The sequence below is a fragment of the Erigeron canadensis genome, chromosome 1, assembly GCF_010389155.1.
Source record: "Erigeron canadensis isolate Cc75 chromosome 1, C_canadensis_v1, whole genome shotgun sequence".
Lineage (NCBI taxonomy): Eukaryota > Viridiplantae > Streptophyta > Magnoliopsida > Asterales > Asteraceae > Erigeron > Erigeron canadensis.
Genome location: NC_057761.1, coordinates 10862249 through 11006427, shown reverse-complemented (window position 1 = coordinate 11006427; position 144179 = coordinate 10862249). Strand labels below are relative to the sequence as shown.

Here is a 144179-nt window from a genome sequence, read left to right as displayed (position 1 = left end):
ACACTATGCTAGACGATATCACTATGTTCGAGAGCAGATCGAACTAGGAGAGATCAATTTACTCAAAGTTCACACAGATTTTAACTTAGCTGATCCTTTCACGAAAGCTTTGTCTAGGCCCAAGCTTGAAAGGCATGCCGATGGCATTGGACTTAAATTAGCTAATTATTTCATGTAAATCTGTTGTTTCAGTGTTTGGATAAGGGATGTTAAACAATTTATATTTTCTATAATGAAATAAAGTACTTGATATGTTTGATTTCATTCAATATTAAATTGTGTCCTATATTTGCATGTTTAATCCTTGAATATTTCATTTAATATCTTATATATTATTGAATATTCTAAATTGTCCATTGTCGATTAATTATATGGGAATATAATTAAACGAAGACAAATGTGAGTGATTGGTTATATTCTTGGAATATGTAATGGATGGATCCCACCAAACTCACATGATATCCATAGCGGATGCATATCGGACTACCCCACTAACGAATTATCACTTTATGGATCATCGTCATTAAGTGAAATTCGCAAATGGTTACTTTTATTGATCCTTTGACTTGATGTTGAAACACGTCGGATCGTTCAAATCGTGACTAATTCGACTATGAAAGTGCGGAATCCATTCATAATCGACTTTGAGGTTTCTGTATAATTAATGGACATATAAACACGAATTACATGAAGAATAAAAGATAAGAACAGATGCATAACTCGTGAATATCATTAATCATATGGATATTACACCAAATCAGTATACATCTGACCGGAACGGGGTATAGATCTCTACCCCGTGTGAGATGAATAGTTTCTGTCTAGACCTAAACCATTAACCCGAAATTGTAACCTAATTCTAGTATATATAGGCTGCTTCACGGGCTGGGCTTCTATCTTGTTCATGGGCTTCGACTTCCTTCACACGAACCAGATGCCTCGTGCTGACGTCATCATTACCTCGTGATGACGTCATCACGACCTTGAAAACATCCTTTCTTCTTCATAATCAACCCATAGAATTGCATTGCGACGGACAACAATAGATGCTCATAAATTGCATCTACACTTGAGACACAAGTAAGTCAGCGTATATGAATCGCACTTACTAGATATAGTTCTAACTCACTTGTATAAGGGGGTACATAAAGGGCTATTTTCAGAAAGCGTCGTGAAATATGATGACTGACACGTGTAGTCAATATAGGATTTGTTCCTCCAATTTGAAAATTGAAGTATGATACCGTTTGGCGCCCTCATTAGGACTAATTAAAATGTTTGCATGGCCGTGCCCAAATAAATCCAGATTGTTCTCGATTATATTTGGTAATCATTATATAGTTATGAAATGAGAAACATAATCGTTAAATGATGAAATGATCTCAATCCATATTCATATTTAACAAAGGTATCTGAACAAAGGGATAATAAATGCCTTAACCATTTAAACAAGTACTTAAATGTTTTCGGGAGCATTGGGGTGTTGCTAGACGCTTACCAATGTTATTACCTTCATTCGTTACGAGCTCAAGTGGGAGCTGTTGGAATATGATCACGTAAAATGAACGTATGTCTGAAAAGTATTTAAGCGTACGGGGTCACACCTCAACGTGAATGTAACTATAAATTAATTAATATATTAAATGTAACTTATTGATTTATTTGATCACGAAAAACTAACGGAGGTTCGTTAAAAGAGTTAAAAGTTAACGGTACTTAATTAACGGACTTAACAGAGAATAGTTGGAATTAGGAAACAATTAGGAAACCCCTCTAGAATATTCTATAGGGGGGCCGGTCGACTAGGGTCTCAAAAACCCTCAAGACTTGGTCATTAAGTTTCCTAATCCTATAAATACAAACCTATGTTTATTTGTTTTTCACACAATTAAATCAAAAGGGTTTTTTCTCCTCTCTCCTCTCTCTCCCTCTCGGCCGAACATCAACCCACAAGGGTTTTGATTTTCGGTTTACATAGCTAGGAAAAAGGGTTTTCGGGTTAGCTAGGTTTTCGGGTTTAAACAAAGGGTTGTTCGTGATCAAGTACTAGCATGCATACGTTCCACCGTTGAGTGTGCAATCGTAGAGAGGTTAAGTTAAACCTTGTTCTTGTCTTCAATCTCTCCATAATAGGATACAAATTCTATTCTTTGGTTAATTAGTTAAACTACATAGATCTTGTCTTACGTTGCGTGCTTTGTGATTTGTTGTGATAATTAGTTATAAAACCTAACATGTCACTCTTCGAGTGGGGAACCACCGACCCGTCACCGATGTCTCAACTATTAAAGATGATTATATCGTATAACTACTTTAGTGTTTTGCTAGTGAACATGACTGTCGTGTGAGAGTATGTCTAAGTAGTGACTCACAAGTACACAAACGAGGAAATATAGATGCCTTGCTAGTAGCTAGTAGATCTGATTGCTAGACAAACCATAATTAAGTGCTTAACTAGTCAGCAGAAGGAAGTAAGAATGAGCTGTAGGACATGTGGAATTATAGAACGGTTTTAGAGGTATTAACACAAATATAAGGTTAGCTTTTAGTTTTTGATTGACTGATTATATTGCCTCTAGCTATAGCTTACTGATTTTATCTAAAGTTTTCTCAAATCATTTTGCATGGCTAATCTTTCAAATGTTTAATAAAGTAGAATAACTTGAACACTTAAGTTGTCCGCCCATCATTGTTTTTATTTCCTGGACTATTTGCTTGAAGACAAGCAAAGACTTGAGTGTGGGGGTATATGATGAGCGTTCATTTTGTGATAAGAATCCCTATCGAAATGCCTTATTTCAACTATCGGTACATAATGGATTCTATATTTATGCAGGTTCATGGAAGATGCGGGTGATGGTAAATGGCATCAAGTGATTTAAGACGAAGGCCTATGAAGTTATCAGACACAAGGAGGTGATTTGGGAGTCGAACGGAGCGAAAAGAGAAGCGGCAGGAGCTGCCAGCGCCGCTGGAGCCCATCCAGTGCCGCTGGGCAGTCCAGTTCAACAAACTGACTTGAATCCTTATTTAAGTCAAAGCAGCCCTCAAAACCCGAAGAGAGATCCAATTCCGCAGCTCTACCCGCTTACATCAAACCCTAGGTCGACTTTGCAGATTCCAAGGAGGTTTTGGAGCTTCTAACACCTTCCGATCTTCATCCTCAACCTAGATCTACTCTTTTATTTTACTTTCAATTGGTAAACAATGTTTTTCATCTTTTCAGACTTTGTTATTCCTTTAATAATGGTAGGCTAATAGGCTGAATACTAGTTTGGATCGATGTGATCATGTAGATGTTTATTTAATTACTTTATTTGTTAGATCTGTCGGAGTGTGTTTTACTGTTTATCGTACATCCATGCTTTACCAGTTCATCATTTTATTATCGGTTATATATCTGCATTTATTGTTTCTGATGATCGGTCGTGTAACACCAAACATTATAAAAATAAGGATTTCAATTTTTTTTTAAATAAAGAAATCATTTAATGCAGAAAAGTCCCCTTTAAAACGTCATCATTTCCTAACGGAAATGTTAATCATAGTTTTGGTGTTACTTATTGTATCACAACGACAATTAAGGAGATCCATAAACAACCAAATGACAATAAAGTCTTAATCGACATAATAAAGAAACGTCTAAGTAAATGCGCAAAACTATGGCAACAATAAGTCTTCGTCATAGCAACCATCTACCCATGCCTCACTCTAAGCAAGCTTCAATGATTAACCTGAGGAGACACAACATTTTCAACAAAATAAGTGTCAGCTTAAAAAGCCGAGTAAGATAACCACATGTTGTATAAAAAGGTTTCCAATTAAATCAATCTTATAGATATCATACGCATGTCAAGCATATAGGAATCGTCATCACATGTAAAGCATATATTAATCATCATCACATATCAATAGAATAAGACAATAGGATGATATCATTCCTACATGTTCCTAGCAACCTCCATCATCTCATCAATCATCATTATCAATCTCATTTTCAATCTCAATCATCAATCATAGGTTATACCATTTTGAATCGTTAAGTAGTGACTTGCATCACATAAGTAAATCAATCGCGGGTTGTGCATAGTCGGTCATTCGACCTTTCAAGAAATCTTGCACCCGACATGATGGGTAATCCTTTCGGAGTCCATCGGCGTCGTTAATGATAGGCATAACCAAATCTAGTAGCAAGCCGTTTAGCAAAGCATGGTGATCGGTCCTAACCACCCGACAAACTCAAGCAATCGTGACCATGTCGTAAGGGGCATCATGACTACCCCGTCCGACCAACCATAGCACACCAGCCCCTCCCGGGACTAGCATGGGTTCAGCTTAACACTTTTCAACCGTAAGTTTATACTCGAGTATAATCGCAATCTCAATCAATTGTACAATCGCAATATTATTCAATCATACAATCATAATCTAGACATCGTTTCAATCATATCAATCTTTCAACCAAGTTGACCTATGCAATCTCAACATCATTTTGACCATCAATTATAGCATCATAAGAAACATATTAATCATCTAAGTCATCCTAGCATGCATACTATAAGTAACCATAGTTAACTAAGGTTAATTACGAATCAAGCTTGCAATCACAATCTCATTCAACCATGCAAATCATAATAACTTATCAACCATATACTATCAAACCAATGATATCAATCATCACAAGATATAGTATGCATTACCTTGATAACAAAAGTAAACTAAGGCATAGCATGCATAAAACCAACCGTAAGCACTCCCGAAGTTCCCATAACTTAACAAGCGTATGAAAGGGGCTTTAACCATCGTGAATAATGAAAACTAAGTTCTCATTGTGTTCGTCGTGTTAAAAGGTAGTTATTTACCTCTCAACGCTTCATAAGCAATAAACAACCGTTTAATATACTTGGATTAATACCAAAGGATGGAAAACACTAGTCGGTCTTTAAATAGATGTAAAACGTGATTCACTTATAACTGAATGATCCAGAACCATAGTAATTAGGATGAATAGAACATGACGCTTAACAATGTCAGACGTGATTTAGTGGCATGGAAACGTGCACTGTGTTCACCGGAGGGAATTATTATCTGGTCATGGCTTAAGAGTCGGGTAACTGAAAGATGAACTAGTAACACAAACTTTAGGTCATTAATTTTTAAACAATGAATCTAACGAGATTTGTTTAAATAAGTAGTGTGAGTCTAGGGACACCACTAGTTACTTAGGCAAAGTGAATCTCACGAGAATCTAAGCCGTGATTAAGTTTCCAATAATCTACCAAGTAGGTAGGATAATATTTGGTTGTGTCATGAGATCTGAGATGCCAAACAAGTATTTTAATTTTATTACTGTTATTTGTTTTTTCAAACTTATTTTTAGACTAAGCCTCTCGCTAAATAAGTAATTGCAACTTCTATTTACATTTCAGTATTTTTAATTAGTTTAATAGGAAATCGTGACAACCCACAACCGCTAGAATTACTCATATTACTAGACTAGGTAAAGCAACACGTCCCTGCGAACAATCCTGTACTTAACACTTAACTATACTACATCTAATGGGGTCCCCTGTCCTTTAGGGTGTATGTATTTTGAGCTAATCACTTGTACAATGATGATATACCCATACGGTATGAGCTCCGTACCCGAAATAGTTCCAGAACACGAAGTTACCTCGGTACAGGTAATAAGTACATATGCCCATAACGGAGCTTAGCCTCCAATTAATATGATTATCCCGAAGCTCCAAAGGTAACAAATACCCAGCTCCGAGGAAGTACATAAGAAAGATTAGGCGAAGATTCCTTCCATGACTATCTTACTCAGCTCCGATATACTAGGACATAATTAGGTAACAAGATTACCACAAATCTCCCCGAGAAGGAAACGAGATATTCACAAAGCAGAAAGAGATTTACCCTAATGCTCTTACCCCCCTCTCCAAGTTATCTACCTTCTATATAAATAAAGGAGGAAGCCTCACGGCACATCAATCATACGTTCAATACGAATAACCGCAAAACCCTCATGGTTTATTAGACCTCCGAATAACTAAACAAAACCCTTAAACCCTAAGCCAAACAAATCGACTTAGATATAAAACCATTCGGCGTAAAGCGGCCTCTCAGACCCTCAGACCGTAAGGGAATCGCCGATAAACACCAATAACCCCCCTCACACCATCGGTTGAGTCATGGTGCGATTAATTGATCAAACAAATTGGCGCCATCCGTGGGACCTTTCAAACGCAAAACCGAATCCACCGCCGATCAAGACGATTACATATGGCCGACCGAGATCCGGGGAGCGCTCAAAACGACAGTTACAGGTCGCCTTGGGCTCTTCCCAAGATCGGCAGTAAAAGGAAGGATGTCGTCACGGACAAAAACTTTGGCTCCTACGGAACCGACAAATTCTCAGAAGACCCGTTGGTAATACAGATCACGGTCTGTGATATCCTGGTCCATATGGTATATATAGATGGAGGGAACGCATGCGACGTCCTCTATGAGCATTGCTTTCTGCAGCTTCCCGATCAAGTACGAGGTTTAATTACTTCCCCGAAGGCACCTTGATCGGATTTGCAGGGGAGCGAACTTGGCCGATAGGAGAAACTCGCTTACCTGTCCGAATTTGCCAATCCCCCACGATCAGGTCAGAAAATCGAGACTTCGTTATAGTAAGGTCACCCTCGCCCTATAATTTGTTGCTAGGAAGACCTGCTATGAAGAGACTGGGAATCGTTGCGTCAACGATCCACTCTGTGGTCAAGTTTCTAATTCCAGAAGGGGTAGGGACAATAGAGTCCCTCCGTAGTCCCGGAAAACACGTCCACGATGTGAAACAGGCTCGGGAAGAGACAAAGGTTACTATCCCTACAACCAAGGAACAGGACAAAGAGGAAGGGATTGCAATAAACCCAGCTTTCCCGAAACAACTAATTTTAATAGGGAAGCAGTTGCTAGCGGAATTCAAACCGAAACTTCGAAAACTATTAGAAGACAACATGGACGTTTTCGCATAGGAATACTCCGATATGTCAGGGATATCCTGGAAAATATCAGTCTGAGGTGAAGAATTCGTAACGGAACATAGGTTGAATGAACATAAACACCTGACCCCAGTTCACCAAAAGAAAAGATCCCTGGCAGTAGAAAGAGATCAAGCTGCATTAAAGGAAGGAGACGAGCTCCTAAAAGCCGGAATAATAAAAGAATCGGTGTACCCCACATGGGTAGCTAACCCTGTTATTGTAAAAAAGAGCGACGGAGGATGGCGGATGTGCGTAGACTTCACAAAAATAAACAAAGCAACACCAAAGGATTGCTATCCTCTGCCTGAAATCGAATGGAAGGTTGAATCCGTAGCGGATTTCAGACTGAAGTGTTTCCTAGACGCGTACAAAGGATACCACCAGATACAGTTGGCCAAAGACGATGAGGGAAAGACATCATTCTACACCAGTAAGGGAATATACTATTACACGAAAATGTCGTTCGGCTTAAAAAATGCAGGAGCCACGTATCAGCGACTCATGGACAAAGTCTTTCATCATCAGTTAGGCAGGACCCTGGAAGCTTACGTGGACGACATGGTCATCAAAAGTAAAAGAGAAGAAGACTTGTTGACGGACGTACAGGAGACTTTCAACACTTTGAGAGGAATCAACATGAAACTCAACCCGAAAAAATGCTCCTTCGGCGTAGAGGAGGGGAAGTTTCTAGAATATTACATCACGAAGAAAGGAATCCAGGTCAATCCGTCGAAAGTTAACAAGCTTTCACAGCTACTCCCACCAACCTCAATAAAAGAAGTGCAAAGTCTGAACGGGAAATTGGCAACGCTAAGCAGATTCTTGTCTAGAGGCGCTGAAAAGAAACTCTCATTCTTTAAAACATCTAAAGGATGTATAGACAAGAGGACTTTCAAATGGACTGTTGAGGCCAACGAAGCATTCGAGCAGATGAAAAAATATATCGCAGAGCTACCAACTTTGACATCCCCGATAGTAGGAGAAACCTTATACATATACATTGTGACATCTGAAGAATGTGTAAGCTCCGTGCTGTTGGCCGAAAGAGATAGGAAGCAAATTCCCATCTATTTCGTCAGCAGGATTCTGCAAGGAGCGGAAGCGCGATATCTAGAACTCGAAAAACTGGTCTTAGCATTAGTCCATACAGCCAGGAGGCTCTGACGATACTTCCAGGCCCACAACATTATAGTCTTAACAGACAAACCAATTAAGCAAGTGTTACTCAAACCCGAGAAGTCTGGAAGAATGGCCAAGTGGGCCATCGAACTCAGGGAGCACGACATCAAATTCCGTCCTCGAAGCTCTACAAAAGGTCAGGTGCTAGTAGACTTTATAGCAGAAACCCGCCACAACAAGGAAATCGGATCCATGTGTCACTCGAGCACACTAACCATCACCGAAGAGCGCGATAGCAGCAAATGGTAGCTATATACGGACGGAGCATCAAGCAAAAGCGGCTCCAGAGCGGGCCTAATGCTAATAGGACCTGATAAAAAAGAATACACTTATGCGCTGCGATTCAAGTTCGAAACGACAAACAACGAAGCAGAATACGGAGCATTATTAGCAGGTCTCCGGATAGCAAAGGATATGAAGGTTCGACACATACACGTATATGTAGACTCACAGTTAGTGGCCAAGCAAGTCCAAGGGGAGTTCGAAGCAAAACAACCAACAATTAAAAAATATTTAGAGAAAGTCCATGAATTGATAAAATTGCTTCGGATCATTCGAAATAGAACATATAAGGAGGAACCAGAACCAAAAAGCAGATGCGCTCAGCAAGCTGGCATCCCTAACATTTTCTCATCTAGCTAAAGACATTCTGATAAAAGTCCTCGAAGACAGATCAATAGAAAGAAAAGAAGTACTAATAACAATTGTAGAAGACCCGAACAACTGGTTGAAGCCTATAAAGGAATACCTAGTGAGTGGGCTCCTCCCAGAGGATAAGAATGAAGCTCTGAAAATAAGAATTAATGCGCCTCAGTTCAAATTAACGGACGGAGTTTTGTAATAAAAAGCCTTTCTAACCCCATGGCTGAGGTGCGTCGGGCCAAACGAAGCAAATCTGATAATAACGAAAACACACGGAGGGGTCTGCGGACATCATGCTGGGCCAAGATCGATAGTAGCAAAGATACTATGACTCGGCTATTACTGGCCAACCATGCATCAGGACGCATCAGCAACAATACAAGTATGCGTAAATGGCCAATTACACGCAAATGTCAGTAGAATGCCAAAACAAGACATGACCTCCGTTATCTCAACCTGGCCCTTTGCACAATGGGGAATCGACATAGTTGGACCACTACCAGCATCACCGTCAGTACCCAGATTTTTGATCGTTGCAATCGACTACTTCACCAAATGGGTAGAAGCAAAACCATTGACAGAAATCATATAATTTTCCAATTTGGGGTGGTGCATATTATCATCTCCGACAATGGGAAACAATTCTCCGAGGGCACATTCCCAGATATCTGTAGCTGGTTAAAAATACGGAATGGACGAAGTAACAAATCGAGACCTAGTCAAAGGCATTGAGAAAAGACTGGGACCCACTTGAAAGGGATGGATCGATGATATACCCTTAGTATTATGGGGATTAAGGACCACGCCAAAAAGAGGAACAAAAGAGACCCATTTAGCCTGGTATACGGATCAGAAGCAGTTTTACCAACAGAACTCCAGGTCTCCACCTGTAGAGTATCCAACATGGAAACGGAGAACAACAATGAAAACCTCCGGATAAACCTCAACATCTTGGATGAAAGAAGGGAAATAGCGGCGATCCGAGCAACATCCTACCGACAAAAAGTAGAAAATTACTACAATAAAAGGGTGTGGAAGTCAACCTTCAAACCAGGAGATTACGTGCTCAGATTAAATAGTCAGAGTGGTGAAGAGGAAAAAGGAAAACTTGTCCAGACATGGGAAGGACCATACAAAGTAACCCAGGCCTACGGTAACGGAACATACGACTTGGTCGACATGGAAGACAAGTCAGTCGGAAGGCCATGGAACGCAGTAAACCTCCGCCGCTTCTACCATTGAGGACAAAGCTCCAAAAATGTGTACCACTCAATTTGGAGCAAGTCTTTTAATAAAAAACAAAATTTAAGCGAACAGGGTCGCAACCTTTCGCAAATATAATTATAAGTACGTACAGTAATTAAAAAACCTAAACGTTGGAGTAAGAGGACGCTCATTAAATCCAACATAACCACAACACAAATTTATATATATGGATATAAGCTTGGTTAAAACTCAAGCACGCCGATATAAATCTTTAACAAAGATAGAAATCAAAATGTGCATAGAGTATAACGAAAAGAGATATTAATGTTTACAAATATTGATTAAGATGAGGAGCGGGGTTTCTTCTGGAGCAATTCTTCGACTGAGGCAGAATCATTGGCAGAGATACCTTTCACAAAAGGGAGATCCGCGTGGGCAAGGGCGTCTTCGGCTGCTAACACTCTTTTTGCAGTCTGGTCAGAAAAATCCGGCGCCAGGGAAATCAACCCATCCCCGGCTAACTGAGTGAGGACTGACACCCTCCCCTGAGAACGGTTGGCATTCACCACCTCCGCCAACAACATGCCAGCCTCCTCACTTCTGATCAGCTCAGTACAAACATAAGGGATAACCTTAGATATAACCCTTTTTGACTTCAACTCCGCAGCAGCAGCCCTTTGGTTAGCCTCCGCCAGTTGGCCCTCAAGCTCAACGACATGGGCGTCCCTTTCATCTATGGTCTTCTTACTGGATTCACAGTAAGCCCCCAGATGATTCATCTTTGCTTGAGCACCCTGCATCTGTTTAACAAGAACAACACATTGCTCCCGTTGTTCAGCTAACTGCCTCTTCAAAAAAAGCTGCTCATTCTGCAAACGAGCAATAAAGAACTGCTCCCCGTGACAAGATTCACAAACAGAAGAACCCTCCTCACGACCACGCCCCCTCAAGTTAGCAAACTGCCCCTCCATATCTTCTTTCTGTTGAGCCAATAAACAAAGACGAGCACCTACAACCGTCCCAACTAAGGTACTCATATAAACAAGCTGGTTATGAGAAGCCTGCAAATTCCCTGCATCCAAGGACATAAGTTCTCGAATCCTGTCCTCGGGGACAAAGTGAAGCAAAGCATTCTCCAATACATCAGGCTCAGGAACATCTGTCATACATGAAACACAACCATGAGCAAACACCGAGGCAACAAAGATAAACAATAAAGGGATACTTACTAAGCTTCATTTCTTTAGGCTGAAGTTCACCTAACAACATAGTATCACAAATGGACTGAGGTTTTGCCTTTCCCCTTGAGGTCTTTGAAGATGACCTCGATGAGACCTTCCTCTTCTTGGAAGGAGTAGCAGCAGGTGGGATTTCCCTCTCAACATCCACAAACTCACGACTAACGGCCTCCACAGATGATAGATTCGCAGCAATCACAGACACCCTTGGCTGACATTCCAATAACGGATCCTTCACAAACTCAGCCAATGTAACCTCTAAAGAAAAAGAGCCATATCAAGAGATATCTATCTTAAATAAAACCAACAAAAGGGGAAGGTATAAAGGCACTTATCAGTCCCTCCAACACAAATTCTGGCATCGACTCCTTCAGGCCACTACTTCAGTATACCAGCCTGATGCAACACAACGTCAGAATAGCGGTCTAATTTGACCGGATTCTGCAGAAGCCGATGATACAGGGGTAATTCAAGGGCATGAGGAGGAGCTGCCTCCTTAAACTTAGTTGGCTTCTCACCAACAAGTAACGACACATAAGCTTCAGGAATCACGGAGCACTCGATAAACACAAACTCATTCTTCCACCCCCATACATCAGTGTTTGATCAAATAATCGCACTATGACTCAACCGGAGGTGTGAGCTGGGTTGTGGGTGTGGAACGGTGATTCCCTTACGGTCAGAGGGTCCGAGAGACCGCTTTACGCCGGATGGTTTGATGGCTAAGTCGATTCGTTTGACTTAGGGTTTACTTGGAGGATGAATAAACCGTGTGTTAGGATTTTGGAATTATGTAAAAGACTTATTCGGAGGTTGAATAAGTTGTTAGGGTTTTATAAGTTGATTTGTGCTCGACTTAAGGGTTTAAGGATGATTAGAATGAATATGTCGTGAGGTTCCTCCTCTATTTATATAGAGGGTGGATAACTTGGAGAGGAGGGTAAGAGAATTAGGGTAAATCTCTTCCTCCTTTGTAATATCTTGTTTCCTTCTTGAGGAGATTTGTGGTAATCTTGTTATCTAATTATGTCCGAGTATATTGGAGCTTTAGTATATATCTTTAATAAGATTAATTGTAGAATAGATTATATCAGTCCTTTATTGTATATCTCCTTTATTGTATATCTCTTCCTCCTTTATTGTTCGTTTGAGGCTTGAATTTTCCTTGGAAACCAGGGAACAAATCTTGACCATTGGATTATCCCCTCAAGAATAAATCCCTACCCTTAATATCCTCCCTCCCCCTTCCTCTCATCTCCTTCCCCCCACCAAACACACACAAACACACATACAATCTGACTCTCTCTCTCCCCCGCTTTTCTGACAACGGCTCTCCGGCGACGGGATCTTGAACTACCGCCATCTCCACCTTTAACTCTGTACGGCGACGGGGACCACCACACACACACACACACACACTCACTCTCTTTCTCCCCTCTCCTTTTCTAGCGATAAAATGCAACAACATCACCGGAAAACTTCAAACGCCGAAAAAACCTTCGTTCCTTCAAATTAGAATATCACACTTACACCAAAACACTCACAATCACACCGCGAACAAACCCTGACCAAAAATTAATCCGATCTATACTCGCCGAAAACATTGAAAAACTCGCCGAAAAAATTAAAAACACTATAGCTTTGTTGTTTCTTCGAATTAATGCATGAAACTTGTACCAAATTACTCAGATGCACATTCCGCACAAACCCTAGCTAATAAACACTATTTCTGAGCTCGCCGGAAAAATCACAGTGTCGCCGGAAATATCACATTCCACCATCTCTTAGATCGCCGCCCATCAAATCCATACCATTCCCATATGCGTCCCTTGACGGCCAGTGTAGAACGAATAAGGGCCTCTGGCCCGTTTCGTATCCACCCGAAAACAAAATTGATTAGCTGGAGAAGTCGCCGGAGAAGATTCGATGGCGTTAGTGGCTTAGTGATTAGCAATCAAGCTTCATTGGCTTGACCAATCAAATATGATTGGACAATGTCGCCGGAGTAATTCACTGGAGTACTCCGCCGGAGTATCCAATCAAGCTTGATTGGTTTTTCATCAAATAATCGCACTATGGCTCAACCAAAGATGTGAGTGAGATTGTGGGTGTTTATCGGCGATTCCCTTACGGTCAGAGGGTCCGAAAGACTGCTTTACGCCGGATGGTTTTTGATCTACGTCGATTTGGTCGATTTAGGGTTTATTCGGAGGTCGAATAAACTCGTGAGAGGGTTTTGAGTATCGAAGGTATAACTCGTATGGTGTGTGAATCTATATAATATTGTGCCATGAGGCTTCCTCCTCTATTTATAGAGGTTAGATAACTTGGAGAGGATGGTAAGAGAATTAGGGTAAATCTTTTTCTCCTTTGTGAATATCTTCTTTCCTTCTTGAGGAGATTTGTGGTAATCATGTTACCAAGTTACGTCCGAGTATATCGGAGCTTTGGTATATATTTAATAGATTATTTACGGGGGAGATCTTGATCCGATTTTTATTATATATCTCCTCAGAGCCGGGTATTCGTTACCTTTAGAGCTTCGAGGTAGTTATGATGAGCGGAGGTCAAGCTCCGTCATGAGTATAAAGTAGCTTTACCTGTACAAAGGTGACTTTGTATTCTGCTTCTGCTTCGGATATGGACCTAGAGCTCCATATGGGTATATCATCAAGCCCCCTTAGTCTGATGGGAGGTTTTATCTGTAAAATATCGCATTAAACTCAAAAAATCGAAGAACAAGTTAAGTATCGTACCTTCGAAGGCAAAAGAAACATGCTTCTGTGCTCCACTGCTTTGTTAACCCATTAGTCTTCTCAGCTAAGTCACAATGACTATTTATCCTTTAGTGACAACTTGTTGGCACATCTCTCATTGTCATTTACCACCGGGTAGTTACCCATTATTATGACCCATATAAATACAAATTTTCACCACAAAATAAGGGTTTTATTTTTGCTTCCCTTTGTTGGCTCTGCTCTTCATCTCCCCTTTTTCGTTTTTCTTTGATTCGATAGAAGTTTAACCAGGTACACCATTTTCTTCTCCTCATTGTTTTCCATAATGTCGAAACGAGGAATAAAGGATATTACCAATACCTTAGATCGTTCTGCCTATCAGAGCTTTGTAGGTGCTTATTTTTCCCAAAACCCTAACTTGGTTCGGTACCTAGAAGGGGATCAATCCATATGTGATCCTCTAACGGGTTTTGTTGGTATATATGTGAAAGCTTTTTCATAGGGTAACCTTAGGATTCTTTTTTCGGATTTCTTTCTTGCGGTTGTAGATTACTACCGGTGCCATATATCTGCTGTTCACCCAACTGGCATTGCAAAAATCATTGCTTTCCAAGTACTTTGTTTTGCGAACTGTGTACAACCTTCTGTTGCCTTATTCAATTTCTTTTATAAATTGAAAGAGTCTGGTGATTGGGTTACTGTGTCAAAAAATGGTGACTACGAGCTGTTTGTTGCTGGTGGTGTTGAGGTTAGGGATTGGAAGAATTTGTTTGTCTTCGTTGATCAAACGTTAGTTCCGCCTGCTCATAGTGGTTTGCTAGATAGGTATAGGTTAAAGTATGAGTCGATAGGTCCCCCGAGTGTGTTTGGTGTTAGGCAGGCGAATGTAGATGTCTTGTGTTCTTATAGGTTGAAATTGTGTATATACCCGGAAGCTGTTTATTTAAGTCCCGAGTTGCAAGGTATTGGGAATGTGGCACCTTGGATTTTACAATTGAACTGGATGGTCGGGGTAGGCTAACTTCTCTACACTTTTTCTTTCCTTTTGCAAGATAGGACAAATGGTTATTTGTATTGCTTTTCTTTGCAGAGATGTCTTTTAAACAACTCATTGATAGGCAGCCTGCATTGGCTGGTGTTGTGTTTACACCGGTGGCTCTGGCTCCTCCGCCCGTTGAACCTGCTGTACCGGTGGTCCCTGAGCCTGTTCTTCCCACCATGGCTCAGGAAGGGCCTGTTGAGCCAGCTGTCCCTCTCAATCCTGCACCTGTCCCTCCTACTATAGCTCAGGAAGGGCCTGTCCCGAATGAATTTCCTGAGACTTCTACCCCTGCAGCTTTTGAGACTGTGGAGGATGTTGTCGACGTTTCAGATGATGGTCGTGAGGATGTAGCTGAAGAGGTGGAGGCCCGCGAGAACACTGTTGGTAGCCATTTAAGGAAGAGGAAGACTATGTCGAAGAGGTCTGGCAGCCATCGATCGAAGAAGATAAGGCGGAAGGCTAATAGGGTCCCTCCACAGTCACCATGTAAGTCCTTCTGCTACTTGTTTTTCCTTTACCATGATTGTTCCACATTGATTTTTGATTATTTTTGGTTGCGCAGCCTTTGATCCTCTTCAAGAGGTTCTGGACCCTTCCACTAGTCACCGTGATATTCAAAGCATTGCTCCTCCAGGATGGGTAAACAGTTTGATGGGCCTGAGCATTCCTGAGTTGTCATCTTTCTATAACCGCTCTATCTTCTGCAATGCCATCATTGGCAGTGCTATGGACTTAAGGTTGCAGGAAAATTGCTGAAGATTCTGGTCCCTCAAAGGAGCAATATAAGCGGTTGATGACAGAGAAGCTTGCTTTGGAGGCAAAGGTGAGTGACCTGGAGTTGGACTGTGGGGCCTTGCAGTCAGAGCTAAGCGCTGCGAGGACTGATGCGCAAAGGATCATTGCTGAGACGGAGAGGGAGGTAGAGTCTTTGGGAGATCAGGTGCGAGAAAAAGATGGTGTGGTGAAGGAGGCGCAGGATGCACTTGCAGATAAGGCGGGGAAATATGGGAGACTGATTATAGAGGTCATCCCCTATGTTTGCAAGTCCTTCATCAATGGCCCGGAAGTTGGCAAGCTATTGTCCAAGGTCTGTAACTTGAACAGGGTCGATGTAGAAGTGGGATTAATGCTTGCTCTAGCTGTAGATGGAACGATCGATCTAGAGGGCCGCAATACCCCCAAAAACACAGCTGCTCGCCTTGATTCCATACTTGATGATCTTGCCAATATTGACTCCGAGTACCTTCGCAGGCTTGTAGCTGATCCTGATGCTTCTCCCTCCGATCTTTTGCAGGTTGTCCCCTAACTCTTCTGGTCTTTGTGATTTGATGATGCGAACAATGTTTCTTTAGACAGTCTTTATTTGGTGGCATGCGTGCCGTTTAAACGATCACGCTTTTTTATGGCCTTTGTACCTTTAAACAACTGCTCTCTTTGGCCTCCTTTTATGTTGGGGGAGGCCTTATATATTTATAATACCCGCAATATTAACCTACCCTTAACTTTGTCATGCATGATGAGTCCGTCTTTGAGTGGTTTTTTGGTCGTTCCCTTTGGACTTCGGGAGGCTCTTTATGCTTCGTGAATGTCTTAATGAGCATCCTCTTAAACATTTACACGAAGTCTTTCAATTTTATTTTATTACGCGCGTTTATTATTATTTGATCGATCTTAAAAAATTTTGTTGGAAGCTTTATTTTATTAAAAAAATAATTGGCAGGAGGACATTACATAGTAAAGTTCCTAGCTGCTACCTTCCTTTTTTGGGACTTATCCGGGTAGCTAATCCGGGCTTATCCCTTTTGTCTTTTTAGGGAGTTTACTTTTTGACGGAGGTCTCCATGGGCCTCCGTTCTTCTCCCCGAGCCTCTGAATTTGTTCTTTTTGGCTCCTTTGCTCTGCTTGCGTCCCTTTCGTTCAAGCGATGGTGCTCCTGGGGATCTTCTTTCTGGTGAGTGGCGGAGTGTTTCTTTCTCTTCGTTGTCAGAAGAGCTCGGTCTGTTCCCTTGCAACTTTCATTTCAGTAGGTTTGATGACAATGTTGTTATCCCCACCTCACTCTAGAATTTTATCTGCGAGTGGATCGTCGATGCCACGATCACAAACTGTCGCATCGCTTCCCTACCTAGGATTGCATTATTTCCAGAGTTCGTTGTGACAACTAGGAACACTATTTTTTCTGTTCTCCAGTTCGGGTATTCTCCGATAGTGACTTCTGTCCAGAGTTCTCCAATAGGCCATGTCCACTCTCCTGCGAATCCTATCAGTGGCTTATCTACCCTGCACAATTTCTCCCTAACACTTTTCGGTAATTCGGAGAAGTATTTTTCATAGAGATTATCGCATTCACTACCACCGTCTATCTGGACGTTCCTCATTATTAGCCCTAAGATGTTGGCTTCGATCATAATCGGTTCACTAGAAGGGATGATATCCTTTAGTGACGAGAACTGGTACAGTTGCTCTTGGGGGGGGGGGGGTCTCTGTATATTTCAGATCGTATTGTGAGGATCTGTGCCGGTGGTGTTTTTTCGGATTTATCTGTTTCGCTTTTAATTCTGGTTGCTTGCCTGATTCCTTTAACAAGGTGGTCTAGCTTCCCGGACTCCACAACTTCTTCTATTGCCCGTCTTAAATTTCTACAACTGTTTGTATCGTGTCCGTGATCTCTATGGTATTCACAGTACTTTTCCATATTTTTATTCTTTGTGATGAGCTTCATCGGGATCGGGAATCATGAAGCAACTCGCTCCGTGAGGAGGATCTGTTTCGGGGTTTTGGTGAGGTTAGATAAGATATCTATTCCGCTATCTTTCTCTCTACCACCCCATTGGTTATCTTCTCGCCCGTAGCGAGAAAACCTTTCGTTTCCTCCGTATTCCTTCCTTTTTCTACCCAGGGAGGAGTCACCACTTGTTGTTTCCCTGGCATCCAACCAGATGTGAGCTTTACTTGTTAACCCATCGTAAGTTTCGGGTAGATCGGTACTCAGGTGTTCAATAAGTTCTACTGCACGCAGCCCATGTATGAGTCCCCGTACTTGTTGTGTCTCATTTGTGTACCTCACAATGAAATCTCTTGTTTTTTCGTTTTCTTTTTGCTTGATATTGTGCACGGTTATGTGGGTCTTCCTATGCTTCTTCTGCATACTGAATTGTCCTTTGAATTTATTTTTCAGTGTTTCGAAGTTGTCTATGCTGGTTCTTGGTAACCCGTCGATCCATTCCCGTGCATCATCAGTTAACGAGTACGAGAACGCGTGGCACGTAGTCGGCATATCCCACCTCTAAATTAGGGCTGCTCCGATAAACTTTTTAAGGAAATCATCCGGGTCACTCTTCCCGTCATAGTACCCTAGGTGTTATGGGTACTTCATTTTTGCCGGCAGGGGATGGCTTTGTGTGGCAAGGGAGAACGGGCTCTCCGGGTTGACCAGGTGAGAAAGGTCAACTGGCTCCGTATCTTCCTGCTCGTAAGGGTCATAATCCTATCAGATCACGTTCCTTCTGGCTCGGGGGAACCCAAGTAGGTTTCCCCTCGACCTGCCTTCGTTATGTCGTGCCTCCGGATGAATCTCCGGGCCCCTGTTGGCTGTAGGTGAGCGTCCGCGGATTTGCTCCTGGATTGCTCTTTCCCTTTGAATCGTTGAGGCCGATCTTTCTTCTACTCGTGCCTCTGTTCTTCTGGGCCGGGTTATGTTTGCCTGAGGCTCTCGCTCTTATTGGAGAGTTGTTCCTCTGGTGGCCCTCCTCGGTGGAAGCTCTGCTTCGATGTACTCATCCACTGAATCGGAGTCATATTCGTTCTCCAAATTCCTGGTGACACCGCGGATTTGGCCGGCTGTCCTCAAACGATTCATAATTGTGCTCATTACGTCAAAGTTTTCTCGTACATATGCATCATTTATTTCATGCGTTGCTGATGTCGTTGCTCCAATGTTTCCTACTGGAGGGACCTGCATCCGTTGGGTTATGTGTACGAAGCCTGGCCTACTCTGTTCTGGGTCGCGCCTCTGGAAGGGTGTGGCCATGAATCCATCGTTGCGCCTCTCGGGCTCCGGCCTTGTGTGGATGCCGGAGCTCCGGATGGGTTACGTTCTTGTAGCGTAGGACTTCCTAACCCTGAGTCTCGCAACGAAATAGTGGATCCACTCGGTCCAGGTGGAGGTCCCTCCGGTGCATGCTCTTCTTGGGGGGAACGTTCTAGGGCGCGTTCAGGCACTACAATCCTATCTGTCGCATGTTCTTCTGCGGCAGAATGTCCTACCGTATGGCCATACGGTGGAGACCCGTCCTGGTGTCTCTCTTGGAATGCCCTTGCAGGCCTGTCTTGATCCGGGTTCTGAAATTCTGATCTTATTGAGGTGTTTTGAAAATTCGAGGTTCCACCCAAGCCCGTACCGTAACCACCTAATGTAGTGGAACGGTGACTTGGCCCAGGTGTGTCGAAAGAGAACCCATCTTGAGGATCCAGTCTTACCTGTGGTGTCCTTGGCGTCCCCGAATTAGGTGTCCTCGGGCAGTGTTCTCCGTCAGCCATTCTGTTGTGATTATTATGATTGTGGTCGGGGTTTGATTTTGAGGACAAAGGGTCTCACGGATGGCGCCAATTTGTTTGATCAAATAATCGCACTATGGCTCAACCGGAGGTGTGAGTGGGGTTGTGGATGTTTATCGGCGATTCCCTTACGGTCAGAGGGTCTGAGAGACCGCTTTACGCCGGATGGTTTTTGGTCTACGTCGATTTGGTCAACTTAAGGTTTATTTAGGGTTTATTCGGAGGTCGAATAAACTCGTGAGATGGTTTTGAGTATCGAAGGTATAACTCGTATAGTGTGTGAATTATGGTAAATCTCTTCCTCCTTTGTGAATATCTTGTTTCCTTCTTGAGGAGATTTGTGGTAATCTTGTTACCAAGTTACGTCCGAGTATATCGGAGCTTTGGTATATATTTAATAGATTATTTACGGGGGAGATCTTGATCCGATCTTTATTATATATCTCCTCGGAGCCGGGTATTTGTTACCTTTAGAGCTCCGAGGTAGTTATGCTGAGCGGAGGTCAAGCTCCGTCATGAGTATAAAATAGTTTTACCTGTACGAAGGTGACTTCGTATTCTGCTTCTGCTTCGGATACGGAGCTAAAGCTCCGTATGGGTATATCATCAATTTGCTTGACCAATCAAATATGATTGGATAATGTTGACGGAGTAATTCACCGGAGTAATCCGACGGAGTAACCAATCAAGCTTGATTGGCTTGACCAATCAAATATCATTGCACAGTAGCCGGAGTAATTCACCGGAATAAACAATCATGTTTGATTGGATTTTGATGATGGATGATCCAAGGACTTAGATTAATCCCTTGATTTCTACCATTTTTAAAGATCCATGTGAATATAACCCTATAGATTATAGATAAACCAAAAAAATTGTATTGACTTAATCACATTATTTATTTATTCAGTTACTTAATCAATTCAATTATTTTATATTAAAAAAGACAAACACGCTATTGTTGTAATTGTTATAAAAGTAATTGATATAAAGTGTTAATTAAGATATTTTAAAAGATAAAAGATTAATAATGTAATTCAATTATTGGGTGTATTTTAGATAATTTCTCCATCTCAAAACATGTAACTTTTAAGTTTTTTATGTTAAGTACTATAGATTAGTGAACATTTTTATTTTTAAAATAACGTTAGCCGTGAAAAATAATGTTAATGATCCCCGTATAGACAATTTGGCTTCAACTAATATAAGGCTATATAAAGACATTGTCTAGAATCAAATGTGCTTATTAAATTCTTTTTGACATCCCTCCTTCAACTCTATTACACTTGACAAAATGATCCAAGAACTATTATTACATTAATATTTGTCCCAACAAGAATAATTACAACAATTTAAATTTCTTTGATAGCTAAAATGTCAGGAAATATGACACTAAAACATGATTTTTTTAGTTATATCAACGCACTACAAATTCCATCCATTATTAGTGATTTTCACAACCACAAGAGAGTCGACGTTTGCCTGACCACCATCTTCACTGATACTGACTTTACAGACACCGGTGAATTCTACAACCACCACTAAACCACCCTTTGCCTTGAACTTTGCTAGCGTTTTTTTCGCAATCGTAACTTCTTTTTAATTTCTTCTTTGAGAATGGATCTATATTTTTGTTTACTTTACGTCCCAGTTGATTTTGGTTATAACTAGGGGTGAGTATAGTGCGGTTTGGTGCGGTTTTTAGTTAAAACCAAACACCAAACCATTATTGTGGGTTTAAAAAATTTCAAACAATTTGTAAATGGTTTATAGCGGTTTGGTTTTTCGGTTTTTCATATTGGTTTTTGGTTTTTTGTAGTTTTTGTGGTTTATGGTTTAATTTTGCTCACCCTTATATGTGATACTGGAGTTTGGAGAAGCAATACTAAAAAAGGGTAAACACCGTTGATAATGAACAAGTTTACTTTGTTGATTTTGAGAAAACAGAGTATAATATATATATATATATATATATATATATACACATATATATATATTGGAGATGTAAATATAAAGTTGTCGGGTATCTAAGCTTAGGTGTGGAACACTCACATATTGTTTTTTTTAAACCATAAAAATCATGGGGTCTCATGCATTTGTTCATTAAACAATAAATAATAAAATATTAGTATGTGAGAGGTTTTACACCTAAGCTTAGGTGCCGGACAGCCTTATATTCCCTTTTCCATATATATATATATATATATATATATATATATATATTTATATATATATATATAAGGGGAAACAATCAAATAAGAACAGTTTTAAAATAAGAACGGTGAGAACACTTAAAAAACATCATTTTGATGCATTAATAGTCCATAAAACTAACATAGTGAATAACTAATTATTATTATTTAAGTGTTTAACAACACATTGATCCGTCAAAATCGAAAAAATCACTTTTTTTGGTGGATACATCGTTTTGAACAATATGCATCCAAGATGGATGAACAAAACAAAAAACATGATTTTCTTGATTTTGACAGGCCAATGTGTTGTTAAACACTTAGATAATGATAATTAGTTATGCACTATGTTAGTTTTATGGACTTTTAATGCATCAAAATGATGTTTTTTAAGTGTTCTCACCATTCTTATTTTAAGACTGTTCTCATCGGAGTGTTACCCTATATATATATATATATATATACATATATATATATATATGTGTGTTGGGTTGTCACACACCCAAGTTGTGTGAAAAAACTCTCACATAATATTTTTTAATTATTTTTTGTATAATGGATAAATGATGGGGCCCCATAATTTTAATGGAATAAAAAAACAAGATGTAAGGAGTTTTTCACCCAAGTTGAGTTTGAGACAACCCCACCTTTACTTCGATCCCCCATATATATATACGTATCAAAGGCTAAGGTACATTATCTTAAGCAATACGAAAGTAAATGAACTGGCTCATTATATACGTATGAAAGGCTAGGGTACACTATCTTGAGATATATATAAATATATAATAATTAAACTAATATTAAAATTTAATTTAATTTAATTGATACGAGTAATACATAATGCGGTTCAGTTTGTTTTTTTATATCCAACCAAAATCCAAACCATTATTATGGGACGGTTTTGTGGTTTTGATTTTTTATAGTTTTTGTGGTTTATGGTTTGGTTTTGCTCACCTCTAGATATAACCATGGTTGATTATAGATCTGATTTTGTTGCATATTTTCGTTTTTTATTCAAGCTAAAAAGGTTTTGTTGGTTTTTTTTTTTTTTTTGTACAAACAAAAAGTCTAGGAATAATGCAAATTAACTTCAAAGCTAATACGGTCTTTCTACCATACCGAAGATGTGAAATAAGATATAAGACAAACTTTAACTCGTTTTAATTTTATTGGGTACATAAATTTGACATGGATTATCATTTATGATAGTACACAACAAAAGTTTTCAATGATCACCTAGTTTTTTTAGCTACAAATTGATCTATTAACTACCCCAAATTTTACTACATTACCGCATGATTGGCCATGAGAGTATTAATTTAATTAGACATAATTATTCGTTGCTAATTGGAACTGTACGAAATCAGCATAATTATTAACTTGTGATTGATATACTTTCATCTAAAATCCGAATCTTGGGCCTGATTTTATTCTTCAAGTTATATTATTTAATGAAATAATGATTGTCGATCTATTACAATACTGTGTACGCTAATAATATCTAACTAATCAAACCGAACATGAAAGTAATATACACTACTACTAATAAGCATTATGTTCACTATTCTTTTAGGCCCCGTCTAACTTATTCAATCACATTTGCCTAATAACAGGGAATACGTACACTACTAGCAAGCATTATGAGTTTATGACAAACGTTTTCATTCATTTAGTTAACTGACTACAGTTAAAGCACAGAAAATAGCTAACAGAAAACAAAAAATAACAAATAACAAAGTCAACAAAAAGAAAATAAAGATTTAGGATAAACCAAAATATGCTTGTGACCATTTATAAACAATTTTACATTAATCTCAAGCCTAGTATATTATAAGAGAAAACAAGATTTATTAGCTTAGTTGTGGTTTACTTGCACTTTATAATTTGTTGATGGTGATGTTCCCACAACACATTTAATCTAGCTATACATAACAATACATGCATGTTTTATATGTTTTATATAAAGAAAATTTCATATATGCCATTACTAAATTACAAAATATCATATTTATTCTATTAAAACTTAAAAAATCATATATACTATTTTTAATACTTTAAAATATCAAATATACCATTTTTAACTAAAACAATATCATATATACTCAAATTCATTATAGATATTATATATGTCATTATTATTTTCAAAATATATCTAACATGTCAATATGATATATAAAATATGTTCAAAAAAGTCAATTAACTTAAATTAAATATTAAAATAATAATTAAACTTATCATTAAAATTTAAATTCGCATATTTTTTAGTTCATGAGTTCTTACTGCATCAAATGTCATAGAGACAAATAAAAACATCATATATGGTTGAGTCAGTGAGTCACTTACAAACCATGATTGCAAGAACACTTAATTATATATCATGGATTCAATCGAATAACTAACGGATTTAATAATATCAATCAAATTAATCATATCGATAACATTGAACTAAATACATCGATCAGAAGATTAAAACAAAAAAAAACGTGAGTAACCGTGAATTTCAAGTTTATCATTGATAATTTAAAACCAAATTTAAATTTTTAATTTTGATTAAACTAATTTAATTGTACATATTAGGGATATATGCCAATGACATATTTGATATATTGAATCAATGACATATATAATGTTTTAATTTTGACTAAATTTTATTTGGAGATATTTGATCTTTTATTAATTAATTAATAATGACATATTTGATACATTCATAGATTAGGAATGACATATATGATATTTTGTTACTCAATAATGTCATATTTGATATATTGATAAATTAAAAATGACATATATGATATTTCAAAGTTTAATTGGATGAATATGATATTTTGTAACTTAGTAATGACATATATGAAATTTTTCCTTTTATATAATTATATAATGTGCAATGGAGTGTATGTATTTGTTGTGTCTAACATTGCTAGTAAAAATATTAATCATATCAAAACTTAATTGCAAATGAAGCTAGCTCAACTAACAGGTGTATTCTTGGTTTTTCTTACAAGTATTGGGTTCGACTTTTATGAGTGATCATAAATCTGTGGGTTTTCTACATAAATCACTTGTAACGACTTATGGTGTACAACTCGTAATCTACAGTACGTGCAGAGCTTCACCATTATACGGTGAAGTGTTCCTTGATGTCGAATACCGACTAACTGTAACAAAAATATATATCAAAACTTAATTGCACTTAATTGAGAAAAAGCCATGAAAATGGACCTTTAGTTATTAGACATGATAGGTCTATTTGATAGAAGTTACAAAGGTCAACCCTCTATGGCCCTATCATTTTTGTTTCCTTCTTTGCACGTCTCTCATATATACTAGGATTTCTTATTATTCTTCTGTTGCAACTCCTCCTTCAATTAACCTGCTTCCCACCTCACTTGCCCCCACACCAAGAATCTACTTGTATTATTGTATTATTTTTCACTTCTATATATCTAAATCTATTAATATGGTGTTCCTTTATTTGTAAGCCTTCTATACATACATCTTTCTCTATGGACTTGAATCATTCATCATATTCATATACTAATTCCATGACCAAATCAGTGGCTGATACCGACACCCTAACCACCGAAGAGAGCGGTTGGACTAGTTATTTTGAGGATTTTATGGTTGCCCAACAACAAGATCATCATCAAACAGAACTATCTGATGCTGGTTCGTACGCCGACTGGAATAACATAGCTAATTCGATGAATGGCGCAGCCCCAAGATTCCCCAAGAAACTGAATCTTATCAAGAAATCAAGTAGACGAACAAGAGATAAGATTCTTTACGATGATTCTTTAGAAGATACTGCTAGTTCTCCTGTTAATAGTCCCAAGGTCAGACCATAATTAATTAGTTTAATCAACTTTCTTTAATTACTTTGTTTGAATAGATGTTACTAATAATTTTGTTGAAGGATTATTTGCAACGAACTTTGAATCAACTCCCAAATGTAGAATTTTATCAACTGTGAAAAGCAAATTTAACTTTTTATCAATCCAAGTGACTAGCTAGGTTAATAAATATTTGATAATTCTTATACTTGATTTATAGATTTGGGATTAATTAATCTAAAGTTTGTTGCTAGTTTAATCAAAGTTATCCTTGTGTTGAATAGTAAGTTCTTTCAGTGATTTTTGTTTGTTAATAGGTTGGGAGTCCACAAATGGGGTTTAATCAAATAAAAGTAGATGATGATATCATGCAGAATTCTCTGGTAAATATTCCGATATATACATCACTTCAATTCGACATCTTATTATGAGCAAAAAATATTGATTTGCTAAACGAGTTTGCGTCATAAATTGTAGGAGAAAGAAGGTGGATTTGATGGTCATTTCCAACTTCTAAAGAGGGAAGATCAAAGCAGGAACATAACATATGAAGAAAACAACAATGGAAGAACAGATTTGAGGAAGAGAGGTTTATGTTTGGTTCCTCTATCCATGTTTGTAAACTATATATAATATGTGATAATCGATATATATGTATAGACACATATTGACATGAAGAGACATGCCGCTCAGTCCAATCACCAATAAATCCGACCATGCAGAAGAATTGATGGATGGTACGTGAAACTGTATAGACTAGATAATAAGATCAATTCAAGGAAAATGAAAGAGTCGAACTTGAGACATTGTATATACTTTAAAGCCCAGTTGACTATCAAATCATACATCCTTCTATTATATGTTGTAAACTAAGATTTCTAATAGTTATTCTTTGCCTACAAAAGGCAAGGATTGGCCTCTAAGTGTTGATTAAATGTCGTCTTTATTTGCTCCATTTTTTTGCTTAGTTTTGTTGAAAAATCGAAGTCTACAACAATCATTGTTTTATATATTGTGAAATAAAATAAATGCATATGTTGTGGATGGAAAATAAATGCATATGTTGTGGATGGCTTAAACAATGTTATGCTCTTATCATTAGAGGTCCCCAACATTAACATACGTGTAATCAGGTTTGCCTCATTAATAAAACAATTAATTTAAGATAAGGATCTTCTAAAGTTGTTGAATAATTAAAACCACAACTTTTTGATTAGTTATAAGGGCAAAATATAATGTAACAGTCAAATTTGAATTTTGACATTTGATTTAATCTAAAAGATGAGGATCTTTTAAATGTACATATCTATTTATACACCTTTATAAAAATTATTACAATAGTTACACAATAATTACATACGGAATTACTAAATTATCCTTAATAAATACCTACTATGAAAATAGTTTTTATAAAATACCAAGTTTGCCCTTAATGAATTAATTTACACTTTAAACCTTACTTTAATAATTTATACTTTAAGCCCTTATCTTTTAAAATTTTCTACTATCACAATTAAATCAACCTACACACTTGACACCGTCACCACCACCAATGATACCATCACCGACACCACTAAACCACTTTTCTCACCACCACAACCACATTGTGCAAGTACCATGCTCGTAAGTTATCAACTTTAAAGTTCCTTATTTATTCATTTTTGGTGATACACGTACTATTATCAACAATACAATAACATTTTTTCACTTTAACTTTGATTAAGTTATAATAATTTATAAAAATAATAACATATCTTATAAAGATAACATTATTATATACATATACAAATGAGGATCAGATACGTATAGGAACAAGTTTACGTATAATCCGTCATAGTTGTAATTTATCAAATGTTAAGCACGTTGTCAACTTTTTATTTTACCCCGCAATATAATATGGATTATCGATCTCAAAACCAAGGGTCATTATAAATAAACAAATATATTTCCCTCGGAATCGAAACAAAATTATCACAACCCCTTTTAGAAACGGTAAAACAAATTTCTGGCAACAGTTCAATTGGTTGGTATTTATAGTAGAACGAGGATGGTACCCGCGCAATGCAGCGGCGTTAGCGGGGACGGCGGTCTACTTGTGGTGTCGGTGATGGTATTATTGGTGGTGGTGGCGGTGTCAATTGGTGTAGGACTCTAGGTTGATGTAAAGGTGATAGTAAAAATATTTTAAAAGATAAGGGTTGAAGTGTAAATTAATTCATTAAAAGCTTAAAATGTCCAAGGGCAATTTCGGTAATTCAAAGACAGAACTTTCTAAAAATAAAAATAAGCCTTTTGCTTTATAAAGGAGTAAAGATAATTAAACGGTGGCTAACTAGCGGAAGAACTCTGGTAAGAAGTGACGTACCTTACCGTGATATCACAACCAGAAGAACATTAAGACACCACCACTACAAAAATAGCAATAACACGGTTGGTAAATCGACCATTAGACCAGAAAATGCCATTGCTAAGTACAACAATCGGCCTTAATTAAGCGGCTAGATCCGATCATAACTGGTAAAATAAATCGACACGAATGGCGAAACCAGCCTCACAAATAACGAAAGAAATTTTACAAACTAACATGACATCATTAAAATTACATTTCTTTCTCTTTCTTAAATTCTTAGTTGTTATCTACTTATTTTGATGGTAGTTTATCGCGAATATGTATTTTTGTTTTAAGACAACAAAAACGAAACATGCAAGCTACTGTGGGATATGGAATTTGCAACATATTAATGAATGTCACAAATGTTCGCGATATAAAGAGCTATGCTGACATGTGCGTCTCGAAAAAAAGTTTTCAGTCGTAATTAACTATGTTACAAAACATTGTTTGTGTTGGACTTGTTGTCATACACGTCTCTACCTATGTTGCTACTATTAGACACAAAACACAAAACGAATATAGCAACGTATCACACCATGTCGAAATTTTGCAACACCAGAAATTTTATTGTCAATTATACCGCTTATATTAAATAGAGTAAATTGTTGAAATGGTACCTATAGTTTGGTAAAATTACCTGTTAGATTTAAATTTCGACCAAACCACGAGTATCATTTCAGTAATTAACTCTATTAAATATAAACTTTACCAGATGAGACCAAGAAGATTGTGATGAAATCAAACGGCTTCCGACGTGCGATGACCGATTCATCAGAGATTGCCATGGATTCATTGGCAGAGACGGAGGCAGAAGCTTCAGTGATGGATCAACAGCGGATTGAGGTACAATGACGGATTCAACGCGATGTTACAAATCATTGGCAGAGACGGAGGCAAGGGGGGGGGGGGGGGGGGGGGGGGGTAATTTGTTTGAGCAGGATAACCTGACTTTAATTTCTAGTCAAACATTTGTATACTTTTAAACTGGTAACTTTTCACCCTACTAAATAACATCATCTATGATTATAGTGTTAGGATATACCTGAGGCATATTTGAATTAGTAACATAATCTTAGACATTTTAAGTAACGTCTCAAAAATAGCAACACATTTTATAACATATTTGGGGTAACTCAATATCAACGACATGGATACCAACAGACGTTAAGATGTCATAAAGTTAACAACATCGTTAGAGACATAGTGTATGTCGTTGTCTCTAAATTCAGACAAATTCAGTGACATGTAGGAGTTCGGTGTTGCTAAATTTGTGATACTTGTCACATCGGAAATAAATGTCCCTAAAATGTAAATTAGTAACATAGGAAAGAGAGTCGTTAAACTTGTTGCCATTTTGATGATTTCTATTTTTTTTTTAACCGCAAAAGCAAGTACATAATATTAATATACAAGTCAACTAGTTTGTGGAAAATGTTTTCTAATTTTCCAACTCTAATTTTCTTGAAAATGAAAAGAGGTTCCATCTCTATAAAACAAATGGAGACTTTGAAAACACGTTTAAAATTTGAAAATGAAAAACAATTTGAGATTTTCAAAATTTCAAAAATAAAAAATTAAGAGTGGAAAACAATAAGAAAAATGTTTTCTAATTTCCCATAGAAAAGTTTTAAACATTATTTTCTGTTTTCATGTAAAACATTTTTGGAAAACTTTGATTTGAACGCGTAATCTATTTTTCATATTTTCTTTGAAAACAAAAATAAAAAACATGGTGTTTTTCTCAAATAAACGCACCCTAAGTACTTTTTTTTATCCCCATAATATCTTTTATGTTTAGTTCTAATTTTTCATCCATTCATCTTCTACCAAAACTATCCTTCAAAATATATGCGAAGTTGTGAGAACTAATGCACCAATTTGATGCAATAGACAATTGACGCAACGACCACCACCGTCGCCACCGTCACCACAACTAATCACCACCACCAGCGTTGCTGTTAATTACCATCAGCACCACCGCCAATCGCCGCCGACGCCATCTCCACCACCACCACCACTTGTCGCTAGCTACTACCGTCACCGCGCACTGTCGCCGCCGTCATTATATCACCACAACCACCACCACTGCCACCGCTACCACCGTATATCGCCATTCGCCACTACGCGTCAAGCCTTCACTACAACCGATGGCGTATCGTGCGGACACATGGACAATAACATTAAACATAGTGTCTGTTTTGAGGAATTTGAATTATTTTCGAAAAAAATTAGACTAAAGTACTTTCCTTTAAACTTTTCTACATAGGTGGTATTGTTTAATTTAAAACAATGTAAAGCAAATATTATTGGTGTTTTTAAATAGCTTGACTAGAAGAATATTTCCATAGTCGACTTGTTTATTCATTCAAGTTGCTCAGCATACATTACTTTATACTCCCAACAGATTTCAATTCGGAAGGATGAAGATTGAAGAACAATACCTGCGTATATATTATATATATATATATATATGGGGAAGGGAATATGAGGCTGTTAGGCACCCAAGTTGGGTGAAAAACTCCTCACATACCTTTTTTTAAAAGGTAAAAATCATGGGGGGCCATGATTTTTCACCCAAACTCCTCACATGTATTTATTTAAAATATTAAAATATTAGTATGTGAGGAGTTTTTCACCCAAGTTGGGTACATATATATATATATATATATATATTTAGAGGGTTAAGTACTACGAAATGTAATTAACTATTACCGAATATCGAACTATCAGAACTTTTATTGTATGCACGAACTTAATAAAAATGTTCAAATTATGTAACTTACCATGATTAGCCAATCAAAAACTTGTAAGTGGCAGCTCATATGGGGTGTCACGTATACTATTTACATGATTTAAACATTTTTACTAAGTTCGTACATACAATAGAGGTTATCATAGTTTGTGCATATAATAGACATTCAATCATAGTTAATTACATTTCATAGCACTGAACCCAATCTTTAAATATAACATCTATAAATAAATGATGGTTGGAAGATAAATAATTGAAAATATTGCAGGCTATTAATTTAAAAATAATGAAAGGGAGTAAGAATTAAAAGACCCCTCCATGTGCTTAGAACCATAGCAGGTGAACATAATTAAATGATTGCAAAAGACCTTATCATCCCCACCTAAATTCCCTGGTTGACTCTAACTTATACATACCTCATTTTAGAGTGGTCACAAAAATCGTTGAAATAGTCGCAGTACAACAACGATATTATTTATGTATATTTTTAGAGAAATACTATACTTACAAACTGTTTACAAACATATGGTTACAAATTGACATGGCATGTGGATTGGACCAATGATAATTGATTGTTTGTTCTCTCTACTATTTCTTTTCCTGATTTTTATTGGTGGGTCATGGGTTTATAAAAGTTTATTATCAATTTATTTATATTTAAAGATAAGGAAAAATACATAAAAGGGAACCTATTTACCTAAAATTCCTAAAAAGGGAACCTATTTTGTTTACGTCTATTTAAAGGATACAACTTTAATAAATTTCCTAAAAAGGGAAATATCGTTAGTTTTAAACGCAGACAGCTGTTAACATCATTAGTTTGTTGACGTGACATTTACTAAAACAGATTATACATTTAAAAAAAAAACATATATACGTATATTATACATAAGATATTAAAAAAACATAAGATATTAATTGTCACCAGTGACCAATATGATATTAATGTTCATCGACTGTAAATACGTGCAACTTTTGGCTTTACTGGATGGGTGACTGCAACTGCACCAACTATTTTGCCATCTATCGCAAATAGCACACAGGTGCGAGCAAGGTTTTTGTTATGTGAAAAGAAGGTTTCAGCATCAGGGCTAATGAGGATGTTAAATGATCTCATGAGCCTTTTGTTCCTAACCAGAACCATTTTGGCTGCTAATTTGCACTCCACTCCATCTCCTGGGTGTACCTTGAAGTCCTTCACCATTGAACTATTGGTAGTTTAAGTTCATGGGTTTTGAAATCGAACGAACTTGATATTAGAAAAATTAGAGTTCATGGGATTTGGGGGGGAAAACGGAAAAGGGGAAAAAAGAATCAAGGAGAGAGAAAGTGAAAAGAAGGGGGAAAGGTTTATACGTATATATGTTTTTTTTTGTTTTCTTAATGTATAATCTGTTTTAGTAAATGCCACGTTAGTAAACTAACGATGTTAACAGTTGTCTGGCGTCTAAAAATAACGATATTTCCCTCTTTTAGGAAATTTATTAAAACTGTATCCTTTAAATAAACGAAAACAAAATATGTTCCCTTTTTTAGGAATTTTTAAGTAAATAGGTTCCCTTTTATGTATTTTTCCCTTAAAGATACGTAAACTTTTATATTTATGAAGAAAAATGATAAATCCTCTTAATCAAATAGCCTAATAATTATTCTAAAACATTAAAGAAGGTGACATGTGGTATGCATTAATTCTCTTTTCTAATCTTGCCCCCTGATTTTTTCACATGTCATCATCTCATAGTTAAAAGAATTATTAGGCTATTTGGTTTTGAAGATTAATCATTTCCCATTTATTTATGAATGTAAAAATATTTACAAGTGTAAGAGAATTCATGTAAATATCACAAAGTTCACATTTATACATGATGGAAAAAAAAAGTTCTTACACATATATAGAAATATTTAAGTTATAATACATAAAATGTTCACATGTAGTCAAAATTAACCGATTGAGAATAAGCATAACTCAAAGTCTCAAAGTACGTAGTACACACATTCACATAACACATGAGCTAGCTCATTCGAGTGACGTTTTTATAGACAAAGAGATATTGGGTTCAAGATCTATTTCTAGCATAAGCCAATGTGTTTATTAAAAATATGAAAATCAAATTGTAAGGAAAAAAGTCTGATTGAGTCATATTGTAAGGTTAATTCAAAAGTGATACGTGTAATGCTACTATTTAAGTTATTATGTTCAAATTAATTCCAAGTTTACCTTTTTAAACTCAACTATTCATGTTACAAGAATTTTCTTCTCTTAAGGTGGGCGGAGCGTCCTGGGGAGGGAACCGGTACCGGATAGGTATAGATGTACCATCGCGCCGACCCCCCGGTACCGATAGGGTGGGGAGCGAATTGGTAACCATGGTGTCGGTTTTGATGCCTATCTTGTTTTGTCTTTTTCTCCCCCTTTTTTTTTTTTTGTCTTTTCTTCCTTATTTATTTCTTAAATAAATAGAAAAGGTTGGGAGGGAAAGGGAGGGGTGATGAGGCATTCTTAGCATTAGGGAGCAGGCAGGGAGGAGGAGAAAAACCGGGGAAGGGAGGGGAGCAGTGGTGAGGCGCTCCGCCCAGCCTTAACCAACTTTAGTTTATTCTCCAACCCGGAGCATGTTTGCAAAGCAGATTCGTGGTCTAATTCCTTTCGGGCAAAATGTAAAGTGTATCTAAAGATGACCTTTTCTTGACGTTATCCTTATTTTAAACTTCGTTTTGGCCTAAGTTACGCACAAAACGTCCCGTAGCCTAAGTTACGGTCATTTTAGTGTGGCCCAGTCATGAATTTCAATTAACAACATAACACCTCTTCCACACTTGGTGAGCCTGCACCAAGTTCTTCCCATTTATCCATAACTTTTTTGACGCATCTGAATTTATTTGGGGGAATTGTTTTAAATTACACTGTAATGACACATAGATTTTTGGAATATTGATGATTGAATCATTTAGGATAGTTTTTAAAAAAAACACCAAATGCATTGGTGAGAAAATACACTTCCAGTCCATTAGAGTTCAACATTCTTATTGGAATATATCTATAAACAAGAAAAAACAAATCAACAATACATATGGTAAGTTCAATCAAAAATATAGATTGTAAGGTTAATCAAGAATTGATTGAGGTCATCGGCGGGATATGGTGGAGCTAGGAGGGGGGAGGCTATGCAATGACTTCAATTGTTTGTTAATAAGCCTACTATTCTGCATAGCCAAATCAAGCTCCAAATCATCCGACCACCATTGCTCCAATCCATGTGCTTCCATGAATTTCTGCTTCCCTTTTGACAGAACAAAAAGCTTTGCCGCCACATGACCTCTGGAATTTGACGGTGGCCTCACATTCTCCTTTTCAACAGCAGCAGTGGCGGCACCACTGCAGCCACCACCTTGAGCACCAGCTGGATCAGTATAATAGCAGCATATATAATCACTATTGTTAACATACAAATGAGGCACCCATTTGGTAAATGCTACTGGATTACTAGAACCAGGTCCATTCTCAGCAGCAATAGCTGCAGCATTAGAAGACACCATTGACTTAACCTTCTGCCAAGCAACAACAGCTTTTTCGCCCACATTTTTCAAACTCATGGCAATCGAAACAGATGGTGGATTGAATAAATGGGTCTCAACAAAAAGCCCTTGTTTTGCTAATGATTTCCCAATTTGAAGAGCAAAACCTGCCCCTAAAGAATGACCAGCAACAGCAATATTATGACTTCCATAAGCATCTGAAATTGATTTCAAAGCTTCTAATGCCCCGTTAAATCTGACAGAACCTTTTAGGCTTTCCCATGCTAAAAATCTGAGATCATCTTCAATGTCGCGCCTAAGAGTTGGACCTTTTAAAAGTGTCCCTCTCAATGCTAAAACTGCACGAGGTGCACAGCTTGGTCTAATGAGAATGAAATCAGATAATGCCGCAGATCTATCCCATTCTAGTATTGCACCGTATATTGATCCATCCCTTTCATCAGTTAAAGTTCGTGAAAGTTTGTACTTGAATGGTATGAACCATTTTGGTGCTAGAGCATTTTCTTGAGATCTTTTTTCTTGTCGGTCGAGTTCAAGCAAGTAAACAGCTTGAATAAAGCAGGCAATGACAGTCCTTTTGTAGTTCCCATCTCTCCTAAAATCATAAAACTTACGATTAAGTATGCAAAATAAAGACCATAACTTGACTGCAAAATATATTATTATTGTGCACACTTTCTCACTGATTGCTATTTCCTATCAAGCAATGATTAGGTCTCAGGGGAACAGATCTGTTATACTGGAAACAAACAACAAATTAACTAGCAGTATCCACTAGGCGATTGGGTTCACAGCAGCAAACTAACTTTCAAACATTCACAAACATAATAGTAGCCTTTTTGATGATGGTATATCTTAAACCTGACAGAAATCACAAAATGCATCTAAATGAAAAATAAAAACACAACAGAAATCACTCAAGTTTAACAGAAGTGACTAAGCGGATGGAGTCTATGCTTATCTCCATGTTGTTGATGGTATGTGGACAACGTAAACATTCTTACACAAAGGAGAAGGTATATTTCACAAAATTAGTTTACTTTTATGATTTCCATGTTAGTACTTTGTAACAATCTAACCGCTAAGTTAACTAATAGGACCAGAAGGGTGCCCCTGTTGCCCTTTTGTCTCTTCATTAACACCCATTACCTTTCTTATATGCTTTCGCCTAGGAAAATTCATCCGCTTTCAAATATTTTTCACAGATTACTGCTACTGTCTTTTAAGCTCATGTTGCATCAATCATTTTGTAAACGCCATTTGCATATCTAAGATTATTTCTTTTATGTTTCTAATTATTATTATATGAGATCCAAAACCGCTGACCTAGCCATAAAAAATCTTTAGGTTTCTACACCCCAAAAATGCTTCAATTCAAATATTGTTTCATTTAGTTTATCATATTATTATATGCAAAAGAAGATTAACTAATGTAAGATTTTAAATTACTCGTATAAAACAAGAATTGAAGAAAGTTAAAAAGATATACACCAAGCTCAAATGATATAAAAATCAAGACCTATTAAATCTCTGTTAATTTAAATCAATTAGTATGCTACTGTTTCGGCTATAAATTCCAACATGTTACTCCTAAACCAGGCTAACCCTATATTGGCCCGATATTCAATATAAATAAATGGAACAAAACCCTAACAAAGAATATTACCAGCTGGAATTGATAAGGTCTCGCCAATTTGGAGCTGATACCTTGCGAGGCCCGGATACATGAAATGCATACGGATGATTATTCTCGTCCTCCTTTGCGGCATTATCATCTTCGTTTATCTGATTATTAATATTATCATTATTAGCCGTTGCCATATCGAAATTGAGATCTCGATTCACAGGAAAAACTTTATTATTGACTAATTAAGGATTATTATTAAGAAAAAGGAAACGAAATGTTGCGTTGGTATGCTGCTGTTGCCTTTACTGATTAGTAAAGGAAAACCCTTTATTTCAAAATTATAAAAGGGACCTACCATTTCCAACGGTTATATTTGAATTTTGACTTTTCTTTTGGGCCATTCTTTTCCGTAGAAAAGCCCACAAGAATATACGTACTTCTCCACTAATCCAAGTTGATCATATATTATGGAAATTATTTTTTCTCTTCAACGATAAAAGTAAGGGGAAAGCATGAAGTAAAGCATGAATTACCTATTATAGTAGAGGACTAGATTTTAAACCCTGGACACGGGATTTACGATATTAACAATATTAGATTTTCATACATTTAAGTCATAAAAGCTTACAGTTTTAAAAAAACACGGTTTTAAGTGTTGTATTTTGCAAGTTGTAGTACAATAATCATAGGTTTCTCACTGTCATTATTAGCCTAGACATAATGATGGAATTGTTTATTTTAGTAATTTCACAAGGCACATGCTATATATAATAATTTCTCCATTATAATATATTTTGAAACAGATGTACTCATAATGTGATATTATTAGGAAAAATAATTAAGAATTAAAATATAAACATATTTGTGATCCCGAACTTGACATTCAAGTATATATATTTAATCATGATGCGCGTTCATAACACACATATGTTTATCTTCAATCACTTGTTCTATGATAATATGATCACAATTAGGATTATTTTTATATTTTTTGATTTAAATTATGACTCTTCTAATATTTGTTAATAAGCCATTACGTTTTCAAATAACTTTTTGTAGAAAATATTTCATATGTTACATTTTTTTATTTAATTAAATGATTGTAAATTTTAAAAAATTCTCTTAAGTTGATAACTAAAAATAAATATACATTAAGTATGCAGGGTTAAAAAGTGTAAATTATTGATGAAAACAAAGAAGTGTAAATTAATGAGTCTTTTACAAGTTAATATAAATATTAATATAATAATATATTTGGATAATGATTATTAGGATTTTTAATTTGTAGTTTATCTAAATGATGACATCATCAAAAGTCAATTTGATGAAATCGAACGATGTGATTGGTTAATTAGTCATTAGTTCAACTGTCTTATAGTATATATATTAAGATTATGTAAAATTCAGTAGAGGTTATGTAAAATTCAAGGGCTATGTATGTTAATCAAATTCAAAAGTTTAATTTGTAACTTTTTTTAAAGTGACAATACCTAAGCTTAGGTAAAGTCCGCATTACAGATCATTTTCCCTATAAGTATATATATATATTAACTGATCTAACAAAATGCTAGAGAGTCATGAGAGTAATTTATATATTTACAAATGTTATAGACAACCAAAAGAAATAAAATGTATGCTCTAAAGTGAGTGTTATACTCTAAAGCATATGATATACAATAAACTTCCAAACATGAGCATATCTTAACTAGGATGGTATTAATATGAATGAGAAAATCTAAGCAACTTAGGAAAAAATCCCATTGTGACACTAGTTTTCACTTTACCTCCAAATGTGTATCTCAACGCTCATTTGAAACTTAACAAAAAAAAATTGTACGAGTATTAAAGTTCAGATCACCATGTGTTTTAGCAAGCTCAACCACTCATTTTAAAGTATTTGTTCCCTCCATTTTAAAGCATTTGTTCCTTTTATTTTTTCAACTTACACAAGTAAAAACCCCAAAATACTCATATCACTTATTCATTATATCATTGGAATAAATCTCAACCACTTTTTTTTTTCTCTCTCTTCAAATCTTAAGTACTCATTTTTCTCTCTCCTCCATAAATTTCTCTAATTCATTGAAAATCTTTTATCTCAAAAACTGTAAATCGATAAATTATAAAAATTATATGGGTGTTATTAAAATTTCATGTTATTTCATTACAGATGTCATTCGATATACTTTTGACGAATTTTTAAATCCGATGGTGAAACCCGTACGACTAAGGCATTTGGTTATCACATCCTATGACATATCACAACCTATGACCTATCACCCTACCATCTTACTGCTGCAACGCGCGGGTACTTACTCTCATGTATATATATATATATATATATATATATATTTATATATACAAATAATACACACAAAAGAAAACAAAAAATGAACATACTTGGATAACTTTATAATGTGCGTCCCGATAGTTTACGTTCATTTATTTTCATAAGAATAATTTTTAAGTGTTAATAGTTATTTGAACTTCTATAAAACTTTGTTATACATGCAAAAGTTAAAAATAATGATACGTTATTATTGTTATACTAGTCCAATACTTGTACAATTTACGGTAGCTATATGGATTACATCATAAATAAATTCGAATATGCCTCATACATGATTCGTGAGTATGATATAAATTGTGGCTAAAGTAAATTGATGATCAAAGCTCAATTATAATAAATAGTAATGATAAATATAATAAATGCTTAGTTAGAATTTTAGATTTACCTTAAATTTTTAGAACCACATCAAAATCCTTGTAAACATAGTAAATGATAGCAAATAACTTTGTGATTTCGGATTGTAGACTGAAATTTTTAAAGCCTTCATGTTAATAACTTATTATAATTAATATAAGTAATAAGAGTTGAATAATTGATAAAAAAAAAAAGAATTTATTAATGAGAAAATGATCAATTAAATAAGGTTATAATATCTTTTGTATTAATAAGTCAAGAGTTAGAGTTTAATTCTAAGTCTAATAAGGAAATTGAATTTATATACAACTAAAAAAGCTAATTTAACATAATAAATTAACTAAAAGGACACGTGTCGATCAAAGATTACACCACGTGTCGTTTCAAGAATATGTCAATCATGTTTTAGTTTATTGGTAGATAGTATCACTATTATGTATGGAATATAAATTTTAACAATGTAAACGAATTTAAGATATGAACTTCTGTAACACCCCAAAATTTTTAAGGTAGATAATAACCTCTTTTTATAATTTTGGGATTGAAACAATTTCCTATTATTTTATTTTTAGTTTTGGGGTTAATTTAGTTGGAATTTTAATGGATAATGGGTATTTTTCCGCCCAAAATTTTAGATGAGGCGTGACAACCCCATGAAGTGCCAATCTTCCCAACTTATGAATCATACTTCCACTTATCATTCTCTTCTTTTATAATCTTCTATTCAATTCTATATCATACAAAATTTAATCTTTTAATCACCTAAGAATTATTTACTTGAAATCATAGCCACCATATCATTATGAGAAATTAAATTGGGAAGAATTTGTGTATGGTGTAAGTGTGTGTCAACACACATAAGAGAAAAAGAAAAGAAATTGAGATTTAAATTCTATTAGTTGCTCTTGAATCATTGAGGTAATCATTCTTCTAACTCTAGTTTTTAATTGTTCATAATAATTAAGGTTCTTGGAGTAACTAAATTTGGGGATTTTGCTAGAAATTGAATTGTGTATAATTTTTCCCCAAATTCTTGTATAACCTAGTTTGTTATTTGAGTTGCATAATGAATTTAACTAAGAATACATGTGTTGACATGAAAAGATTGATTTTTGAGAAAATGATGATTATTACTAGTCAAATTATATTATGATGAAAGTGATGAATGGAGTTGTCAACACTCAAGTGAACTTTTGAAAAAAATATGCAACTCAATGACAAAATAAAATGTGATTGGATTAAGAATGCTAGGGACATTATATGTAAGAACCCAAACCCATCTAAATCAATATCGAAATTTTTTTTTTTAAACAACAGACTAAAACTCCACATATTAGTCTCCAACAAACTAATACTCTACATATTAGTCTACAACAGACTAATACTCTACATATTAGTTTACAACAAACTAATACTCTACATATTAGTCTACAACAGACTAAAACTCTACATATTAGTCTACAACAGACTAATACTCTACATATTAGTCTACAACAGACTAATACTCCACATACTTCTGCACAAACCCATTTTGACCCAAAAATTTATTTCCACATTTTAACAACTAGTAAAAGTAATCACAAACACATTTTCACACCTTAAATCAATTTGACAAACTTCAAAATAAGTTAAATACACATGACTCAACATTCCAAAAGCTTTCATTTGATCAAGTGCACAATTTACAACGAAATGAGTCATTTACCCGTTTTGCCAAATAACCAAAGTCAAACTTTACATCAAGTTTCAAATGACCCAAGACACATCATATTACTGAAATTCTTACATATGAAACATGTCCAAAACATAAAACTTTGTACCAAGAGCCAAGGGTTCAATGAGATGAGTAACTAGGGTTCTACCAGATACCATTCCTCCATGAAATGGTCCAATACCTTCTATGCACCAAAAGCTCCAACTTCAACCTTCTAGAAAATTACAAGTTGTTCTTACTATCGGAACCACCTATAAAAAGATGAACAACTAAAAGAATAAGCTTACGCTTAGTGAATGCATATATGTATGATCAATATATCAATATAACTATATCCCTTAAAATACACATAAATACTTAAGCCGGTCATTCAACAATCAAAGTAACAACAACAAACAAATCATGATCATGTAAATTCTACTTGGCCAAGGATATATGCTATTAGGTATCTCATCATCTACTAGTCTTACACCCAAATTATGCTAGTAGGTATATTATCATCTACTAGTCTTGCACAAAACCAATGTACGCTAGTAGGTATATCATCATCTACTAGTCTTACACAAATTCAATCATACAAATGAGGTCATAGGAATTATTCATCTATGCCCTCCATATTACAAACAATGAACATATACATATGCACTCACCTTGAATTTAGCTAATAGGCTCTACTTGATTATTATGCTCATTGTTATATTCTCCAGCACCTACACAACATTTATCATATACTATGAGTTTATAAACCCATTCCTTCTACAACCATTAACTAAGTTCATCATGAACTAAACCACTATAGTGTTTGCTATACCATTTTTTTTCATTATAATTCTCATAATATGATTTCTAAGTTCATATACTAGCCAAACACCAATTTTATGAAATTCCAACTATGAGGTTCTTCATCATTAACTTATTTTCTCAATCATATTATCAATTTCTATATCAAAATTCATTAGGGTTTTATTTAAACCCTAAACCCATAAAACCCCCAAACTATAAAATTAAGAACCCTAATTTAAATAATTCAACAATTAGAGTGAATTTCTTACCTCCAAGAAAAGAAATAATAAGAAGCAAATTGAAACCCCAATTTCTTCCTTTTCTTCTTGTAATTTCGACCCACACCAAACTAAAGATCAAAACCCTCAAATTATTTCTTTGCTAATTGAGTTATAGGGAAATTTAGAAGGAATAATTTCACTATTATTGCTAGATGAAAGTTTGAAGAATCAAGAAGGTTTTTATGGAAGAATTTAGAAGAGAATTAAGAAAAGAAAAGAAAAGAAAAGATGGAATTAGGAATAATCAAGAAAAGTGGTTGGCTTCTTTTCTCCATGCCACGTTTTCTTCCAAATAAAATGGGTATTGTACCTGCTAACCATTAAAGTTCCAACTAATTTAACCCATTTTCTCAAAACAAAATACTAGGAAACTAATTAAATGTTAAAACTATAAAAAAATAAATAAATTACATATTACCTTAAAATAGTGGGGTGTTATATTATAGTATTGGCTAAGTTGAGATAGCCAAAAAAGTGAATGTTATCTTATATGCATACTATGATGTGATGATAGGTTGAAAGCTTGAATTTGTGCATTTGCGGTTATTTTGAGTTGTGATTCGAGTCGCGAAGGAGGTGAGTATATTTGCATACCTTTATGTATACGTCGGGTCGATTACCATATGTTGGTGGATTCCGTATGTGGTAATCGACTTGGCGTTAAGCCTAAGTAGGGGCTAGATATATATGTGATATGAGGCCTAAGAACCTCTTGAAAAGTGATATGAGAAATTATTAGTCTATTGATATGTGATATATGAGGCCTAAGAACCTCTTGATAAGAATTATGGGGCATAAGAATCCCAAGTGAATGATGTGATATGTATGTGATTATGATTGTGTTGTTTTGCTTATATGGATCCATGTAATGCGTTAAAGTACCAAGGTGAGCATGTAGATATAGCACGACGATGTCATAGGCTACATGTAATATTCCTTGGTGCGTTGCCTCCTTCGTTTATATAAATGTATGCAAGTATATTCACTAAGCATTCGCTTATATTTTTAGTTGTTTACCCTTTTTATAGGTGGTTCTGGAAGAGAGAACTAGCTTAGTTGATTGAAGTTGTTGATTTTGGAAGTTGCTAGTGATCTTGAAGGTAGCATGCCTTTTTGTGAAAAAAATGGTATTTATGGTAGAAACCTAGTTTATCCCACCTCGTTTTGCTCTTGATATAATCTTGGTGTTTTGAATCTTGTGGTTATGTATCTTGTTCATTTTGGGTGATGGTAACTAGTCTTGTTAAATTTTGAAGTCAAATGAAAGTTTTGGGTTATGTGATGAAATGGGTAATATGCCCAACTTATGTTGAAATGTACATGTTATCAAATGTAACCTTATGAAACGTTTGTTCGCTTGATATGATCTTATTTGAGTCAGTGATAGTGTTTGGAAATGTTTGTTATTGAGTCGAAATGTTGAAAAATGTCAAAAGGATTTTTTTTGGTGTACAATAGAAAGCATGGCCTCTGTGCCACATAGCACGGCCTTTGTGTCGCAGAGCACGACTCTTGCAAAACTGCAAAGGTCGTGCTCCACTGTCTTCGAACCTTGAATTTTTTTCGAGCCTTCGTTTGACCTTTTTGGGTCCTGAAATTTATATAGTAGTCTATTTATATGATTTTAAGGAACATTACAAGTGTCTTTTCTTGAATTGCAACATTTTGATTTTTCGCAAAAAATGGCCGTATTTTTCTAAGTATGAAGTATAAAGTTTTGGTTTTTAATAATTACGCTTTCATTTGGGTTTAGTCGTTTCAACTTCGTTGATACATATTTAACATAATGAAATAACAAAAAACGTTGCATTAAAAAAGTTACATAACCAAAATATATAACAATATTGCTTCTATGAGGTTTATTTGTTTGTAGAAAATATACAACAATATTGCTTCTATGAGGTTTATTTGTTTGTATTCTACAAAAATATGTAAACCTTTAAGTTTACTCATTTATTATATTTTATATAATTATTTTATTTTGATTATGATGTTTAAGGAGTTTTGAAAAACATTATATCAAGAAAATTTGAATATAGTTTTGTTGTTATATTAAATTAAAATTACTAAAGATTAACGGGTGTAAAATATAAATCTACGTGACGCAACCATATCTTTTTATAGTTGATATTTTCCATATAAGAATAATGTTAGGACATCACTTATTTATTTATTTTCCTATAAACATTTTCTAGTTAGAGTAAATTATTTTAAAATAATTTCATAAATTGTATGATACCATGATGCTTAAAAAAAGCTATATTTTAAATTTAACGATTCTATTCTTTATCTCCTTCTTTCATGAGATCATTTTTTTATAAGAAATTTATATAGCTCTATCAAAACCAATTTTTAAAATCAATCTTTAAAAAAAAGGCTATTTTGTGATGTTATATTTACATTATTAATTTTTATTATTTAAATAAATATTTATAGTTTCAAATGGGCAATTCCAAGTTGTTAAAAGATTAGCAAGCAAGTTTTTTAATATGTGATTTTTGAAAAATTTTTATTTTTTATTTTAATGTCTCTGTCGTATACTTTAAATCCAACTTATCATATCAAACTTATTTTCATGAATAATGAATAGTTCACTTTACTTTTATATTTTAAAATTTATAAAAAAAATTCTGATGTAATTTTTTTTTTCTTTACGATATTTGACATTAGGTTTATTATTTTTTATGCTAATTAACATTAATAACGATTATATATTTTTTAGCTTATAAAAAAGTATCATAATAATGCTTGGGTATCGGCGAAATGTTTTTCAAAATAGACATATTTTGGGGTGTGTTTGTCAAAATAGTTTTTGCAAAATAAAATTTTATGAAACTAGTTGTAACATCCCAAACTTTTTAATTAACAGTTGACTAGGGTCGTTAAGTCAACACTATGTGTCCGTTAAGTCTTTATGAGATTTAATGATTGATGTGTATAACTGTTTAAAGGTATATTTTAATGCGTTGTAAGTGTTCCCTATAGGTATTTTGAGCTAAATATGAGTTGTTTGAAAGCTTAGGGACTAGTTTTGACATAGGGTTAAACTCAAAAACGGATTAAGGGTCTTGTAACCTATCATTAAACTCATAATACAGAGATTATACTCTTTCTTTGAAGCCCTAGCTGTCCCCTTGGTTCCATAGCATTCTGTTATTCGATTTCATCGTCGTTTGGGTGATTCGAGGGTCTTTTGATCAAGTTTTGCATTCCCTGTTGCTATCTTCAGTTAATTGATAATTAGCCACATTGATTTTATAAATAATAAGTCCTTTCAACCCGTTGATTTCTGGTTTTAGGGTTTGGGTTGGATTCAATTACGTTTATAATCGAATTTAGGTCATTACGGGTTTTAAATCGATTGTATAATGTTGGTATATGATTCAAGGATTAATTGGTGTTTTCAATAAGTGATTTTGGTCTTATTCTAAGTGTATTTGATGCTCATAAGACCTGGAGTTGTGTTAAAGTCGTTCGGGATGTGTTTGGTTAGGTTTTAATTGGTGTTAAAGTCTTATTCACGTCTGGTCGTCGTAACTCCCGTTATGGTTGTGTAACTCCCGTTAGCTGGGTAACTTGTGATACACCTACACTGTAACTCCAGTTACATTTTTTGTAACTCCCATTAGGCCTGTAACTCCCATTACAAATTTTCGTAACTCCCGTTAGGGACTGATTTTGTTAACATTTTAAATGACCATAACTTTTAAACTGTAATTCCAGTTTTGATAAATAAGCTATCCACGGAATCGTGAGAAAGTCTAATTTCTAATGGTAATGCTTTTAAAAGATGATGATGATGTCAAGTTTTCAGAAAGGTTAATTTAGTGAGTGAATGCTGAGTTCCGTCGAGCTATGTAAGCTCTATAGCATTAATCGAACCTCTGATGCGTCAAGTCTTGTCATGGGTCATGTTTAAAGGTATCTAGACCTGAGTTATGACCATAACTAAGTAGGTATTTGATTAGATCATTATGTCGTTTAATGATTATAGGTAGCGGAATATATACTTGCAAAGCTCGGTAACTTACATTATCATTTGTTGTGCTCTTCAACGAGGTAAGATACACTACTTTGACACGCTGAGGGTTCAACAAAAACATGGTTTTCATATAATAACTTCCCAATTGATATCTTGTTTACTTATGGTTAATCGGGATTACATGGGAGGTGATATGGGCTATGTATATGCATTTTAAAGCCTTGCTACCCTATGTGACGTTATGATATGATGTGGAATGATATGAAATGCTTTGAGTTGTTATGAAATACTATATGTAATGAACTATTATGCAATGAAAGATTATATGTAATGATATACAATATGCAATGACATATGATGTGTAATGATATGAGATATATGATGATGTACGTGATGTAACAATGTATGAGATGTAATGATATGATATGAAATGTTATGTAATGTCTTGAAATGAATTGAAATGTGATTATATGTGGATGATATATGAAATGTGCATAATTACATGGCTTGTTCATCTAGTTCACTAGACTTATTAAGTTGCCATGACATGTCCACGTATAAGGGCCTAAACGTAAAAGATGAATATGTGATGACGTTTAGGTAATGTGTACACCTAAACTATATGTGATGCAAACTGAGCTCGTAAACGATGTGAGAAGTGTTCAGCTTAACCCGTACTTGCCCTTGCCCGACCAGTGCGTATATGTAGTTGCTTGGGTGGCTCTTTGCAACATAATTACGTGGTTTGAGTATCTCTGGGTGGAGTGATTACCCACCAATGTCTCTGAACATACGGACTACTTCTGGATTGGCTTGCCAATCCTTAACGACACTGATGGACCGTTGAAAGGCTTATCCATCCAGTCGAGTGTGAGGTTCCCTGTTAGGTCTAATGACCGCCTACACACAAACTTACACCTTATATGATTTAACTAATATTGTTGTATATGATTTTTTTTATTTACATTTTGATATAAACTACGTCGCAATCAAAGACCAAGGTTGTGTTTGGCAGGAAGCTTTTAGGAGTTTTTAGGGGTTTCAAGCTTTTAGCTTTTAGGAAAAAGCTCTTATCCAAAAAAAAGCTTTGTTTGGTTGAGGAGCTTCAAGCTTTTAGATTTGGAGAAAAAGCTAGTTTTTGAAACGCTAGTATACATAGCGTTTAACACGAGCTGGAGGCTTTTAGCATATAAGATTACCTATATAACCTTAATATTTTATTTAGCGATAGAATTGTAAATGTGAAAGGAAAGAATTGTTCATTGGTTAAACTCTATTGGATCACATGGTTGAAGGAGAGTCGGTTGTAACACACTAACACATGCTTCCAATTTATTCTTATCTTTGTTGTATATGCTTAAAAAAAAAATTATTAGGATACATATCATAAATATAATATAATAAAAATATAATAAAACATACAGAATGTAATGTGAGTATGGGACATTATATATGGTTAAAACTTAGATAAAATATGTATACACACGTTGTATTAGTTTTTTTTTAATTTTATTTATGTCTATTTGTGTAATTTTATACATTTTACTAAAAGCTTCAGCTACTCCACCAAACGTTTAAAAATATCCAAAAATCTTTAGCTACCAGCTTTCAGTTACAGCTACCGGCTATCAGCTTATAGCTACCAGCTACCAGCTAGTTTTGCCAAACATACCCCAAATACATAAAACTTTTGTTATAAATCGAATTACTTCAATAGTTTGTAATGATTGATACACATTATAATTCGCTACCACATATGACATGTTATTTCCAATACTGAAGATGGGCTCGGGCTGTGCGATTTTTAAAAAACCATTCAAGCTCTCTTTTTAGTGACAAGTCGTCTAGGTCGTTCACTTACTACCTTCAACTTAGAAGAAAGTGGCAAAAAGCCTCGTAAGATGGATAAAATGGCAAAGCCTAAGAAGGTGAAGTAAAAGAGCAAAAGCTTTTGTGATGCTTTTCCAGATCCCACAAGTTCAAATAATATTGCAACCTGGAACAAATAACACAACAATGTATTATAATAATGACTACATTGCATGTAAAATTGAATATTTAAAGATATTTACTCCTTTTATTCATTTACATAGCATTTTCACTTATTTACAAAAGTTAAACAAGAGTTATTATTATTATTATTATTATTATTATTATTATTAAGGGTTATTTACTGAAATGGTACCTAGACTATCCACGTTATTATTAATTTCATACTTATAACTTTAAAATTACTCTCATAATACCCCAACTTATCAATTCTCCACTCGGACGATACCTGACCTGACGGGCGTCAGTTCGGCCGTTAAGTTGGGGTATAACTACCGTAAATTTTAAAGTTTTAGGTATGAAACCAGTAATATAGTGAATAGTTCAGATATCATTTATATAATTAACCATTATTATTATTATTATTATTATTATTATTATTATTATTATTTGTAAATCTTATTAATTTCTAATGAAAGTGATGTTTTTACTATAATAATAATAATAATAATAATAATAATAATTATTATTATTATTATTATTATTATTATTATTATGGTTGTTTTTTTTTAATTACGCAAAGTATTAATTAAGAATAAATAATTTTACAAAATACATTGATAATTTTTTGTAAATATTTACTTTTATTTTATAAAAGAATACTTTATTTTTATAAAAAAAATTATTGAAAATATTTAATTTTTTATTAAAATTATTAATATATCTAATTATAGCGCGGTGATTGATGTTGCACAACGTAAACGCGTCAAATATAAGACTAAGTGTGCGGATATTGGATATGGATTTCTCCCCTTCTCATTTTCTTCTTTTGGGGAACTTGAAAAGGATGTCGTGACCATACTAAAGTGGATCCAAAAGTTCTCCGTGACTTAAGACATTTGAGCACGTGCAACTGCTCATATATTTAGTAGGGTTGGTTTTGCTATAGTTAGAGGAGTGGGGGCTCATATAGTATATCGGCTTCCCACTAATTTCTTATAATTTCTATGAATTTCTAATAAAATGATGTTTATAATAATAATAATAATAATAATAATAATAATAATAATAATAATAATAATAATAATAATAATAATAATGGTTAATTACATAAATGATACATGGACTATCCATTATATTACTGGTTTTATACCTAAAACTTTAAAATTTACGGTAGTTATACCTCAACTTAACTGCCAAACTAACGCCCGTCAGGTCAGGTATTGTCTGAGTGGAGAATTGATAAGTTGGGGTATGATGAGAGTAATTTTAAAGTTATAGGTATGAAATCAGTAATATGGTGGATAGTCCAGGTACCATTTCAGTAAATAACCCTTATTATTATTATGGGGTTGTGATCCTTTAAAAAACTAAAATTTTCGTGAAAACTAAAAAACTGACCAAATACACTTTGTAACACAATGTGTTTGAACAATTTTTTGATTTTCACGCGCTATCATAAACACACTGTTATTTAAAACTTAACATAATGTGTCTCTATATTACACAATAAAAACACAATGTGTTAAAGTTAAAACACATTGTGTTAAATTCAGATTAAAGTGTGTTTTGGTCAGTTTTATAATTTCATAAAAATTTTAGTTTTCAAATGAACATTTCACATTAGTATGATGGGTATAACCCCACAATGCGTGCAACTTAATAATAATAATGAAATAAAATAGCAATGAAATAAAAGACCGAAAGAAAAATATTACATACTAGTACTATACTAATATTCGTATGATGTCGGTTTGCTTATATAAAGATCAAAAGATGTCACAATCCCTGTTTTAGTATATTAGTAGATACAAAATAAATTTTTTTTTATAAAGTGAGTTTCAATTCAGACGTGTTGGAGGCAATTTTAACCAGAGATTTTCTGGACCTCCAACCCCCTGCTCATGGAAAATTCCTTTGAGATGAAAACCCCAAGACTCGAACCTAAGACCTTGGGTAAACTCACCCCCGGGGCCTACATAGTGTATTTAGAAAATACCCCTAACCACTGGGGTTTAAGCCGGTGGTTAGATACAAAATAAAATATGGATGAGAATCTAGCAATAGTAAGGTATGAATATGTTTTTATAAATAATATTAACGCATATAATGCTCGTCTATAAACAGAATTGAACGATTAAAATTTTTGAACTTAAGAAGAAGAAAATAGTGACTCATAGACGGAGAGTTGGCTTTACGCCAAATAATAGATACCCGATAACCTATTTATAAAGAAAAGGTAGTGATATTGCTACAAAAATAATCAGACATCTACAACAAAAGTACAAATTTTATTATATAGTGCACAATTGTGTAATGCAGATATTGTTGTAAATGGCTAAATATTGCCGTAGCAATATCATTCCATGATCAAATAGACTAAGGGGGTGTTTGGTTCATGGATTTTTCAGGATTTCCTTGGAATTGGAATTGGAATTGGAATTTACATTCCATTTTTTTTTCCTATATTTGGTTGGCAATAAGGTTGGAATTGGAATTAAAAAAATTCCTCCAAATTCTCCGAAACACCGAATGTTAAATTCCTTCCATTTTAGGATGGAATCTCCAACTTTCCAATGGAATTCACAAAAAACCCATCCATAAATAAAACCTACCCTTTTCTTTTCTTACCTGACGTGCCTTTCTTCTCCATGGCTCCAGATCTTCATCTCAAAAATAATTCTTCCCGTAATTCTTCTTCAAGATCTTCATCTAAAAATACTTCCACAGATTTTCGATTTCTTTCAAATAGGTATCTCCTCTTTTTCTTTTATCTTCAAAAATCTTCATTCAATTCTAATTTTTACTTTTTTCTTCTCGTGCAAAAATTCAATCTATGTACTTGTTTTGCTTCTTTTTTTTTGACATATTTTATTATAGTAGGAATTTTTAAGTTAGAGTTTATTTTTATTATGTTTTATGTTAGTACCATCAAATATGTATATATATATAGATATATGTATATATGTAACATATATATAACTAATAAAGTGGTATATAAAATAAGTACTTGATTTTCAAGTGTAATATATGAAAATTTTATGGACAGGATATGGCTCGACTTAGTTTAACAGTCCGAAAACGTAAGCAGAGAAGACAAACAATGATTTTAGCTTGGTGGAACAAAGTGAATATTATTATTTGTTGGTTTATTGTATGTCTTTACATGTTGGTTAACTCATACCAAATTGATAAACCACGTATTCGATATACTTTGTCAAAAATAAGTTAGACGCTAAAAGATAATGTAAGTTATAGACTATTTATAAAAATAAATCTTATAAACCATGATAAAAAATAAATATAAAAAATTGATCAAAAGGGTAATTTTGTCATTAGACGTAAATTACATTTCAATTCCATTAACAAATTTAAAAACCAAACACTGGAATGGAATCTGATTTCCATTGAATTCTGCCAACCAAACACAAGACAGATTTTAAAACTTTCAGATTCCAATTCCTTCAAATTCCAGTTCCATTGACAGATTCCAATTCTTTTAAAAACATTATGTGAACCAAACTGCCCCTCAAAAGTATTGAGGAACAAGCCAAATGTGGCAGTGGCGCGCGCGTTAAGTTTTGACTACGACTTCATCAACGACGTATTTAAATCAGCTGGCATGTCATTTTAACACTTTTTATGGTCTAATTAAGAATTCGCTATCTTTTTTGTGTGAAATAACTCTAGCAAAGGGCCATATTACCAATATATATATATATATATATATATATAGGTTTTGATCATTTGAAAACTAAATTTTTTGTGAAAACTAGAAAACTGTCAAAACACATTATGTTCTGAATTTAACACAATGTGTTTTTAATATGTTTTTCGAAAACACATTGTGTTAAGTTCATATCACAGTGTGTTTGAACAATTTTCTGATTTACAACGCTATAAAAAACACACTGATTTAAAACTTAACACAACGTAATTTAGATTACACAATAAAAACACATTGTGTTAAATTCAGATCACAGTGTGTTTTGACAGTTTTCTAGTTTTCACAGAAAATTTAGTTTTCAAATGAACATTTCACATATATATATAAGGGTATATATATATATTTATATAGGGGGATGAGAATATAAGGCTGTCGGGTACCTAAGCTTAGGTGTGGAACACTCACATATTGTTTTTTTAATCCATAAAAATCATGGGGGCCCATGCATTTATTCATTAAACAAAAAATAATAAAATATTAGTATGTGAGGGGTTTCACACCTAAACTTAGGTGCCGGACAACCTTATATTCCCTTTTCCCATTTATATATATATATATATATATATAGGGTGACAATCAACTGAGAACCAACTTAAAATGAGAACAAATAAGAACACTTAAAAACTACATTTTGATGCATTAAAAGTCCATAAAACTGACATAGTGCAAAACTAATTATCATTATTTAAGTGTTTAACAACACATGGATCCGTCAAAATCGAAAAAAATATTGTTTTTTGTTGGATGCATCATTTTGATAATATGCATCCAAGATGGATGCACAAAACAAAAAACGTGATTTTTTCGATTTTGAAGAATCAATGTGTTGTTAAATACTTGAATAATGATAATTAGTTATGCACTATGTTAGTTTTATGGACTTTTAATGCATCAAAATGATGTTTTTAAGTGTTCTCACCGGAGTGTTACCCTATATATATATATATATATATATATATATATATATATTACTATGTGGACAATCAAATAAAAACAGTCTTAAAATAAGAACAGTGAGAACACTTAAAAAGCATCATTTTGATACATCAAAAGTCCATAAAACTAACATAGTGCTTAACTAATTATCATTATTTAATTGTATAACAACACATTGGCCTGTCAAAATCAAGAAAATCATGTTTTTTGTTTTTTGCATCCATCTTGGATGCATATTCTTCAAAATGATGCATTCACAAAAAAACGTGATTTTTTCGATTTTGACGGATCAATGTGTTGTTAAACACTTAAATAATGATAATTAGTTATGCACTATGTTAATTATATGGACTTTTAATGCATCAAAATGATGTTTTTTAAGTGTTCTCACCAATCTTATTTTAAAACTGTTCTCACTGGAGTGTTACCCTATATTACCAATATATATATATATACCTATATATGGGTGAGATATTTTGAGACCACCTCTTATTTTAGGACCAACTAGGACCATTGATTTTTATACACCATCATCAGCTACTACGATATACAAGACTTTTTTGTAAAAACACTAACACTTTCCGATGACGGGCCCACCAGAAAATCATGTATAAGTTAACTTACATATGTGTAAGTTACTTACACATGCTTACACATGATTTTTCTGTGGGCCCGTCGCTGAAAAGTCTTAGTGTTTTTACAAAAAAGTCTTGTATATCGTAGTAGATGATGATGGTGGTGTGTAAGTTACGAAAATCAATTGTCCTTTTTTGGACTTTTTTTAGCTGGTCTCAAATTATCTTTCCCATATATATATATTTATATATATATATATATATATATATATATATATATATATATATATATATATGTGATGTGATTACAACTAACTCGTACAATATTTATGTGTTCAATTAGGAAAGGGATCAACTGATCAAGACGCATAGATTGATTAAATTCTTGTTAAAATAAAAACCCAAATTTGTCAAAATTGGTATGTGGAAATCAAGAGATGAATTTGAGACCATATGTACTTTTGAGTTCAAATCTGATCCATATGTATTACGAGTATTTTACAATGGATTATTTTACATATGTATCGTTTCTAATTTAATTAGTCTTGGAAATGGAAATCATTATAATTAAATTCATAAATATACACTTGATACAAATTGGAATTAAATTCCTATTTAATTAAATCATGCAAGGATGTAAAACAAAGAGTGGGGAGGTTTGGTGTACGTACCAAAGCAGTGAAAAAGTAGACGCCATACAAGAGACATGTGATGGGCAGCCAAGATTTAGCAGCAGCAATACCATATATCGAAGCGATCGATAGAGGCCATGCTAAGAGAAGCTCGAGCCAAGCAATGCCAATGAAAAAATGAGGTCTTTCAGCTAACAAGTAATTCCCAAATTCGTAGGTAAACCAGGTTTTAAACTGTACAAGGATGTCCGGGAAGATATTGGAAGGAAGAATGGTTTGAGCATCAAGAAATGGGACCGCGAATGCGATTACAAGAAAGTAGAAGAACAAGATTGTGTCAAGTAGTTGAATCGATATTTCCATTGTCTGTTTTTTGATGATTGAGTTTGATGTTCTTAAAAAGAAGGACCTTCTATTTGGAGTAGGTCGATTGAATACAAGAGTTGACTTTGGATCTATCTTCTAAGTCATAGGAGGGGGCAGATATACACGTGCAACCGAATTGTTAGATGTGCACACATGTAAGTGTAAAGACAATTTTGCACCCCCAATTTCACTCAAAAGAAAAATGCAATGTATATAATTGATTCATACACAAACAAATACGAGTATTATATGTCTAGGCACTCATAAGTATGAACATTAGTTTAGTATAATATCAAGTACGTATATAGAAATGACCGCTTTTTATTTGCTGACACTTCAAAATGTAAAAAAACAAAGTATGTTTCGGCTAAACACTAAATGAAAAAAAAAAAAAAAAAAAAAAACTGCTCAGTGCCGTCTTCTGCGGGTTTTGAGCCTTCTGTATGGGAAGGTTAAGTTGTAGGCAAACCTTAACTCTACCTAAGTAGAGAGGTTGTTTTCATGTTCTACATTATCTCTACCTAAGTAGTGAGGTTGCTTTCATGTTCTACCTAAATGATAAAAAAGGCCTTCCAACCTTTACATGGGATGAGAATTGAACTCATGACCTCTGTCTCCAGATATCATAGTATTTACCACAGAGCTGTTTAAATAGTTGATGTTTTTTACTAAGTTCAAATCAAAAATCTCTCATTGACTTATGAATTAAACATTTTTTAATTAAGACTACTAGATCTATGCTCAATCAACAGGGGAGTGTAATGACAATGACGAATTGTGGTGCCGTGCGGTGTAAGCAACGATGGTGGGAGTGGTGGCGATATAATGGCAATGGAGGTGGTGCCAGCAGCGAGTAGTGTGGTTATTAGTTTAATGTGGTTTTGATTAGATGGAAGTGATATAGCTACAACAAATTTTAACCATCTATAAATATTCGGTTGTAAACTGCGTAATAATTTTATTTTTATCTTTGTTGTAGATGACTAAATTTTGTTGTATAAATATATTTTTCTTAGTTTAATTGTTGAATGTTGAAAATTGAAATTTAGAAATGAGATTTACTTTAAAGATAAAGATACAGATGAAATTATTGAATGTTTGAGAGTTGAAATTTAGAAAAGAAATTTACTTTATAATAATCAAAGATAAAGATACAAAGAAAGGACTATTAGTTAAGTCAACCAAACAGCGCCTAACTCTGTATTGTCTCAGATCCGTGAAAATGTTACACTAATATGTTTTTCTGGAGTTACAGATGCCTAATCCATAGATCCAGTCCAACTACTACTTGTCAGCGTATCTGAAAATCCAATGTTAATGACAATGTAAGATGAATCATATAAGAGAATGAAAAAGCAAATTAAGAACTCATTCACAATCTGGAAGTTTATCCCCCATTCAACTATGTCCTAAGTCTTTGTTTCAAAAAAGATCCATCGCAACAAAGTTACAGATCATCACACGAACTATAGAGATACCAAAACAGAAATCTCTACGAAAGGAGTGGATATCATCATCCTTATGATTAACGAGTCAAGCTCTCTTTTTTCTGAGCATAACGGGTCGTTTGCCAATTGCATTTGACTTGAAAGAATGTGGTAGTAGACCTCGAATGATAGCTAAAATAGCAAAACCCATGAAAGGGAAATACAACTTCAATATCTTTTCTGATGCTTTTCCAGATCCCAAAAGTTCTGATATCATGGCAGACTAAAAGAAAATGAAAAAATCATTCATCATATTAAAGCAAAACAACCTAAATAACAGAATATATGAATGTGGAAATAAAAAATACCATAGCAGTTAAAGTTGAAACTCCAAACATCAGGCAAGTGGTGGGCAGCCAAGATTTACCAACAACAATACCATATAGCGAAGCAATCGATAAGGGCCATGCGAAAACAAGTTGGAGCCAAACAAGACCAACGAAAAAATGAGGTTTCTCGATGAACAGGTAATATTTAAATTCTTGAGTGTACCAAGTCTTGAGGTTTATGAGAACTTGTGGGAATATATTGGAAGGAAGACATGTTTGAGCATCAAGAAGTGGTGCTCCAATGGCAAATACAAGAAAGTAAAAGAAGATGATTGTATCTATCAGCTTCATCAATGTGACCATTGTGTCCCTTTCTCTATTTATTTTTATTGATTGAATTTGATATTCTTTAAGGTAGAGAGATTATTGTTGAGTTATGAAAGGGTATTAGTGGGTAAAGCTATTGAACCTCTTTAGGTGATTGGACTGAATAGAATAATTTTAGAATGAAATGAATAAACTAATGAAATTGAAAAGAAAAAAAAAACAATTTGAATATTTAGAGATTTAAAAGAATAAACCAATAATAAAGAAAGGCTTAAAACTGGCTAATCATGTATGATAAATAAACAATCACATGAAGAAAGACACACATGTTCATATCTTTATAATCATGTGTGATTTTAAGATCAGATGTTAACTGGTTCAGTAAAAATTTTAATTTTTATCTTTAGTTTTAATTAGGGGTGGGGAAACAGAGTGAGAACTTAATTAGTGGACTTGACCGTAGCAAATTAGTTCAAAAACATAATCAACACTTCAGGTTTGAAAGTTAGTTCCCAGTTGCATAGTCTCCCGGGGTGAAAGTCGTACGTGATCAAACTCCAAATTGTCTGTGTTTAGTATATTGTGGGCTAACTGTCCCGAATTGATAAATGACTACTTTAAGAATCATACATGAAAACGAAACTTTTTTCTTTTCATTAATGATGTGGATATAATAATCTTAATCCGTCTTACAACAATATCATAAGCCTTGTGTATGTCTCCAATTATCAATGCAAACTAAGTTTCAGTGAGCAGTAGTGGTCTATTAACCCACGCAAATATTGCAACGAACGGTGTTGGCTTTACCCATCATGCTCTCTTTTTCCTGGACTTAATTGGTTGTGTACCATTTGCGGTTGATTTTTGAGAATGTGGTAACAAACCTCGCACAATAGCTAAAACGCCAAAACCCAAGAAGGGGACATATAACTTTAACAGCTTTTCTGATGCCTTTCCTGAGCCCAGAAGCTCTGATACAATTGCAGCCTGTAAAAGAAGTAAATAGATCGATTGTTCATCATATTAAGACCGAATGATTCAAGTTAGTTGCACCTTATTTCTCTTTCTGTGAGAATAAATAGAACATTGTATCATGAGATGAACTAAGCAATTGGTCCTTTTAAGTTTTAACTTGTATGACCAAGTAAAGAATTTAAGATTACTTCAACAAACACTCAGAACAAACATTCATTCTAAAGGTTAAATCCATATCTTTTCTTCGTTTGACCCCTCTTAATCAAGCAACCGATTCCCCTTAATGTGAAATTCTGGCTCCCTGATTATCAAAATTACTTACTTTCATCTAATTTACAGTCAGATGCCCAAACTACCAAAAATAACATGGAACTAGATAACCTATCCTGCATTTTCAATTTTTCACACATTGCGATGGCTTGACATCTAATAAATTCCATCATAAGTTTAGATCCAGATACCCTCGGTACCTCACCATATAGCATTTGTTCTAATCTTAGGCATTGGCTAATATTAAACCTAAAACTTGTGACTTCTAGCTTTCATTATTATAAACTTTAAACAATTAAACCACAATAGATTTGATAAACTTTCTGTATTGTGAGGGGTAATCAATATGAATATCACATAACCCACATCCACCCCAAACCAAACCAAATCCAAATAGCCCCAAATGACAAATGGATTGGGCAGGTTATTTGGTTAATCTGGATAATGAACTACTTTATTCTTAGGTGGACTAAAATAACAGTTTTAAGATCTTCAAAATCATTAGCTGTAAGTACAGAACCAAAAATTGCAAATTCGAACAAATGACTTTAGAATCAAGTAAAAAATGTCCCTATAAATAATAAACAAATCAGAAAGTAAGAAGATAGAGGAGGTTAAGAATACCGTAGCAGTTAAAGTATTGACACCATGCATCAAACAAGCAGTGCGAAACCACGATTTCCCAGCAACAATACCATACAATGAAGCAATGGAAAGGGGCCAGCCGAAGAGAAGCTCGACCCAAACAAGGCCAACGAAGAAATGCGGTTTCTCAGTGAACAAGTAATCACCATGTTCATGGGTGTACCATGACTTGAGGTTTTTGAGGAAGCCAGGAAAGATATGTGAAGGAAGACATGTTTGAGAATCAAGAAGTGGAGCTCCAATGGCAATTACTAAGAAGAAAACAAACAAGATTGCATCAACTAGCTTTGTCAATGCACCCATTTTTCTGTCTTTTTGGCTGATTGAACTTGGTAATATTATTTTTCAAGAGGTTTCTTTCCAAGTTGAAGTTGATAAAACTATGAAAATGGCTGGTGAATTTAGTAGTCACGTGTAATTTGTTAATGAGTTGTCACTTTGAATGAATCTAGATCTCTAATTGACATTTTTAATAGTTTATAAAATCGATCTATGGACTTTTATTGGTTTTGAAGACATGTAAAATGTTTTCTTAGTACAACATGGCCTTGAAAGTTGGCACCAATTTGGTCACTTGAATTGGAGTTTTCAAATCACCTAATCATAAAAAAGAGAAATGATATTCCTACAACATATTTTTGCCGTCTACAACAATACATGCATTATGCAGTTCTATTATGTGCATAAAAATTAATACATTTGTTGTAGATGGCAAAATTTTGTGGTAGAAATATCACTTCCACATAAAAAATAACACTTGCCAATGAGCTTTAGCGAGGAAATGAAGGAAATCTAACATGGGTTTTAGTGTTTTGCCCTAGTTGGCTTTTGGTTGACGGGTTTTTCCCAAACTTGGTGGCTTAGGTAGGATTTGACTACAGATTGATGTCTATCATTTGCGAATGTATGAGGTGTCTTTTACCAAACCCCAGGTATGGAAGCAATATGAATATACTGCCATTGGGTTTGCACATACTCCTACGATTCACCTTTGTTACATACTCCTATCCTACAATTCAGGTCTGTGAAAAGGTGCATCAAAAATAAAAATGCTAAATTTGATATGTTATTTTTAAAAGTAAACATTAAACACTTACTTTACAAGACAAATGTACCAAGACCAATGAGAAAATCACGATTTCTACACCCAGTTATAACAATATTATAATCCTTGATTCTTAAGAATTCATAAAACTAGGTAACAAACATGCATTGATTCATTACACAAATCTACTGATACAAAAACTGCAAAACTCTAAATCGAACTTTCATGTGGATCAGCACGAGATATGAAGATTTGAGATAGCTTCACCCCCTGTGCAGATTTTGGGAAACCATTCAAGCTCTCTTTTTCCTTAACATAGCAGGTCGTGTGCCAATTGCATTAGACCTTCGAGAATGTGGTAACAGGCCCCGCAAGATGGCTAAAACAGCAAAACCCAAGAAAGGAGTGTACATCTTCAGTAGCTTATCTGATGCTTTTCCAGATCCCAGAAGCTCGGATAATATTGCAACCTAGAAAACAAAAACACATGAACAAAAATAGAAGGAATGGTTTTTATACTTTTATTGTTCAGTCCTGTTTCTGATTCACTTTCATTCTTCATATTCAGTGAACAATAATTTATTTAAATGACCCAAACTGATTGGGTACCAGGCCAAACTGGTAAGATTTTGAGGGTGGGTCAAAACAGATACTTGATCTCGCTTTCTTTTTTCTGTCTGTGTACTAGTTTCATAGATAATCAGTACATTACATATTATTACAAAAGGTATTGCTGAATTAATGATCCAATTCTTTTGTAGGAGGCTGTCAGAAGTAAAAACTTGAATATGCAATGGCTGACTTTTAACCCATTTAAACGTTTTCTATTTTAGCTCAACTTTTTATTACCTTAAGCCCATAACCAGAAAACTAAACTGAATCGATGTGCATTTTTAATGAATGGTTTAAAAATATCACTACATACAAAGATTGAGAACAGAAAATCAGAGTACAACTGTACAATAGAATAAGCAATAGTTTAGTTGATATCAAGCAAACAATTTATCTTAATAAGCAGTATGCCAATTCCATATGATGGGCTAAATGACCTATATAGCAGAAAATTACTCAGATTTAGCAGGTTAGGTCGATCCAAGGATTAAAAAAGTTCTGGACACAGAGGTCTGAATGATGGCTAATACGGAATTATCAGTGCCGTTGTATTGTGTATCAGACTTAAATTACTCATTTTGACAACCTTTAAACCAATTTAAACAATTGTGATAATGACATAAATTTAATCATGATAAATTGATCAGAAGAGGAGGAAATTAAAAACATTTAGAGGATTTAGTAGATAAAATAAAAATATAGAACAGGAATTAAAACTCTCTAGCATTCATTGGAAATACGCTAGTCACTCAAAAGTCACCAAAACATAATAATTCACCAATGTGAAATACTATTAAGCCATGGGTATTTTTAACTTAGATGGCTAAAATGAATCCCACCATCAAGAGCATCAAGTTGTCTAATTCAGTATTAATTCCAAGGAAAACACAGCTGTACTTACAATCAAATGCAACAGCTGCTGCACCAATCATATACTTAAATTTATCTACATTCTCAAAAATAAAAGTATTCACATGTTGTCCTACTTATAAGTTTAGGAACATTGAATTAAGGTCCCAAGATACTTGGATGAATGTTCCATATGGGTCATAGTATCTTGTTCTGTTCCAATTTAGTAGATAGAAGTAGATTTGGTTTTTTATTTTGGTCATTCAGTATCCTCCGGTTAAATAAATAAAACTATAAATTTAGGATTTTTGTTCCAATTTGATTCACTGAAAGCAAGTTTTGCACTGCACTAAAACAGATTTCAATTCTTGAATTAGATATCATACTGCAATCTGGTTGGTTAGTAACACCATATCAGCGTTCGAGTAAAACAAAGCACACTAGCGACTAGCCTATATGAAAGATGCATGAAAGTACATTGCAACCTAATGAACTTCGACCTATATACTAAGGTTATATTCTGACAAATTGTAGACGTGTTTAACTTTTCTAAATGTTCTCAACTGTGGACAAAAGACTGAAGTACTTATTATATTTCAGTACTTGTACCTTCATGTATCAAACTTCCAGTTAATAGTTATTGTATGTCTCTACTCTCTAGTGACCTCCTTGTCAGGTAGGTGGCATTTTGTTGACATGGAAGCCATATAAGTTGTCATGTTAATAGAAACGGCATCATACATGTCAGAGGTCAGATAGTCACATACATGAAATGGCAAAATTTGAAAGTTTGGTACTTACATAAGTTAATGTTAGATTAGGCAAACTTGCATACATAGGTAACTTGCCATACAGTTATTCTCATTTTTTAATATCAAAATTTCAATTTGAGTACATAGACTACTCAAATTGTTTCAACTAACGTTAACCATGAAGGGTCCAATAAATTAGCACATATAAAAGCAACTTGGCTGTATAACCTTCAACTTTAACCACAATGAAAAACTGTAACTGGTTAAGGTTGATTTGAATTATCAATGGTACTTCAACCAAAAAATTTAAGCATAGCAAGCTACCCATTTATGCATTTTTCCCTTCAAAGTAAGATGCATAGTAGTAGCATTCGAGTGTAAAGTTTAACACATTTACAAAACTTTAACTCTTCGGATTTTTGCCACTAACCAACTATAGTATATCCACATTCGAATGTAGTCTCATTATCTTCTAACCCTAAACCAAGATACATCAATTATATACAAACACTAATAACTTTCCCTATTTTATATGTTCCTTTAGGCACTTAAAACACTAGAGACGACCCTGTTTTGTTTTTTTGTTTCTTTGAAACTAGGTATCCAACCCGCTTTACGAGCCAACTAATCCCTAGGTGACCACCTGTTTTGCAAGCATTTCAGACCTCCGCGGTCAAAAGGAGCATATTTTTTTGCTCCTCGGATTTGAACTTGGGACCTCTAGATATATTTATTCTGACAGATCAAGCTTTTACCACTAGGCTTTGAATTGGTAAAAGTGTAAGTAAAGCAACAAAAAGTGTGTAAAGATGAAGAATACCATACCATAGCAGTAAAAGTGGAGACGCCATACATCAAACAGGTGGTGGGCAACCAAGATTTCCGAGCAAGAATACCGTAAAGCGAAGCGATCGAAAGGGGCCAAGCGAACAGAAGCTCAACCCAAACAATGCCAATGAAAAAATGTGGTTTTTCAGAGACCAGGTAATCTCCATATTCATGGGCGTACCAAGTTTTGAGGTCAATGAGTAGTTGTGGGAAGATATGTGAAGGAAGACATGTTTGAGCATCAAGTAGTGGTGCTGCAATTGCTATTATTAGAAAGAATATGAACAGGATTGTGTCTGTTACCTTCATCAATGCCCCCATTTTCACTTCTTTCTTTCAGACCTGTTTTTCTTTGTGAATTTTGTCTTTCAAGGTTGAACAAGTTGGAGGAGTTGGTAAATCTGATCAGTTGACTTTTACATTATGTTCTTCACTTTTTTAAGGAATGGAAAATAAAAATAAAAACAATAAAATTCAAAATTAAGGATAGAAGGAAAATAAAATGATAAAAAAAAAAAATGAAAAGCCTTTTTTTAATTGATTTTTTTAAAAAGATTTCTACTTATTTCTAAAGTTATTTGAAAAGAAAATAATAATTTATTAACACTTCTAATTATTTCATAAGGTGTCATAAATCAATTGATATCGCCACTATATTTATGTGAAGCCGTTGAGCCTAGCGGCATTCATCTCAGGTAAAGTGTTATGTTTTGAATTTTCAAACTTAACTTTGACCTTAATTAAATTTGTTAGTGTTTGATACTACTTGATGAAAATTATATAAATTAATTCGTGTTTTAAAATGATTTCTTTATTACAACTTTTATCAAGTCTTATATAGCACCAAAAATATATATTTTAGGCAAAAATTTATAAATAAAGACTTTGAGAATAAAAAATAGAGTAAATTACACTTTTCGTTCCTAAAGTTAGCAGGTTTTTCAATTATCATCCCTAATGTTAAAAAATTACAATTTTAACCTTAAAGTTGACAACATTTTGTAATCAAGATCCTTCCCCTAGACGCCGTTCATTTTTTCCCGTTAACGTACGCACGTGCTAAACACGTGAAGGTGTTAATGCCATTTGTCCATTACACCTTAGGGACGAAAAGTGAAAAACATGTCAACTTCAGGGACGAAAAACGTAATTTACTATATATTTTTATTTATTATAATATATATATAATAAAAGTAAATAATAAATAATAAATAATTATCTTTTTTTCAAATTCTCAAATTTTTGCTACGAACTATTGACGTAGCAAGACCAGTCTTATGTTTGGTGCTAAGAACACTCGTCGGTAAAAGTTACATCATGTACAACGTAATGATTAATGTCTAGCGTGCATTTGATAGATATGCAAGATTCTGTAGTTATACACTTCAGTTTTGCCGTTTGCTAATACATTGGTCAAAATCACTCTCATGTAAACCTATTTTAACATTTGATAGATATGCAGGTATGCGTTTTTTACTTGGTTCTTCGAGCCCTTGACACTGTTGGTATGTTTTGTACCTCTGCACACAAGGTCTAATCTGTTACAGGCCCTGTATTATCTTGAAACCTGGTATCAAATTACATAAGTAGGCTCTTAGACGTTTTATCTGTGACGCGTCTCATTGACACACCTACTTTATACAAAGCAAATAAGAAAAATGAACAATGTAAAACTGATGTTTTGAAAATGAACTAAGCGTCTCAGCCTAGCTTGTTTCTATGTTTTCACTAGAGCAATTATGGATAAAGTATTTGCCTAACTTGTACCCAGCCAGCCCTCAAAGAATTTCGTTTCATCATATGAAGGATTTTAACAACTATTGTGACTCTTCCTGATTTGATCACGTTCACTGTCTTGCATTTTGAATAGAGGATGATACAAGCATAGATAGTATGATTAAGATACCAATTCTGATGGAATTTCATCGGCATATCTATGATCCTGATTGGCAATTCGAATGTAAGTACTAGAGCTATTTCGCCCTCAGCTTACAACTCCAGTTTTCTTCATCGTATATGATATACTTGCCGATTCATCTTTTTGAAGGTGGTACGCTGGAATACAAGATTCTCATGGACCAGTTTCATAATGTTTCTACGGCCTTTTTAGAGCTTAATCGAAGGTTACTTTTAAGTATAACTATTAATTGTTGACTCTAAGGTATCATATAATGTATGGTTGGTGGATGGTCGATCAATAAACATAAATGAAAGAACACATGATACTTTCTCGTCTTATTCGTTGATTTTTCTTCATGCTTTTCGATAAAATGTAGAGGAACGGCATACATAAGTCATATGCACAGACCAGATGGTTCATTCGATATACTCAGATACAAGTCAGGATATATATACTTCTCAATAGGAATCCTAATAGAAGTACAATTTGACATTTCTCGTGAATAGATGTACTTATTCAAGTATTTTAATGTCTTTAGGTATGGGCTTCTCATTTGTGTTTGTGTTACATAGACTTTGTAATCTACAACTCTCAAACTATTCTGCAGTTATCAGGAGGTGATTGAGGATATTACTATGAAAATGGGTGCAGGAATGGCAAAGTTCACATGCAAAGAGGTACATATTCTCAGTGCACAAAGTATCATTGATTTCGCCATCTTACTGAGCATACTGGTTAAACATGGCTTGTGTGTATTTGAAAGGAAAAATGAGCCTCTTTTTTTTCTTTTTTAATCTAGACATCATAGCTTTTCTCATTCCGTATGTATGTATCATGCCATCATCATTCATGGATTTCTCAAAAACCTCTTCTTTCTTTGTCGTGGTAAATATGTCTCTCATTATATAGAAAGTAAATTAAAATATTTTGAATGCCCTTAATATTACAACTAGGCATCATCTGACATAAAAATCTTGCCGTCACTTTAGCTAATATTTTTGGGCCTTGTAGGTTGAGACAATCAAAGACTACGATGAGTATTCCCATTATGTTGCAGGACTTGTTGGATTAGGATTGTCAAAACTCTTTTACGCCTCAGGCAAAGAAGTTTTGTTTCCTGATTCTCTGTCCAATTCGATGGGCTTATTTCTCCAGGTAATCTCTGATGATCTCTTGAACTCCTTGGTATTTCGAGCCTGCCGTTTCCTCATGGCAGTTGGAACATTGTTTTGACTTTTTGCAGAAAACCAACATTATTAGAGATTATCTCGAGGACATTAATGAAATGCCCAAGTCACGTATGTTTTGGCCTCGCGAGATCTGGTGTAAATATGTAAATAAGTTAGAGGTATATCTTTTCATTTGCCGGAGCAAGATATGATGTCACTGACTCACTGAGTTAAAATCTTATCTTTCACTTGTAAGTACTGAGTGTAGAAGATAAGGGTGGCAACTTTGAACCATTTATCTATGAATGGTTGATTCGGGTTAAGATTTATCTTAAGAATCAGATCGGTACAATAAAACTTAATAGATTGAAAGGAAGCGGGTCAAACAAGTCTAATGAATTCTACCTCAATCTGTTTAAAGAGGTATACTATCATTGGCATGGTAAAATAAGGTGTTTTAGAGCTATCCAAACCAAGTTTCTTTTACGGGTTTGGCTCGTTTCACGATCTGCCTGTTTTACCTCATATATATTGGTTGAATCACATGGCAAAGTTCTCCTACTAATGATTTTTGGCACTGAAACTCCCATCTAATCAGTTCTTGATAATATGTGCCTCAGGATTTGAAACACAAAGATCATTCAGAGAAGGCTATTCAATGCCTGAATGATATGGTGACAAATGCTTTGATACATATTGAAGATTGTTTAAAGTATATGTCTGACTTACGTGATCCTGCAATCTTCAAGTTTTGTGCTATACCACAGGCATGTCTTTCAGTTTTTCATTTTAATATCCTACTATATAAATGATTAGTATTTGAAATTCAATCTAAAATGAAAAGATCTGAATTTCTCGTAATATGTAGGAGAATGTGATTTCACTCAGTATTTTCTTGATTAACTGAACATCAAAATGCTATATTGATGTAAGCTGAATCAATACTACAGAACAAGTATTCTATTTGGACACTTTACTGAATTAGTAGTATTTTCTGTCAGATTATGGCAATTGGAACACTAGCTTTATGCTACAATAACATTGAAGTTTTCAGAGGGGTAGTGAAATTAAGACGTGGTAAGGTTACTGTTTGCCTTCTACTGTGTATTTTATCGATTTTCCGTCGTAGTAGGTCACATTACTCACCCCAGTAAACATGACAGCACAATCTCATGATTCTCATCCTTGTCTCATTTTCATTAAAATAGTATTTAACCAATATTATGTCGTTTTTTGAATAGGAAACCTTTTTATGGTGAAAAACATAAATCATATAGATGAATAGGTTCTTATCAACTTGTTCAGGAGCACAATTGTATTCTGCCAAGCAATCTTGTTTATATAACAGAAAAACTAATACTAAAATCTTAGGAATATATAAGGATACAGACGAATTTCAATGTCTAATAAACACAGTGTATTCTACAATACCCTTCAATAATGATTTTTACTGTGATTTTGTCACCGACAACTATCTGATTTTCTTAGGTCTTACTGCAAAAGTAATTGATCGAACTAAAACTATGGCAGACGTGTATGGTGCATTTTATGATTTTTCATTTTTGCTCAGGTGCAAGGTATCATATTCATTTCATTCATCAATCTGTTAAAATATGTCCTTCTGATGATACATTTATTTGGTTATCAAAGAAAGTTTCTGCATTTACCAGGTTAATATGAAGGATCCCAATGTCCATACAACGATCAGTAGGATAGAAGCCACTCAGAAAATTTGTCGGGACTCAGGCACCCTCACCAAAAGGTACGTTGGTGAAATAAATAAATACATCAATAAAAAAAATGAGGATGCAATGGTGATCAGTTATCTTTAATGTTGATTAACTGTTTCATATATTCCAGGAAATCATATATAACTGACAATGAGCCAAGCTACGGTCCAGCTCTGGTAATTTTCTCAAACATCATCTTTTCTTTCGATCCAATCTATTTTGCAACAACAAACCATGGTCTTTATGCAGATTGCTTTTCTGATTGTCTTACTGGCAATTCTTTATGCGTAATTGTCTTCTAATGCACTCAACAAAACCAGTAAGCATATTTTCTAACTACGGACTGCTCTTGTCTGTTCATTTCATCGCAAATGTAACTATAATTGCTCAGTTACTACTCTTGCAGAACTTGCATTGTCAGAATCCTGATATTAGATGGCCGTCCACTAGCTAACATGCAACTGTAACGCCCTTATCAATTGTCCAATATATTCGTTGTTAGCGTACACGCACATTATAGGTATGGATGTTCAGGCGGATTTGATACAAATTTTCTGGTTCATTTGCTCATTTCATGAACCAGTAGGCATGTAATCCATGTTCAGGGGAATTTCATTCGGAAAATCTGGTTCATTTGCTCATTGAAAGAATCAGTAAAATGCATGGATTGTGTTGACACTCTACATTGCAGATACATTTGTATGTGCCAAGTTTGGCGAAAGCTTGAAGTCGATTGTTATGCATCTGATAGGGAACTCATAGAACACGCTTTATACATCTATGTTAGTGTTTGTTGAGAACAAATACAAAAAAAGATGTTAATGTTAGGTCGAGTGATATTTTAATGTTTTTGTTTAACGTTGCAAATCACAAAATTAAACTCAATGAAGTTATTAAACGTAATAATAGTTACTTAGGCTGTTTAATATGTATCCTAAAGAGTAAAGAATGAGTCTTGCGGCAACAACTAAAAATCAAATTATCACATTATTTTTGAAATTGTAACAGATCAAAGGTTTGACCCCCACACTTACAAAATGCCGAAAATGGCCAGATGTCCGGATGAAACTTGAAGTCTTTGATGTATATTCACCCTACTTCTTTCATCATTTGTTAATAGAAAAATACTATCATCTTATCTCAATACACTAATTTGTTCCTTGGATAAATATTTCTTGATTGTAAATCATTCACAAACGATTATCACTTATGATAATCTGTTAGTTTGATATTCAGTAATAATAATAATAACTCATTGTTCTTAGCAAGGGCGAAGTTTAGTCGAGGGCCGGGACCCCTCACTTTTTATGTGCAGGGTGCAGTAAAATAATGTACTCAAAAAATGTATGGAGTATATGCTTTTTTTTACAAGTCAATTTTAGCTCAGATGCGTATGATGTGTACTAATCGCACAACGAAAAGGTCCGCACTAAGTGGATCTTAAATAACCTTTCTCACAATACCATCTCCTTAATTGGAAAATACCGTCGAGGAGAACCTACTAAGGCTCGAACTCGAGACCTTTGGAGTAAACTCCCCCGGGGCCCCGCGTAGCAGGTTTAGAGAAACACCCATAACATTTTTTTCTTTAGAAACTTTCAGCCACGTTACTAGGATCCTCGAGCTCTTCCACTGGTTCTTAGTTTGGTTTGTAATGATAAATTGTATAACTCAAAGTAATTGATCGATGTTTTGATCAGCACAAGTATTTGATAAAAAATTTCTAGCTGTCAGAAGGTTATACTGAGTACAAGCTTACAGAGTCTATACCTCTGCATTATAAGACCATTTGTAAAGCTTGGGTGAAAGAAAGGTGATTGAGATGAGATGGCAAGTGAAAAGATGGTGAAAACCTTAAGCTTAGTCGGTCAAATATGTAGGGGAAATGGGACTCGGTGAACATAATCACCGACTGAAATTATGTACCATTGTTTTGTTCTTTTTTACATGTGAGCATAGAGTAGGACCATCAATGCGGTGTACATAAAATTCATATATATAGATGGAGTATTACACTTTATAGTTGTAAAAACACTAAAACTATACTAACACACGGTGTAATCTATTTTTATTTTCAACTAATTTAGAAGGTAATACACTAGCAGCCATTTAAATTGAAACTTAATTTTGACCCATTTAAGAGATGAAATATGTTAGTTTTAGTTTATAAGTTAATGAATTTTATGTATCTATTTTTATTTTCAAGTAACTTAATGAAATTTTGATATATATATAAATGAAATATGTTATTTTTAGTTTAAATGTATTTTGTTTTTAATTAAATAAAGTGAGGTCTAAATGGTAGGTGAATGGTTAAGGGTGAAGGAGAAGGTGAAAGAGGTGAGAAGGTGATGCTAATGTGGCAACAAAAAGTGTAAGTGAAAGAGGTGAACGGTTACAAATGGTCTAAAACACAAATGATTTGCACCATACCAAAAAATTGCTCGAAAGAAATACACAAGCATTACGAAAAGAAAAGCTAGCGAGAATGTATACAGTGATTATCAAGTGTACAACCAAATGAATCACAAGTTGAATTTAAGCAGGCCATGAAAACCCAATTAAGGATCCATTACAAAATTGGAAAAAAAAACTGGAACATGAGACAACGTAAATGGAAGGTATATTTAAGAGTCAAAGTTCATTAGTCAACCATACCCGGGTGTATTTGTTTTCTTTTGTTAGAACAAGCAGACAAGTCTATGTATTGTGTGATTTGTGTCCAAAGACCGAAAATGCTTACAAGTATCATGTTCTAATTTAACTAAAGATTCCATGGGCAAAAGGTGTACTCTAAAAGATGTCTGTTACCTTGCTGGCAAGTACCCGCTCCCGTCTTTCAATGTACCCAAGAGGAAACCAACCTGCTTTTCCTTTACATTCACCTTCTGCCCACCCATTATTTGAAACCTACAAAAAATTACCACAATTTTTTTTATTTTGGATGGAATCCATCAGTAAATGCAACTCAATTGGTTGCTTTATTGAGAGAGCTTTTAGATGATACTTTTTCAAGTGGTAATTTTAACTCACTAGCTTATTAATGGATCTATACGCTTATATTCTATCTGTAATGAGTAAAATCAATATAACTACTAATTAACTTGTAAAGTATTGTACATGACTGTTGGAAATAATTTTTAGAGACGGTTATTTTTATGTAACATTTTACTGCGCGTCAATCACAACCTTATATTGGACCTTTACATCTTAACAAAAAAAGCAAATATTGGTTTGGTTCACCCAGATCTGACCCAATTCAGCCCCTACCCATTATGACCCGTCATGACCTATCAGTCCATTTTGAAACATCTTATTTAAAGACCTCATCCAACACCCACCGTATAATTAGTATTTACACTAGCATCTTCAAAAACATGGGATGCATGGTTCGATCTACCAAATGTAATTACTTCAAATATTCAAGCTTAAAAATCGATGATTTTAAAGCCACCAAGGGTGTACAATAAGAAAAGAAAAAAAAAGCTAGTGTTTGAAAACGTTTTATTTCAACAGCAGTAAACAAATCAGAGGACATTTTAGAGAGCTAAAAATACCACAAAACTTAACAAATTGCATACCTTTCTGATAACAACATAGTCGCCAATCGATAAAGTGAGTTCGACGTCAGACTCCGCTTGATATGTGTACATTGCCTGAAGTAGACACATGAAACAACCATCAAAAGTTCAAAACATGTTAAATTTATTAACTGAAATTGTGGTGACTACTTAACTCAGTAAACTTGTAGAATTACCTCTCCTAAAAAGTAGTCCACTTCATCATTTGAACCATTTTGCATTGGAGAAGTAAACACATTATTTACTTCTTCGTATGATGGAGGTGGAGGCATTTCGGGTGCAGTAGGAGCAGCCTCGATTCGTTGTCTCTCGGAAAGCATCTACATGTCTCCCAACAAGCACACACGCCATAAAAATAAAATTACAGAAGCACACACGCCATAAAAAATTTCTTGGCATTCAAAAACTAACCCTTAAAAAATGAATATTGTATCGCTAGGCAATATATGTTTTGAGCCAATCTTTGAGCATGCAGAAATTCTCTGATTTCTGTTATCAAACTTTTCTTTATGGGACTTTAGGGACTCGAATTAGGTTTTTTTAAACAATCTCACTTCCTAATAAATTACTAAAACGGAAACTTTGGTTATATGGAGATTCATGTTCACTGTAATTTCTTCTTTTTACAGAGATGGTTTCTATCACAAATTTCTGGATGCTCTTACTTTGTCTTTTTTTTTTTTCCTTATTTGCAAATGCGAAAATCTAAAATATTCTGCGAAAACTTAAACAGGGAAAAGGTTGCACTTGCGAGCAACCTTCTAATTTATCAATAAACAAAGATTGGACTGTCATCATAGGCTTTGTAGGGAAACTAAATATATTTTAATATTTATAGAACTAAAAACTAGAAACAAATGTCGACGATTAAGCCTAGAGCGACCCGTAAAAATGTACTCATTTTGACCTAGCTTAATCCTTTACCCAACAAACCTGACTATCCTTTCTTCCGACTCAACTTCTAACTTTAGTGTTTTCTGTGTGCCGAATCACTACCCATAATATTGTCAAAATTCTCACCAGTGAACGTAATGCTCTAAGTACATAACAGTTACCACAGTTCTGTACTTTATCCCAGTGGGTATAATAAACAGAAAAATGACAGAAGTAGATGCCAAAGATGAGGGCACAATATTGCATACCTCGCCTTCAACCTGGTCCAGAATCTGAAGAACCTTTTGATGATAACTACGTTCTGATTCAATCTTAGAAAAAGACAATATTCAGGTAAAACGCCATAAAATGTAAAATTTTATCAGCTCATTAAGTGGAGAGGTTCTACCATGGAAATTAACCTCTGCAGTGTCATTTTTTGCTGTTGAGCTTCAACAGCAGCCATTGCTGCTGCAGCTTCCCTTCCCAATATTGCCATGTTGGACTTCAAATCTTGCAATTTTGATTCTGCTGCTTCAAGTTTCATAATCATGTCAGGATTCCCTGCTCCTTCTCTAACTCTTGCCTGTCTTTTAGAAACTTCAACGGCCTGACCATTTAAGAATGTAAAGTTAAAGTTACAGTATGTTGAAGGATCTTGGACGACAAGTGTCACACTAACGGGGGAATTTGGTTTCAATCTGAAAACTACTATGGGTTTGGGTATTAAAGGGGAACGGGAATGGATTTCTAAACCCACCATCCTTGGTGCTTTTGTTGTATGTCTTATATGATGGGTCTAATACCCAATTAGGCATTCCAAAACTATAAATCAGGCCCTTATTATGGAAATGAATATCATTTCTTTTTTCTCATTTCCCTAAACCAAACAGACCCTAACTCTCATAGCAATGCAAAAATCATAAAGCTTTATAGCACAACAATAAACCTGTGCTTCAGCCTCCTGCCGCATTCTATCATAACGTTGAGCAAGATGTCGAGCATCTTCAAGTGGAGCTCCCATTACCATCGCTCTTAACGGCTCTGCAACCTGTGAAAAATTTGGCAACACTTACAAGGTGAAGAACAATGGGAAAAGCAGAAAATCATCTTTTAATGAACCAATAACAATTTTATCTTTTAACCACTCTTGAAACGTTTTTCTCTCAATTATACAGCGTCATTCCTACAGAAAGTCCATCTATGGTTATATACCACGATGAAGGTCCCAAAGAACTAATTATTCATGCCAAAAGTTTGTATGTCATCACTTGCATCAATGACCTGGTACCTAATGAGATCCCATGCCACATAGTATCTCTTAATAGTTAGCTATTTGTGGTGACAATAATGTAGTAATGTAGATTTCCAGTCGGTAGCAAGACTACATCATTATGTCACCAAGAGGACGCGAGTTGTGTTTGTCAGATTCCTGAAGTGTGCATAAAATAGCAACCACTAAGACTCATAACGGTAAATGGCAAGTTTGATGGTGACCAATAATGAAGCTTGGCCTCTATCATGACACAAGCATTACCTTAGTCAATCAAATCAACCTATAGGGTTTAAGAAACCTTTGATCCTTGAAAAAATCAATCAAACATAAACCCGTCTCAATAGATACTACCGTTTGCACCAGCATGGTAACAAATGGAACCTGTATTTGAACTGGGAAAATTGTGATTTGCAAAAAATAAAAAAAGGCTATACACACCTGTGTTCCAAACGATTTAAGTAGGTTTCCTCGTTCCTTCTCCATTTGGGCACGAGCTCGTGAGAAATTTGTTGCAGCTCTAGATAGTGTAGTACCACTAGTGCATGTATTCTCAACACCATATTTTCTACTATCTTCAGACAATTTAGTTCCTGTTCAACAAAACTATTAAGTTAATTGTCAAAACAATATCCAGCAGATGGAGTTAAATTAGGTTGAAAAAACCATTACGGGCTTACCTACTTCAACTTGTTTGGAGCCAGTAACTATATATCCTTCAACACCACGAACAATATCCCTTTGGAAATGCTGAAAGTATAAAGGGAGCAGTTGTAATAATGAAAAGGAAAAATCTCAAAAAGTACCATAAATATCCGAAAATTTATAAGTTAAGATAACATGTTTCTGTTAGCTCATGGAGTCAGTTTTTTGGTCCTTTCATATAAAATAGTAAGCAGACACAACAGAAGGGTGAAAAGCAACCTTGGCAGCACGTGTAGATATGTATAATTTTTCAAGTTTCTGATAAAGCTTGAGTTCTGCCTCATCCGTAACAACGTTATCCGAACCTCCATAACCACCACCTCCAAACTGCTTGAAAACCGCCTGAACAAAAGATATAGTTCTATTATCTTGATCATGGATGCTCATGAGAAGATATAGAAAACAATATGGCTTCGCAATTCAGTCCTATGTATATGTATCTCGTAACAAAAATGCCGGTAATCAATGTGGCATAGGTCACGTAAAACTCTATCTTACAAAAAGAATTTTAGAAAACCCAACTGAATAATGGTATATGGACCAGTTGTGGCCGCCCAAACAATATAAAACCATGTATATACACAATAAATGTCCACTGTTACAAGGTCCGAGGATATACTTACACATGTTCCAATATTATCATAGGAATCATTTTGTTGAGTAATCAATATGCAAACACCAAATTGCAGAAATAAGGTTAGATCCACATAGTGTAGCATGCAACATGATGCATCAAAAATTCAAATTAACCACATTTGAATATTTTACGGTAGATGACTGAATTTATAATGGTAGGAGTGGCAACATCTAATCGGCTTCTCTTTATCAAATGAACACATCCATTTGTGTTTCCGAATTCTTTTAGAAACGAAGTGGAAAGAATTACATAATTATTTTCTCTCAAGTTTTTTAAGGAACAAATGAAAAGCTCAGTGGAAGGACCAAGGGTTTTTGCTTCTAACATCTTCCTCCCAGATATGCAATGATTGTGAACAAACTTTGCCTCATCCTTTCATTTCTTTCTAATGCAATAACACAGCTTAACTAAGTCGACTTCATTTTCTTTTCTATTCTTATTTCTTCCTTCCTTTTTTCCACTCACTTTAAACTCGACAATACGACATGCTTAGAAGTACATGAACATGCTCCTACACTATCTGGTTAATTGGCAAATTGTTTTTATTATATAGTTAATTGATGTTTTTTGTGTGTAAATTAGGACCTCCACCCCCACCCTGAAATGTACTTGTGTAGCCCTGTACAAACAAGATTAACTTTCACATTTCACCTACGGATTGATATTTGATCTACGAAATACCTAAAGCTTTCTATCTAAGAGATAGCATCTCGAACGTGGCTTAGTGGTAAGATTATGTTGTCAAGTCTAACCAATAGATTTAATAAAAGACTGTTCTAATTTTCTTTTGCAAATCTGTTAAAAATTGGATTCAAGTCATGGAAATGACATGTGCTTGTCTAAAACCTCCTTTTATTTTAAAATATTATTTTCAAGAAAAGAAACTTACAAATGAAAATAGACAAAGAAAGGTAACCATCACCAAAGTAGCCTAGTGGTAAGACGTCCTGAAGATCTAAGAGAGAATACCCGCTCGATCCTCACTGGGTAAGCATCTTGGGATGGTCAAAGAAGAGTCAGGATCCTAAAAACAGCCACAGATATACCAGTTACGCTGCATAAATCACGACTCTCCCTGGGTAACCTATATAGGAATCTTTCTCCATTTGCCCATTTATTCGTATCTAAAAAGCTTGTATGATAAGAAAAGGATGTTGTCCCTCCTTTCCCATGCTTGTACATGTCTACTAAGAACAATTAACAAAGACTAATAGTATGACCAATTAAAGTCTCATTTCAAGTTCACTTTGATAATAATTTACTTGAATATCATATCTTACAATATATCAAATGTGATATAAGACAATCATATTCTAGTTCAAATGATAATCCGTATACAAATCAATACTCAATAACTACATTTCGGAAACAACCCGAAAAAACAATGCCATATATATTACACAAATTATGTCACCTTCAATATCTAAACCACAAAGTTACAAAAATTTTTAAAACAAGAGTAAACTCATATTATTCTGTTACAGATATAATACTAGAAAATCAGATTGTATATATAATAAAACTGTAAAAAAAAAATTATACTCCGTAATATAATAAAATAAAATTTAAAAATTGAATGATTTGTACCTGCTGTTGTCTGGCAACTTGTTCACGGAGTTTGGTGGCCTGTTTTCTGATCGTTTCCATTCAATTGAATTCAATTTCAAATCAAAACAATAGTATTATAAATTATTATTATTATTATTATTATTTTGGGACAGATTGGTTTATTAGTATTAGATTGGATGTTTGTAAGCAACAGATCTTCTAATTAATAATAAAAGAAAATTGATTTATTAAGTGCAATTGGTCGGAAAGTAGTAGTATATCGACGATTTCAAAGAAAGTCTTGGCTACGCTGTTTTAACTTTTAAAAGTTGATCCACGTTGGTTCACGTTAACATTTTCCATTTGATTAAAAATGGGTTTTTCTTTCAAATAACAAGATGGGTATCCGCACAATGGTGGTAGTAATGACAATTGTGAAGATAAGTGATTATTTATATTATATTATAAAAAAATAACCCTCTTTATTTTTTGGTAATGTTAAAAGTATATAATATTTTCACTTAGCATCCTTAAAATGCTTTCACATACACAATCCCCTTAACATTAATGATTATCTATAATTCTATACTATCTATATCTATACTATATTATAAAAGAAATAGCCTTTTTATTTATGGAAGTGTTAAAAATATGTAATATTTTCACTTAGCACCCTTAAAATATTTTCACATGCACTATTCCCTAACATTAATTATTAATATACACTACCAATCCATTATTTTTTTCAATATATTTTCATTAACCCTTTATATCAATTATTCACACCACTTGACGTCACCTCCACCACCAACAATCGCCCCCCACCACACCGTCGTTGTCACGATCACCTCCGCATTGCGCGGGTAACATGTTATTGTATGATAACATTGATCCAAACCTAATTAACCTAATGTATGAAACAAAAATTCGGGCAACTTCGTATGTAACGTACGTGAAGTAGATGACTGTCATGCTTGAAGTTTTTATATATTTTTATTAATTTATATTAGATCCTGGACTATGTGAGACTCTCCCAATTAATATAAGTAATTTTTTTAACGGTAAATTGAGGCTAACGACAAGTTTTTTCTTTAGGAGATTTTGCTCACACTAAAACTTAAACTCAAAACATTAAGGTGTTGAATACCAATCAATCTATTATTGATGGTTGGTAATATAAGTGTTTCTAAAACTACAATTTAAAATTTTCTTAGTTTTATGTTTATTTTAAAAACTATCCTAAAATAGATAGTCGGCTAATTACTTTTTTTTTTGGTTTTTTTTTTTAAAGAAAATGTTAATTGTTATTCACAAATGTTCACTGTCACCGATTAGTGGAATGGCTAGGTATTAAGCTATCTATACTATATTATAAAAAGAATAGTCCTTTTTATTTTTGGTAATGTTGAAAATATTTTCAACATGTAATATTTTCACTTAACACCCCTTAAAATACATTCATATACACTATCCTCTTAACATTAATGATTAAATTACGCTGTCAGTCCTTTATCATTTAAAATATGTCTATTAACCTTTTACATCAATTATATACACAACTCACCGCCGCTCCACCACCAACAGTCGTCCAACCATCACACCGTCGTCGCCACGACCACCGCCGCATAGCGCGGGTACCGTGCTAGTATATTATAAAAAGAATAGCCTTCTTTATTTTTGGTAATGTTGAAAATATGTAATATTTTCACTTAGCACCCCTTAAAATGCTTTCACATACACAATCCCCTTAACATTAATGATTATCTATATTATATTATAAAAAGAATAGCGCTCTTTATTTTTTGTAATGTTGAAAATATGTAATATTTTCACTTAGCACCCCTTAAAATGCTTTCACATACACAATCCCCTTAACATTAATGATTAAATTACACTATCAATCCTTTTATCACTTAAAATATGTCCATTAACATTTACATCAATTATATACACAACTCAACGCCGCTCCACCACCAAAAGTCGCTCAACCATCACACCATCGCAGTCACAGTCGTCGTCGCATCGCGCGGACACTGTGCTAGTTAATATAAGACTATAATATAGTTATTTTAATGGTTAAGGATGTTTGTCGTAAATAATTTCATGAATAATATTATAAATATATTAGATAAAAATAATTAAACTAGTGAATAAATGAGATTGATAGTTTGAATAGATAGAGTTGGAAAAAAATTTAAAAAAATTTTGGGTAAGGAAAATGTAAATCCTCTTAACTAAACCTCATAAAATCCTTATAATATATCCACTTGTTAACACATGGAATCCACTAATTCTCTTTCATAATCTCACTCCTGATTTTCCAAATCCTATTAATTAGAAAGATTTTTAGGCTAACAATTTAAGATGATTGATCATTACCCTTTAGGTAAATGTTTGTGTAAGCTGAGATCGTGTTGAAAGTTAAGAGTATTTTGCGTTTTTTTAAACATGGAAACTTGAAATGGGGGGAGGAGTTGTTTGTTTTACAAAAGAGTAAAGATAATTGTTAGAAAGCAATATGGGTGTAAATCTAGATACAATAAGGTTTCACCCTTATATAAGGTACATAAAGCTTAGGGAATAATCTAAGGGTAAAATAATAATGACATAATATATATATATATATATATATAATATATATATATATATTTGTCTTCATTTGAAACGATTATATAATTTGATCGGCATTCGAGTCTGACAATGAAAACAATCAGCATTTCAATTAAAACCTAGTTTTGGGTGTTTCACATCGAGCAACAAGTGTTACTATCAATCTATCGTGATGTGTACGGACGATTAAAATTAAGTCATCTGTCAGTAGTTTTTAACAATTAGATTATCTAAGACGGTGTTCGGCTGTGATTTAACTAATTCTTTTTGCAAAGTCTTTGAAACTTTAAAAAGCAAGCTACACTTGTAAGTCTTATTCGTTTTGAATGTAATAATTTATACAATAAGTATATAAAAGTAATTTAAAAAATACATAATATTTAAAAAGAACAAAGATCCATTGTTTTTTATTTGCATGTTATTTTTTATAGCATATTAAGCTAGTACATGTTACTACATTACATGAATACTTAGAATGGAATGTAGGACTCTCGAAAATTCCCTGTTTATCTACCACCATTAATGTGAAAAATGAAACTCATATATGGTGGATCATCTCAAAATTAAAAACCTTATCTAATAATAATAATAATATATTTTGTCCTAAAAATGTTATTCACCTTAGAACTAAATCTATTGAAGATATTATTTATGTATAAAATACCATGTAGTATTTATACTCCATAGTATTGCGAGAAATTTGCTATATTTGTTATTATTGTAAGTTCAAGTCGCCCTTGTTTGTCGGACCATCGAAACGAGATTGACTAAGGATATGTCGAGGTGCGGAATCCCTTAAGATAACCCACGATTTCTATATCACCTTTTGTAAGATATATATATATATATATATGCGTGAACATAAACACTTGTATTTGTTTAATATAGTGAGGCGGCTTTCCGGACAAACAATACCCACTTGGTAACTTAAGTCCTAAACCAACCAACACGAGTGTGTGTTTTCGATTCGTGCGTGAGACGAGTAACACCCCAAGATCTACTAGATTTGTGTGTTCTTAGCTCTAGTAGTTTCTTTCTCAAGATTTTGCTCGTTTCTCTCTCTGCACTCTTGTCTTGTAACACGCAAACACACACCCTCTATATATAGGCAAAGGCCAAGAACATGCAAACCCACTTGGTTTTGCGTGTTTCCATGTCAGGCTGAGTAAGCCCATAATGGTTTGGCCATATGCGTGTTTCCCTGAACACACATATTATTTGAGTGTTCTTCTGAACAAGCTAGGTGCACAATTAGTGAGTTCTTTGTTCTACCTCGTTATAAAATCAACAAGTTGAATTGGTTTTAATATAGATGCAACCTAAATAATGTGTGTCATGGAATCGAAGTGGATGATCTTTTAATTCTATTTGATATACGACAATTCTCTTTTCGATAAATTCTTTGGAATTTCTAACTCTTTCAATCAACTAACGTTTTAATATAAAAACCAAGATGACGTGGTGTCTTTAAAAACCAAACTCTTTTTAGCTACTTAAAACTCGCTTACTCTTAATCAGTCCCTGTTTTTGATCCTGGACTTACCTTTAAACTATATTGCATACGAACGGGTCCACTGCCTGAGAGTGTGTAGTAGTCAGTTCTAGGGTATTTCTTGTTTATAAATTTAAGACTAGATTTTACACATCAATCTTCTTAATGTTTTAGGAGGATTTTTAGGCTAATTTTTAGAAGGATCTATCATTTTCCAAAAAATAATGATCTGGTTGCTTTGTGTGGTGTTATGCTTTATTGCTTCTCAATTTGAATATAGTTTAAATAAAAGTTTTTTACCATCATCAGATCGTTAGTGACAATGGTTAATCCACGCGTTGCTGCGGGATACGCTTTTACACGTCAATATTTTAGACCCGGATTTATGTTAAATATTCAAACCGAAATTTAAAAAAGACAACTAAACATATAAAAATAACAATAAAAAAATGTAAAAAATTAATAATAAGATATAAAAAATATAAACAATAACTATATTAATGTTTTAAATTTTACATGAATGTATTATATATAAAAAAACAGATGAAAATATAAAAAGTCAAATGTTTAAAGGTAGAACCGTAACTGTGTAAAAGTTGTTCGATAAAAACATGAGAACCCAAAGTTAAGTGTCAAGAAAATGAAACAAAAACTTTGATGTGGGACAAAAGTTAAAAGATAGAAACCTTAGGGAGAAATGAAAATTGGTAAATATTATTATGCGTTATATGAACGCTTTAAATATTACATGAACGTAAGACGTAAAGATGATAAAACATATTATATATTAAAAACGTTAGATATATAAAAAACGGATAAAAGTTAGAAGTAAAACCATAATTGTGTGAAAGTTTTCTTGGTAAAAACATAAGAACAAAAAAATTAAGTGTCAATATAATAAAAATGAAATTTTGATTTGGGACAAAGTGAAAATATAGAAACTTTAAGGGGTTAAATTGAAAACTGGTAAAAATTATTATGTACTATAGAAATTTGTATATTTCATGCATAAAGAACTTGTACATTTACATAGGCTTTTAGGAATATATTAAAAACATTAGATATATAAAAAGGCGGATGAAAATTAAAGTAAAACCGTACTGTGTGAAAGTTGTTTGATAAAAATATAAGAATCCAAAATTTAGTATCAAGAAAATACAAACGAAAACTTTAATATGGGACAAAAGTTAAAAGATATAAAGTTTAAGGGGTTAAAATGAAAGACCGGTAAAAAATATTATGTGCTATAAGACCTTGTACATTCCACGCATAAAACACTTGTACATTCACATAAGTTTTTTAATATAAGAATTGAAATTTAAAATAAAGTTTTTTTTAATATTTGCAACAATAAATAAATAAATAAAGAGAAAGAATAGTGGCAAAAGTCTGAATTCGAAACTTGTCCTCCAAACAAAACCCTGGATAGATATGTTCTTTCTTAGCAATAATAAGCAACTCTCACAGAACCAAACCCCGCCACTTATATATATCAGGAAGGAAACATCAAACCCTGTATATGTATAGGAGTAATTAATTAATTAATTAATCAATTGAATAACATGGCTTTGGTTTTGAAGCGAGCACTACAACAATCAGGAGGAATCATCAAACCGGGGTTAAAAAACAACATATACAGAGGCGTATCAAAACAGAGGGGATATGATAATACATACAGCAGACATATTTCACAGCTCGTAAACCCTAATGCCAGACGTGTCTGTCTTGTTGATACTCTCGCTTTGGTAATCTTCTTCTTATTATTACTTTCTTATTATATGTTTTATTTTATTTTATTTCTTTTTACATGTAACAACAACTACATTCGATTCCGACATAAGCGAGGTAGTTTTCTTTTATCCAAGTTTAGTATCTGTGAATGTAACTAACTATAGAGGAATATTTAGTGAAAAAATTAAAGTTCTGTTGGTTTTATGTAATAAATTTCCAAATCATGTGCATCTGACCAGTCAAAAACTTACAAGTGGTACTTAGCACATATACCCGAATACATACAATACACAGGTTTCGAAAGTTCATTACATACAATGAACACAACTATAACTTTTTCACAGTATAGACATTCGTGCATAGTTATTTACATTCGCAGATACTGAACCCATATCATTATCTGTATTAGTTTCATAGTTGTCATGCATTGTGTAACATAAAGAAAATAAGATAACTCATAAATTTGGTAAACATAATGTATGAAATCAAGCTCCCTATCCATTTTTGAATTGATAAGGATATATATATAATGTCATAGATTCCCTTATGTTTGCCATTTTTTTAGTGGTAGCTCATCTTACATACCGTTAGGTCAAAGTTTTATGGTAACGAACATTTTAAATTTAAATTATGTGAAACCGTACATCACGCACGGTTATTGAGATTTTAGACTAGTGTCTCTATAAACACACTGTGTTTGATATCTGTTGGATTGTAGGATGATTTTAGTCGGGGATATTTTGTAGGTAAGGAGTTTAGAAGCACAAGGTTTTCCATCAAAACAGGCCGAAGCAATAACATCCTCCATCACCGAAGTTCTTAATGATAGTTTGGAAAGTGTGTCTGATACCTTTGTTTCAAAAGCTGATATGGAGAAGGTAAGAAAGTTTCATGTTTTTCTAAATTTTCTTGATTTGTCTTTTGTTGCTAGATTAGGAATTTAGTAGACGAAACATGTGTTTCTGAGCTGTACACGCTGATCTTCTTTATAATATATATCGTGGATTTCTTTTATATGCAGACAATGATGCTTCAAGAAGCACATCTTTCCAAGTTCAAGTCTGAAGTTCAAATTTCCCAGGTATTTTTTAGGAAAAACTACCAAGTTATTAGTCAGTAATTGCATTTTGATGGTGTATATTTCTGTATAATTAGCAGTTTGATCTTGCTAATCATTATACTATGGGGATATACGCATTAAAATAATACTTGTGTAGTGTTTGTATATCAGTATTCAACATTTATCCTTTAGAAAGCGGGTGTTGTAGTTAATTCAAGAGTCGACTGCATTTCAGTTTTCAACAAACCGATTCAGATGCAGTTTTTCAATATAATTGTCAAAAGTTGATTTTTATGCCTAAAATTGGGCCTAAAAGTACGCCCATATGAAGGCACATGACAAAAGATAGTTGGAGATAAAGGAGAGATACAAATGCATATGTAATAATGTTAATGTGTCAAAGTTTATATGGATTGCGCATATGTTTTAGGCTTATTTATCATTTAGAGCTCAACAGACATAGGAAAGACCACACAACAAAGAATGAGTAAATTGAGAATACAAAAAGATTTATGAGACACCGTGCTTAGTTAACCCAGTCCGATTCAAGCTCAATCTGAGGGCTTGATTAAGTTTGAGCTCTAACAATGCAATGAAAGCTTGACTCTTTTGCACGCCTAGATACATAAGAATGAACACTTACATAGTACACATAATTCGGAAAGTTGATTAGAGTTCAGTCAAATCCATATTACCTTGAGCCCCAGTCTAGTTATATGTTTCAACCTTGTTTTTGCTTAAAAAAAAAGGTAAATGGAGGGAACCTAGCCCCGGTACCACAACTGGATACTCATCGAGTCACCCCGTATGAGCCATATTATGCCGGTACAACATCTCCATCCTAATCCCCACATGATTTGGGCACCCCGATGGATCGAAGCCGTGTCTTTAGAACTTCACATGTGGGTCTAGGCTTCATTGGTAAGGGGTACCTTAAAGGAATTGTTTTTGTGCTAGTCGGGGATCAAACTTGGGACCTTAAGGTCACCAAGTGCTTCCCTAACCACTAGGCCAACTCCTTGTTCGTTGGTTTTTTGTATTTGTATTCGAACTTTAATGCTTTATAAAGTTTGACTTAGTGAGCTCGACTGCTTGAGACAAGATCAAGTTTAAATAAGTGAAAAAGCTCAACTTATATGGGCACTAATCACCTTTTACCACTCTTCCAAAACCTGCTGGTGTTTAAGCTTTAACACCAACTACAATGTTAACCCAATGGCCTATGCGATCTCTGAAGCTTCTTATGCATGAACATCACAACATTGAATCTGGACTAACCTCAAACTTAAAGTAACAGATAAGTTCTACGGAAACATTGAAAGGCAGGATCTAACTAGGAAATAGCAGATATAACCAAATCAGTTATTTCATTTTATTGTTGAAGACTCGCCTTCCTTCCCTCTTGTGACAATCACATCCTTACTAATATGTTGTTTTCTTTTCTCTTTAATATCTTGATTCAGCAAGATTAACTCTTTCTCTAACCACCTATGTATTTTAATCATTTGACGTTCTCTTTCTTTATAAGTTCAAGTAAGTTTTGGCTATGATGTGATCTTATCTTCTGTTTTCTTTCCTTTTATCATCCCATTAAAAAAAGAGAGATATAAAATCAGATGAACCACTTGCAGAAATTTTAATTACAACATGATTTTTCAAGTGCCCTCATTCTTAGATAGCTTTTGACAAATCCGAAATTTGCAAGAGTTAATCATATTACTCTTTATTCTTAGATACTTTACTACTTTTTATTGAAGATTTGGTGTTTACCAAGATCATAATAGGATAGTCTGCCTTCCCTTGAAACTTTACAATTTTGTGCTAATATGTTATGTTAATCAATAAGAAGGGATGCATGTCTTGATGAGACATTACGGAGTATCCAGATTACATCAGGCGCAAAACTTGAATTTCTGAGGTTTTTAGCTCATGTTGTGGTAAAGATGTGATGTGAAGAATGATGCATCTTCTTATCTGTTCTTTTTTACCGTCTGAATAGGTTTCAAACAAAGATTTCTTTAGGGGTCCGAGGGTCTGTTTCTTAACTATCTAGAACCGGTTAAACGAGTTGATAGTTATCCTAGCTTATTTGTTTTTGTTTTTTTTTTTTTTTTCTGATGACTAACTGGAGCTCTAAAGTTATGAACATTGATATATACTTATGTTGCAGGAGCACCACTTCTCTATGTTGCAACGTGAGACTGAAAAGCTACGAACGGATATAGACAAAATGCGAAGTGAGCTAAGGTTTGTCGTCTCATTTTAATTGGCTTCAACTGTGCAATTTTAACCTATTTACTTATGAATGGGTCCATTTGCGTTAGGTTTTGTATCATAGCGTCAAATGGGTCGAACGGGGTGAAAGGTGCAGTCACTTTTGACTCGTTACCCATCTCGCCTGAACCACCCATCCTGTCACGTTTACTTTTTACCTTCTAATTGGCTAATATCATTTCTTTCATTGCTATAGATATGAGATCGACAAGGTCACTGCAGGTCATCGCTTGGATTTAAATCTTGAAAAAGGGTAAGGACTTTGAATAACATGTTAATGTTAATTTCAAGTAAGTTATCTTAACATATGTCATGTTAGCTCCATCTTTAAAGCAAAATGGACGAGTTTAATAATTACACATCATTAAAACTGTATTGCTCTGGGTTTAAAAAAAAAAAAAAACCCCTCCAGATGATGTTCCTCACCAAGGCAATAAAGTTTTCTGGTTCTATCTATGCATTCACCTTTTTATGTGATTAATTGTGATATTTTCGTTTGTCTAGAGTAAAAATTCTTTTCTAAATGTTTGTTCATCAAAATAATTAGTGGTGTCATGTTCAAAACTCCAGAGTAGTTAACAATGTTTTGAAGGTAATGAGTAAATGTCAATTTTATAAAAATCCAGAGTGGTGTCAGATTCACCATCGTATTGCTAAATAATGCTGTGTACTGAGAATTTCTTGTGATCTCTGACTGGATTCTATCCATGTTTAACTGCTAATCAATCAACGTGCGTATCAGTGAACTAATGCGACAAGAAAGTATTCTCATGATTCTACCCAAAAAAAAAAGTATTCTCATGAGTGATATATTACTCTTCTTTTGTGTGTTATATATCATAAAGTGCTTACATCTTTGTTTTATATGTATCCATATTGAATAGCTGATTTGAGAAACAGTTGAAGTTAACCCGGTATTTAAATATAAATGATTCAAGATATAACTTTAATGATTGTCATTTTGATTTTTGACTTAATATATCAACACCTATATGGAAGCGTTTAACATAGGAAGTGTATATAGGCTGCTAGCCACTTGTTGATGAAATTTGGATGAAATATAAGATTAGTGTTTTGATGAACAGTTTAAATGGCAATAAATTTATAATCATATTAACTTGTGCAGTCGTATTCGTGATGTGATGAACCTTCAGAATGCTGAAACCACTGGCCTGACTAACAAGCTTGACCAAGTAAGCTTTTATAGGTGCATCATAAAATTACATGATTAACACAGACATCAATATATAAAGTTTTGCATTATATGTAAACAGGAAATTCATGGTTTAAGAGCCCAATTAGAAGCTGCAAAGTATGATGTAATCAAGTATTGCATTGGAACACTTACATCTATATCTGCTATTGGTCTTGCCTTCATTCGTATCTTCATGTAGCAGAGTTATGCATCGATATGTGAAAACTCTGATACAATTCATTTGGTCCATCATTGTTACCTGTGGATGCAACTTTATTTTGTAGGTGCATTAAAGTATACAGGTCCATTTTTTGCACATTCTAATGTCTCAACTTAGCTATTGGAATTTTATTAGGTCACTCGATTTTTGGAGCATCCAATACTTCTCGAGATCTTTGTACAAATCCAGTGTTAATATTTGGAAAAGTTCTCAGCTTGATAATGTAACACAGCATAGAGGGTTAGTCTCTTTGTTAGAATTTGGGTTAGTTGCCCACAGATGCAAATTACCACCTCAATTTCGAGCTATAATGTTATAGTAACATGCTTTCAGTTGAAAGATTGATTGGTTGAAGATTTGACCATATTTTGAAATAGGGAAACTCTTCTTCCCTTTAACAAAATAAGAAATATATGTATTTCTTACTGCTTGAGGAAGTATTGTTTTGATTGTTTTCTAGTTTTATTAAGGGCTAAGTTGTATCTCTTATAAGAATGCAGAATTTGATAGATACTTTATTCAAGACAAAGGTGATCCAACGATAAATATTTTAAGGTGTTGAATTCTGAAACAACACTTCTCTAATTAAGCAGTTAAATTCTGAAAACCCAAAAAACTGGTGAGTTGTACCTGTCTTTTGTTAATTGAACTGTAAGTTATATTCCTTTTAGTTTGGTCAATCAATTCATTAAGTATCTCCATATTCCAATCTAGAGTTGTATTCATACAGATTGCATTTACATTTGATTTGAAAGAAACCCCGGATAACAGATTGTAGGTCAACTGATTTTTTGGTTTAGAGTTAGATCAAGTAATATGTCAAAGAGATCTAATTTATGTAAATTAGAAAGGTGGGATTTGCTGGATCCTTTGTTAAGCGCCCAATTTGTTGGATCCTTTGTTAAGGTCAAAAACCTTACTAATAGGTCACCAACCTAATTGCCACAAACATCAAGGCAACACCATGGGACAATGGTACTTTTCTTGACAACTTATTGTGAGAAATTTGGCCCCACAATTATACATCTACACATCATCCAAAATTTCTTTTTGTGGGTGAAGATTTGTAGTCCACAATAATATCTATAATCATATGGTTGTTAAATCAAAGGGTAGTCTATTTTCCAACATAAAACATGAGACATAAGATTCTAGTTGGAAGTTGTCTTAATGTTATACAGATTTCAATTAGGCTTCAAACATTAAGACCACACCACATGCGATGATGGTACTCTTCCTTCCCTACATATTAATGTATTGTGTTAGAAATGTGACCGTACAGTTTGCCATCTATTTCTGATCCATTGTTACAAGTGACGATTGTAGGCCACAATAATAAATCTTAATCTTTCAACTTGGAAGACAGAGCCATGTGAGATACTCGTAGCTTTTTCTATCTTCTCTCATCATTATCAGCCATTTAATTCTCGTTCCACAAGCTAGGCTATATATAGAATACATGAAGTAAGGCAGCATCACAAATTTCTTTAGTCATATACACAACATCATAGGTTAAAAATACACCCGGCATTAGATACTCTTTCTCATCTTTAAACAACCCTTCAAAAAATGGCCATTCGTATGCCTCGGATCGTTCAAGCAAAACAAATCCTCCGTCGGTCATTCTCAAATGGAAGAAGTACATCAGCATCAATGAACATCCCATCAGGCTATTTTGCGGTATATGTTGGAGAGCAAGAAAAAAAGCGATTTGTGGTTCCTGTTTCATTGTTGAGTCAACCTTCATTCCAAAAATTACTACACCAGTCAGAAGAAGAGTTTGGGTATAACCATCCAATGGGTGGCCTCACAATTCCATGTAATGAAGACATATTCACTGATCTTGCTGCTCGTTTAGGCGCCTTATGAGTTAAATATAACATTCGGTGCTAGCAGCGATTTTGTAAATCACTAACCACTAGTTTCTTTTAGTATCGTTTGTAAACAGAAGCGCTTGTTCCATTTGTATAAAACTAGAATTAGAAACGATCTGATATAAAAAAGCTTATACTCTTAATATTTTTGATATATGATTGGAAATGCATCCTCCTGGTATTTTTGTGTGATGTGTCTTTTAGTATACAACATAAAAATTCTGATAACAACTGAATGCTTTAATTAACTTACAAATGTCACAGAGTAATAAAGTCAAATTGTTCATGATAAAAGCATCTCCAATGGGGAGTTTGATAAAAGCTTTTTACTATTGCATCAAGCTTTAAAAATAGCTTTGATCCATTAGAGTAAAGACTTTTTATACAATGACTTGATGAATTTCAAGTCATTTGAGAAGACAAACACTCTCTTTCTTCTAAACTATATTGCTAAAAAATGTTTCAAAGACTTTTTTTGATGTTTTACCATTGGAGGTAAAGCTTTATGAAAAGCTTTTTTGTATTAAGTCTTTGATAAAAAGCTTTTAAAAAACAACCATTGTGGATGCTATATGACTCACCATTCACCAAAACAGCCTATGAGTCCATTTTACAACTATACTTCCATAAACTGCACAGTTTAATTTCAAGTAATTCTTGTTCAATAAACAGTTTAGTTTCAGTTTATTATTCTGGTTCATTTACCCATCCTGGTACGGGTCAATACCAATGCTAAAGTATGTCTAAACTCTAAAACAGATACTTTTTAGGCCCAACTTTAACCGGGTATATACACTGAAACTAGATATATAGCAGCTGCAATGGAGTTCTAACTACTATTGTATGTGAACAAAAAATATTTAACTCAACCAACAATCACTTTAAGTTAGATAGTGTAATGCAATCACTATGAAAATTTACATGACACTTGGGTGGTGTTTGATATTACTTGTTGGTGTCACTGAAAGTAGATGACCTTATCTATATTGAAGATATAGGTGAGATTTATGTTACTTAATACATTAATATTGAGGGTTACTTGGTGGAAAGGCACAATGTCCTACTGATAATAACATTGGTCACATATACAAGGACAACACCGGCCGTTTTGACAGGAATTTTGCTCTTCTTCTTTAATTTTATTAGAAATCTGGCCATAAAATTTAACATCTATACACTCTTATTCTTTTGTGAGCGTGGGATCAAAGGGTACCCCATATTCCAACTTGGAAGCCAAAACCATGTAAAATTGTTTTTGCATTTTTGTCACTGTCGGTCATTTGATTTTCCAGCCTTTAGCATCAATGGTAGCCACAGCTGACATGTGTTAAGCACGTAAGAACCTTATTAGTTCCTAACTAGTTTTCATAATGGTTTTTGATCAGTCCCTATTGCCATTTCTGTGGCAGTGTGATTCTGTTTTCAGTTCTTTAATTTCTTGGCGGGTTCATTTTATTTTACCTTCTTTCAGAGTTTTTTTTTTGTCTTTTTGATCCTTATGACGCATTAAGTAATTGCTAAGTATAAACTAGCAATCTATATTAGTTTACAGACGTCATTATGTACACTAAATATATCTCAACCGAAATTTATAGTCAAATATCCACATTAGTTCTACACAAGATGATCTTGACCCTTTCTACTTGTGAAACATGTCCTGGACATGACTTAGCCACATTAATGCCAATTACAAGTTGAATCATTAGATTATAGTTGGAAAATGGTTCAATGGCCTACAATTTTTCAATCAGATTTCAAACTTTAAGACAACACCATGTGATGATGGTAGTCTTCTTAATCTTTCCCTACTTGTAAAATCAGTGTCATGGAACTGTGGCCATACAGTTTGCCAAAATGTCGAGTCCTTTTTTTCAGCGAGTGAATATTGTAGTCCCATAATATTACAATAATATACATTTCTTTCTTGCAACTCAGAAGACAAGTCCATGTGAGATAGCTTTCTATCTACTCTTATCATTAGTAGTCATTAATATCTTTATCAACAATCGATGCTATATATAGGAAATAAGAAGTAACACAGCATCACAACTTTATTTGATCATTCACAACATCTTCAGTTAAGAATAAACCCTTCGATATCTTTCTCATCATCAAATATTTTCCGGAATCCATAAAAATGGCCATTCGTATGCCTCGGATCGTTCAAGCAAAACAAATTCTTCGAAGGTCATTTTCAAATGGGAGAAGTACACCAACATCAATGAACATCCCATCAGGCTATTTTGCGGTTTATGTTGGAAAGCAAGAAAAGAAGCGATTTGTGGTTCCTGTTTCATTATTGAGACAACCTTCATTTCAAAAACTACTACACCAGTCAGAAGAAGAATTTGGGTATGACCATCCAATGGGTGGCCTCACAATTCCATGCAGTGAAGACATATTCATTGATCTTGCTGTCAGTCTAGGTGCCTTATGAGTTAAATTTAACGTTCTGTGCTAGCAGCGATTTGTAAATCACTAACCACTAGTTACTTTTAGTATCGTTTGTAAACATAGATGCTTGTTCCATTTGTATGAAACTCGGAATTAGAAGCTATCTGATACAAAAACTATACTATTCACATTACCAACTGAATGTTCTAAGTTATGAAAATCATACAATAAGTCTATTGGCGGTGTGCGCTCTGGGTACCAAAATGGTACTTGAGACCAGAGGGTTCCCTCCTATTTACCCTTTTTTTTTTTAACCAGTAAATCTATTGTTCATGATAAGACTCACCAAAACAACCCGAGTACGTTATTGTACAGTTACACTTCCATAACGGCAAAGTTTAATTTCAAGTAATTCTTGTTCAAATTCAAGATTTTGAATGGTGATGTGAAATCATAATTAAACCTTTCTTATTTCATATGAAATGGGTCTACTTGGTATCTGGTTCCATATTACGGTTCATTTACCCATCTTGGTACGGGTTTTTAGGCCCATGACGCTTGCCCAACTTTAACAGGGTAGAATGGTAAATACCCCCAAACTAGATGTCAATTGGAATGGAGTCCTAACTACTTCATGTGAATAAGAATATTTAACTCAACCAACAATCAATATAAGTTAGATATTGTAATGCAATCACTGTGTACATCTACATGACACTGTCTTAGGTGGTGTTTGATATTCTTAATATTGAAACATGTTCGAGACATATATAGGTGAGATTTATGATACTTAAAACTTAGTATTACAGATTACTTTGTGGAAAGGCACAATGTCCTACTGATAATAACTTTGGCGTGAAATAAATGGAAAACACTGGCCGTTTGACAAATTATGCTCTTCTTTCTGGCCATAAAACATGACATCTATATACTCTTATTCTTTTGTGAGAGTGGAATCAAAGGGTAGTCTATTTTCCAACTTGGAAGACAAATTCAGGTGAAATTGGTTTTGCTTTTTCGTCACGGTCAGGCATTTGATTTTCTGGCCTTTAGTATCAATAGTAGCCTCAGTTGCCCTGTATTAATCATGTAAGAACCAAAATTAATCCCAAAGCGGTTTCCATAACCTGTTTTGACCATTCCCTATTAGCATTTCTGTGGCAATGTGATTCTGTTACCAGTTCTTCCTTTGCGGGTTCATTTTATTTTACCTTCTTTCAGAGTTTTTTGCGTTTTTGATCCTTACGACGTATTAAATACGTGAATAATTGTTAAGTATCAACTAGGAATCTATATCATGTACAATGAATATATTGTTGGGTTATATAACTATTATCAAATCAAATTTAAAAGCACGCAACGGAAGACAAGATCAATGTAATTTAATTAATTAACCAAGATAGAAAACGTGTACCTTAAATTGGAGAGAATAAAGCAAGAAACCTTTATGATAAGGTTTGAATTAAACCTCTCTATGATTGCACACACAACGTTGGAATGTATGTATGCTAGTACTTGATCACGAACCGAACAATCCTTTGTTATTAGCCCTAAATTTCGACCCAAACAAAAACCCAAAAACCCTTTTTCTTTGTTGTAGTCGACCGAACCAAAGAGGAGAGGGGAAGAAGACATTTTTAGGGTTTTAGAAAACCTAATGAATTGTGTGTTGAAAACAATTAGATTAGACCTCTATTTATAGTGTTTAGGAAACTTGATGACCAAGTTTAGGGTTTGTGAAACCCTTGGACGACCGACCCCCCCTCTAGAACAATCTAGAGGGTTTCCTAATTGTTTCCTAATTCCAACTCTTCTTCGTTAAGTCCGTTAGTTAAGTACCGTTAACTATTAACTCTTTTAACGGACCTCCGTTAGTTTTTCGTGATCAGATTAATTAATAAATTACATTTAATATATTAATTAATTTATAGTTACATTTACGTTGAGGTGTGACCCCGTAGGCTTAAATACTTTCCGGACATACGTTCATTTTACGTGATCATATTCTAACATATATCTCAATCGAAATCTATAGTTAGATATCCGCATTAGTTCTCCACAAGATGATCTTGACCCTTTCTACTCGTGAAACATGTCCTGGACAAAACTAGGCCACATTAATGCCGATTACAAGTTGAATCATTAGAATATAGTTGGAAAATGACTCAATGTCCTACAATTTTTCAATAAGATTCAAACTTTAAGACAACACCATGTGATGATGGTAGCTAGTCTTCTTAATCTTTCCCTACTTGTAAAATCAGTGTCATTGAAATATGGCCATACAGTTTGCCAAAATGTCGAATCCTTTTTTTTAGCGAGTCAAGATTGTAGTCCCACAATAATATACATTTCTTTCTTATAACTCGAAAGACAAGACCATGTGAGTTAGCTTTGTCTATCTACTCTTATCATTACTAGTCATTGATATCTTTCTTTATCAAGAAGCGATGCTATATATAGGAAACAAGAAGTAACACAGCATCACAACTTTCCTTGATCATTTACAACATCTTCGGTTAAGAATAAACCCTTTGATATCCTTCTCATCATCAAAGATCTTCCAGAATCCAAAAAAATGGCCATTCGTATGCCTCGGATCGTTCAAGCAAAACAAATCCTTCGAAGGTCATTCTCAAATGGGAGAAGTACAACAACATCAATGAACATCCCATCAGGCTATTTTGCGGTTTATGTTGGAGAACAAGAAAAGAAGCGATTTGTGGTTCCAGTTTCATTATTGAGGCAACCTTCATTCCAAAAACTACTACACCAGTCAGAAGAAGAATTTGGGTATAACCATCCAATGGGTGGCCTCACAATTCCATGCAGTGAAGACATATTCATTGATCTTGCTGGTAGTTTAGGTGCCTTATGAGTTAGATATAACATTGTAGATTACTAATCATTTAGTACCTTTTAGTATTGTTTGTAGACAGAGACTTGTTTCATTTGCAAGAAACTCTAAATAGAAATTGTCTTATATAACCTTAAGAATTCTTTGACACTATAAAATTCTCATTTCTCATTACTCTCTATGTTATGAAAATCACAGAATAAGTCAAATTGTTATTTGTTCATAAAAACACTCACCAAAACAGTCTATGAGACCGTTATACTACATTTACTCTTCCATAAACTGTAAAGTTTAATTTCAAGTATATCTTATTCAACTTCAAGCTTTTCCAATACAGCAATAGCGATGTGAAATCATAAATAAACCCTTCATATATATACTATATATGAAATCTTGGTATTTGGTATATATATGGTTCTATATACTTGTTAATTTACCCATCCTGGTACGGTTAGTGAAGTACGTCAAAACCAAATACTTTTTACCTTTTTAGGCCCATGACACTTGACCAACTCTAACAAGTAGATATTAGTAGAAATGGAGTTCGAACCACTTCAAGTGCAAATAAGAAATAATTAACTCATCAAGTACAAAAATCATTGGAAAAATATATAATTAACAAAGAGTTTTACTGATACAGTACTAATAGTTTTCATATATTGTAGCCGACTATCACTTTGAGTTACATAGTGTAATGCAATCATTGTGGAAATTTTTATGACGATACCATAGGTGATTATAGGTGTTCATTGTAAGTAGATGACCTTGTTAAGAATCGAAACATGTCTGAGACATATTGGTATATTTATGCTACTTAATACACATCAAACTATGGATTACTATCCAACGTCCGGTTAGCACACTTTGAACGACCAAAACATGATGATCTTGCCCCTGTCTACCCGTGAAACATGTCCTGGACATAACTAGGCCACATTAATGCCCCTTTAAAAGTTGAATCATTAGATTACAGTTGGAAAATGGCTCTTCTTAATGTCCTACAGATCGATTTCAATTAGATTTCAAACATTATGACAACACCATGTGATTATGGTACTCTTCTTAATCTATCCCTACTTGTATAATTAGTGTCATGGAACTCTGGCCACACAGGTTGCCATTTATGTCTAATCCTTTTTTTTAGCCAGTGAATATTGTAGTCCCACAATAATATAGACATTTCTTAGGCTTGTTCTTTCCTGCAACTTGGAAGACAAAATCATGTGAGATAGTTTTTTCTATCTTCTCTTATCATTATCAGTCATTAATTTCTTCATCCACAAGCTACACTATATATAGGAAACAATAGGCCGGTAAGGCAGCATCACATCTTTCATTCATTATTCACAACGTCTTCGGTCAAGAATAAACCATATTCAAGATCCTTTCTCATCATCAAACAACCTTTTGAAAAATGGCCATTCGTATGCCTCGGATCGTTCAAGCAAAACAAATCTTAAGACGGTCATTCTCTAATGGAAGAAGCACGCCAACATCAATGAACATCCCATCAGGCTATTTTGCGGTTTATGTTGGAGAGCTAGAAAAGAAGCGGTTTGTGGTTCCTGTTTCACTATTGAGTCAACCTTCATTCCAAAAATTACTGGACCAGTCAGAGGAAGAGTTTGGGTATAACCATCCAATGGGTGGCCTCACGATTCCATGCAGTGAAGACATATTCACTGATCTTGCTACTCGTTTAGGCGCCTTATGAGTTAGATATATCGTTCTGTGCTGATTGATAGCCATTATGTAAATCACTAACCATTAGGCCTTCAAGTATTACTTGTAAACAGAAACCCTTGTCCCATTTGTGAGGAACTCCCAACAGAAACTACTGATATATAAATTAAAAAGCTTATGCTTTTCATACATTTTTGACATATAATTAAGCTTATTCTTTTATATTGTTGTCCTATTTGTGTTAAACTTTTTTATATAAGTGATTTCTGGACCAGGCCAGAAACGGGTCAACGAGCCTAACCAAATAAACACGTTATTTTTGGTTATTTTCTTATTGGTATGTTGATTTACCAACCCAACAAAACATTATCGCGTCTATATGTACAACTGTAAATACACAAAATAAGAATGAAGGGAAATGCTATACTGGGCCAAATATTGTTTCCTTTATCAACACAATTCCCTGGTTTTAGCTCTACAGAATTGTGTCAAAAGTAGGTAACCAGAATTCAAACATAAGATTATGGATTATTTACTAGGTGTAAGGACACTAATTAATTAATGTTCTACTATACTAATAAAAACTGTGACCACAAACATCAAAGAAACACCATGCGACCGTGGTACTCTTCTTCCCTACTTTTATTGTGTTAGAAATTTGGCCTTACATCAACACATCATCCTTTTTATTTTATTTTTTTTTTTTTTTTTGTTAATGGCTTCAAAATGCATCCAACTATACACAAATTTCTATAGTATATATTCAGTTATATAATCGTGTTCATTATATATGTATATTAACATTTACATTTTTAGTATTAATTATACCACTACAAATTATGTTGCATTTTTTCACACTTTTAGTTAGTGTGAATAAATTAAAAATTTTGTCACGTTTTTATGTGTGTAAAATTATAAAGAACAAAAAGTGTGTAGAAATTTCTCCACGCTAAAAAGTGAGTAGAATTAAAAGTTCACACTTTTTAGTATGAAGAAATTTTACACACTTTTAGTTCTATATATTTTTACACACTCAAAAGTGTGGCAAAATTTTGAATTTATTCATGCTAACTAAAAGTGTGAACAAATAATACATTTTTTTAGTGTCACGTCCGACCAATAAAAGTTTTGCAAATTGACCGTCCAAATAAATGTCATATATAGAACCTAAAATGCGAAAAGTTTGAAGGTTAAATACTTACCATAGTCATACGATTATAGTTGGATAAATACGACAGACATATCCCTGTATAATTAGATAGATATGATCTTTAAGACATTAAGCTATTTTTCTTTTGCTGGTGAAGATTGTAGTCCTCGCTAATATCAATCATAATATGGTTGTGATATCAAAGGGTAGTCTATAATTCAACATAAAACAACACCATGTGATGATGGTACTTTTCTTTCCCTACATACTAATTTATGGTGTTAGAAGTGTGGCCATATAGATTGCCATCTATATATGTCCAATCAATTTATTTTGGCCAGTGAATTAAGATTGTAGTTCACAATAATAACTACATCTTTTTAAGCTTGTGGGCTGTGGCGTTAAAACATTATTGGCCTCATAAAATATGACAACACCATGTGACAACTTTTGTGAGTTTAGATTATAGTCTATGATAATATCCAACAACTTTATTGTTGTAGTGAATAAACTTGCTCTTTCTTTTGCAAGTTGGAAAGCAAAACCATGTGAGATTGCTTTTTCTATATCTGTTTTAATTTCTCCTTTGTATCTACTTTTCAATAGAGCAGTAGACCTATATATAAAGCATACAAGAAGTAAGACAACATCACAAATTCATATTATCCTTTGCCACATATTTTCTAAGAAAAACCTGTCTGAAATTCTTCTTGAGATCCTTTTCCTACATCAACCTTTAGAAGAATGGCCATCCGTAGACCTCGGATTGTAGAAGCAAAACAAATTTTCAAACGATCGTTATCAAATGGAAGAAGTACATCAACAAATTCAATGGACATACCAAAAGGCTATTTTGCAGTTTATGTTGGAGATCAAGAGATGAAGAGATTTGTGGTTCCTGTCTCATTGTTGAGACAACCATCATTCGAAGAATTACTACACAGTTCGGGTATAACCATCCAATGGGTGGCCTCACAATTCCATGTAGTGAGGATTTATTCGTTGATCTTGCTTCTAGTTTAGGCGTATTATGACTTAGATATTACGGAGTATATTTTTTATTAGCGGCCATTTGTACATAACACTAGCCCCGCTTGTATGATGTTTGAAGTAGTAATATATTACTTTAACGAAGAATAAACTCTCCATCGATCTTTTAACAAAAAAATGGAGAGGAAGAACCTGCCAAATTAAGAACTTCCAATATTCATTACCATGCATCAACAAGATGTAGAAATCTCAAAATACGCAGCAATCTAGAATATGAGTATGTCGGACTTATTACTACATTAACAAGCTAAACGCGAGCATTTCTTTTGAAATGTTTAGAGCATTATGAAGTCCGTGCATGAAGCTGTTTATTGTTACAAAAACCGATGGATCATTATGTCCGTTTTCACGCTTACAAGTGCAGAGATGTTCCAAAGATTATACACATGATGACATGAAATTTCTTACACGTCTCAATCTATTTCTAGTGTCAACTTTGCAACATATAGTAGTGTATGCTTACAATTAAAAAATTTAATATCATCACATATCAATCCATAACTTTTGGGATGATTGATCAAATATACGCAAACTTATAGCAATTTGTATATATTATTGCAAACTGAATTGAATTGACTTTACTATTTAACACGCGCGCGCAACTGATCGACCGCCCTCTGACTTTTATTCATTAAGTTGTAATCTCAGAGTATACCCTCTACATACATGCCTTATTAAAGGGAAGCTTGTATAAACATGTAGGTCATATAATTTCATATGCAATTCCATGTAACTTTGAAAAGTGTAATCAGCTTTACAACAAAAATATTACGTTGTGTTATGTTCACCTCAAATATTTGTGCATTGACATTTGTACAGTATATCATTATCTTTTAAAAACTAATGATATTTTTCACACTAGAGACAGTGTCGGCTTAAGATTTATGGAGAACTTAAGCGAGATAAATTTTTGAGGCCTAGTTCATTAGCATATAAATTAATGTAAACAAAAAGCAAAAAAAAAAAAAAAAAAAAAAAAAAAAAAAAAAAAAAAAAAAAAAAGGAAAAACGATAGCTACACTTATGTTATTGAACTAGTAATAAAAAGATAAAAAAGTTGATGCAAAAACCACTAAGAGTGTACAACAATGTTAATTATATAATGATACTTTGTCCAAAGTTAAAACATTAAGTCTAGTATACAAAATATTTAGGTTTTAGATTTTTTTTGGCCTAAAGCAACCGCCTACTCGCATAATACTGTTGATCAGCCACCTATGACTACGTATACAAACTTTGGCCTACATCTGAAATCAAAACTCGTTAATCTTGAATATTGGATGATCCATTGAAAAACAACTAGACAAGACCATTTATTTTAGCTTGGATTTTCTGTTTGATAGGAGGCATGGCCACATTTAAACCTAAGTTTAAATACATCTCGGCATACGTTATAAGACAAGACCATCTATTTTAGTTTGGATTTTCTGTTTGATAACAAGCATAGCCACATTGACAATTGAGTATCTGGGACCATAGTGTTGCTACCTAGTTATGAATTATATGTGATCTTTGATTTTATGGTTCTTGTCATGTAACAGCGTATCTTCTTGCAAATTTGAAGTCCCTATATAGCTACCACATGATGTTGTATTTTATGTTCACCATTTGCCAATTAAATTACTTATTGCTACATATATTGTGATTTCATACTTATAAGACATGTCCAGCTAATTTAGCTAGGATTTTTGGTTTGTTAGGAAGCATAGTCACATTTAAAATTAAGTTTCTGGGGCCATTGTGTTTGTTAATTTCTTTAAAGTTGATTGTTATCCATACAAACAATCCTTAATGTTGGAAGAGATAGAACCATATGAAATTATTTTTTCCATCATATGTCACCATCTTATATCTATACCCCTCATATAATTTTTCCTATATAAACCTTTCAATATGCATAACATAACTACAAATTCCTCAAAAATCATCTTTATCATACTACCAAGAAAATACTTCCAATCTTTTTTATTCTTTCGCCAACCATTAGAAGTGGAAATATGGGCATCCGTATGCCTCGGGCCACTCAAGCAAAACAAATTTTGAGACGATCATTTTCAAATGGAAGCAAAAAATCATCATCTCTAGACATTCCAAAAGGCTATTTTGCCGTTTATGTTGGGGAACAAGAAAAGAAGCGATTTGTGGTTCCTATATCATTATTAGGCCAACCTCTGTTTCAAGAGCTACTTCAACAGGCTGAGGAAGAATTTGGGTTTGATCATCCAATGGGTGGCCTCACGATTCCTTGTAGCGAAGACCTATTTCATGACGTTGCTTCTTGTTTGGGCGCATTATAAGCTTTACGGAGCAAATTTTGAGATTATAGTTTCCTAAAAAACTAACCACTAGGACCATTTATAGTTGTAAATATAGATATAGATACTTATCCAAGATGTATAAAGTATATGAATTCGTTAGTAATTATTTCGAGTTCATGACTGTACTTTATGTAATTAGTTTGAATAGAGATTAATGAAAAACTTCTTAGTATTACAAACATGAAAATCTGAATGATAATTCTAGCAATGAAAAAGGAATGCATCATCTAGTCTTTTGGTGATTGATTAGTCTAGTTTCTCATTTTGATTGATCATGTTTTCACAATTATTTATTCGAAGTGGCCATAATAGTTAGAAACAAAGCCCAAGACCCGCAGCTTATGGACTTCTTTCACAGTGTTGAAGATTAATAGGATCATCGACAGATTAACACATTCGTAACTATATAAATTTGTAATACCCTGCATATGCATGTTAGCCTTACATGGAAAACTCATGTAACTTTACCGCCTTACATGGAAAACTCAAAAAAGACCACTCTTTTTGAGTCGACTCTATTTTCGACTCCAAATCTTTCCCTAGCCACCACTAAGATTATATGTAGCGAAATTTGAACCCAATTAAGTTCTTTGGTAAAGATCACAAGATGTTTAACGTCTATTTGTGATTTGGACCAAAATTGTTAACGGGGAAAACTTTTTTGGACCAAAAGCATAATTTATCAAACCAGGGATGAAACCTATAATTATGTGATCAGGGATGAAAATATATGAAGACACTCCCATATGATCTTGTATGATTTTGGCTTCTCAATGCATATGCAGGGTATATTACAAATGATAAAGCTGTCAAATGATAAATATTACTCTATATATTAATTGGAAGATTACATTTCTCTTGACTTCTGCAGTTATAATAACTTTATCTTACAGAAACTTGTGAACGATAAATATGTGAAAGAAGACCATAAGCTGCGAGTCCTGTGTTTTTTATGAAAGAAATTGGTTTTAATAATCATGAAGGATTAATTAGATGCATTCATTTTTCATAAATCGTTGAGATTCTCCTGTCGGTAATGCTAATAAGTTTTTCATTAGTATCTATTCAAACTAATTAATTAAATTACAATGAACTCGAAATAGTTCTTAACTAATTCACATATTTCATACATCAGTGACAAGTATCTGTATGACTATCTATATTTACAGCTATAATCAACGGTCCTAGGTTAGCTGTTTAGAAAACTACCATCTCAAAGTTTGCTTCGTAAAGCTTATAATGCGCCCAAAGAAGAAGCAACATCATGGAATACGTCTTCACTACATGGAATTGTGAGGCCACCCATTGGATGATCGAACCCAAATTCTTCCTCAGCCTGTTGCAGTAGCTCTTGAAACATAGGTTGGCCTAACAATGATATAGGAACCACAAATCGCTTCTTTTCTTGTTCCCCAACATAAACGGCAAGAAAGCCTTTTGGAATGTCTACAAATGTTGATTTTCTGCTTCCGTTTGAGAAAGATCGTCTCAAAATATGTTTTGCTTGAGTGGCCCGAGGCATGCGGATGGCCATCTTTTCACTTCTAATGGTTGAAACAAAAATATTGAAGAGTACTGTCTTGGTGAAGGATGTTGTAGATGATTTGTGATGAATTTGTAATTGTGTTATGCATATTGAATGGTTTATATAGAAAGAATTATATAAGGGGCATTAGATGAAAGATGGTGACATATATGTTGGAAAAAAACAGGTTCACATGGTTCTATCTTCCAACATGAATGATTATTTCATTTGTATGGATCATAATCAACTTTAAATTAAGAAATTAACAAACACAATGGTCCCAGGAACTTAATTGTAAATGTGGCTATGCTTCCTATCCAAAGATCCCAGCTGATCGAAATAGCTGGACATGTCTTATACATATAAAATCACACATATGCAGCAAAGCTTAACTAAATGGCGAATGGTGAACACAAGAATATATGCAAAGATTGTGAGGTAGTGTATTCAAATTTGCAAGAAGATAATGTGTCACGCACTTGAATAGAACCATAAAATAAAAGACTACATTAAATATAGCTAATTAATTCATAACTAGGCAGCAAAACTATGATCCCAGACACTTTCTTGTAATCGAGCATGGTACATGCGCAATGCGGCAATGCGGCGGCGGTGGTGGGGAAGACGGTCAAGTAGTGTCGGTGATGGTACTATTGGTGGCGGTGGCGGTGTCAAGTGGTGTAGATTGGTCTAATTGTGATAGTAAAATTTTTAGAAGATAAGGGTTTGAAGTGTTAATTACTAAATTAAAGGTTTATAGTGTAAATTATAAATCATTAAAGGCAACACATAAAAAGTCAAGAATAATTCTGGTAATTCAAAGGTAAAATTACCTACATTAAAAAGAGGTCATTTTTTTTATAAGAGGGTAAAGATAAAGATAAAGATGTGGCTATGCTCCCTATCAAACTGGAAAATCCAAGCAAAAATAGATGGTCTTGTCTTATATAGGACCATGCTAATCCATATTAGTTTTATTTAAACTTAAGTTTGGATGTAGCTATGCTTCCTATTAAATATACGAGAGTAAGTATCCGCGCGTTGCGGCGGTGAGATAGTGGGATGATAGGTCATAAAATGTGATAGCCAAAGGCCTTAACCGTACGGGTTCCGCTCTTGGATTTAAAAACTCGTTGAAAGTATATCGAATGACATCTCCAATGAAAGAGCATGAAATTTTAAGAACACCCATATAATTTTTATAATTTATCGATGTATGGTTTGTGAGATAAAAGATTTTAAATGAATTGGAGTAAATAATTTATGGAAGAGAGAGAAAAAAGATGATTGGTTGAGTTTTGAGAAGAGAAAAATGATATTTGGTAATATAGAATTGATAGAAGGGGCATTTTGGGGAAGTAAATGTTGAAACTTAAAATTTTAGATATGGGGAATCTGCTTTATAATATAGTACAGATAATCCAACTTAAATTAGATAGGCTTATGTTATTATGTATCATCCAATATACAAGATTAACGAGTTTTGATTTCAGATTTTGGCCAAAGTTTGTATTTGTAGTGGGACAAATATCATTAGTAGTTAAAAAACATAATATATAAATGTCAATGCAAAGATATTTGAAGCTAACAATCTAACATAGCTGATTACACATTTCAAAATTACTTGGAATTACGTATTAAATTACATGAGGTATATATGTATACCACTTTCCCTCTATGCCATGTATATGCAGGGTATTATGGATGTAATTCTGTGATGGTATTAATTTTTAAATCTAAGATTGCACTTTAAAGAAAAAGGGTTTATCTCCCCTAAACCACTTTGGATCCCTTCAATTCATCCCATACCGTACGGGTTATGATTCTGATAAAATACCTTCACTAAATATGTACCTACATCATTTGGACATCCCTAAGGATCAAACCCTGCGTCTCTTGACTTCACATATGATCCTAAGCTGCATTGGTAACAGATATCACTCTATCTAATCATGGATTGGTGATTACACTTCTTTTAACTTCTCCATTTAGTATATGTTGGAAATTTGACAAATAGAAACAGATGACCACTTATCAAGTTGTTCACACTTGAGAAAGTGTAAGAATATTTGCATTTATAAGCATGAAGGCAAGTGTAGGTGACAAGAACTTTCAGGTGAATAATCTTTGAACATCTCTGAGCGCACTTGTATGCGTGAAAATAAGATATGGAACTCGTCAACAAAGGACATATAATGATTGGTCGATTCGTAATAATGAATCGAAAAGAAAACAAAGATTTCATTAATAGCATTAAGTGTGTTAAAAATTTAACAAAGGTGTTTGCAGATTATGTGGTTAAGGATTAAAGAAGTTTGAGATATTTCCATACTTACTTCTTGTGTTCTTTATATACATGGCCTTGTGACATTGTATAGAAAGGGCAACCTCGCATGGTTTTGCTTTCCAAGCTGCAAGAAATAACAAAGTCATAGAAACGTACAAGATTATTCACCACAACAATAAAGATGTGGACATTATCATAGACTATAATCTGAACTCACAAATGTTGTCACATGGTGTTGTTTTATTGTTTGACGCCAATGATTCTAATCACCGGGACCATAATGTTGGTACTATTATTACGACCTAGTTATGAATTTATTTGTCATGTCGTCGTTGATTTTATATCTTATCGTAAATGTAAAGATATTACCTCATGATCGATCTTGTATTCTTGCAATCGATCCATATAGAAAATAGTAACAGAGGTTTTTTAATGGACTAAAAACATTATATAATCTCCTATTTAAGGTGATCGTAAGTTGGAGATTAGGCAATATCGTCACGATTTCACCATTGCCAATTAGTGATCAACACTTGTAAGACATGTCCGGCTCTGGGATTTTTGGGTGGTCAGGAAGCATAGTCACATTTACAATTAAGCTCTTGGGACCATTGTGTTTGTTAATTTCTGTAAAGTTGATTAATTATAATCCATACAAATAATCTTTCATGTTGGAAGATAGAACCATGTGAAAATGTTTTTTCCAATCATGTATATATGTCACCATCTTTCATCTAATTGCCCTTATATAATTCTTTCTATATAGACCTTTTAATAATATGCATACAAATTCCTTAAAAATCATCTACAACAATATCTTTCACCAAGAAAATAATCCTAGATAATTTTGGTCCTTCCTCAACCATTAAGAAGCGGAAAAAGATGGCAATCCGTCTGCCTCGGGCTACTCAAGCAAAACAAATTTTGAGACGATCATTCTCAAATGGAAGTACAAAATCAACATTTGTAGACATTCCAAAAGGCTTTCTTGCCCTTTATGTTGGGGAACAAGAACAGAAGCGATTTGTGGTTCCTATATCTTTATTAGAGCAGCCTATGTTTCAAGAGCTACTTCAACAGGCTGAGGAAGAATTTGGGTTCGATCATTCAATGGGTGGCCTCACAATTCCATGTAGTGAAGACCTATTTCATGATGTTGCTTCTACTTTGGGTGCATTATAAATTTTACGCAACAAATTTTGACATCACAATTTTCTGAACAACTAACCATTAGGACCGTTTATAGTTGTAAATGTATATAGATTCATATAGATACTTGTCCCAGATGTATGAAATATGAATTACCTTGGAACTATTTCGATTTCACTGTATTTTATTTAATTTAAATAGCTATTATATGAATGAAAACTTAGCATTACCAGCTGGACAATCTCAAAGATAATTCTAACAATGGTGATTTATACACCACATACTTCTAAAAATATACCACCAAATATGCATTAAGGTATGATATAATATAATAATAGGAACCATATTTTGTGATTAATAACGAATGCATCTAGGAACGGAAAAGATAGAGAGAAAACAAAAAAACAATAAAAAAGGAAAACACTAGTATTGATACTCTGTTTGATAAGAAGCATAGCCACGTTACATGCAAGTATCTAGGACTATAGTATTGATAATGATAATAATTTAAGCAAATATGTCGTCTTTAATTTACATGTAAGTATCTAGAACCATACTCACCATATATATAGTATTGATCGATAATGATAATAACTTTAAGCCAACACGTCTTCTTTAATTTTAGAAAAAGGTTAAATACAATCTGCATAAAAAATTTATAATCTTTATATCAAAAGTCTACCTTTAATATTTTGATAAATATACAACTTACATCTCTTATGGCTTTGTTAACAAAACCCTGATTATTTTCTTGCAAATTTTAAAGGCACTTCCTCATGGTATTGTATACTGTCATGGTTTCACCCTTTGCCATTTAGTTACTTTTTGTTACATATGTATGATTTAAATTGTCAACGAAACTATATATGCAGCACTAGACAAATATATTCTCGCGATGCAACGGTATGGTGGTGTCGGCGACAGGTGGTGGCGGTAGCGATGGTGGTGGTACCCGCGGTGGCAGTGACCGTGTGGTTATTAATATAAAATGAATTGATGTAAAAGGGGTAGTTTAGTTATTTGATTGTTGAAGGATGTATGTTGTTTATAGATAGAGATATTTAAATCAATGAATAAAAAAAATGGGCAATTTGGGTTTATAAAGTTCTTTTTTGAGAAATTTGAAGAGAGTATATGCTTTATAAGGTAGTTTAGACTTAGTCACTTAGATACGATAGACAAACCGAATCAGGTTTCTATGTTGGGGAGAACTATTATCTACAACTCTACAATGAAATACAGCGATTGTAACTATTTTATTGTTGTTGAAATTTGTTATTTCGGGTTTATAGATTTGAGATTGTTTTGCCAAAAGAGTTATTATGATGAAATAGTATTTGGAACATTAAAAACAGAGTAGCCCAGAATCATTCTCAACAAGTCCGTAAAGAGTGATCCCATTTTTTTTTCTTAGGTTCGGGGATTTTTTTAAAAAAAATATGAAATTCTTAAACATATATGGAGAAGTTTACATGAACCTTCGCATTAGAATATTAGATTCAAGCTGAAGTTAATACATACACGAAATATGTAATTAAGCATCATGTAATTAAAACATATATTCCTATTCGGCCTCTTAAGGTGAGGGGAGCGTCTCGCCACCCCTTCCCTCCCCTCCCCGATTTTGCTTCTCCTCCCCTCTCCTCCCCTCCCCTCCCCTCCCCTAATGCTAGGAATGCATCACCACCCCTCCCCTTCTCACCCTTTTCTATTTTATTTATAAACATATATAAAATAAGAAATAAAGAAAGAAGAAAGAAGAGGAAAAAAAAGACAAAAAAAAAAAAAACAAGGGAATCGGCATCATAGTCCCCAAATCCCTCCCCACCCTTTAGATGCCTGATGCGGGGAATGGTGTTCAAATAGGTACCTATCCGGTACTTATTCCCTCCTCGGGGCACTCCGTGCACCCTTAAACATAAATTCCTGACTTTGCCAGTAGTGATATTTAGATTAATCCATGCGGTTCCTCAAAACAGTAGTCACGTTCAGGAGTCCAGAATGTTATTTATTCAGATTGCATAAAAATTAGGGTAATTCGTGATCCCAATATAGAGCCAACTGCGGTTGAGAGAGATTTCTACATGAAACAAAATATGAATATGGTCGCGGTACTCTAATAAGTGGTTTCATAATTCCATGTAATGTGGCTTACTTGATTGGACATGCAGGTCTAATGAACTGTCAAATTCATATGTACTGAATACAAAAAGAAACTGCATGCAAATAAGCCTTGCTGAATATTCACATGTGAGAAAAACGCCCACTATTATGTTCAAAAGCTGCAAAGATGGGAACTATGGCTTTCTCCAGGGTTCCTGTATAAGAAGCAAATTACAATAACTGTTGCTACCGAATTATAAAACTTACGGCAAGTACTGTGAGCACATAAGCCACACATACACTGCACAAGCTCTATATCTATTAACAGGATCCCAAAGTTAAGTCTAACCCAAAAATTGCTATACAGAAAGTAACTATCCTGTAAACTGCACTAATCAAAACTCCAGCATATCCAGTCGATGCAGAAAGTTGTTATTCTAATGGTCAGAAGATCGTGAAGAATCTCCCATTCCTGCTCCGTGATATGACCCACCATCTTTGTGGAACGACTCTTGATTATTATTATAATTCCTTCTATTGCCACGGAAGCCAGGACCTCCTCTATTCCACCGTTCCCCAGAGAAACCCCCTCTATGACCATTACCACCCCAGTTCCCATGATTTCGGGAACCCCAATTCTGGTTGTTGGACTTGTTCCCCGATGGTGATGGTGATGGAGAGGGTGATAGTGGTGGTGGTGCTCCTTGATTTCCGGCTGGCGGAACCCAACCCAAGTTGTGTCCAGGTCCTTGGCTTGGAAATAGAGCACCTGGGTTCCCAGGTCCAACCCACCCACTGTTCATACTAGCAGGACCTTGATTGACAGCTGGTGCAGCCCAAGCAGCATTGGGAGCTACTTGAGTTCCAGGGGGGACAACCCAGCCAGGGTTCCCATTTCCGGGAACTACTGGCCCTTGAATTGGGGTAGCAACCCAGGCTTGATTTGGAGGAACCCCTTGAACTGGAGGCTGAGGAACCCAACCTGCTTGCACATTCCCTGGGACTGGACCAATGCTCCCAGCTTGCATAACCCAAGTTGGATCGACATTCCCAGTTACTTGTGGACCTGGAACCATGGGCCCCCAATTTATTGGAGTTCCGGAGTTAGGAGCAATCCATCCCATGTGTGGAGTTGGAATCATTGCACCCCAACTTGCATTCCCTTGTGGGGGTTGCGTTGGTTGTGGTGGCTGCTGCTGCTGCATACTAGGTTGATTAACAGGAAAAGGATATTGTCCCCAATGTTCTTGGGGTACTGTCATAAAGTTTCCAACAGGATTTTGCACCATGTTTGGAACACCGGTCCATTGGTTATATACCTGTTGTAGTCCAGCATTATTCATAGACTGGTTTGGCGGCAAAATCATTGAAGGTGCATTGCTCCAGCCCTGAGAAATTTGACCACTTAAAGTCTGAACCATTTGAGGAGGCATATTGGTGCCGGGTGGGGCAACCTGCTGAACTAATTGGGAAGATTGGACAGAACTTAGAATACCCTGGTCAATGGTTTGTGGTGCAACTGCAACCGAGACAGGAGTGATAGAATTATGAGGTTGGAATGTGGAAACACCAACAGATCCTGGCTCATTGTTTCCAAATTTAACCAAAGATGAGACAGAAGAACCAACCAAAAGGGAACTATTTGGTGTTGGTGATTGCATAGCTTCATTTTCGCTAGGGTATGAACCAGGTCCTGCCTGTGAGCCAGCTTGTCCCCCAGTCCAAACAGTGGTGGCTATAGTTGGTGTAGGTGAAGGAAGCTTAGCAATATCATCTGACAACTTTAGGTTTGGTTTCTCAATAGTATCCCTATTTCTCAGCTGTGATTGACCATGACTACGGTCATGATTCAGTATGTGTCCATCTTGACTTGTTCGCAGGTCAAAAAGTGGAAACTTACCATCCAATGCATCACTTAAAAGAATACCATCATCTTCCTTGTCACTTTTTCGCCATATTTTCAAACCAGCAGGGAAGTATCCATTTTTACTCCACTTGCGCAGCTGCACCATGGTAAATGGTCCTTGAATTTTTTCAGAGGGATCCTTGTAATGCCACATTTTCTCTGTTTCATTCACTTTGGGAGCAGATTCTGGTGCAGCTGGAGTTCCTCTTGGGGAAGGTACACTTGGCTTCTCTAATATGATTGGTTGTTGCACAAATATCTCCCTTCCTTGATCCTGTGAATTATCCGTATGCATCTCAAAAAATGAAGTAGTTGCATCTTCCGCCTTGTTTGAAAGATTTCTATTTGACAAGCTTCTGCTAAACTCATAACTTTTGGCTGAACTGCTGGGGTTACCACTCCAAGATTCTTTAGAATTGTAATCTCCTCTTGGAGAAAACTGATCTCTTCCTCTTTTGTTTAATCTAAAACTGTCAGATCTCCTGTGTACTTCTGCAGAATAAAAAATCAGGAAACCAACTTCTAAAAAAAGTATAAAATTTAAAAATAAAAAAAAAAAATTTAAAAAATCCATTTGGGTCAATTCAGGTAGAAAGCAAAACTCGATTGAGTCACAAGGATACAACAAACCTCCCAAAATATTTTCATTCAAAGATTTAGATTCTTTTGATAATACTGTTTTCATGATCACAATCACAATCAACACATTAAGATTTATATAAATTATAAATGGACAAACAAGTGTTTATGGGTCAGCCTAACCCAACCCAGAGACCTATTTTGACCTGCCACCAAATCCACCTATCTTACCACCTCTACTTCTATCTAATAAAAGACAAGAAAACGAATGAAAACAATATACAAAGAATTAGAACTTTTCTAGGGAACAAGAATATACCTTGCTTCTTATCATCCAAATCAGTGTCATCATCAGACTCATGTTCAGGATCCATAGTAGGATCATCATGTATTAGTGGAATTTCTTCTAGCCTACGGGCTCGCTCCTCAGGCATCTTCAGCAGGTTTAGTTTGTCTACACATTCTCTGAGCGTAATGAAGGTTAAGGATCACTAGTACTTAAATCAACAATAAAGGATAAACCAAAGTGAAAAGAAATTTCAAGCCATCTAACTTTGATTCAGGCAGAATATGTAGCATATATACTATTCTATCAAAACTAGGAGTTGAAGTTTGAGTAGCTTATCATACTATCAAAAAACATCTTTACTCTTACGATATCATTTTAACATGAGCGACCATATCATACAATAGAAAAAGTAATTCTGAACTTAAAATCAAAAATTGCCCTGAGAAGTGATATACACTTCAGAAACAAAGGATATTCTTTTTTACGCCCTAAATCACTTGCTCGATCTCGAAGATGACTAAGTCGCAGAACCTCGGTTTCAAACCACTGCAGGATCAACAAAGAAAAAAAGTAGGCTGTTATACACAGATTGTACACCTGTAAAGCATGATCTTTAGATATTTGGTCGAAATGGTTTAAACAAAATACACTGAGGGTCAACTTGTCAAAAAATTAAAACAGTATTACTATCATAAGTTAATCCATAGCATTTATAATAGTATCCATTTATCAAAAAAAAAAAAAAATTACAGGTTATAACTATCTTATAATCATTATATAGCAAGCCCACATGGCCACTTCCTATCTCATTTCAATTTCCATTTCACCCCTAACCACTTCAAAAATAGGATCATAAAACACAATGTACAAACATCATTTGACCAAAAGGGCCTTCGTTCTCAACCTCTATCGTCTTAAACAATGAAACGTACGACATATACAGCTTATATTCCTCCAAAATTGACCAAAAGGGAATTTGTTTTCAATCTCGCATATCTTAAACATTGGAAAGTAGGACATATACAACTTATATTCCTCTCGTTAGAAATGCATGCATATTAAAAAAGCCAAAACCAAAGCCTTCGCATAAGCTGGTGATATTAATTATATGTTTAATTCCAAATTTAATATAGCCTTCTCATAAGTTGGTGATAATAATAATATATGTTTAAATCCAAATTCAATATTAGCTTTCTAATAAAATTTAGCATTTATTTATTGATTATAATAAATGGACCTATTACCCCATGCTTGATAAAATACCAACTAAATCTGCTGCCCTTTTGTTTGTTACAACATTGTATATTACAGAATAAAATCCCGCCTGTCTTGCTGCCTCTATAAAACAGTTGCAGAGAGCAGATATAAAAGCAGTTCAAATCCACACATAAATTGGTAATAAGAAGCAGAAATAAGAAGGGAAGTCAAGATACCATGGGAGAACCTTACATAACAGTTAAAAACTATAAGGCATTAGAAAAAAAAAAGGGGGGGGGTAAATCGGAGAGAATCCCTTGAGCCCCGTACCGCATTGGTACCAACATGCACAGGCCACACATCACATGTTCCAGTTAGACACCTCCACACAATACCCCACACTAGAGCAAATACCAAAATATTTCTCAATCATGCTTGCAAGCACCACTTAAAGAACATCACATGGTGGGGTCTAGGCTTTGTAGGTGGTGGTCGGCCACTTGAGCTAACTCAAGAAGTTTATACAAGGCCAGAATGAATACTTACACCAAAAGAGAATATGAAGAAAGAGCAACTTTTGAAGGAACCAAATATCATCATGTTTAAACTGGTACCAATATCTTGTGAATGTTATATCTCATGAAATAGAAAAAGACAAGAAATCATCGGTAAGCAGCTCCCTTCCAATAACATTAGTCATGTGAGCCTAGAGGTACTGAGGTAGTCAACAACAATATACATGATGACGCAGTCAAACTTATAGCAATGCATTCACGGTGCAGTACTTGGTGTCACTACAAAAGTTAATGCATCTTTTGAGGAAACGAGATAACTAAAGCAATTTACAGCCGCAATTTACAGCCAAACACCAATCACATTGAATTGGTCAACTGCAATAAAAATGCTAACACTTTTTTGAACATCCTAAAGTAGACACATGAATAATCTTGTAATGGCTTTTTGGCACGGAGGCCCTGCTGGCTTATTCCCATACTATATAAACTTCATATTCTACTGGCTAAGGAGATGCTTGCAGGGGCGATGTTACCATAGATATATAAAATTATTAAATATGTGAAAGTTGTTATAGTGGATAAATTAGTATTCACTTATTGATTTTGAGCGCTTGATGAAACCGTCAATGGTATGGGCAGCCCCCACTGACCGAACTTGAATGCTTATTCTCTTGGACTAATACAATTGTATGCCTACCTATGGGTAAGTCGTTTATGTGGGACCACCAAAAGCCATAATTCAGTGCTACTCATGTATCTCAGTATTATAAGCCAAAACTGTCAGGTAGTTGGCAACATTTAATTTGCCTTACCACACGCACGAATTCATGAACACGACAAGCCAACTGTATAGAATTAGAACTTACATCATTCACTCTTGCTGCCTGAAGTTCCATGGCTTTGTCCAAAACATCTCCCTACAAGCGACATTAGTTATAACAGAATGAGTTATGAGTCTGTTATTTCATTTAGCTCATCTGTAAGAAATACTGGTGTAGAACATACCACAGTCGGTCTGTTTATAAACCCAAACTTTATACTTTGCCTCAGGCGCTTACATTCATCCTATCATAGCAAAAATACATGTTTACAAATTCATCTCAGCATAACACAACCATAAGAGCAAAAAAAACAGAAGCAGAAGCAATTAAATTAAACGATACTGGCCAAGATTTTGAGTAAGATAGTTTAACAGCTACTGAATTAAATCTTGCTTTTAAAAGGCGCTAAGTGCACAAAAGCGATAGGGTCCATTTCTGCAGCGCTAAGCGAGAAAGCGGCGAGATTTTCGTACACGAGGCGCACGGTTTAAATATAAGTTTATTTATTATTTGTATGTAAAATATACTACAAAACTAATACTTTTACATCTAAAAATTAGGATAACTGAAAGATATATATATATAATTTAACTTATAAACAATTCTTATATACAACATAAAAAGCTTTATGTACAATTTAAAGAAGCTTAGGGCGCACTTAGTTCGAGAAAACGGTAAACACCCCCTGTTTTCCATTTTCATTTTCCAAGAAAACATGGAAAACAGAAAAAGTGTTCAAATCTTAGTTTTCCAAAAAGACAGAAAACATTGTTTTCCACTAATCTATGGGAAACTTGAAAACACTTTTTTATTGTTTTCCACTTTTCATTTTCCATTTTCTAAATTTAAAAAACCTCATATTATATTAATTATCCCCCTACGCCCCCATCCCTGCCCCCTGTCACCCTTTGCCCCCGCCCCTGTCAGCCCCCACCCCCACTTCACCTCCGACCTCCCACTTAACCAAGTATATTAGAATATCTTTTTTAATATGAAAAATGGAAATAGCATTTTCTAGTTTTGAACACGTTTTCAAAATTTTCATTTGTTTTTTAGAGAAGGGAAACTCCTTCCACTTTCTGAAAAAAATTAAAAATGGAAAACTAGAAAACATTTTCCACAACTAAACGTGCCCTTAACCTTCATGCTATACTGAAGGAAGGAAAAAAAAAAAGCAAGGAACGCTTTTGTACCAAAAGCGAGCGCTTTTGGTCTTGGTGATTCAGAGAAAATCGCTTAAAGCGTGCGCTTCATGTACAGGGACCACTTATTGTCACCTAAGGCGAAAAGGATTGCTTTTATTGCCGCCTAGCGCTTAATCGTGCTTTAAGCACGACCTTTTAAAGCAAGAATTAAATAGTGACACTGTGTCAACATATATCATGTGATGCTTCTGAACAGATCAAGATGGAAAAATAGAAACTGATAATATAGGGAAATTATTGTAAGCATGTTACGGCTTTTCATTGCTTTTATCATTACCAATTATTGCAGTTAGGAAGTTGTCATTTTTCCATGACTATGGGAAGAAAGAGCAGGTATAACAGCAAACAGAATAAGAAATATAGGATTCACCAACAGTATAGATTCAATCACCTCCATGAACTCTTGATTGGAAATGCTATCGATGGATATAATCTCAGTTTTGTCAAGATTTAAAATTTCAAGCATGATGCATGTCGTCCTTTTGCCAAGCGTATATTGGGTTGCTTCACTAGTACCTGACACAAAGTCATTGAAAAAACTTACTACAATAATCTCCCTTATCAAGATTACAATGGCTACCAAAAAAGGGAACTTTTTAGAGTTACAACCTCTGTAGATTAAAAATTAAGAGCTGGAACCAGGTCATAGACCAGAAGGGAGATCATAACAAGATACCTTTAACTTGCACCAGTCTATATATATCCTGCTTCTGATTAGCTCCAGAGATTCTTATTCTAACAAAAGTACCAACAACCTTTTCATGAAATGTTTCCATATCATCAAGCAAGTCCTCCACCAACTTCCGCCGCAGGTAAATCATGCTTATGTTGTGCATATCAATTGCAGCATAATCATCACGATTGGACTGTGGTCCTCGTCTGTCAACTTTCTTTCGCCCTTTACGTTTCCTGTCTTTGTCATCAGCCGGGCTAACTTCAGTATCAACAACAGTCTCTTGAAGGTCATCTATCTGAGAATCGCCTTCCATAAAAAAGTGAGATTCTAGAAGCTTTAACATTTCAATATGTGCCACACGTTGTTTACCAAAAAGCTTTATGAGTCTTTTATCACAAATGACAAAACCCTTACAACTAGGATCACGAAGTTTGTTTCTTTTAATGTACTCAAGCAAAAGATCCTGGACTTCAGACTTAGTTATAGCAGAGTTGTCACCACTTCTCATGTGCATCACGAATTCCAGAAGTTCTTTTGATACCAACTCGGCATTCTCAGGCACCAAGCCTTCAGTATTTAAGTCATCTACCTTAGCAGCAGATTTTTGCTTCTTTGCATTTCTTTTGCTCTTTCTTGCTTTTGGGGTCTCAGGAAGATTCTCTGGACCCGAACCATTGTCATCTTTAACATCAGATTGTGCGATCAAAGATTCTTGTTTTCCAGGTCCCTTCCAAGGATTCTTAGCTTGGGCAAGTTCATCAAAAGACAAATTATTCTTTGCTTTCGTTTCTAGCCAATAGTCCTTGAAAAGATGCTCCCAGCTATTTTTGTCGTCAAAGTTTACATCTCCCTACAAAATTGGGACAGATCACACATGAAACCAATAAGACAGAAGCAGAAATAAAAAATAAAAAAAAAAAACAAAAAGAAAACAGGGAACGGTATGCTCCCCTAGCAATCACAAACCCAATAAAGCTTGCACGTGCTTTTGTACTCAGATAGTTGGAAAAAAAATTAACAAAAGAAATTGAGCATATACTCTCCATAACAAGTTCAAGAAACCATAAAGCTTGATACACAGCAGGAAAGTAATGATACTAAGATGTAAAGGTCAAACAATTATAACATCCACATATTACAACATTATTTGGAAGACAAAAACATGACATACGCATACTTCTTTTCTATATGGTTCAAATTCTTTAACTGGAAACCTTGCCTCATTATTAATCACATAAAAACTCATTATACAAGAAAATAGAAGTTATATAAACTCCTAAAAAACCTGCAAATAACTCTATTGAAAATTAAATAAGCTGCACGCATCAACGGCAGACTATGTATATGTTTTAGCAGATCCGGTGCCAAAGCTATTTCATGGGAAGAAATGATAGAGACCAGTCAGCCACCACAACTCTATGGCATCAAAGATCTTCCTTTATCTAATAATCATAAATTGATGAATGCTAGCATTTGTTAGAATCATGCATACCTGATCATCCGGTTTTTCTATTTTCATGACAGTTGTCATGCATGCCTCGCACAAGCCTTTCTTCTCTTTCTCCCTTACACATAACAAACCATGGGTTTTAATGCAAGCTTTGCACAAAGAAAATGTGCAAGTATAGCACATGTACTCCGCTTTTTTCTCACACATACTACACAGATGCCAACCTGAAATCCAAGGTAAAGACAATTAGCTTGTTAATCATTACTTAAGTACAACTATGTTCCACAAAGTAAATGAGGCAACTCCAGCAATGGTAAACTACCAAAGCAAAAATATAAGGTGATATGCAGTTCTGAGAAAGCTAGCAAATTCAGATCCACACATAGAAATTAATCCATTACTTTATATTTATTTAGTATCGTTATTCATTGCTTCGATGTCTACATATTTGCAATATTTAGCATCATTATTCATTACTTGGACTTCAAACCACGGCACAGATATCAAATAAATCATTAAGTCATACAACATGTAAGATTTAGCATAGGAAAACCACTGACCACAGTTCCAACGACCCTTAGATTTGAAGAAGGCATCATCTCGGTTAACACAAGCAGGATGGTAAGCTTTAGGACAGTTCCTGCAGAAATAAACAAATAAATTTTGATCAAGAGGGGAAAATCAATTAAATGAAATCCGTAAGTTGTGGAAACATGAAACAATGATGAATTACCTTCGGTCACACAACACAAGGTCTCCGCCATCAAAGCAAATGAAGCAAACATCTTCTTCAATGGTCTTCCTAGGTGTAGCAGGAGACTTTGAGGCTGGTTTTGAAACCTTCCCTCCTCTTTTCCGTTTTCCCTGGCTACCGCCACCTTTCTTGGATGACGACTCTGGCGATTCAGTTTCTGATTCAATCAAAGCAGCTTCTTCTTCTTCTTCTTCTTCTTCCTCTTCTTCTTGGCCTTTATCTTCGTCACTATCTATTAAATTTGCTTCATTTTCATCCTCCATTTCAGTATCAGTCAATTTATCTAACTTTGTTTCTGCTTCATCCGTCAATTTGTCAGTCTCCGTTTCAGTATCATCTAACGTTTTCTCCATGTCTTGTTTCTCATCGTTTGCCATCAATTCATCGTCTTTCTGTTCTTCTTCTTCCTTAACCGCTCGGTTTTCTTCTGTTATCATTGTTTCATCAATTGTCATCATTGCATTCTCTTCCTTAACCACACATTTTTCTTCTGCTATCATCGTTACATCATTTACCATCACTGCATCCTCTTCCTTACCCACTCCTTTTTCTCCCATTATTTCATCATTTGCCATCACTGCATCCTCCTCCTCACCCACTCGGTTTTCTTCTGTTACCATTGTTTCACTTTCATCTCCTCTTTGTTCCTTAACATCGTCGTTTTCTACAAGTTCTGCAGTTTCAGTTTTATCCAAGGTTTTTTCCACATTTTGTGCCTCTGTTTCGTCCTCGTCCTTACCCACTCCTTTTCCTTCAGTTGCCATTGCTTCACTTCCGTCTCCTCCCTGTTCCTTAACATCATCTTTTTCTACAATTTCTGCAGTTCTTAATTCACTCTCTCGTGCCTCGGTTTCTTTCTCCTCATCATCTGCGTCCGCTTCAGTTATCAGTGTTTCGTCTCCTTGTTTCTCGACTTCCACACCATCATTACACGTGTCATCACCACCAACAATTTCATCTACATTTTCATTCTCAATACCACCACATTCAACCACCGTCGCCACGTCATCAGCAATACCTTTCTCCATCGAATCAGTGTTTTCTTGTTGAATGTTTGTTTCAGGCATCACTTGTGCATTCTTATCAGATTCATTATCTATACTAGTAATAGTGATATCATCTGTTCTTGTTGTTTCCGGTGACTCGCCGTCATCAATGACAGGCAGCTGGTGGTTTCCGGAGGTGGTTTCTTCTTCATTTTCCATAACTAGAATATCCTTGTTCTTCTTCTAAAACCCTAACCCTAATTTCCCTTTCTAATTTTCCTCTTCTATTCTATTTTATACACATACAAAAAACATAATTAACGTCATGTGACTTGCTTTGTGTGTCATTGCGGTTTAGAAACCAAGATAACTAATCATTCACCTACAAAACCAGTCCCTCAACTATTTCTTCCTTTACATCTAGATTGAAAAAATGCTTTTCGGGAAAATGTCGTTTTCAATTTTTTAAGTATTGAACTCGTAAAAAAAAAAAATCAAGAATAAATCTGGACCACACATTCTTTCTCTCTTTCTTTCTCTTCAATTAAATATGGAAATTCATCCAAATCATTCAAAATGTTTTATCTCGCACACCGTAAATCGTTAGACGAAACAAAAAGTATGGGTAGTCTTAAAACTTCGTCCTCTTTCATTAGAGATCTAATTCGATATATTTTTGACGACTTTTTAATTTTTGTTTTCTATTGGTACTTACACATAACTTACACATGTGTAGGTTGAACTTACACATGTGTAGGTTCAACAAAAGTTATGACTCGGAACGGGCTTCGCTCTTAAGGATATTCATAAACCAAAGCTAGTGGGGTGATAGGTCATAGAGTGTGATAGGTCATAGGCTAATAGGTCATAGAGGGTGATAGGTCATAGGGGTGACCGGTGATGGGTGATCTACCTAACGGGTTCCGCCCTTAGCCATTATAGCTCCGCCATGGACTGACGGGCTCCGCCCTTGGCCACCATGGCTCCGCCATGGATTGACGGGCTCCGACCTTAACCTTCATTATTGTGTACATATGTTTATTTACTAATTTACATGTGAAAACAATGATCCTACACATGTATAGGTACACAAATACAAGAGGAAAAAAAACGAAAATTAAAAAGTCGTCAAAAGTATATCGAATTGTGTAACACCCCAAGTTTTTCTAAAGATAAATAAATTAACCTTTTTTGGAGTTTTGACATTAAAATAAGTTCCTAATATTTTATTTTTGAATTGAGGGTTAATTTAGTTGGAACTTTAGCGGATAGCGGGTAAAAATACCCACCAAAATTGAAAGAGGCGTGGCATACCCATATTTTGCCAGCCAAACCCCTTTTGTGACTCACAGTTCCACCTACTAGTCTTTCATCCTTCTTCTTCCATTTTCATCATTGTTCTTCCAATCAAAGCAATTTTCTTCATAAATTCAAGAATCATTCAACCATAATAATAATCTTCTATTATTCTTCTAATTTCAAAGATTGAATTACTAGTGTGTGGTGGTGGTGAAAGGGGTCAAATTCAAGAAGGAAAAAGGGAAGAGATTAGAAAGTGTGATTTCAATTTCTCAAGAGTGTTTATCTTAATTAAACAAATCCTTCCTAAATAACAATAATAATCATCCTAAATTGAAAAGTTAGGGATTTTGTATGTGGCGGTGGTGGCCGAAATTAGGGAAGAAAAAAGGAAGAAATTGTGACTTGGAAACCTAAATCTTTATCTTCCATTCTTGAGGTATTGATTTCATTAACCTGGTTTTGATTATCTTGATTTTAGGGTTCATGAAGTGAACAAATTTTAGGGGTTTTTAATAAAAATTGAATTATGGTTAATTTTCCCCAATTCCTTAGATAACCTAGTTTGTCATTGAGTTATGTGTTGAGTTTGACTATGAAATTGGCAAATTCATGTGATAATTATAGTTTATGAGGAAAGATGAGTTTTTACTAGCTATTGTAATGTTGATGAAAGTGGTAGGTTGAACTACCTAGTGTTATGATTAAAAGAAAAAGTGACTCAATGACAAATGGGTTGGTTTTGGGTTTAGGAAGGCTAGTGATTGAGAATGGGCTAAATTAGGTTGTTAGTGAACCTTATGGTTAAAATGAGAATTTGATATTTTTGAGCAAAACGATGAATTGACTACATGATGGTGGTAAAATGAGATTTTTAGCAAAATGATAGATAATTGTGATTGATCATTTTGAAAGATAGAGTTTTGTTAAAAGAAATTGGGTTTGAGCCAACTGAAAGAGAATGAGTTGGATGGATAGGAATGCTAGTGAATTGTTAGTGGCTAGGTGAGCTAGCCAAGTTTTGTGAATAAAGTCTTATGCATATTATGTTGATTTGTTAGGTTGAAAACTTTGCACTTGTTGTGGCTTTCTTGTTTGTTTTTAGTCGCGGAGGAGGTGAGTACTCTTGCATACCTTTATGTATACGTTGGGTCAATCGACCACATCATGTTGAAGCCTTTTTGTCCATGTGTGGTGTTGACCACATTATGTTAAAGTTTATTTATCCATGTGTGGTGATTGATTCGGCGTAGGTCCATATGGGGCATAGTGTTTATGAGGCCTAAGAACCTCCGGGGCCTAAGAATCCCGATAGTTAATCATGTTGATGATTGTTTAGCGTATGTGGATCCATGTATGTTTTGTTAGTGCAAAAGTGAGTATGCAAGTGATGATATGACGGTATCATTGGCTACATGCAATAGTCTTTTGTGTTTTTGCCCTCCTTCGTATATATATTTGTATGCAAGTTTATTCACTAAGCATTCGCTTACTTTTTAGTTGTTTTCCATTTTTATAGGGTAGTTCCGAAAGAAGGAACTAGTTGTTGATTTAAAGCTTGAAGTATTAGAAGTAAAGATTTTGCAAGACTTGGAGGTATTTAGGTCATTCATGAATGAATGATAATCTTGTGGTTTAGAGGCTTAGACATCCCTCTCCTTATGGCTCTTGGTACATTTTGTTTTGATGGTCATGCTATTGTCAAATTTCTGTAAATGGTCAAGTGTCGTTCCATGAATTTGCAAAACTTGTATTTTGACTTAAAAAACGTCAAAATGGGTAAGATGACCCATTTACTTGTATAAACTTGGTTTGTATAAATGGATGGTATGGAGACTTTTAGAAATGTTGTGTTAGTTGATTTATGTCAAAACTAAGTTGCTAATCAATCGTCGGAAGCTCGGTTTTGAGAAAAAGGGTCGAAAGTTGTTCAAAGTGTCAAAAGTACAAAACCTGAAGAGGACGACCTTTGTGCAGAGGACGGCCTTTGAGGACGGCCTCTGCAGGACACAAGAGCCGTCCGCCTGCTGTGATTTTTACACTTTTTTACCGAGGCTTCGTTTGACCTTTCCGGGACCTGAAACTCATACAATAGACTTATATTAACATTCTAAGAAGGTTCACTTTGTTATTTTTCAAATTTGAAAACTTTGATTTTTGGTGAAAATTGGCTTAAATTTTCTAAATATAAAATTGTCTAGCTTGTTTAACATGAGTTTCAAATGATTGTATGCCTTTCGAGTTAATATGGTTTGGGGCGTTTCAAATTGGATCTCTAATGAAAGAGCATGGAGTTTTAAGACTACTCATGCTTTTTGTTTCGTCTAACGATTTACAGTTTGTGAGATTAAATATTTTGAGTAATTTGGGTGCATTTTATTAATTAATTGAAAAGAGAGAAAGAGAGAAGGAATGTGTGGTATAGAATGATTATTGAGTTCTTTTTTTTTATGAATTTTCAAAATAACTCACCCCTGGCATCAATAACTACCAATAAAATTATATGTATTTTTTCTTTTATAATTAACTTTTTTTTTCTATTGGTCCACACGAGTTTGTAAATATTGTTAGTAAACTTTTGTTTGTAACTATATCATTTCTCTTTTCAGAATTATAATAAAGTAACTAACATCTAATTTCATTTTTAATTTTTTAAGTATTTGGATTTAAAACTATTTTAGACGGTGTATCGTGAGATTGAGATAGATAGTCTTACTCTTAATTAAAGTAAAAAAGTTGCTCACAATTTCTATTTAAATGGTAAAAGAAAAAAATGAGGATCCCTAACCTTTTTCTTGAAATACAAAGTTTCAACCACTATCCAGTGCAATTGGTTAAAATCAGATGTTTGGACTGTGTTTTGAAATTAAATTTTGAGTTTTCGAAAATTTAAAAAAACATGTCCTATCTTGTTTTTTCAATATAGAGTTTAAATTATGTTTACACACAAAATCACCTTCATAACCATATTTTTTGCATTGCTAAAACAGTGAAAATCATAAGCGCTTTCTTAAAACTGTGTTTTCTTTTCAACTATACTCAAATAATCACTTTTATAGTTATACATCTTTTCTCATTGTGTTTTGAAATTAGATTTTACATTTTAAAAAAAGCATGTAGTTAGTTGTTTTTTTAAAAAATGTGTTTTCTTCAATTACAAGCCAATAATGATTTTTTTAATCAAACACACGATTTTGTCTACTTATTTATTTTGGGAAAAATGGATGACTGTCGGTTATTTAGTGTTACCTCGATTTTACTTTTAACGTTAAATTATTACTCCGTCGTCTTACTAAATGTGTCTTAGTTTGAATTTTTAAAGTTTTCTTTTATAAACTTTGACCTTAATATTTTGATTTATGTTATATAATATATATTTTATGAGAATTAGTTATACCAATAAAAAAAATACATTTAAAACATAATCAATTAATATAACTTTCATCAAATATTATATAACACAAATCAAAATATTTAAGATCAAAATTTATAAAAGAACATATGAATATTCAAAATAGGACACTAGTGGGACGGAGGGAGTAATTTTACTCTAAATATATAATAACAAGTTGACAATTAACAAGTATGTTATCGACATAAATATGAGATTGTAAAGACAACCATGTGCTTTTCTTTTAGTCGTAGTTGAGCAAAATATAAAAGAGGTTGATTTAGAAAATATCTCGCAATATACGGACGTCAATGAAATTTTATATTGAACGAACATGATACAAAGATTAACGAGTTTTTCAGATTTTGGTTAAAAATGAACTGATACCTATAAATTGTAACACAATAACTAAGGTAAATTTGTCTTCCAAAGTTATAACCGAACCGTAAAACCACATATAAAAAGATTATATATTATTTGGGTTGTGTTAAACGAAGTCTTAAATATTGGTGTTAATGTACATTATATAAGTTATATATTTACCATAAAATTCAGGGCTGGACTTTTGATATTAAAGATACAAATTTTTAATGTACAAAATGTAACCATTAATAGGGCTGTATTTAGCTTTCAATTTTATTTTATTTTTTGAAAATGTTCAAGTTATTATTATTGAACATTAAACAAGAATATGTAGAACTTTTTGAAGTCGTAAGAACTATATTCTTAATTATATTCTTAGCATAATATGTAAGGTATCTTTATAAAGTATTTTTTGAATATTTATATAACATTTTTAGTCTTTAGTCTCATTGGACGGGTATTCTCAAAATATGTATATCAAAAATAAATATTAAAATGATAACATATGTTGAGTTTAAATCTTCAACATGAACCAACGTTGTCTTTTTTCATCTAACAAAAAATAACAAAATATATGTCATATTCTAAATTTTTTTAAAAGAAAAGATGTAAATAGTGAGAAAAAAAATTAATGAACAAAATGAGTAGATTAAAACCTTTTGTAGAAGAATAAGTCATGATCAACTTATAATTGACAACAAAATAAATTAAAAGAGTTGAAAAATAACAATAACATAACAATTCAATATCAAATAATGATTAAAGGACTAAAAGAAAATTTTAAGTGATAAAAAAAGTATGTTTTTTATTTTTTTGAGAAGCTATATGACCGTGATTTTTTAAAAAAAAAATTTTGAATAATGATTATCAAAATTTATAGGTTGTATATATAATAACTTTTTGGGAGAGTTTTAAAGATAGTATATATCTTTAAATTTTAAAAAGATTTGTTTTAATAGGAAAAGATTTATGATAGAGTTTTAAATATAATTATCTATTTAATAAGTAAAAACAAAAACTAAAAAAAGGGGAGAACTATAATTATCAGGAGGGAGAATTAGGTAAAAAAAAAAAGGATTAGAGAAGTGTAACCCCAACTTTTTTTTTTTAGTTAGGGGTCCCTTATTTTGAGAATTTATTTTTTTGGAAGAACCTTGAGAACTCTTAAAATATGTATTGGATCACATGTTTTTTTTTGTTCATTCACATGTGAAACGTTATAAAAATATATGTTGCAAAAGAAAGTTTTTTTCAAAACCTTATATATACCCATTTATTTACATGTGAACGAAAACGTGAATATTTCATTCACAAGTTCACAAAAGACTGTTTTGAAGGTTTTTTAAAAAAGTTTATTCTACAACATACTTTTTATATCATTTCACATGTGAATGAACAAAAAAAACATGCGATCTAATACATAATTTGAAAGTTCTCATGATTTTTATAAAAAAAGTAGTTCTTAAAATAAAGAAAGTCTTAATTATAATATAAATAGATAGATGGATATATAGATGTATATCTCATGATATCTTGTCATGTATTCGACATATATATTAAAATTCTAACGTATGACATGAAAAGTGTTGCTATTGAAAACACCTTCCTATCTAAATATTTATACGGCATGTATAGCGCATCAATGACGTATGGGTGTATATACCAAGTACATGATCATATTTTATAGTGACGGCTTTGAGAATTTACATACCCCATTCAAATTAAGAAAAAAATGCTCATAATTTATACCAAATTCAAATATATAAACAATTTTTTCTATAAATGATAACTAACATTATAACAAAAGTATTAGGGATATTTACTTGAATAGTCAAATTTTAAAGTTGTGGTCTTGAAATGGATATGATTTTTAAAAATTCCCAATTTAGACAAAAACTCCGTGAGCTACTGTGTAAAAAGACACGGAACCAGACCCTCCAATAATAAAATGACACCTGTCCTCCCTTGCCTCTTTTTCATTTACTTTCATGTACTTCTTTTAATTTAACAGCAAATTCACAAGCCCTGCTCACGCCTATGTTGTAGATGGGATTTAATCATTTAATCCTTCGGCCACACATGGGTGAGGTGCACCTTATATATGCGTTAGACACACGCTACGGGAAGTGTGGAACTATGTACACGTTTGGATTTGAAGTTATGGGAAAATGTTCTTACGCTTATACATTTATACTTAAAATCTCCATGTCTTGCTTTAGATTATTAAACATCAACTTCGGTACATCATATCTTCCTCCCGTCTGAATTAATATAGTCATTCGTGTAATTTTTTGGAATAGCGAAAATAGTTGCCTCCAATTTCACACACAAGATGCGCACGGATGCTTCTTTAGTTTTACATCAGAAAGAGGAATATTCCATGTTACAGGATTTGACATTAAGTTTTTGCTTACCTCTCTCTTATGTATCGATGTAGATATATTAAACACATATACATGTCTCACTAAAAGCCCTATATCTTTTAATCCTTTGAGCAACAATATGAAAAGATATTGCAGAGTATTAGATAGTTAATATCATTTGCTGTAAAAATAACAAATATTAAAGACTTAAAGTTCTTTAGACACAGAAAAAAGAACTGGTGTCAAAAACTCACAAATGAAGAAGAAAGACAAGATGAGCTAGGGGAGGGCAAGTGTCATTTTGTTATTAGAGGGACTGCACCCGTATCATTTTACACTGTACCTTACGGAGGTTTTGTCTAAATTGGGTATTCTTAAAAATCATGTCCCTTTCAAGACCGCACCTTTAAATTTTGACTATCCAAGTAAACATCCCAAAATATTATATATGCATAATAAGATTTGCACACCCTCTAAGCCTCCCCTGATACTTAGTGCATAAGCGCGTATGGTCACCTAAATATCACGTTATTTATAGAACTATCTTTAGTGCATAGAATCAGTTACACACTATACGCCAAGTATAGGCTTATACATGACGAACATGCTTTGTTTGCTAGAAAAAATAAGGTGTCAGTATAAAATACGGTCTTAAAATTTAATACGGAGTTCTAATACTTTGAGCTGACTAAATTTCTAATGATCAAGCTGGGTTCAAATTATAATGATTCGACGTGAATTGGTTCATGTTGGTGCATATTAGGCATCATGAAGTTAATAAAGACGTCTCTCATGTTTTGATGATGATTAACAATACACGAAACGATTGTTAAAGGATATAAATACTCATGTATACGCTATTTACAAGCTAAAAACCACAAACTTCATGTTTGAGCAAAAGTGTAGCACTTGCTAAGTACAGATGCAAAGGCCGTAGTACGTCTGTCCCGAATTGATCAAATGAGTAAGGCGTGTTTGATTTTTTCGTGACTTGTAACCTTCGGTATATGCTTAGTGTAACATATCTAGGAGTTCCAATTTGTTAGAATTTGCATATGTTCACTTTAAGTTTTTCACACATTTTGGCCTAAAAATTTCACGGAGGGTCAATGAAAGTCAAATGGGTTGGGTCTAATATATAAACATTTATAAAGTGTTTTATATCAGATTTCTAGAAATAAAATGATCCATTTGAAAAAGCAAAATCTTTCTTTTTTCCTCAAAGAAAACAAATTGACTTTACTCACTTTCAAAACCCACATGTGATATTCCCTTCTTCAAGTAGTTTTAACCAACGGGGCTGAAAAACTTGCTCTGAAGAATCATGAAGGTCTGGTAGAAGATGATATTCATGGGGAAGTGCTTAACGGAATCCAGATTCATCCAACTGAAACACATCCATTGCTGAGTGGAGATGTAGCTCATGGAGATAAATCAATCAGAGGAAAAGTTAAGACAACAATGAACATTGGCACCAGGGTCGGAGTTAACTTGAAAGGCTTCGAAAATCAGGTTACATTACTTTATACAGGAGAGGCGATTAGCCCTGTTTCCAAATGAATTATTTAAGTCTCAACATTCGGGTGTTGGGGGGGACGGCTAAACCCAAAACGTACACAATCTTAAGAGGTTGCATCATATTTCTTTTATGGGATTTCAAGAAACACAACTGGAAAGTTTGGATAATGTTAACTTGGAGTCGTATTGGGGGGACTCTAATTTTACTTATGACATAGTAAATGCCACAGGCAGATCAGGTGGTATTGTTAGTATTTGGGACCCTTCTATTTTCACCAAAATATCATCAACTAAAAACAAAAATTACTTGCTGGTGTCGGGATTGGTAAAAGGTTTCAACTTTCAGTTTCATATCATGATTGTGTATGCGCCACAAAGTAATTCCTCAAAAAGGATTCTTTGGTCCGAAATTCTTAGTATCAAACAAGTAAATGAGGGAGTCTGGATCATTTTTGGCGATTTTAATGCTACTAGAATCCCCGAAGATCGCCTCAACTCATTATTTGATCATGGTTGTGCTCGCGATTTCAACTCTTTCATTTATGATGGTGGTTTGGATGAATATGCAATGAAGGGGAGGAGATATACTTACTCCAAGGGTAGAGGTGGTTCCATAAAGCATAGCAAAATTGACCGCTTCCTTTTGGATTCACAATTTATTAATCAATGGCCTGATTCTTGCTTGCTTTCTATTTCAAATCATTTCTCGGGCCACTGCTCTCTGGTTTTAGTCACTAATCTGGCTGATTTTGGTCCTAAACCATTTCGCATTTTTGACTCTTGGTTAAATAAATATGGCTTTCATGAGACGGTAGTTACCGCAAGCAATTCTTTCATTTTTGAGAGGCCACCTTGTTATAATATGAGTACATAAACATGCATAATCACGAGTAAGCGCAACGGAAGAAAACGAAACAAATATGCAATCAAATTAATTAACAAAGAATAGAATTGAGTTGTGTACCTTATGCAAAGCTCCAATAAAGATAATAATAAGATTATTATTAAGTAGGGTTTAAAACAAAACCCCTCTACGATCGCACACTAGACACCCCTTAAACCGTATGCTAGTACCCCGATCACGAACCAAACAACCCTTTGCTTGAACCCTTGACTTGAAACCGAAATCCCTTCAAGAGAGAGAGAGAGAGGATGACTAGAAAGAGGGAGGGAGGACAGAATTTGCTTTGTAAATGTGTGTGTGAAAAACCTTTAACTTAACCCTCCATTTATAGGGTATAATTAGGTTAAAGTTTTCTTGGAAAATAAGCTAGATTAAGGCTTAAAAGCCCTTAACACAAACCGCCCCCCCCCCCCCCCCTTTGGGTCCAATTTCATTTTTCCAATTTTCACATTTTTAATCCTCTTCTTTAACTAATTAAATATAATTAACCCTTTAATTATATTTAATTAATCATTTCGTGATCAAACTTATATCAATTGTTAGTTTAGAGTTACCGTGTCTTTTCGTGTTACCCCGTAGGCTTAAACTATTCCCGGACATGCGATTTATAATAAAATGATCACATTCCAACACACCTGATCTCTTTCTGGCTACGAAGATTAAGTGCATTAAAAATAAGATTAAAGATTGGTGGTCGAAAGTTGTCAAAGAACTCGAGGAGGTGCAAAAAGTAGCAGAGTCAAGATCCTTATCAGAAGAGGAAAGTTGGATCCTTGAAGAATGCAAAGCTGGTCTTATTGATTTTGACCAAAACAAGATCAGTGATCTCAAACAGGTCTCAAGAGTGAAATGGGCCTCGCTTGGGAACGATAACACGATGTTTTATCATGGTTACATCAACAGCAGGTCTGCCAAGACCCGTTTAACTGGTACTTGGAAATCTATTGCACTGCTTGAAAACTCGATCACTAAAACAAACTTGAACATGGAGAATCTCATCCAAGGTTGTGTGAGTAATGGTATTTCAACGCGCTTTTGGTTGGACTCATGGGCAACTACTTCCTCATTTAAGACACTTTTCCCAGATTTGTTTCATAAAGCTCTTAACAAAGGCATCAATGTAAACGATTCACTTAGAAATAACAATAATTTGGTTGCATGGCTTTGGAAGTGGAAAGATAGTAGGTGGACTTTGGTAGAGCAACAACAATTTGAAGACATGAACAACATTTTACAGCAGGTGTCGATTAATGATCAGGAGGATCCATGGAGCTGGCCTAGCGAAAAGGATAAGGTATTCACTGTTAAATCCATGAAAAAAATTCTTTATAAGGCAAATGCTACTGATGTTGAATTCTTGATGAAGTGGAACAATTGGATTCCAAAAAAGGTTAATGTGTTTGTATGGAAAGTAGCTTTAGATCGAATCCCCATTCGGGACGGCTTGGTTAAAAGGCACGTGCAAGTGGATAGCACTGAATGTGTATTATGTAGGGAGTTTGAGGAGACCACTGAGCATTTGTTTACTTCTTGCTCTCGTGCTCAATGGATTTGGTCTGTAATTAACGGGTGGTTAAAGGTTCCTCTATTTTACATATTCTAAGTTAGGATCTAATTACACTTCATCATGACCTATCAGTTGGCAAAAGAAAGAAGAAAATAATCAATGGCATCACAATGACTGCCATGTGGTGTTTATGAAAGACGAGAAATAAAATCATTTTTAGCAATGAACGTTTGGCCATGGAGTCATTGCAGTTCATTGCTGGGAGATATTAAGTCCTTGTCTTATTTTTGGATTAGAAATAGATCAAACAATAGATGTATAGATTGGAATATCTGGGTGTCTTTTGACTTTTGATTTGTTGTAACTTGTATTTTGTCACCTTTAGTTTTTAGGAGTTGGCTGTAAATAAAAGTTGATGTTAAAAAAAAAAAGAAAATCTCCATAAGAGGCAGGCATCTTATGTTCTTTCTAAATAGTGTTTATATACTCTTATGGCAATGGAAAGATGCTTGGGTTTGATTTTGACATAGCTTGAAAAGATTGAAACTTTTGCCAAGAACCAAGTGATAAAGTGAATCTGCAGGAAGCACGACCGCTGAGCACGACGGCTCATGCGTCTGTCTATACTAATGGTCTGAATTTTTCTCTTCCTATATATTCTAATATTGACTTCAATTAAAGCGATCATTTACATATTCATATCTACTTTCAATTTGAAAAATTAACAAGAGTGAATTTGTAGTGAGTGAAAATTATATTCTATTCTACTATATATTAAGACCATGCTTATGATTAGTAACTCGCCTGCGTGGCGAGTTACTATTCGTCCACGTCACGCCCTGTATCACTATTCGGGTTTTGCCATATCGCATCTTTTTCGGGTTTTTTTTACAGGTTACTTTTTGGTTTTTTTCACACGTTTTTTCCTTTTGAGTCATTCAACCTTTATGTGGCACACCCTGTACCACTACTTGCATTTTGTTACATTGCATCCGCTTGAATTCTAAACTACTATATGTCTATATTGGTATATTTTTCATATCACATCCGGTTCGGGTTTCTCCTACAGGTTGTTTTTTGGTTTCTTGCAAACTTTTAAACAAACATATTCATGACAGTTGTAACCTTAATTAAGCGGTTGAAGGTTCGACGCAAATATACTAAAATAACGTAATCATTTCAACAAGATAATTAAGACCCCGTAACGCGAGTCCAAAACTTTCTAGTTTGTATAATTCTCAATTTACTACAAGTTGTAATTTCACACTAGTGAGTGTGATTAGTGCTAAAAGATTTTGGTGAATAGGTCTTCTTGAGTGTTTATCAACTCTAGTGGGTAGAGCGATGATAATTCTTGAAGTGTCAAAGGATTGAGATTTCTAGTGGTTAGGAATTAGTGAGTCTTGAAGTGTCAAGATTGTACTCGCGAACTCTCCATTGGTTTTGGGGGATTTAGTGCTACTAACTCTCGATTTGTGAATCGAAAAGTGGATTACGGTGAATTCGTTAATATTCACCGAAACCATTATAAGTCGTGGTGTTCTTTTGTGTTTTTGTGTGGTGCTATATTTCTTACTTTATCTCTTCATTTATTTTAAGTTTATTATAAACATACTTGAATATTGTTTAATAGAGTAAAGTCAAGCACAAACAAGTTTTAAATAAGATTTTCAAACATAAGTAATAAAAAAGAAGTAAAAAATTGGTGTAATTTCAGCTCCTCTAGATTACCGTTTGTATTTTATGCCAACTTGAAGCACATCAATCTAAACCCGATATTACCACATCTAAAATTTAGTCAATTAAAACTGGTATTAACTTTCACATAAAGCAAAAAATTATCCTCTTTTATTATATAGAAAGTAGAGAATGGATATATTATTTTTATTACGAGTTTCATCATTGAAAAGCCAAGAATGTGATTGCGGAAGTTCGAATAAAAATGAAAAGGCCAACATAAGTTATGATACTTCACTTAAAAACTCAAAACTTCCCCTTATTTGGCTTGGAACTTAATGGTTTTACGAGGTGTTAACCGTAAAGAGTCAACAAAAGGCACACCGACACCCTCTCTCTTAGCCTGTGTTCTCGAGTTTGTATGTAAAGGAAGAAGAAAGAAGAGAAAAGGGATGAATGGAAGATAAGGAGTGGATTTTCCTTCCTTCCAAATCATCCCAAAAGTGGGAAGAAAATATCTTACACAAAATCTATAGAATTCTCCTTCCAAATCTTTTCTCTTCTTTTCTCTTCTTCTTTTAAATAAAACTCAAGAACCCAAATATTTTTAAAATCCTTTACAATCTTTTCCTTTCCTTTTAAAACAAAACTCAAGAACATACCCTTAAGGCTTATTTGTTTTTTTAGGAAACTGATAAATCCTAACAAAATAGCGTAATTATCCTCCTAATAATTTGATCATGACATGTGTATAAATCCATGGATAAAATTAAGAGAGATTAAGTGGATAACACATGTCATGTTTTAACGTTATTATTATGAGAATTATTAAACTATTTTTTAGAAAAATTTATCATTTCCTAATACAATTGTTTTTTCATTTATTAAGTAAAAAATAAACAATTTTGATTGATTTAACGAGTTAAATATTTTTTGATTAAGTCTCTTAAGTTCTAAAACAAACGGGGACCTTAGTCTCTCATATACGAGGTTTTAACCGTAGAGAGGGGAACAGAAAGGACATCACCCTCTAGTGTGTGGCCATGTCCAACAGGAACAAAAGAAATTCACAACCAACGATGAAGTCAATTATCTCACGAACTGTTAGTCTCACTACAAGGAAAACAGGTCGTCTGGGACATAAGGCTGAGTGCCGAGGTGCAACTCTACAAAACTGGGGGGTTAGCTTAAAAACTGGTAATTTGGGGCGAGCAGGAGACCTAAAACGTACTCAATTTGCTAAATCCCTTTCATATTGTCAAGAAATCTGAGAGTTAAAAATTTGTAAGAATAGTTTTGTAATTATATTCAATACAAGTCCACCAACCCTCCACTCTCCCAAGCCTGTTTTAACTTTTAACCCTTTAGAACATTGGCTCAACCACTCTATTTATCTTACAAAAAAACAGTGGGTAACGGAAACTACTTCTAATAAAGCCTTTCCTTAAGACATTTGTTGTCAGAAAGATCTGCACGTTCATTTTTAATGACGTATAACATAAATGATACAACACCAAATGCATTAAAATTAGAATCTAAAATTGCATGAGATAAGATGAGAACACGTTTATGAACAGTTATGAATTCATGGTTCGGGCTACCAAAAATCTTGGATTTTCCTTCGCACTAAGGAACTCTATCATCAGATTAAAATGTGCTGCAATTGAAAGTGAGAGTGACAACCACTTCAATGGTAAATAGTATGCCTTCAAAACAGTCGAGCCCCCCTCGTTACAGGACTAACAAAGCAGCATGTGCTGTGATAATCTCCAAGACCATCTTCTTACTGCATTAGCAAAGAATTAACATCAGAGATTGATAACGTAGACGGTGTGAAATAAAGGTGGCAATGAAAGCCCAATTACTTATGAATGTATTGATTTGGGTTATGTTTTCTCTCTAACAGGTCAAACAAACAAACCGTTTATATAGACAAAACCCGACTTAAAAGGAAACATACAAAACCCTGCTAAATCATAACATTTATATAACTAGATTATAATAAAACTTACGATGACATTTGACACTAATAACTTCTACAAAAAAGCTTGTATTGGAAAAAAACTACTGTGGGTCAATCCAACATTGACCCATTTCGGCATGTATCAAAAGATGACCAGTTACCCAATTCAACCATTCTGCCACTAAGTATCCTAATTAATAAATAGTACATACCAAGGATGACACCCTATGACTAGTGCGCTACTCACTTCATATGGTAGAATTTTATAGTATCAACAGCATGCGGTATGCAGTAACAAGAACTGTTTATAAAGAAACAGTTTCGTTATGAGAAGCAAGAAAAGAGATAATGTACAAATTTGTTAAAAAAAAATACGAGGGAACCTTCAAAAGGAGCCAGGACAACTATTACAATTACCATACAATAACATAGAGTGCCAATAAAGGGAGAAGATACCTACACAACATTTTGTGTCCACACACAAGTACAAGCTGTATTCTACAAATTGTACAACTTCACAAAGGATATCAATGTTGCGCATGACAAAAAGATGTTGTGTAGATGTCATCTTCCTCAATAATAGTAGTGACACAACAGTATTTTTGAGACTTCAGCTATTTACAATACCATACAATGATATTTACAATTCCTTTTAGAGGTCTTCAATCCTTATTTTGTTATAACATACAAGGGTACACTGTAGACATTCATTGCTAATCAATCAATGCACTATTTTGACTACACACAGTTATGGTATTTGATAGTTATATTATAAACTAAATGAGTTTCGTTACAATTATAAGTTAAATGAGTTTCTATGATAAGTAAAGACAGAAGATTATAAATTAAATGAGTATCTTTATAATTAAATGAGTTTAATAGTTATACTTGATAGTTATATTATAAATTAAATGAGTTTCTTCATAATTATAAATTAAATGAGTTTCTATTTTCCAGTGATAAAACATAGGAGCAATGTGAGTGTTTTTTTGTTAGAAAGTTACAAGAGTCTATTATTTGACTATATATTATGTGGTTCTCATTCCATCTATGTTTCAGATCCAGAAAATGGAACTGAAGGCACTAAAACAAGAACCCCTAATTTGAATGTAAACCTGCACACAGACTGAAAAACTATAAACTTATGATAACTTTTATGAACTGACGAAAATATGAAGACTCGGAATGGCTAATACCATTTATACCTCAGTTACTTCTCAGGCTCTCTTTTAAAGGATCCAACAGGAACCACACTTGCACAATCATTATTACCGCCACTAATATCCATTCCTTGTTCCTTGAAGAAGAGATCAGAAAAAAACTTTCCATGTCATGCACATATTGTCGAAATGAACAAGAAACATAAAAAAAAATTAAAAAATAAATAAATAAATAAACTGAAGCTATTTATATGATGCTGCCTGTGTTTACAGATCAGCTGCTAGAATTCTTATCATCCAGCTTTGCGGTTGAGATCTACGGTGGCTGGTTGAATATGCGTTAAAACAATTTTTTGGTACCGCTTAATCAGGTTAAAAACAATCCTAATCCAAATTTTTATATAAATTTTGTTTAACTACGTAGCACGTAAATTGTCAAATATGGTCACAAAAACATATAACGCTAGTAATATTGTAAGAATCTACTTTTTCTAATAACTTAAGAGATTTTATGCATTAAATACACACTTCAGCGATGTTCAATTGCCTCAACCCCTTTCCTTTTGAGCAAACCTTTTTTTATTTTACCGCTTTTAGAGATAAAATAATAACCCGAATTGCCCTATTAATAAGTGAACAGGTTGAAATTGCCTGCTCGCTACACTAATAGGAAGACAGTAAAAAAAAATGAGAGGCCGATGGATAACACAAAAAACTGTTATTGCTACTACGCAATTATTGTTATAAGTTACTAAAATGTACAGACTTTCAATTGACTTAATTAGAAATGAGAAGCCCGATGGGTAACACGGAAAACTGTTATTGCTACACCGCAATTATGGTTATAAGTTACTAAAAATTGTTGAACATGCAAAGACATAGACTGATTTACTATCCAACCCAACACATACAACATCGTAATCAAGGGGGCATTTGGATGTGCATTTTGTCACAGCTTTTATGTGTAAATGCAAAACCAATTTTCAATGGTTGGGTAAATAGATTCTGATTCTACTAACCTATTCAACCAAATGTAGAGACTTTCAATTGACTTAATAAGATTTTGCCTTTTACGACATGAATATCATTTTTGCTAATTTAGGGATAAGTACCCCAGAATGTAACTATGACAAAATGTATATAGTAGGAACAAACTAAGGTTTTGGACATAGTATGTTGACAACTTGGTAAATTGTCCAAATCATGTAACCAACTAATCAACAACTTGCATGTGGCAGCTCATATGGGGTTGCCACGTATACCCTGTTACATGATTTGGACAATTTATCAAGTTGTCAACATACAATGCCCAAAACCTTAGTTTGTTCCTACTTATACAATTGATCATAGTTTGTTACAGTCTGGGGTACTTATCCCTTTTATCTATTAATCGTTATGTAGATAGCTTAGAAGACATCCAAACACTATTCTTCTATATCCCATCGGCCATTTTATCATCTAATTCTACTTATTAAAAATCCCAAATCCAAAATGAAATGCAAAATTGCTTCTAAACAAAGAAAAAGCCGGAAATTATTTCATCAAGCCCCCCAAAAAGCGAGAAGAAATAATACCTGGTTGTTTGACGTTTGCCCATGCATCCGTTGAGGCCTTGCATTAAGATCAAACAGCTTATTTTCCATTCCTCTGCCAGCACCTTCAGCATTATTTTCCAGCATTCCTATGGCAGATAACCTATGATGCTGGCTCTCTCTTGTTGTATGCCTAGGTTGATTATTTGGTTCCCTCCTTACATCTCCTGGATCAATAGGTTGTGACCCTAACTCTTCGTCACGTCCATTTCCATTTCTATCCCCTGGAAACTACAAAAAAATCTCATAAAGATTAAGTCACTATCTGGTGTCTTCAATGGTATATACCCACAACTTTAAGAAGCAGAAAGTGGCACAAAGCCAAAAACCTCGACTCGTTGCCTTAGTAACAGAAATCTTTCATGTGTTCGTTTACCACCAACATGGACAATCATGTCACACTGTAAGCACAGAGAACTTCCGTCTATTCCACAGTAGAAGAAAGCTACACACACAAGTAAAACATAAACCAGGAATTTAATATCATTGTACCATGTAAATACACAAAGCGAATTAATTATGATACTTTGGGAAAATGTTTAACCAGTATACCTGGTGCATTTTCACATATGTCACAGCGTGGTACGTCACTAGGATCGGCAAGTCCTACTCGTACATGCCGACTAGCAAGCTTATTACACATATGCACCTGCCCACCATATTGAAGGTATATCTTGTTAGTAGACAACTCCAAAATTCATGAGAAACCATTTCAGAGGAAAAACTTTCTATGGGTTAAGTATTTCTATAAGCCCCGCTTTTACCATTGTAAAACACAAGAACTTAAATTAACAGCAGTGATTGATTTTCCAGGGAGCACAAAAAACAAGATGGTTATGGACAAATGACTTCATAAAAGCTTAGTTGCTTTTGCTGGAACAAAATGTAGACAACTTCAAATCAAAAGCAAAAGGAAGAAAGATTATTAGGAAATCATATTGGCTTAATTAGTCTACAAATAAACTGGAAGATTACTGCTCTAAATGGTCATTGAGTGATTGTTACTTACTACTTGCTTATATGACAGTCTTCCAGATCTTTTGATCATTTGAATAAACAATTAACAATTCGGAGGTTTTTACATCAAAGTAGGTATACAACTGGTGTCAACTCAACCTTGAGCACTTCAAGTCGTATAACTGGAAACAGCTGACCGCCCCATATTATCATTTAATGTGAAAGGATCTTAATGTAACATGTTAAAAAGTTAAGCATAGGACAATAGACTTGAGAGTATGCATGTTCTAGAATGAGATAAATTTAACTGAGATTAAACTTCATGACTAATTTAAGTGCAAGTAATCTAAAAAGTCATCGACAGTGTCACTCAAGCTTAAGATATATTAGTATGCAGGCCAAAACTTCATACATTGAAAATTACTTCAACAACAGCATCATTTACCATTTACAATTATATACGATATGTACTCGACCCACTAGTCTATCAAATGTACGTAAACCATGTCAGTCATGTTACACCATACTTGATAAAAAGCCAAAAAAAATCAATTTGGGAAAGTTAATAATGAAAATAAAGAACAAGGTGTAGCCAAACAAAAGCATGGTCCTAATTGATACATCTGGATGCCAAAACTGTGCTTAAAGAATGTGGACCCATAAAATAAAGAGACAGAAATAAAAAGATGTGGCTGTTGCATGCCCACACAGAAAACCATTCAAAAAAAGAAGCAACCCAAACACATGCAACTCAAGAGACAACAAACAAACCAACCAACCAAGAAAAAAGAATTTACCTAACTTAAAAACTATATTTCAATAACAAGAAAAACGCAGTGTACGAGTATAAAAGACTACTACGATGTGTAACATCTTTCATTTGATAGGAATTTAACCTCCCAAGCCAATGAACTAGCATTTATTGAGTAAAAATTTTCCTTATAACTAATTTGATATATCTAAATATACACCAAAGGACCTTTCGTCTGGTCATATACGAGGTGGCCTCATTACCGAGAGTTTGTGTTCAAGTTCGATAGAGGACAAATGTGTGAATATTTGTGTCGAACTATGGTGTACGGATAGAAATTGAACATATATGAATGTATGTATGCATCCATCTCAAAGATAAGTAACATTAAGATCAATATAACAAGAACATCATCCAAAATTCCATATAAACTTCTACCCCAAAACTCTATATATCCTTGTAAATCTAAAGTGTTTACTCAAACACCCTACAAACAATTTATTTTTGTTCCAATCAAATCAAACCACATAGTATAAATTCGACCCAACAACTAATATTAGACCATAACCATCTCCAATCAGTGGTAAAAGACCCGGGTTCAAATCTCACCCAAAATTTTAAGACAAGCCACCAGAATAACAACTATGCCAGGTACAACGGAGCCAAAAGGCTCGACTTTACCCAGTAGCTGATCATCTCTTTGTTTTAAACTAAATATAAGACCACAAACTACTTAAATACATATTATTATTATTATTATTGATTAATGATGAACTTGAAAGCTTCCACATGTTCAAAGTGACATGTAAAAGTAAAATCAAAATCGAATCAGCTACCCAAACCCGTCTTCCATGAGTTACGGGCAGGTGAGATGCAGACAATCTTACCCTTACCTAAAGTTTTCCGAAGACTTCCACCCATTTTTCAGCGAGCTGGATCGAACCCTTGACCTCTGTTTCCAAATAGTCAAGGACCAGATCCACGCCAATGATTACCAAGAAGTGCAACCAATATCAAATTAAAATAAACATATATGTATATATATACATACATATAGAGATAAGAGAAAAAGAAGACCTTATCATCGCAAGCACGGCAAAGAGCAGCTTCATCAGCAGCACAAAACAGAATCGCACCGGCACTTTCGCAAACATCACACAATGTTCGCATTTTTCCTATATATAACTTTCTATATATATGTGTGTGTGTTTGTATCTAATCTTAGATAGTAATACTATGTCATTTTGGATTTCGTGTTTTATTTTTAACAAAATAAGGTCAGAATTTATTTTTGATCAAAATATGAAAGTTGGAAGCAAATATTTGATTGATGTGTTGTTTTATTTGGGAGACTAGAGTAGAAGAAGATAGAGAAATTGACAATTGACAAACACAGAGAGAAGACAGGGGAAATAGGAACAAAAGCTTTTTAAACTAGATTTTCTTTTTTCTTTTTTTTTTTTTCTTTTTCTTTTTCTTCTTTTAATAAAAATAATAAAATAATACTGTCTTCCAACTTTTAAAAGATTTTATTTATCCAAAATCGTTAATAAAATAAAAATTATCCATAAGTGATAAAGGTACGCCTATATTACAACTTGTGACCCTATGGTTTGAGGAAACTAACAATAAGTGTCTCTAATTTTATAAATAACTAAATTTTCTTTTAGATTTTAGTCCTCATAAATTATCTAAACCTTTTATCATTTGATATGTATTACAATCACAAACACATACAAAAATCACAAAAGACTTAAGTTAGTGACAACTAAATGTATACACATGACACACCATGTTTCCGGTCACGTTCTTCAGACCAATAGAATCACTACTAAAATTATTATTCGTACTTTAGACCACACTATTAATTTTAATTTACCAAAAGGATCACATCCCCCAAGAAATTATCCTCCTTTCCATTATAATAAGGGTAAGAACCATCGTCCTAAATCCAAATGAGCACAACTTCAGACAAACTTAATCACAAATAATTTTAGAAACCTTTGAAACTGATTTCTTATAGTAGGTTCAAATTAACCGTTATTACATTTTTGTCAAATAAAATAAATAGTGACAACTAAGACAAAACGAGTCGCCACCTTATCGATACTTTTTATGCTTGACTTAGGCATCAATTTATATATCAATCTTCAAAGCAATTTGATTCAAAATTTGTGTACAACCCGAAGAAGGATATTGAAAAAAAGGTGCACCATGAGTATTTTTTTCTTTTGACAAGTGAATTTTACCTCAGACGTGTATGATGTGTGCTAATCGCACAACGAAAGGGTTCCGCACTAAGCCGGTCTTAAATAACATTTCTCACCATACCACCTCCTTTATTGGAAAATACCGTCGAGGAGAACCTACTAAGGCTCGAACTTGAGACTTGGAGTAAACTTCCCCCGGGGCTCCGCATAACAGGTTTAGTGAAACACCCCTGGCCACTGGGGGTCTGGGGTTTAACCCAGTGGTTTGCACCATGAGTATTAACATGACGAGTATTGTAGTAGGCTAAGATAGACTATGGCGCCAACATCTCATTGCCTCATGGCTCATACTACGTAAGTTTTTAGCTAGCCATAAGTGAAATTAATGTCTTGGAAATACTACGAGGCAACTAGACCACATGAGTTCGGTACCTATAGTCCCTTGTATTCCACAGTCCACACTTCATCATCACGTAAGTCACCAAAATTACCATCCATGTCACACAAGATTGCCTTATCGTGTTGATAAGAGCAATTCAACCACTATTTGACTATTTTTTTCAATTAATCCAGGAAAAAAATAATTTTATTATATTATAGGGATAGTAAGACATCCTCACATCCATATTCAGTGATATAATTTAACAAATTTTAAATTACTAATGCATTTTGAATTTCAAATAAGCATAGGTATATTGATGGCAAATTTCTACTATTTACCAAAAAATAAGTAAAAATTTGATGCATGTACATATGAGGTGCATGTATAAAATAAAAACGTCATATTTTCAATTTTGATGTTTTAATTTCAATTTTGATGATTTAAAGTGTTCTTAAACTCTTACAAAACCATAAATAGATGTAAATTTGTACTTTTTTGGATTTATAATGATTAAACTAACTATATTTAAGGTTTTTACGACTCTCATATTACACTTTTATAAATTGAGGACAACGTCATGTTATAAGTCGTTTAAAATATAAGTAGAGTGTTGTAATTTCTCAACTTAGTTTATAAACTATTTAATATTGAAACTATAACATATTTATTTTATGGTTAATAATTTAAAGGGAAAATTACCACAATGGTTAAATTTGATGATTTATGTCCAAATATAGACGCCTATTAAAAAAATTACCACAATGATCAAGAGTTCCTTAATATCCAATATCTAACTATATTAGTAAGAATTACAACTAGTCAATTAAATGATACCAAGTGTATATTGTTGGGCTTCATATTTATATTAATCTTTTCTTTTTCTACCAAAATAATTTGTTTCATTGTTCTTTTACCCAATTTCTTTTTGTTTTCCAAAGTTAATTTCTTTCCTTCATTATTCTGGGTTTTTGTTAGGACCAGTTTTGGTGAAAACTGGCCAGTCTTCAGTTACATCTGGAGACCAGAAGATTTGTCCAAAAATATAGAAGTCCAGTTGCAATGTACAGGTTATGCAACTGACGACTTCCTCCAGTTGAAGATCTGACCATTACATCTGAAGACATTCCAGTGTAAGTCGAAGACATCAAGTGGAAGAAGGAGAATGTCAATGGCAGCGAAGCCCAGTTGACTTTCTACCCAGATCAAGACTGGAGAGTATCAGTGTAAAGTACTTATAAAGCTTTACACTGATTACGAGGAAGACCTTTTTACTTTATGCACCTTTATCCTGACATTATCAATTGTCTTTGATTAAAGTATAAAAGTGCATAAAGTAGGTTGATAAAGTGACTCTATGTCTTTACATTATCCAGTATTTACAAAGGATTTCAAATTGAATTCTTAAATGCTAGTAACCATATTTGGGCGGCAAAGTTGGAATTCTAATACCAACTTTGCCTATAAATAGAGGTCTTTGCACAACCAAGAAACAACTTTACATATCCAGACATTTGCATATTCTTGGTAAACTTGTGCAATATTCTTTCAATCGTAAAAGGGAACACTTCACAACTTTAAGTGTTTCGATTGTTAAGGAGAATTTCCAAGTATTAGATCAATTGTATTTCATAGGTTGTTAAAATATTTACATTCGTGTATTATCTTGGTTCCGCAACAACCTTGTATTTTATTTAAAGTTAATAAATAATATACACTTGAAAAATACATATTGTCTTACCAATTACTTTACAAGTACTTTATATTATTGTATTGTCTTTACTTATTTGATCTTGTCATCTTAATAAGTAACATCCAGATTACCTGGTATACTACACACTGCAACTGGTCTCATCCAGATACAATGTGTGTATTGCAAAGTATCTCACCATTGACATAGAGGTGTCTTCAGTTAGTACCATCTCTTGAGTTGGAACTTATAAGTGGTATCAGAGCAGAAGGCTGATATACTTGCCTAGATCTGCTTAGATGTCTACTACTAAAGGTGAGAATGCCTATGGTCCTAATATTGAAAACATTAATGTAAATGTTCCTCCTGTTACACCTAATCAAAATGTCAACACTAATCCTCCTCCTCCTCCCCCTCCTAACTCCCCTAATCATGTCCACGTCCATTATTCTAACACTCCTGTCCCTGAATTTGATGGGAGTGGTGAAACTTTTGGAACATGGAAGGCCAAAATGTTGTTGCATTTTGGTGGGATAGAGAGGTATATGTTGAAAATCCTTAAGGATTGTCCCTATATACCCATGTCTCTTGGGGTAAGTCCTCTTCTTGATCCTACTGGAAGCACCAGAGAAAAGGCTGAAGACCTCTGGTTTGATGAGGATCGTAGACTGGTAAACTTGGATACCAGACTGAAAAACATGATCCTTGCGGCTGTTCCTGAAGACCTAATTCCAACACTCGTGTTGTATCCCAGTGCTAAGGCCATGTGGGATGAATTGGTCGTTCACTGAAGATAATAATGTTGCAAGGTTGGTGGCTGTGCAGGATGCTATTAACCATGCCCAGAGTTCCAGGATTTCAAGTACATCTGTGCAACCCTGTGCTGCTCTAATATCTGCTGAGAATGTCCAGCCACATTCTATGAAGGAGATGTTAAACAACTTTTTGAACTCTGGTATCACCACTGAAATTAGTGATGGCTGTGATGAAACTGGCGATGATGATCTGGTGGCCATGATTGCTAAAACCTTCAACAGGTTTAAGCATAAATCTAATCGATTTAATGGTTCCAACAATGTTTCCAGCTCCAACTCTCTGGATAAGTCCAATCTTACATGCTATTAGTGTGGTAAGAAGAGCCATTTTATGAAGGAATGCAAATCTAGTCAGATGAACAACCAAACTGGTCCCCTTGTCCCTAACTATAATCAGCCTAATGATAGCTACAAAGCTAAATATACAAAGCTTAAGGCCCAGATTGCCCTCTTGTCACTTGAAAGAGAGAAAGAAAAGAACAAGTGCATGATGGCAAATACTGAAGAAAAATGGGAACTCTCTGATGATTCATCTGATGATGAAGAAGAGATTAGGGACATGTGTTTCATGGCTTTGGAAGAACAACAACAACACATGGTGTAAGATGATGTCATTGCAGGTAGATTGGTAGACATCATTTTGAAGAAGGTATGTGATTATGACAACCAGGTTGACCCAGAACTAAAACTGGACATTGCTGAATCACTCAATGGTGATCTATTGTTTGTCGAACCTATTAGAACGAATAGTGAAAGATATCTGGAAACAATTTTAACTGAATTAAACAATTTGAAACCCAGTTGAATGATTTGCAAAGCATCCAGTTGACTCTTAAGGAGTCAGTTTTGAAAAATGAGGTGTTAGAACTTTAGTTAAAATCTGATATGGAAAAGGAACAAATGATAATCAAGTCGTGCGTAAAGGCATCTGGAAAGAATTATGATGCATTTTCGAGAACAATTGATGCCCAAAAAAATGCATGGAAATCTGGAGATGTAGAAATGGCTGCACTCATACCAAATCTTCATGCATTACCTCCAAATCTTAGAGTTAAGACTCCCTATGACCAACCTAAGATTGTGAAAACTGAACCTGAAGAGACCACCCCTGTTGAGGTTAAAACTGGAGTCAATCAGGATAAAAGCTCCAAGTAAAAAGGTTGCTTATGAAAAGCTTTTACCTCAAAAGTCAAAGGAGCCCAAGAATCCCAAGACAAAGAACCAAATTGAAGCAAAGTCCGAGGTTCAAATGCCCGTTGAAAATGATATTTTGTTAAAATTGGACAGTCAACTCCAACTTTTGTCTAGGCAGATTCAGAGTTGTACAGCCAGAATTAAAAATCTGGAAGGAGTCTCGTTTTCTTCAGTTGAAAAACAAAATGTCAAACTCCCTTCAAAACAAAATTAAAAGGTTCCAACTGGAACTAAAAATGAAAAGAAAAAGGGAAGCAAATACCAAATACCAATTGTTTTTACTCCTGGAACTGGAGCTGATGAAAAAGCTCCAGATTCAGCCTCCAGCTCAACACCTCAACAATCAACTGAGGCTTCTCGTGAGAAGTCCAGTGAACCCATCAAGAAAAGATGGATTCACAAAAACAACTAATGATCTTTGTGGGTGTGCAGGGAGATCGAAAGAAGCATACTCGGTATCTGGACAGCGCAACTGGCCGGACAATGACCGGATGTAAGCCCCTGCTGGAGGAGTTCACTGACCAAGATGGACCGACAATAACTTTTGGTAATGATGGTAGTGGAAAAACTGAAGGATATGGTGTTTTCAATAATGGACAAGTTAAATTCACTAAGGTTGCATTTGTGAATGGTTTAAATTATAACTTGATTAGTGTATACCGTGTGAAGATGGCTTCAGAGTTTTGTTCGATATTGCATAGGGCACCGTATTTAACAAGGATTGGCAAGTGGTGATGATTGCACCAAGAAAGGGAAATGTGTACATTATGGATATGGAACCCGCTCCAAAAGAGTAGTGTTTCTATACCAAGGTTGATGAGGACACCAACTGGCTATGGCACAAAAGGTTATCCAACTTCAATTTAAAAAATATTAATAAGTTGTCTCGCAAACAACTGGCGGATGGGATACCTCCAGTTTCTTTTAAAAAGGAAAAGCCATGTCCAGGGTGTGAGATGGACAAGCTAGAAAAGAGCCAGTTTTAAGCCCAGGCAAAACTTTAGCATCACTGAACCTCTTCACATGCTTCATATGGATCTTTTCGGTCCAGTGAATGTTCAAACTAGAGTTGGAAAGAAATACACTCTAGTTGTGGTTGATGAATACACCAGATTTTGTTGGGTAATATTCCTGAGATCCAAAAGTGATGTAGCTGCTGAAATCATCTCTCTCATCAAAAGAATTAAACTCAAGTATACTCACAAGGTGTGTCAGTTGAGAAGTGATAATGGTAGAAAATTTCAGGACAAGACACTTGAATCCTTCTACAATGACATTGGCATCTCTCAAAACTTTTCTTCGGTTCACTCTCCAAAGCAAAATGATGTTGTTGAAAGAAAGAATCGTACTTTGATTGAATCTACAAGAAGTATGCTATCTGAATCTGGTCTTCCAACCAGTTTTTGGGCTGAAGCGGCGGCAACAGCTTGTCACACCCAAAAAAGGTCCGTCTACATGAAGAGACACAAGAAGTCAACATATGAAGTACTCAAGAATCGGAAACCAAATATTGGATACTTTCATGTATTTGGTTGTCCAGTTTATATACTAAATGATTTTAGTCAGCTTGGAAAATTCGATGCAAAGGCTGATGAAGGAGTCTTTGTGGGCTATTCAGATATTAGAATGGCCTTTAGAGTTTACAATTATAGACTCCAAAAGGTTCATGAGTCAATTCATGCCACTTTCGATGAATCAAATGAAGCAATTAATAAAAATCTAAACCTTGATATTTCTCCAGTTACTCCAATCAGTTTTGGTTAATCTGACCAAGTCCATCGATAAGATAATTCACCAGTTGTTGTTTCCAGTCACATTGATGTGGAACCAGTTTCAAAGAAGAATTCCACCAGTGACACTCCATTTTATCCTTCCATCAGTTTTAATTTGCCACAAAAAATGGTGATTGGATCTGATGTTCGTGTCACTCCAATATCAAAACCAGTTCAAATTCCAAATTCTC

The 144179-nt window shown here is 34.3% G+C and overlaps 17 protein-coding genes and 2 pseudogenes across 19 annotated transcripts; 10 read left to right on the top strand and 9 right to left on the bottom strand.

The window, feature by feature from the left end:
- The first annotated feature begins 25199 nt into the window (after nucleotides 1–25199).
- LOC122585753 (vascular-related unknown protein 1-like) lies at nucleotides 25200–26584 on the top strand. Its single transcript, XM_043757880.1, has 3 exons — nucleotides 25200–25664; nucleotides 25979–26044; nucleotides 26139–26584. Exons 1-3 carry the CDS (start codon nucleotides 25335–25337, stop codon nucleotides 26292–26294), a joined length of 552 nt encoding a protein of 183 aa, XP_043613815.1. The 5' UTR covers nucleotides 25200–25334; the 3' UTR covers nucleotides 26295–26584.
- Nucleotides 26585–33759: 7175 nt separating this feature from the next.
- LOC122585548 (GDSL esterase/lipase At4g10955) lies at nucleotides 33760–36255 on the bottom strand. The gene is made up of 2 exons (XM_043757677.1): nucleotides 36009–36255; nucleotides 33760–34937 (listed from the first exon to the last, which is right to left on the bottom strand). The coding sequence occupies exons 1-2, from the start codon at nucleotides 36161–36163 to the stop codon at nucleotides 33932–33934; spliced, it is 1161 nt and encodes a 386-aa protein (XP_043613612.1). The 5' UTR covers nucleotides 36164–36255; the 3' UTR covers nucleotides 33760–33931.
- A 10731-nt stretch (nucleotides 36256–46986) lies between these two features.
- On the bottom strand, nucleotides 46987–53793 carry LOC122585674 (sigma intracellular receptor 2-like). The gene is made up of 2 exons (XM_043757801.1): nucleotides 53332–53793; nucleotides 46987–47429 (listed from the first exon to the last, which is right to left on the bottom strand). The coding sequence occupies exons 1-2, from the start codon at nucleotides 53653–53655 to the stop codon at nucleotides 47250–47252; spliced, it is 504 nt and encodes a 167-aa protein (XP_043613736.1). The 5' UTR covers nucleotides 53656–53793; the 3' UTR covers nucleotides 46987–47249.
- Nucleotides 53794–54854: 1061 nt separating this feature from the next.
- LOC122586096 (sigma intracellular receptor 2-like) lies at nucleotides 54855–55793 on the bottom strand. Its single transcript, XM_043758203.1, has 2 exons — nucleotides 55454–55793; nucleotides 54855–55368 (listed from the first exon to the last, which is right to left on the bottom strand). The coding sequence occupies exons 1-2, from the start codon at nucleotides 55775–55777 to the stop codon at nucleotides 55192–55194; spliced, it is 501 nt and encodes a 166-aa protein (XP_043614138.1). The 5' UTR covers nucleotides 55778–55793; the 3' UTR covers nucleotides 54855–55191.
- A 579-nt stretch (nucleotides 55794–56372) lies between these two features.
- On the bottom strand, nucleotides 56373–58005 carry LOC122585429. The gene is made up of 2 exons (XM_043757563.1): nucleotides 57611–58005; nucleotides 56373–56728 (listed from the first exon to the last, which is right to left on the bottom strand). The coding sequence occupies exons 1-2, from the start codon at nucleotides 57932–57934 to the stop codon at nucleotides 56552–56554; spliced, it is 501 nt and encodes a 166-aa protein (XP_043613498.1). The 5' UTR covers nucleotides 57935–58005; the 3' UTR covers nucleotides 56373–56551.
- A 738-nt stretch (nucleotides 58006–58743) lies between these two features.
- LOC122584900 lies at nucleotides 58744–62150 on the bottom strand. Its single transcript, XM_043756975.1, has 2 exons — nucleotides 61715–62150; nucleotides 58744–59146 (listed from the first exon to the last, which is right to left on the bottom strand). The coding sequence occupies exons 1-2, from the start codon at nucleotides 62036–62038 to the stop codon at nucleotides 58970–58972; spliced, it is 501 nt and encodes a 166-aa protein (XP_043612910.1). The 5' UTR covers nucleotides 62039–62150; the 3' UTR covers nucleotides 58744–58969.
- Nucleotides 62151–63053: 903 nt separating this feature from the next.
- LOC122610510 lies at nucleotides 63054–66945 on the top strand (annotated as a pseudogene).
- A 2092-nt stretch (nucleotides 66946–69037) lies between these two features.
- Nucleotides 69038–75443, bottom strand: LOC122600754 (SH3 domain-containing protein 2-like). The gene is made up of 10 exons (XM_043773514.1): nucleotides 75173–75443; nucleotides 73168–73290; nucleotides 72924–72993; nucleotides 72685–72836; nucleotides 71920–72021; nucleotides 71380–71580; nucleotides 71240–71302; nucleotides 70274–70417; nucleotides 70098–70172; nucleotides 69038–69426 (listed from the first exon to the last, which is right to left on the bottom strand). Exons 1-10 carry the CDS (start codon nucleotides 75230–75232, stop codon nucleotides 69310–69312), a joined length of 1107 nt encoding a protein of 368 aa, XP_043629449.1. The 5' UTR covers nucleotides 75233–75443; the 3' UTR covers nucleotides 69038–69309.
- A 5201-nt stretch (nucleotides 75444–80644) lies between these two features.
- On the top strand, nucleotides 80645–86167 carry LOC122579912 (coiled-coil domain-containing protein 90B, mitochondrial-like). The gene is made up of 7 exons (XM_043752174.1): nucleotides 80645–80980; nucleotides 81713–81844; nucleotides 81988–82047; nucleotides 84197–84273; nucleotides 84497–84553; nucleotides 85427–85493; nucleotides 85575–86167. Exons 1-7 carry the CDS (start codon nucleotides 80798–80800, stop codon nucleotides 85692–85694), a joined length of 696 nt encoding a protein of 231 aa, XP_043608109.1. The 5' UTR covers nucleotides 80645–80797; the 3' UTR covers nucleotides 85695–86167.
- Nucleotides 86168–87187: 1020 nt separating this feature from the next.
- LOC122600267 (auxin-responsive protein SAUR19-like) lies at nucleotides 87188–87743 on the top strand. Its single transcript, XM_043772967.1, has one exon. It carries the CDS (start codon nucleotides 87285–87287, stop codon nucleotides 87582–87584), a length of 300 nt encoding a protein of 99 aa, XP_043628902.1. The 5' UTR covers nucleotides 87188–87284; the 3' UTR covers nucleotides 87585–87743.
- Nucleotides 87744–89630: 1887 nt separating this feature from the next.
- Nucleotides 89631–90176, top strand: LOC122600275 (auxin-responsive protein SAUR21-like). Its single transcript, XM_043772979.1, has one exon. The coding sequence runs from the start codon at nucleotides 89727–89729 to the stop codon at nucleotides 90024–90026; it is 300 nt and encodes a 99-aa protein (XP_043628914.1). The 5' UTR covers nucleotides 89631–89726; the 3' UTR covers nucleotides 90027–90176.
- Nucleotides 90177–92456: 2280 nt separating this feature from the next.
- LOC122583532 (auxin-responsive protein SAUR21-like) lies at nucleotides 92457–92971 on the top strand. Its single transcript, XM_043755928.1, has one exon. The coding sequence runs from the start codon at nucleotides 92562–92564 to the stop codon at nucleotides 92859–92861; it is 300 nt and encodes a 99-aa protein (XP_043611863.1). The 5' UTR covers nucleotides 92457–92561; the 3' UTR covers nucleotides 92862–92971.
- A 1178-nt stretch (nucleotides 92972–94149) lies between these two features.
- On the top strand, nucleotides 94150–94745 carry LOC122583541 (auxin-responsive protein SAUR21-like). The gene has a single exon (XM_043755937.1). It carries the CDS (start codon nucleotides 94255–94257, stop codon nucleotides 94552–94554), a length of 300 nt encoding a protein of 99 aa, XP_043611872.1. The 5' UTR covers nucleotides 94150–94254; the 3' UTR covers nucleotides 94555–94745.
- Nucleotides 94746–96209: 1464 nt separating this feature from the next.
- LOC122583550 lies at nucleotides 96210–96810 on the top strand (annotated as a pseudogene).
- A 1810-nt stretch (nucleotides 96811–98620) lies between these two features.
- On the top strand, nucleotides 98621–99220 carry LOC122606052 (auxin-induced protein 15A-like). The gene has a single exon (XM_043779021.1). The coding sequence runs from the start codon at nucleotides 98721–98723 to the stop codon at nucleotides 99018–99020; it is 300 nt and encodes a 99-aa protein (XP_043634956.1). The 5' UTR covers nucleotides 98621–98720; the 3' UTR covers nucleotides 99021–99220.
- An 851-nt stretch (nucleotides 99221–100071) lies between these two features.
- On the bottom strand, nucleotides 100072–100672 carry LOC122606064 (auxin-induced protein 15A-like). The gene has a single exon (XM_043779029.1). It carries the CDS (start codon nucleotides 100573–100575, stop codon nucleotides 100276–100278), a length of 300 nt encoding a protein of 99 aa, XP_043634964.1. The 5' UTR covers nucleotides 100576–100672; the 3' UTR covers nucleotides 100072–100275.
- Nucleotides 100673–103620: 2948 nt separating this feature from the next.
- Nucleotides 103621–104234, top strand: LOC122606074 (auxin-induced protein 15A-like). The gene has a single exon (XM_043779036.1). The coding sequence runs from the start codon at nucleotides 103736–103738 to the stop codon at nucleotides 104033–104035; it is 300 nt and encodes a 99-aa protein (XP_043634971.1). The 5' UTR covers nucleotides 103621–103735; the 3' UTR covers nucleotides 104036–104234.
- A 1985-nt stretch (nucleotides 104235–106219) lies between these two features.
- Nucleotides 106220–116802, bottom strand: LOC122604355 (zinc finger CCCH domain-containing protein 19-like). The gene is made up of 10 exons (XM_043777248.1): nucleotides 115477–116802; nucleotides 115304–115383; nucleotides 114786–114967; nucleotides 113294–114143; nucleotides 113009–113133; nucleotides 111597–111656; nucleotides 111458–111508; nucleotides 109355–109425; nucleotides 108910–109061; nucleotides 106220–108503 (listed from the first exon to the last, which is right to left on the bottom strand). The coding sequence occupies exons 1-10, from the start codon at nucleotides 116700–116702 to the stop codon at nucleotides 106543–106545; spliced, it is 4758 nt and encodes a 1585-aa protein (XP_043633183.1). The 5' UTR covers nucleotides 116703–116802; the 3' UTR covers nucleotides 106220–106542.
- Nucleotides 116803–131008: 14206 nt separating this feature from the next.
- On the bottom strand, nucleotides 131009–137322 carry LOC122606139 (B-box zinc finger protein 19-like). Of its 3 annotated transcripts, XR_006324821.1 has the most exons (7): nucleotides 137006–137322; nucleotides 134773–134869; nucleotides 134550–134665; nucleotides 134203–134451; nucleotides 132674–132765; nucleotides 131681–131769; nucleotides 131009–131291 (listed from the first exon to the last, which is right to left on the bottom strand). XR_006324821.1 is itself a non-coding variant. In XM_043779107.1 (6 exons), the coding sequence occupies exons 1-5, from the start codon at nucleotides 137096–137098 to the stop codon at nucleotides 132679–132681; spliced, it is 642 nt and encodes a 213-aa protein (XP_043635042.1). In that variant the 5' UTR covers nucleotides 137099–137322; the 3' UTR covers nucleotides 131009–131291; nucleotides 132665–132678. The 3 variants fall into 3 exon arrangements, 2 of the variants coding, with proteins under 2 accessions (XP_043635042.1, XP_043635039.1); XM_043779107.1 differs by lacking the exon at nucleotides 131681–131769 and having other exon boundaries at nucleotides 132665–132765; XM_043779104.1 differs by lacking the exon at nucleotides 131681–131769 and having other exon boundaries at nucleotides 137006–137320.
- Between the last annotated feature and the right edge of the window lie 6857 nt (nucleotides 137323–144179).

Excerpts from the sequence above, each read along its gene's own strand:
- LOC122585753 (XM_043757880.1), top strand. The coding sequence starts at position 25,335 with ATGGACTTGAATCATTCATCATATTCATATACTAATTCCATGACCAAA. Across the intron at positions 25,665-25,978 it reads CTCCTGTTAATAGTCCCAAG|GTTGGGAGTCCACAAATGGG; the intron begins GTCAGACCATAA and ends GTTTGTTAATAG. Across the intron at positions 26,045-26,138 it reads ATATCATGCAGAATTCTCTG|GAGAAAGAAGGTGGATTTGA; the intron begins GTAAATATTCCG and ends CATAAATTGTAG.
- LOC122585548 (XM_043757677.1), bottom strand. The coding sequence starts at position 36,163 with ATGGCAACGGCTAATAATGATAATATTAATAATCAGATAAACGAAGAT. Across the intron at positions 34,938-36,008 it reads GACCTTATCAATTCCAGCTG|GAGAGATGGGAACTACAAAA; the intron begins GTAATATTCTTT and ends TTATGATTTTAG.
- LOC122585674 (XM_043757801.1), bottom strand. The coding sequence starts at position 53,655 with ATGGAAATATCGATTCAACTACTTGACACAATCTTGTTCTTCTACTTT. Across the intron at positions 47,430-53,331 it reads TCTACTTTTTCACTGCTTTG|GTTGCAATATTATTTGAACT; the intron begins GTACGTACACCA and ends TATTTGTTCCAG.
- LOC122586096 (XM_043758203.1), bottom strand. The coding sequence starts at position 55,777 with ATGGTCACATTGATGAAGCTGATAGATACAATCATCTTCTTTTACTTT. Across the intron at positions 55,369-55,453 it reads TTTCAACTTTAACTGCTATG|TCTGCCATGATATCAGAACT; the intron begins GTATTTTTTATT and ends ATTTTCTTTTAG.
- LOC122585429 (XM_043757563.1), bottom strand. The coding sequence starts at position 57,934 with ATGGGTGCATTGACAAAGCTAGTTGATGCAATCTTGTTTGTTTTCTTC. Across the intron at positions 56,729-57,610 it reads TCAATACTTTAACTGCTACG|GCTGCAATTGTATCAGAGCT; the intron begins GTATTCTTAACC and ends CTTCTTTTACAG.
- LOC122584900 (XM_043756975.1), bottom strand. The coding sequence starts at position 62,038 with ATGGGGGCATTGATGAAGGTAACAGACACAATCCTGTTCATATTCTTT. Across the intron at positions 59,147-61,714 it reads TCTCCACTTTTACTGCTATG|GTTGCAATATTATCCGAGCT; the intron begins GTATGGTATTCT and ends TTTGTTTTCTAG.
- LOC122600754 (XM_043773514.1), bottom strand. The coding sequence starts at position 75,232 with ATGGAAACGATCAGAAAACAGGCCACCAAACTCCGTGAACAAGTTGCC. Across the intron at positions 72,994-73,167 it reads TATCTACACGTGCTGCCAAG|CATTTCCAAAGGGATATTGT; the intron begins GTTGCTTTTCAC and ends TTATACTTTCAG. Across the intron at positions 72,022-72,684 it reads TTAAATCGTTTGGAACACAG|GTTGCAGAGCCGTTAAGAGC; the intron begins GTGTGTATAGCC and ends AATTTTTCACAG.
- LOC122579912 (XM_043752174.1), top strand. The coding sequence starts at position 80,798 with ATGGCTTTGGTTTTGAAGCGAGCACTACAACAATCAGGAGGAATCATC. Across the intron at positions 81,845-81,987 it reads CAAAAGCTGATATGGAGAAG|ACAATGATGCTTCAAGAAGC; the intron begins GTAAGAAAGTTT and ends TTTTATATGCAG. Across the intron at positions 84,274-84,496 it reads AAAATGCGAAGTGAGCTAAG|ATATGAGATCGACAAGGTCA; the intron begins GTTTGTCGTCTC and ends TCATTGCTATAG.
- LOC122600267 (XM_043772967.1), top strand. The coding sequence starts at position 87,285 with ATGGCCATTCGTATGCCTCGGATCGTTCAAGCAAAACAAATCCTCCGT.
- LOC122600275 (XM_043772979.1), top strand. The coding sequence starts at position 89,727 with ATGGCCATTCGTATGCCTCGGATCGTTCAAGCAAAACAAATTCTTCGA.
- LOC122583532 (XM_043755928.1), top strand. The coding sequence starts at position 92,562 with ATGGCCATTCGTATGCCTCGGATCGTTCAAGCAAAACAAATCCTTCGA.
- LOC122583541 (XM_043755937.1), top strand. The coding sequence starts at position 94,255 with ATGGCCATTCGTATGCCTCGGATCGTTCAAGCAAAACAAATCTTAAGA.
- LOC122606052 (XM_043779021.1), top strand. The coding sequence starts at position 98,721 with ATGGGCATCCGTATGCCTCGGGCCACTCAAGCAAAACAAATTTTGAGA.
- LOC122606064 (XM_043779029.1), bottom strand. The coding sequence starts at position 100,575 with ATGGCCATCCGCATGCCTCGGGCCACTCAAGCAAAACATATTTTGAGA.
- LOC122606074 (XM_043779036.1), top strand. The coding sequence starts at position 103,736 with ATGGCAATCCGTCTGCCTCGGGCTACTCAAGCAAAACAAATTTTGAGA.
- LOC122604355 (XM_043777248.1), bottom strand. The coding sequence starts at position 116,702 with ATGGAAAATGAAGAAGAAACCACCTCCGGAAACCACCAGCTGCCTGTC. Across the intron at positions 111,509-111,596 it reads TTATAAACAGACCGACTGTG|GGAGATGTTTTGGACAAAGC; the intron begins GTATGTTCTACA and ends TGTCGCTTGTAG. Across the intron at positions 109,062-109,354 it reads GATTTAGGGCGTAAAAAAGA|GCTCAGAGAATGTGTAGACA; the intron begins ATATCCTTTGTT and ends AACCTTCATTAC.
- LOC122606139 (XM_043779107.1), bottom strand. The coding sequence starts at position 137,098 with ATGCGAACATTGTGTGATGTTTGCGAAAGTGCCGGTGCGATTCTGTTT. Across the intron at positions 134,666-134,772 it reads CATATGTGAAAATGCACCAG|CTTTCTTCTACTGTGGAATA; the intron begins GTATACTGGTTA and ends TTGTGTGTGTAG. Across the intron at positions 134,452-134,549 it reads TACTAAGGCAACGAGTCGAG|TTTCCAGGGGATAGAAATGG; the intron begins GTTTTTGGCTTT and ends ATTTTTTTGTAG.